General features: G+C 41.9%; 14 protein-coding genes, 2 long non-coding RNA genes and 1 pseudogene across 25 annotated transcripts in view; 7 read left to right on the top strand and 10 right to left on the bottom strand.

Annotated features, from left to right (window-relative positions):
* The window catches only part of LOC134182497 (1-acyl-sn-glycerol-3-phosphate acyltransferase delta-like), a 2,739-nt gene extending 920 nt beyond the window's left edge, over window positions 1–1,819 (bottom strand). The window contains exons 1-4 of one of the 2 annotated variants that reach the window (XM_062649900.1): window positions 1,588–1,819; window positions 1,348–1,520; window positions 1,002–1,163; window positions 793–946 (exon numbers count right to left, since the gene is read on the bottom strand). In XM_062649900.1, coding sequence (XP_062505884.1) covers window positions 793–946; window positions 1,002–1,163; window positions 1,348–1,520; window positions 1,588–1,735 — 637 coding nt within the window. In that variant the 5' untranslated portion in view covers window positions 1,736–1,819. The remainder of the gene's footprint in view (window positions 1–792; window positions 947–1,001; window positions 1,164–1,347; window positions 1,521–1,587) is intronic. The other variant, XM_062649899.1, reaches the window with a different exon arrangement.
* Window positions 1,820–2,423: 604 nt separating this feature from the next.
* Window positions 2,424–6,906, top strand: LOC134182583 (uncharacterized). Of its 3 annotated transcripts, none has more exons than XM_062650009.1 (5): window positions 2,424–2,478; window positions 2,532–2,614; window positions 2,703–2,901; window positions 2,971–3,154; window positions 3,892–6,906. In XM_062650009.1, exons 2-5 carry the CDS (start codon window positions 2,583–2,585, stop codon window positions 6,723–6,725), a joined length of 3,249 nt encoding a protein of 1,082 aa, XP_062505993.1. In that variant the 5' UTR covers window positions 2,424–2,478; window positions 2,532–2,582; the 3' UTR covers window positions 6,726–6,906. The 3 variants fall into 3 exon arrangements, with proteins under 3 accessions (XP_062505993.1, XP_062505992.1, XP_062505994.1); XM_062650010.1 differs by having other exon boundaries at window positions 2,436–2,455; window positions 2,511–2,614; XM_062650008.1 differs by having other exon boundaries at window positions 2,431–2,614.
* A 7,455-nt stretch (window positions 6,907–14,361) lies between these two features.
* LOC134182664 (uncharacterized) lies at window positions 14,362–15,752 on the top strand. The gene is made up of 2 exons (XM_062650098.1): window positions 14,362–14,415; window positions 14,473–15,752. The coding sequence occupies exon 2, from the start codon at window positions 14,880–14,882 to the stop codon at window positions 15,480–15,482; it is 603 nt and encodes a 200-aa protein (XP_062506082.1). The 5' UTR covers window positions 14,362–14,415; window positions 14,473–14,879; the 3' UTR covers window positions 15,483–15,752.
* Window positions 15,753–56,524: 40,772 nt separating this feature from the next.
* LOC134182000 (gamma-tubulin complex component 6-like) lies at window positions 56,525–70,775 on the bottom strand. 2 transcript variants are annotated; one of them, XM_062649308.1, is made up of 26 exons: window positions 70,419–70,775; window positions 69,677–69,914; window positions 69,563–69,617; window positions 69,427–69,490; window positions 68,545–68,654; window positions 68,387–68,478; window positions 68,110–68,240; window positions 67,964–68,053; window positions 67,846–67,905; window positions 67,458–67,539; window positions 67,305–67,393; window positions 67,120–67,235; window positions 65,592–66,928; window positions 65,442–65,531; window positions 65,296–65,361; window positions 64,434–64,515; window positions 64,225–64,366; window positions 64,015–64,171; window positions 63,919–63,956; window positions 63,787–63,843; window positions 63,158–63,233; window positions 63,037–63,091; window positions 61,700–61,796; window positions 61,574–61,635; window positions 60,969–61,153; window positions 56,525–56,744 (listed from the first exon to the last, which is right to left on the bottom strand). In XM_062649308.1, the coding sequence occupies exons 1-26, from the start codon at window positions 70,716–70,718 to the stop codon at window positions 56,641–56,643; spliced, it is 3,975 nt and encodes a 1,324-aa protein (XP_062505292.1). In that variant the 5' UTR covers window positions 70,719–70,775; the 3' UTR covers window positions 56,525–56,640. The 2 variants fall into 2 exon arrangements, with proteins under 2 accessions (XP_062505292.1, XP_062505293.1); XM_062649309.1 differs by lacking the exons at window positions 69,677–69,914; window positions 70,419–70,775 and having other exon boundaries at window positions 69,557–69,617.
* Window positions 70,776–71,029: 254 nt separating this feature from the next.
* Window positions 71,030–79,423, bottom strand: LOC134182496 (uncharacterized). Its single transcript, XM_062649898.1, has 5 exons — window positions 79,117–79,423; window positions 74,910–75,016; window positions 74,671–74,841; window positions 72,406–72,659; window positions 71,030–71,111 (listed from the first exon to the last, which is right to left on the bottom strand). The coding sequence occupies exons 1-5, from the start codon at window positions 79,421–79,423 to the stop codon at window positions 71,030–71,032; spliced, it is 921 nt and encodes a 306-aa protein (XP_062505882.1).
* Window positions 79,424–79,561: 138 nt separating this feature from the next.
* On the bottom strand, window positions 79,562–84,372 carry LOC134181865 (G-protein coupled receptor 157-like). 2 transcript variants are annotated; one of them, XM_062649137.1, is made up of 4 exons: window positions 84,294–84,372; window positions 83,486–84,235; window positions 80,124–80,330; window positions 79,562–80,066 (listed from the first exon to the last, which is right to left on the bottom strand). In XM_062649137.1, exons 2-4 carry the CDS (start codon window positions 84,191–84,193, stop codon window positions 79,743–79,745), a joined length of 1,239 nt encoding a protein of 412 aa, XP_062505121.1. In that variant the 5' UTR covers window positions 84,194–84,235; window positions 84,294–84,372; the 3' UTR covers window positions 79,562–79,742. The 2 variants fall into 2 exon arrangements, with proteins under 2 accessions (XP_062505121.1, XP_062505122.1); XM_062649138.1 differs by having other exon boundaries at window positions 83,486–84,210; window positions 84,294–84,358.
* A 91-nt stretch (window positions 84,373–84,463) lies between these two features.
* On the top strand, window positions 84,464–86,786 carry LOC134181867 (G-protein coupled receptor 157-like). Its single transcript, XM_062649139.1, has 3 exons — window positions 84,464–85,270; window positions 86,157–86,342; window positions 86,397–86,786. The coding sequence occupies exons 1-3, from the start codon at window positions 84,650–84,652 to the stop codon at window positions 86,652–86,654; spliced, it is 1,065 nt and encodes a 354-aa protein (XP_062505123.1). The 5' UTR covers window positions 84,464–84,649; the 3' UTR covers window positions 86,655–86,786.
* Window position 86,787: 1 nt separating this feature from the next.
* LOC134181864 (protein dispatched homolog 3-like) lies at window positions 86,788–91,443 on the bottom strand. The gene is made up of 3 exons (XM_062649136.1): window positions 90,447–91,443; window positions 87,734–89,738; window positions 86,788–87,675 (listed from the first exon to the last, which is right to left on the bottom strand). The coding sequence occupies exons 1-3, from the start codon at window positions 91,358–91,360 to the stop codon at window positions 86,854–86,856; spliced, it is 3,741 nt and encodes a 1,246-aa protein (XP_062505120.1). The 5' UTR covers window positions 91,361–91,443; the 3' UTR covers window positions 86,788–86,853.
* A 500-nt stretch (window positions 91,444–91,943) lies between these two features.
* LOC134182515 (uncharacterized) lies at window positions 91,944–92,780 on the bottom strand. Its single transcript, XM_062649926.1, has one exon. The coding sequence runs from the start codon at window positions 92,778–92,780 to the stop codon at window positions 91,944–91,946; it is 837 nt and encodes a 278-aa protein (XP_062505910.1).
* A 133-nt stretch (window positions 92,781–92,913) lies between these two features.
* Window positions 92,914–93,504, bottom strand: LOC134182516 (zinc finger MYM-type protein 1-like). The gene has a single exon (XM_062649927.1). The coding sequence runs from the start codon at window positions 93,502–93,504 to the stop codon at window positions 92,914–92,916; it is 591 nt and encodes a 196-aa protein (XP_062505911.1).
* A 6,671-nt stretch (window positions 93,505–100,175) lies between these two features.
* LOC134182017 (glutamine synthetase-like) lies at window positions 100,176–102,213 on the bottom strand. Its single transcript, XM_062649326.1, has 2 exons — window positions 102,060–102,213; window positions 100,176–101,707 (listed from the first exon to the last, which is right to left on the bottom strand). Exon 2 carries the CDS (start codon window positions 101,704–101,706, stop codon window positions 100,387–100,389), a length of 1,320 nt encoding a protein of 439 aa, XP_062505310.1. The 5' UTR covers window position 101,707; window positions 102,060–102,213; the 3' UTR covers window positions 100,176–100,386.
* A 15-nt stretch (window positions 102,214–102,228) lies between these two features.
* LOC134182016 (uncharacterized) lies at window positions 102,229–103,293 on the top strand. The gene is made up of 3 exons (XR_009970251.1): window positions 102,229–102,313; window positions 102,389–102,551; window positions 103,102–103,293. It is a non-coding gene; the product is annotated as an uncharacterized LOC134182016 (long non-coding RNA).
* Window positions 103,294–103,363: 70 nt separating this feature from the next.
* Window positions 103,364–113,929, top strand: LOC134182669 (uncharacterized). Its single transcript, XR_009970386.1, has 4 exons — window positions 103,364–103,481; window positions 103,577–103,715; window positions 103,797–103,855; window positions 113,371–113,929. It is a non-coding gene; the product is annotated as an uncharacterized LOC134182669 (long non-coding RNA).
* A 152-nt stretch (window positions 113,930–114,081) lies between these two features.
* LOC134182675 (uncharacterized) lies at window positions 114,082–125,569 on the top strand. Of its 3 annotated transcripts, XM_062650104.1 has the most exons (11): window positions 114,082–114,228; window positions 114,302–114,340; window positions 114,397–114,788; window positions 117,388–117,691; window positions 123,288–123,648; window positions 123,718–123,998; window positions 124,077–124,502; window positions 124,574–124,717; window positions 124,777–124,932; window positions 124,998–125,188; window positions 125,243–125,569. In XM_062650104.1, the coding sequence occupies exons 7-11, from the start codon at window positions 124,490–124,492 to the stop codon at window positions 125,297–125,299; spliced, it is 561 nt and encodes a 186-aa protein (XP_062506088.1). In that variant the 5' UTR covers window positions 114,082–114,228; window positions 114,302–114,340; window positions 114,397–114,788; window positions 117,388–117,691; window positions 123,288–123,648; window positions 123,718–123,998; window positions 124,077–124,489; the 3' UTR covers window positions 125,300–125,569. The 3 variants fall into 3 exon arrangements, with proteins under 3 accessions (XP_062506088.1, XP_062506089.1, XP_062506087.1); XM_062650105.1 differs by having other exon boundaries at window positions 114,082–114,333; XM_062650103.1 differs by having other exon boundaries at window positions 114,082–114,340.
* On the bottom strand, window positions 115,373–117,150 carry LOC134182676 (uncharacterized). Of its 3 annotated transcripts, XR_009970388.1 has the most exons (4): window positions 116,923–117,150; window positions 116,729–116,823; window positions 115,933–116,076; window positions 115,373–115,862 (listed from the first exon to the last, which is right to left on the bottom strand). XR_009970388.1 is itself a non-coding variant. In XM_062650107.1 (3 exons), exons 2-3 carry the CDS (start codon window positions 116,066–116,068, stop codon window positions 115,489–115,491), a joined length of 510 nt encoding a protein of 169 aa, XP_062506091.1. In that variant the 5' UTR covers window positions 116,069–116,076; window positions 116,729–116,878; the 3' UTR covers window positions 115,373–115,488. The 3 variants fall into 3 exon arrangements, 2 of the variants coding, with proteins under 2 accessions (XP_062506091.1, XP_062506090.1); XM_062650107.1 differs by lacking the exon at window positions 116,923–117,150 and having other exon boundaries at window positions 116,729–116,878; XM_062650106.1 differs by lacking the exons at window positions 116,729–116,823; window positions 116,923–117,150 and having other exon boundaries at window positions 115,933–116,146.
* On the bottom strand, window positions 118,878–123,016 carry LOC134182494 (zinc finger SWIM domain-containing protein 3-like; annotated as a pseudogene).
* Window positions 125,570–129,690: 4,121 nt separating the features above from the next.
* Window positions 129,691–131,929, top strand: LOC134182526 (uncharacterized). The gene is made up of 4 exons (XM_062649942.1): window positions 129,691–129,826; window positions 130,292–130,750; window positions 130,819–131,734; window positions 131,791–131,929. Exons 3-4 carry the CDS (start codon window positions 130,925–130,927, stop codon window positions 131,815–131,817), a joined length of 837 nt encoding a protein of 278 aa, XP_062505926.1. The 5' UTR covers window positions 129,691–129,826; window positions 130,292–130,750; window positions 130,819–130,924; the 3' UTR covers window positions 131,818–131,929.
* Window positions 131,930–142,500: the final 10,571 nt, after the last annotated feature.

Raw genomic sequence — 142,500 nt, 5'->3', positions numbered from 1 at the left:
CATTGACTTGTTGGTGCATCAAAACTTTAAAATCTACAAAATCTTTGGTGCACATCTTCTGATTACAGTCAATTGTAAATGACTGCACCAACAGTGTAAGACTTGTGGATGCTTGCGTACAACACACAGACACATGGACACACGGACACCCCACACACATTCATTTACCCTATTCCTATTCCACATCTGTGGTAAAAACCAAGATAACAAGGCACTACCTCAGTTTTAGTAAAAGCTATTAACCTGTTAGTCAGAAATCTAAGACGTCAAATTATTAACAGCAAAAACAACTCTAATATAGAAGCCTGGCAAAGATACACAACAGATATTCCTGTGTTGTGCTTGGATGATTAAAAAAGTTATAGGTACATTTTGCAGTCAAGTACTTGCCTAGCATACATAGATGTTATTGTATCTATAACTAACTATAAACACTTCTAGGAGCACACAAAACACAAAGCACCTGTTTGTGTAAATTACCTCAAGTATCAGTCATTGCATTCTACATTCAAAGTAGTCTTCAAAGAACTTCACCTCACAGCACGGCTATAGACTCGCCCATAATTAATGAAACAAAACATTAAGTGTTTCATGTCAAATGGTCAACTAGCTGATAATAATTATTACCCATAACTCAATTTTATCACTTCAGTTTCATTATATCATGTGGGACTACCTACTAAACAGAAGTTCAGATGCTTCACTTTGAATTCCAACTCTTTCCAGTCTCTCATGCAGAAATTGATGCTACACTATCAAAATATTGACACACATCCAGTACATATGATTTACCATGATCTTTAAATTCCCGTATAAGAATATTAAATCCTTTGGTGCGTGGCAACAAGTGATGCTTTAGTTCTGGCAAACCCTTTTTCCGAGCATACTCACAACTTTTCTGGTGTTTTTCCTCAGTAAAGCGAGTACCCTCAGGGTAGAAACAGAGCTACAAAAAATAGAAGATTTGTAGTCTATTTGCTAAGTAGATCGACTGGACTTACAGTCCACGGAAAGTCGTACGAATTCCAACATCTGGCAGCTTCAGCTAAACGACTGTGATCAGCTTCAAATTTCCGCTTCAAAAATGCAAATTCAGAAAACCAAAAGTTCCATCCCATTGTTGGCAGGTACTTTGCAAAATCTTTGGTCACACATTTCACACTCTATCAAAAACAGTCTATTTGCATAAATATTTGCACAACAAGTGTTAATTAAATTTACGCTAAACATAATAAACAAAATACTTTTACATACATTGCAATAATATTTTCAACATGAAAAACTCAGGCTTCCGCTTCCATGGCAACATACAATGGCCATTTTGCATGCTTTCATACAGTTGCATACCTGTAGAATTCCCAGGCGATCACAGAGTGCGATTCCTAGCATCCAGTCTATGTCTCCCCGATGATTGAGAATGGCGACTTTATTGAAACGAGAAAGCTCCTCGTAGCTCAGATCTTCGTCGCTAAAAATCCTCATTTCTTGACTACCCCAGTAGTCCAAAACCCACGTGAATACTGCAAGCACAAACGAGCGCGATAGAGCAAAGTGTCGAGACAAAGTGGCCTCTAGTGTGCAACTTACTGGACCAAAAGAGATAGCATAGGAAAGCGTTCACTCTGCGAAAAAGGGAGAGAGAGAACGGACGAATTAGAATGAACGCGAGCAATTCTAGAAAGTTGACAGTAAGGCCTGCCCCCAGAAATATTACGGATATGACGCCAAACAACATAGCCAACCGAGGCAATTCGAATTCAAAGAGCAACGGCGTAACAACGTGACTGGGAGTGCTTCGGAGTTCCAAGACGTAGCTGTTAGCGCGCGACTAATCTTGTTGATCACGTGATGCAACTTTTTATGATTAAGGCGTGGTCGATTAGTGTGGTTGCCGTGACAGTCACGGGTAGTCTCCTCGCACCAAGTTTGCTAAAGAGGACGAGATCCCGCTCGCTGATGTGTGTAAAAAGTTAGCGAAACTTTAGACTATTACCATGCATTTCTGCAGTAGGCAATTACCATGTCCTCTAGCTAATAGTCTAGTTACTACCAAGGTTTTTTCGTTACGTGTCTAGCATGCATGTATACTATATTGATAATTATAAACCCTGTCCACAACTAGAATATTCAAGACGTACCAATTAATTTTTTAGTAACGATGCAGTGAGTCGATGTGCACGCAAACACGCCACAATGTGGCTGCATGTCGGACTGCATTGTGCTCTTCTTACTTAGCAAATTTGGTTTGAGTTCTTGTTCGTAGTCCCAAACTAAGATCCGCCTCGTCCTCAGACTTTTAATATATCTACGTATATGTTCGTTTACCTAATGGAAAGATCAATAAAATTTTGTGTATGAATTATTCTAAATAATTATGTATAGTTGGATGCCGATCTTTCAGATACGGGATCTATACCACAAGAGGTCAGCTCGAACGGACTCGCACTTGCACGAAGTAACTAGGCTAAAGAGAGCTGAGTAAGACATGTAAGACATTCGTGATTCTCTAGGCGTTGACTAGCTTTCAGTAGTTTGCATCAACGAATACTCCAGAGGACGTACGTGTACAGCAGCAAGACAAAATGGCGTTACTTCTATCTCTTCTGTTTTGTTGGTAAGTTCTTGTATCCCCACTGTATATCATTATGAAATCTAGAATCGAAATGGTGCTATCACGTCTCTCTTTTCTCTGTGTATTACAGGTTGATTGTCCCTGCACATCATAAGACTCTAGACGAGAGCGATTACCCCATCATTGAAGCTGGTCCAAACGGAGAGCTCTACATTAGCTCTCGTGGAAATATCACCATCAAAGCCGGCGTTAAACATGGTAATGGCAGATACACTGGAGGTTTGCGATTACAAGGAAGTCCGCCGCTGCAAGCTTGGACCGAACTAAAGGTAACGCCTTTCATTGTAACGGGGGAGTAGAATAAGAGTCACAGTGTATTTACGTATTGCGATGTTCAGGGAGAGAAAGGTGACTCGGGTGTAGCGCCTTCACGTTTGGCACAGCTGGAGTCTGCGGTCGCAAATCTTTCTTCTCAGCTTATGAAGATGTTGTCTCCCCCGCAGCCTACGTTGCTCGTCGATCTGGACTTCAACAGCGGCTACGACAGTTTGGGACAAACGCAAAGCAATCTGCTCTTTACAGGTAGTTGGATGAAAACATTACTGATCGAATACTCATTCTATTTGTGACAGTCCCTCTTTCAACAAAATGTTTTCTCTGTCTAATAGCTTCAGATATTCTACGCCATTCTTAAACATGGTTCTCCGCGTCTGTCTGTCAGTCTATAAGTCTGTTGTCTTTGTGTTTTCAAGTTTGTTCGTCCGTCACCCTTTCCTCCTTGTCTTGCTCCCTCCTCCATGCCTCCCTCGATCTCGCCCATCTCTCCCTCCCTCTCCCTCCATTCCTTCTTCTATTTTCTCTCCATTAGTCTTTTCTCCATCCCTCCTTTCTTCCGTCCGTCAGTCCCTGCTTTCCGCCTCCTTCCTTCCCTCCCTCCCTCCCTCCCCTTCGTACCTCCCTCTTTTCCTCCATCCCTCCCTTCTTAACTCTCTCCCTCCTCCCCTCTTCTCCTCCCTCTCGCCCTTCCTCTTCCCTCTCTCCCTCCTCCCCTCTTCTCCTCCCTCTCACCCTTCCTCTTCCCTCTCTCCCTCCCTTCGTCTCTCCCTCCTTCTTCCTGTGTATCTCCCTTTCTTCCTCACTTCTCTCTCTCTCCCTCCATCCCTTCCTATTCATTTCTCTCCTTTAGTCTTCTCTATCTATCTCACAACATCTGCATAATTAACCACTAGCACATTCCCGTTACACTAAATGTTTTCATCATTTATGCAGTATCTTTATCTACAAAACCCGTATAATCATTACCTGTCGCTGTCCTTTAGGTTCCAAAGGGTTTCAGGTACTGTTCACAGATGACCGCTCTATTGGAGCTGACGGAAGTTCGGCTCAGGGTGTCCACATCACTAACGCGAAATATGGGAACAGAAAAGCAGGCACTAAGGACTTCGTCTTAGGTGCTGCAAATCGATGGGTATCACCTGGAGTAAATTATCACAGCAGTGGCATTGTGGCTAAGTTTAGTCACGGAATAACTAGTATTACATTAGATTGTACAGACGACGACGGCACGTTGAAAAGACTATACGCCTTCGATCAAAATAGAAAGCTAATTGGCAGGTCTCCGGCATCGTCCCAGACACGTTTCAATATAAACGTGACGCAGACAAACGGTCAACTGATCTATCAAACAGAATTTGACACTCAAGCTGGGACCAAGGGTGGGGCCTCTGACGGTACTTACTTTACCCTCGACAATTTTCAAGTGAAGGGGGTCATATCAGAGGAAACCAAAGCAAGTGACCTTGCGATAGAAATACTTTCACAACTTCTCAACCCACAGCAACTTCAAATAGTAGATCTGGACTTAACACGCGGCAGAGACAAATTAAATCAAAGCAACGGTAATCTACTCTTCAGTGGCTCAGACGGCTTTCACATGCTCGTCACCGACGACGGTGCCTTTACGGGTAACTCGAACGGTGTTCAAGTGACACAAGATCGTGCGCGTTATCGTATTGACTCGAGTGACCGAGGAATAGTAGCGTATTTTAACTACGGCCTGATGGAAATTACAGTTCAAGCCAACTCGTCCGTCTCCGGACAAAAGCTGTTTGTCTACGATCTGGAAGGACAGATGATCGTTGCAAAACAGCCAAACAGTGATCTGGAATTTGTGATCAAGAGGGTAGATACGAACAGTCGACTGATCTACGGGTTTGAGCTTGACACGACGGCTGGACAGAAAGGAGGTGCACCCAAAGGAGTTCCGTTCTCTGTTTCAAAGGTGACAGGGCGGGGATCTCTAGGTGTGCAAAATATAAAACGCGATGTAGAATTCCTAGCTTTCTCTAAATTTTCTACAAATTCAAACAAAGCCTCTTCATCGCCTTCAACCCAAACTCAACTAATCAAGTTGAATTTCAACTGCGGCGTCGATTCCATTGGGAAGTCATCCGGGGATCTGTACTTTCAAGGATACAACGGATTCCAGTTGATTCTCACCGACGACGACTCGGACGGCACATACGGAGGGCAAGCTGACGGCGTCCACATCACAAACAAAAAGTATGGCAACGATAAGGCCAACACAGCCGACATGGTCGTGGGAGCGAACAACAATTGGGCGGCCAGAGGAATGACAAACTACCACAGCAGTGGGATTGTGGTTTCGTTTAGTCATGGAGTAAATAACGTCAGCCTAGTCTGCACCGACGACGACTCCACGACAAAAACCCTTTATGCGTTTGATGAAAACGGAAAGGAAATTGGTAAGACAGCTAGTGGCTCACAACAACCATTCTCTATCACCACTTCCATGACAAACGGTCAACTAATGTACGCCGTCGAGTTCGACACACTTGCCGGACAGAAAGGAGGCTCCTTGGACGGAACATATTTTACTCTAGACGACATCGAAGTCTACGGAACGGTATCGCAAGCAACAGCCCGCAAGTCGCTCGTTAACGGCTTGTTCAGCCTCGTCGGATCGATGCCACGTCAACTGATCTATCTTTCCTTCAACAACAAGAAGGACAGTTTTGGTCGTGAGCAAGGGGACCTCGTATTCAAGGGCGAAGCCGACTTCCGCGTGGTATTCACCGACGACGACTCCTCCGGCAGCAGCGGCGGAAACGCTGATGGCGTTCACATTACGAATCAAAACTACGGAAACAACAAAGTCGGGAGCACGTCCGATTTCGTCCTCGGAACGTACAACAGCCGACCGAGCTCCAACGTTAACTATCACAGTTCCGGTGTAGTCGCCAGGTTTAGTCACGGTGTGACCAAGGTCGGTCTGCTCTGCACCGACGACGACCTAACAAAGAAGACGCTTTTTGCGTTCGACGAGGCAGGCAATCAGATTGGAAAGACTGCGGCAGGATCGCAGATTCCGTTCAGCATCGACACTAGTCAGACTGCAGGAAAACTCATTTACTCCGTCGAATTCGATACGTTGGCGGGAACGGCGGGCGGATCCAACGACGGCACGGTCTTTACCATCGACAACTTCTATGTCGACGGACCGGTTCCATGCGCCGGCACGCAAGTCCGACGCAGAAGAGTCGCTCTGAGATCCGATTTTATTCTCACCGATCACCGACAACTTATCTTACTCGATTTCAACAGTGGAGTTGATCACATGGGACGCTCTCAGGGAGATCTCATCTTTATTGGAGCTGACGGATTTCAAATTCTCTTCACGGACGACGATTCAGCCGGGACGACCGGAGGAAACGCTGCTGGCACACACATTTCGAACCAGAACTACGGAAATGACAAATACGGGAGTGATGACCTTGTGTTAGGCGCATATAATTCGTATAAAGGAGGCAACAATTATCACACCAGTGGCATCGTAGCTCGTTTCAGCCACGGTGTACAACGTGTATCACTGGAGTGCACTGATGACGACTCGACGACTAAGAGCGTTTTCGCCTTTGACGAAGACGGTTCTCAGATCGGAAAGACGGCGGCAAGTTCTCGTGTACCGTTCGTTATCGATACGACCATGACGAATGGGAAATTGATCTATAGTGTCGAGTTTGATACGCAGGCGGGTACGAGTGGAGGGTCTTACGATGGAACGTACTTCACGATTGACAACGTCAAAGTGGAAGGGGTGGTTAGCCCCGAAACCATTCGCAGGCATTTTTAGATAGATGCAGTTGCCAACTTTACATGACAATTATTATAGTTTGCTTTTCGTAGCTATTTCCATCACATTTAGCTAGAATGCTGCCGCATAGATCACAAGTATTACCCTCTCTGTCATTATCCAGACTATTGTCACTGTATTAGCAATCAACGTAGCGCCATGAATACTATATATCACTAAATTTGTGCACGTGTCTCTTGTATCGTTTCTATCAAGGACGTCGACAGGTAAGAATAACATAGGATGTTTTCATATGTCTCGAAACTGTAACACGAGTTTCAACACGTCTCACTATGTCTCATTGCGTTTGAGTGAGAGATACAAGTCCAAAATCTTTCAAGGCTTGGCTATGCACACAGCCCAGTATACCAAAAATTAAATCACGAATTATAACGTGATGTCTTCGTGAAATGTTCATCAATTCTCAACTTTACCTGAAATAAGCCGCCTGTACGTTTCAATCAAGTTTGAACCTATTTTAACCCTAATATGAGCCATCATAAAGTAGCACTAAAATTTCAATTTTTGTACTTTTGTATGGGTCGTGTGATAGTCTCGCGTAGCGCGCGCAACATGTCTGTCAATTGGTACCTCGCGCGCCAGAAGTCCACCGCGCCAAATGAGTACTGTACTCTACTGGATAATTATTGCTGACGTGGCTAGACCGTTCAGCAAGTCTAGCCACGCCAAGGCTACTACTGGAGTCAAGAGTCTACTGGCAACAGGTGCCTGCCACCCGAAGGTGAGTTAGAAAAGCCTGAGTCGATCACGTCAGATTTCTAGACGTCTGTCGCCTAAATTCATGTCTTTGTCGCCAAAATGAAAGTCTGTCGCCAATTTTGGCGACATGGAGACAACTCTAAGACACCCCTGTACGAAACTCAGAAGCTCTCTGGTGTTTGCTTGTCGAACTCGTGAAAAAAAGCAACACAGGTCCACATCAAGTTTCAATGCGATGCTCGATGCTTGCTAAATTTGACTGACAACAGCAGAATCAAGACAGATTGAGTTAGTTGTTTCTTTATTCCAATGTCTCCTCTCCGAGCCAAACGGTAACTCTGGACGACCAAAATTTCATTTTATGTCGTGCCATCTAGGTCTATCGTAACTCGTCCATAAGTCCAAAGCAAAATAGCAAGAAGAACAGAAAACAGTGCATATTAGAACGTAAGACCAACTAGTGCACCTGTGGCCTAAACGTTCCCAAAAATTCTTGCATGTCTCGGGTAGTATTTCGCATACGCAGTCTCATCTCTGTAGAATTAAAAGATCTCCAGTTTCTTGTGTCTGTTCACACATCCGACAGCTGCACTTTCCCACTCGGTAGACAGACTAAGGAAATACAGCACCACCTAATTTCAGCTATGATTCTTTAAGAAAAAGGACTCTGTAAAAGTCACGAGACTTGGCGAGTAGCGTACTCTAAACGTATAGGGCTAAACCGACTTCCGGTCTGGGGACTATGTGTCTGGCTGGCTGGCTGGTTATGTCTGTCACGCTACAGGAATGTGCCACGCCTCCTTAGTGTGGCCCAATCACGAAGCATTATTTCCTTTATCTCGTACGTGGCAACCAGAGACAATAGACAAACAGCCAATCGTACGCGCGAAACTTCCTTGAGAGAGTTTTCTCACCAGAACAGTGTAATTCATGTTTGCGATTACTAGGACCTGTCGGACATAAACAACAGAACTCACCTGCCTGCAACTGCTGACCCAACAAAATCGATCGCTTTCTTGGTTTTACGATAGTTATACGGGAATCTAACATTACGTAACAAGTAGAGACTTTATGTCCCGTATACCGTAACTCTACTCGCGACTACGGACTTTGCGGTCACGCGAAACGACAGTCGCTATGTAGGATTCTAAATACATGTTAGAAGTAGCACGTCTAGAAAGAAATAGCGCGTATATTCGTAATTCTTCGCGACAAATACTCCTCCTACTGTACGTGGCCCGGTGTTCAGGACTTTGAAGGCTCATAGCTGTAGAAGCGACGGTGTAAACACAGCTTCAATTACTAGTAAGATGTTCAGACGCTCAAAGAGCGACTTCGAAATGTGCAAGAATAACATTAGATCGCGATCATCTACTTTCGGAGGTATGGCAGACGGGGTTCTGCTGGCGTTTCTCAAGACTACACACGACGGGTGTGCTATACATCATAAAACTTTTAATCGAATGTACGTTCTCAACCAGTCTCCTCAAACAACATCCTACTTCTCTTGTTTCTCTCCAACCAGATACAAGCTGTTCGACTCTAGAGAGACACAAAGCGTACGCGCAGACGAAAAGACAAACAAAGCATATACTAAAATTAGACCTAAGGATGATGGACAAACATTTAAATACGTTTCAATGGCACCTGCTTCCTTTGAAAATAGACTAAACAGTTGGGCAGGGACTATAGCTTAGTAAAGGGAGATGTCACTATACCGCAAAACGGTCATAACGATATGTTGTGACATTAAAATGTTGCTCTGTGGTAGTCCTTACTTTTTTCTAGAGACCGAGAAGAGAAGACGGGGAATGTCTTCTAAACAACTAGAGAAGAGTCCATAACTTGGAGACTGCGCATGCAGTGACATCATGATATGCAACGCAAATCGACAGGTTACTTAAACCATCAGTAGGGATCAAAACCTTCACTTCAACGTGACTCCTCATACTGAGTAATCAAATCAGTGAAGAATGGCAGTGTCCGTCTTGACGACAATGTTTCTAATGGCGTGCTATCTTACTGCGCCTGCGGTCATCTCATCACAGTATCTCAGACTAGGAGAAACGGAGTGTGCATCGGTACAACATCGGTTGCTCGAAAAGGACTCGAGCCAAGTGAACACTTCGAATGACACCGCAACTAATCAAACGCTCACAGACAACAAAACGAAAAAACCGGAAATTGTCCGATCACGTCGATATCTCCGTGACACGTGCCGGGACATCCCACTCTCTCCGTTCCGTAACGTGAATCCGGTGGAGGCACATGCTCGACTCTGTCCCGTCGTCAGAGTGTGCACCAAGTCTGAAAACCGTTTTCCGAGTTACATCATTCACTACACCTGCCGTCAACGAATCGGCTTCATCGGTAAGATGACATTCCAGTGTTTGAACGAAACAAGAGAGATTGACGTCCTCAAGCGTTTGTCTTGCGACGGTGAGGAACCGTCGGAAAGGCTCGAATGGAAACATGAGAAAGTGACCGTAGGATGCACTCCTCGCTTTCTATACAGTTCAGATGTTCCTGAGAGAGCAAGCGGCAGTGCGACGAGAAAAAGGTAAACGCAAGAACAACTCCTGTACGCAGAGTCTTTGGGTTACGTAACGGCAATGAGGCAATTAGTATTACGTTTTGTCTAGCTTTATGAGCATATATTTAGATCGTGGAAGAGACCAAACAATATATTTATCTATCATTGATGTAATAAAAGTAATAAAATATTCAGTGTTTTTGCATACGTTAGAGGCGTATAATTCAAGGTTGGATTGCCTACTTACTATCACATTGGACACGCGCGGGCACACACACACACACACAAAACACACAAACAAACAAACACACAAATACACGCGCGCGCGCGCGCGCGCGCACACACACACACACACACACACACACACACACACACACACACACACACAATGAATAATTGTGGACAAGTGTTAAGCCCTTCACGTCGTTTGACGTCGACCATAGAGGTCAGATATGAAGATGGCTCTCCTGCCTCCAGATACAGGACCTCCATGCGCTACGTGGAGGCTTAGAGCCAGCGCTGATAATCCACCTGGAGCTTGACCAGAGTCATCCAGGAGCAGTGACTATGACGCAGCTGTGGGACTGGACACCAAGACCCACCACAGGTACGTACTTGTCTGCTGCATAATGTTACTGCCATACCAGCGGTCATGTCCACCCCCAATCAGTGACCATGCAGGTACTCATCTATACTCAGAGTTGAGAGAGACAATTGCTTGTGAGTTCCTTGCCCAAAGGAATAAAGTCTGTGCCCATTCCGTACTTGAAACTATGACCCAAAGGTCCCGGATGTGCAACTCTGACCGATTGAGTTACACACACACACACACACACACACACACACACACACACACACACACACACACACACACACACACACACACACACACACACACATACACACACACACACACACACAGACAGAGAGACGCACACGCACACACACACAGACACACACAGACACAGACACAGACACAGACACAGACACAGACGCACGACACACAGACACACACAGACACACACACACACACACACACACACACACACACACACACACACACACACACACACACACACAGACACAGACACAGACACACACAGAGACACAGACACAGACACACAGACACACACACACACACACACACACACACACACACACACACACACACACAGACACAGACACAGACACAGACACAGACACAGACACAGACACAGACACAGACACAGACACAGACACAGACACAGACACAGACACACACACACACACACACACACACACACACACACACACACACACACACACACACACACACACACACAGTACACCTCGACCAGTTGCTCAAACTCGTTTCTGGCATGACAAGGCCCTTTCTGGCAATTTCCTCTCCTGCATATGAAACGCGACTACGGTAGCTTATCAATATAAAGACAAAGCCGGTATTATTAGTAATTTACTCAATCTACCCTGTCATTACAACAACACGGAAGGTAAGGACGCGAAAGGTAAGGACACGGAAGGTAAGGACACAGAAGATAACTGTTATTAGATCAGCTCTTTTTTGTTTAGTAATGCAAACACGTTAGCAAGACACGCACACGCACGCGTGCACACACAGACCTACCATATACACCTCAACTAGTTGCTCAAACTCGTTTCTGACCTGAGAAGGCCTTTCAACCTCTTCTGGCAATTTCCTCTCGTGTACGACTACCGGGGCATTTCAATCTAAAGAGAAAGTCACTATTATTATCCTACCTGCACGATCACTCAAATCACACGGAAGATAACTGTTGGTAGATCAGCTTGTAGCCATGCAAACACGTTAGCACACACACACACACACACACACACACACACACACACACACACACACACACACACACACACACACACACAAACACACACACACACACACACACACACACACACAAACACACACACACACACACACACACACACACACACACACACACACACACACACACACACACACACAATTGCAAAACATAGGTATTCGTAAAGACAGACACTTCATGCAAAGAGTAACGCACCTAAAGTTTGTGATGGTTCAGATTCCACAGACACAGCACAACTTGACGAGTGTTACTGAGACACTAATTATAAGCACATAGCAAAACATCAAGATCCAAATATGAAAAGTTTCATATCCGGGAAGTACTGAAAAACCTATTTTTAGTTGTGTCAGAGTCTGTTTCAGTCTGTGACCGAGCGTTTTGTGACACAAAAACTCCACGTGCTATACCAATTACAGCACTAAGAGGTCAGATAACTAATGTACTTTGTGGCTGCTTGCATGCAGCACACGAATCCAGACTGTCATCTTCCCAAAACCCAAAACGGCACATCCGTCTAGGGAAGAAGCCACTGTTAACACATCCGTTCCTTGCTTTTGGCTGTACCATACGTAATTAATTATCACTTGTTGCATCATTTGTTGCAACATGCAAACCATTAACAGCTTCATAAAGTGTAGTTCACCATTGTCAGGAACATCTAATCTGCAGAACTAGTGTTTCATGTGCTTTACTTTAGCTTAGAACCCATGCAGCAGTGTTGTCTAATTAATTCTGTCTCTCTAATCTGGTATCGATGATTATTCTGGGGTATAGTAGAGCACGTACTAGAGATAATTTCATTGTTCGTCATTGAGGGGATTACCTTGATCGTCAACCAACAGTTGTATGATCTTGTCAACTTAGGACCCAGATATATTTATTGGTCGTATAGTTTTGACATCTGTAAGTTTAGAAGAGATGCAGTTACTTTGGACTTAAAAATTGATTACATAAAAATAGCTCTTGGCATAAGAAAAAGAGTTGTAACTATTGTAATATATACATCTACATCTACATACATACATACATACATACATACATACATACATACATACATACATACACACACACACACACACACACACACACACACACACACACACACACACACACACACACACACACACACAAGTATAACCTGACAAGGAAATTAACAACTCTCTTGTCTTACCCATTTACTTCTAATATTAGTAGCTGGACATATTGATAAAACCGTCGTCATTCTAAACAGAATCAATTAAAAAAGCTAAATATTTATGTAATGTATATGCCAGACACGCATTTAGCACATCTGCAATAACGTAGTCCATTTATATATCAAGTGTTATGTTTTTCAAAAACGTGGAAGTCATTCTTGCCCTTTATAGATAAAAAATTATAATCTAGGCATAGTGTATCCAGCATCCGTATTAACCTTTCAACTGCAGAATCTCTAATAAGCCCCAACATCCTTGCCAGCTTAATTAATTAATGCCTTTATGGTTTCATTGAATTCAACTCTAAACACAGACCTGCTGCATGATAGTATTAGATGCAAGGAGTGCATCTACCGAGACTACAACTACAGAACTGAATCAAAAACACAGAAAAATTCCAGACTGGTGGATCCCTAAAATTTGCTAAGCAAACGTCAATTACTTTAGCACGTGGCTTAGTAAGTTGACCCTTAGTCGTGTTACACAAATAGATAATTAATAGCTCCTGGTACAACTTCGCTTTGAATGTATGCAAAGCATGCACTTGGTACATTCCAATGAAGACACTGCACCAGTGCATGCTCTGCAGTCAAATTCATGCAACAGTGATCTAGCGGTTAGTACAATACTGTAACTACTGAAGTATGAGAGAGCCAAATGACTATAAGTTTTCTATCTAGGTAGAAATTTTCTTGTCGTTGAGCCACCTAGTTACCGTGGACTGTTGTAGCAATTCCGGACAATGAAACTTAGTCCTCTAGATATAAGTCCATTCCAAATAGGCAAACAGTAAGCGACTCATCATACGCAGATTCCAAGATACTTACGGTAGACTACTATGCGTTTAGTACATCATGCGGTCCATTCTCTCTCGATCAGGTCAGGACACTTGATATCAGCGGTTACCGCGGGTGTGACACTGTCCAGATAGAATCTACAGTACTCTAGACTCCAAAAACGCTCTCAACATCCAACCATTCTGATCGTCAACGGCTCTGCTTAGAGCCACGTTAGCTAACACCGGTAGTCGCGTATTCCGCGGAATCGATACCGCATACGGGACATCAAACACGGAAAAGAACAGGGGAACAACCGTCCTCGACTCTGATCGTAACTTTCAGCTTGCGAATCTTTGGGAAAATATCCAAGATGCTCATACCGACCATCTACCGTTTTTTGTGATTGTTGTCATGGACTGTACGTTACACTGCAATTAGTGAATGTGACGAGCTGCAGAGTTGACAGCAAGTAGGTACGTCACACGATGTTGAAGAAATGTGTTAGAGATCTTGCATTATCAAGGCGACTGTTCTGTATCTATGTTTTCGAACAGACAAAAGCGTCTAGATCGACGACACTCTTTGCAACGAGACCGGAAACAGGTAAGTGTTTTCGCAAGGCGGGAGCACCCCAACCTAACTTAGTTTCGAAACGAGCAGAATTACATCATGCTTGAGAAATGCCGGCAAGTGAAAGAGACTTCAGACTTCAGATTGGCAACGCTCTCAAAATTAGGAGGTGTCTAAACAGTGAAGGCAAAGTAATTAATTAATTAATTTACTTCCGACCCATGGAAGGATGGGACAGAGAAGTCAACTAAGAGTTCACCTGTTCGTGATTGTTGAAATAACTGTTTGGTATTCACGTATGCCCGGTTCCGTCTCTAGTTCTATTTGTGGGAATATTGGAGCTATATTTTGATGAAAGGGTGGGGCTGGTACATGTACCTATGATCAATGCCAAACAACTGGGGATTGTTTAGCTTTGTCAGCAAGTCGAATCATGTTATAAGTCTCATCGTTGTGAATGTAAAGTCATTCAAGCTTGATCACAGAGATTGTGAGAGATGACCATGGTGGATGAGAGAATACTTTGGTTCTTTGTTGCTGCCTGTTTCATGTCTTCTACTTGTCTACAGTCTGAGGCTGCGCCTATTGGGGCTGTGCCAGGAGAAACCACTTGCAACCATCCTATAGCTGACAATATGACCACAGTTCATGAACACTTCTCTAACTCTGTTGACCAGTTCAGTGACCATCGGGAAAGTCATCCTGCTTTAGATCAGTTTGAAGTCTACAAAAGAGGAGCTAATCTGATTGCTTCGCGCTGTGATGATTTGGAGCTTCCAGTTGTTCATCCAATACCAACACCGACACCGTCATCTCTCGTCTGCCCATATGAACTCGTATGTAGGCAATACACTGATACCTACCCGTATGTCTTCTACGAAGCTAGATGCTCTTCATTGCTTGACAACCGAGCTGCGTTTGGTTGCAAAGAGGTCACCTACCCTCTTAAGGTGCTCAGGAAGTATCCATGCGGTGATGGTCAATTCAGATGGGGATGGAACGATATCAGCATCACCACGGCGTGTGTGGCCTATGGCGCAGACAGTGGATACAAAACGCTAGAAGACACGGCTTTAGAGCTCAACCTGTTATCAGACTAGAAATGTGACGTTGATGTCAGGTGGCTTGGTCATAAAGTCTTGGTGTATATATCAATGAGTAAATAGTGATTGATATAAATAGATTGTGACTGAGAGTATTTAGTTCTGATATGTTGTGGTATTGAATCAGTCTACAGCTAACTTATTAGCTTCTGTAAGAAGGTATCATCAACGTCCTTTCTGAAACAATGTTTCTTGTAAACATATTCCTAGTTGTTAGTAAAGCAATTGATTGCACTCACTAGTAGCAATCAGAGAAATAGATCAAAGCATTGGCAAAACTTTGTGTGGTGTCTTTCAGTAATGCTGTATCACTCTTGTCGTCAAGAGACACAACTCAACTGTTGCCCGCACTACTTCCAGTACACATCCGTTGCATGTCTATCTCACAACTCTATACAGCAGCTTCCGCTGCCTATTAGACAAGCTTAACAATACAATTACAGTTAGTATGAAAGGCGTACAACGAGCGATTTCCTAGCAACAAGTAGGTTGATAACACTTTCAACCAAGTTCACAGGAAACGGATTACAAGGTTACAGAGCGTGGGTGTGAACTGTGAACCTCTTCATCTGTTCTGTGCAGTTGGCCTTGAAATACTACAATTGCACGCGCGTGGACTTTTTCTCTTTCCGAGCAATGCACGAGAGAGGCACATAACAACGACAGTCTCGTTTGGAGGTAAATAGTTGGTATAAATCGAGAGGCACGTAGTTTGCCCAGAATACGATATTTCTGGCAACTAGAGAAGCTCAAATCGATCCGTCTGTGCTTGCTGCTACCAAGAATGCATGCATGCAGCTAAACTTGCGTGATCTCTATGAAAACACAGCACACGTTATCCGAGAATGTACGAGCACTTCTAGTGATCGAACGACAAGGTCTGAGTCCCGTACGTGCCACTACACCATATGTATACATAATGTCATAACAAACAACAGTTGCTACAGAACAGTAAACATTCCGGAACGCGCAACACACTACACACAGAGCCGTAAAGAATGCCAGTCTTCCGGCAAAAGCTCGTCGTGATTCACATGCGTTAGCTCAGCGACGGCGCAGAAAGAGTGGCTGGCGAGGCTCCTTACACATGCTGCATGAATTCTGTATGACCGCAATTGAAACTTCCTCTCGTCTCCCAAAATAGTAACTAGTTCCGCTTAGTCAATCTGCTTAGCTTAAAATGTTAGTTGCAATGTAATACTATAAATCAAATTGGTTGGGAAACGGAAATTTGTTGTCGATATATAAGATGTCATTGTTTGTGCTGAACGTAGATTCCCCAAAATAGTAGTTTCCCTTGCAAAATAATGCAACGCTAGAGGTCTAACCCACAAACTTGCGAAACAGCACCGAGCCTAAGGTCGTGCGTCATTTTTTCATCAGTTGAGAAAGTCCCGTCTCAATTCTTTGGATTGCAAGAGGTAGCATCGTGTTTAATTAATTAAATTTGATGTTATATCTTAAGTGAAGCAATCGGTACTGTGTGTGTGTGTGTGTGTGTGTGTGTGTGTGTGTGTGTGTGTGTGTGTGTGTGTGTGTGTGTGTGTGTGTGTGTGTGTGTGTGTGTGTGTGTGTGTGTGTGTGTGTGTGTGTGTGTGTGTGTGTGTGTGTCAAGTCTCTTAAATAGCAAGCAGTGAAGTCCCTCCACGAAAGTAAACCCTCAGTCTATATACCCTTTTGCTTTTCCAGTTTCAATTGGAAGTTCGAGTAGAGCATTGCAACATCTGCATCCTAGTTCCACTATGACATCATTGTCAGTTCGTGCACTCTATTGCTTGTCTAGACGTCATTGTATGTAACTATTTATAAAGTGCACCGGTAGCTAGTGCATGTGTAGCTAGCAATTTGATCGCTTGTGAGTAGGCGTAGGAAGCATGGGAGTAGCAGGCCCCCCATAGATTTTGCCCCGTGTGCGCAAAATCAGAAACGGCTACACATAGGTCTCGAGTCTGTGCTTGGTCGCCTTTACTTACCAATTCGTACGGACATAGAGCATTGCGATACTAAAAATAATAATGGGTGCTCATTGCATTCCCACCTGTGCGAGCGAGCACGTACTATACAGCTGCAGAGTAAAATTTTAAAACAACGTCTAGAATACGTTGTTCAATACACTAGCGGTATGTAGCAAAAGATCAGGAAAAGAGAGCTGCTGCTAGATACCGTAGTAACTTGCAGACGCATTGATTCGGGCAGCATTTACATAGTCAAAGCGGCAAAAAGCAGAACACGACTGTTGCATCTCTAGGTGTGTCTATTACTTCAAACATCGATCGCAATGAAATCTTATTCTAGATAACCGCGATCAACACAACTCGATACTCACTCACGTATACAGCTCACAACTGTCGAAAGCTGCCTCAAAACTGATCACTCTCTAGATAATTAATGTGTGAAGTACCATGAGTCTAGCTTGATCAATATTTCACTCAGCTAGATTTAGACGTCCTCTATGGAGCGACAGTCGGCAAGCGAAATATTTCAATGCAATTTTAGTCACAAAACATCGGCCGCGGCTGGCGAGATGTCATCGGCCAGGTGCACGGGTAGATTAGCTACATACTGCTGAATGCACTCGATGGACAGCAAATCAGTTTTGTTCGAAACAGCTTCGTACAATTAATAAACCTTTTACCGTCGTAAGTGACTTGTTTTCTTCAATTTCTTTGAACTGTGTACTTTGCGCGCTTTCTTCAGTCACTAGTGTCTAGCGATGACGTCACATGAAGTGTCATACGTAAATCAATTGTTAAGCTAACGGAGAAGCGCCTAACCAACGGTGTAGACGTGTAAACTACTGTTCCTTCAATTCGCTCGTGGAGTGGCTAGTTAGGAGTGGTGCGCAACGCATAGTAAAACGCATGCCTAGAAGTAAGTGAGCAATGTTTTCATGGCGATGTTAGCAGTTGTTAACTTTCATTACATCAGCTAATTAGTATTAGCAGCTAAGAACAGCATTAGCTGTCACTAAAACAGCCAGTACAAGACGCTATATAAGTTAAAACGCTGCTTACGCCTAAGTCAATCTTGTTGCCATAGCAATAATTACAGAGTGACGTCACATAACGTGAAGTGTCAATTTTTGGCAGCTATCGAGGAAAACAAACAATTATTCAAAATGATCGATTTTTAACAGCTGTCCCCTGGGTGTAGGGGTGGTGGAACGCAGTCACATAAGTGAGCATAGTTACCATAGAAACATCTCTAGTGATGACGTCACATGACGTAAACTATTGTATGTTTACTTTCTTCAAAACTAGCAAAGAGCAATTCGAATTTATCAATTCATAAACGATTCCCCCGGGAGGTAGGTGTGGTGGCACACGGACGGGCGCACGGACGGACGCACGGATGGACACTCAGAGTACCCCTTTGACGCATTAGAGAAAACTCGCTCGCCTCGCTCGCTCGCAAACAAACGTCTTGAACAAAGACAAAAGACAATTGAAAACTACAAACATTTTGAATTCGTACTTTAGTTATCATTTTGAGCATGTGCTAGCCTCGTACCAGACCCTCCCGCGCAGTCGCCGGAAACAACCAAGAGAGAGTCGGGTATACGAGGCCAACACGTGGTCCTGGATAGCAATGGTGACGTCACCTTGTGCATGCAGCTAAAACCAATGAATTGATTAATTAATTATTGTTTGATTAAAACAAGTTTTACTAGAAGTTGTTTCGTTTTGTTTAGAATGTTCACTGTGTTGTGTCAACATATATTAACATGTTATGAATTAAGTAATTATGAATGATCGCATATTCATGCGAAGACGTAAACGTTAATCCGGGCTTTTGCTCGATTTCAATAGTCACTAAGTGAGAAAGTCTACTGTAGGATCTAGTTAGTATTATTATTACTACGAACCATAGCCCCAACATAATCTTCAAACCTTAAATTTCCGCATCAGTATTCACTCTACTTATCAAGGTAGTCGTACAAGTTTTAGTTACATGTGTAGTACGTGACAGTAGTCCATGCTGTGGACTAGAGCAACGCATGCTTCTTTGCAATTAATTATGAAAGCAAGTATGATAAAACAGAATTGAGCAGCTCAGTTGTGTATACACTCTGCCATTGGTGTCAGTGGGCACGTTAATTCACTCGCACTCTACCGATGGGTTAGCTAAAACAACTATAGTTGATGATGCTACGATCTTAGCTCCTCTAGAGTAAAACTGCTTCCGACACCTAGACTACTCTATTGTAGTGTCTCTTGATGTGAGCAGGCCGAGCCTGTTATCACATAGTCTCTTGCACAGTCCCTCTTAACGCGCGCGCGAGGAGCGGAAAGGGGGCGATGCCTAGCTAGCACACTACGAAGATTGACTAGCGTGCAATCCTAGTTGCAATCTGAAGCAAATTGCATGCAATCTTGCAAACTCTTACAAAAGAGAAAAATTTTGCGCTATGTGGAGTGTTAGAAAAACCCGGCAGCTTCTAGATTTGAAAACTCCTTGATATTTCGCGTGCTTTCTCCACCTGCAAGTTTGAAGCTTACCTCTCAGAAACATTTCTCAGGTTAAAAAACGGCGTGAATTTTCTATGTCTTGCAAGCAGCAAAGCTTCGTCACATAGCTTTATTTAGTTCAATTTTGAGTACAGTACCTCACGTGAACTAGTCACGTGCCAACACACTATAGTCACGTGCCAACACGCTAGTCACGTGCCAACACACTATTCACGTGCCAACAAGCGCTAGTGACTTTTAGTAGTACGATATTATCTAATCTACTGATAGCATACCTATACAAAAAAAATCAAAAAAATTGTCGCGGTGTAACCACGTTCTGGCCATGAAGTTCAGCTGTTGACATGGTGCAAGTTGGCTTACTTATTCTAATTTTCACTCGTATCTTTGTACTCTAGCGTCTTCATCGCCACAGCACACACACATATTAAATAACATGTGGATTGATTGAGCTAGCTGTACTCAATAAAGCATGGAAAGCCGTCGACAACTAGCTGTTGATCGAGCCCTCGCTCATAAGACCATGGAAAATCTCGTTCTAGTATGCAGACGGGTCTGTAAGCAAGTTACAAACATGAGCTCATCGGACAAAATACTAAAAACGGCCTCCGATCACATGCAAATTGTGCTAAAAGAGTAGTCGCTACACGTCACTGCATGTATTTGCTGTATTTCTCTGGGAACCGTCGTTCCTCATCTATACGTCGAATTCATGGCTTTGTTACTAGAATTATTGTCTCTCATAACGTCGTATCTACAGGTGACAGGATGTTGTACAGGTAATGCGTAACTGGCAAGCTGCAAGTCGACCCGTTGAAATACCCGAGGAAACGACAGGAAATATGAAAACTCTTCTATTTTAAGCAAATGAGGCAAGTTTCGCATGTTCCCTCAGGAACTAGAGACATTATATCAAGCAAGCCAAGCTTTCAGCTCTCACATTTAGTGTATTGCAGCTCCACACACAATGGGAACAGAGACAACACTACTTTTCATGAGCACTTTGCTCACCTCCGTGACGCTAAGTTCGACGGCAACTTGCACACCTCGTGCACTCGTGACACTTCGCTCGTGGTTCCGAGCACATCAGTATGACCAGCACAAGCCCACACGTCAAATGCAATATTTCCGCAACGACAGTTACATCGAACCGGCCACTTGTCAGACCAAAGACGACGACCAGGCATATCTGGGCTTAACTAAAGAATTGGCACAAGACAAAAGCTCCAATCGCATTTGCAATCCGAGAGTAGTCTGCACCTTTGACAGAGACAGATATCCGCCTGTCATCTATCAGGTCAAGTGCGGTACTGTGACGACGACGTCGGATCCTTTTACCTGTAAGAGAAAAGAGACTACTATTGCAGTTCTGAGACGATACAACTGTAAAGATGCGAGAGGAAAAGACTCGGAAGGCTGGAAGTGGGACGACAAGCAGACAATCTACACGGGATGCGAACTACTGCAGAGTAAATGCGATTTCAAGCACTAAAACAAGTTCAATTTTTTCTTGTTTTCATAAGTAAATAATAAAGTGTTGTATATTTGTGTATACCATTTACAAAATTGTATAAATTTATTTTTGATTGTTTGCGCTGTATAATCATGTCTAACGTCTTATTGTATGGAATTGTTTACTGCGAAATATTTTATAATTTATAAACAAAAGTTATCGACACCGAATATCAAATCTGAGTCGAATTCGTGCACATTGACATTTACCTTATACCTCGAGCATAGTGCAAACACATTGCCAGTAGACCGGCCGGTTGAGTGGGCGGATTATGGCGGATGTGTGGGTGTAAAAACAGAGAAGCACAGCCGCGATACACATGTCAGTCTGTTCAATACTATGTACGTAATGCATCGTTGCAAGCTTTGGTCACAGTAGAATACAAGGCAGTTTCATAGTCACAAAGACTGATCGATAGATGATGTAACGATCGACCTAAATAGTCACTAGAATTTGGCATTCGAGAATCATGTGATTCATGCAGTCCAGCTGCTCGCAGCGCGCGCGCGCACACACACACACACACACACACACACACACACACACACACACACACACACACACACACACACACACACAACACACACAACACACGGACAAACACAAATACGACACACACATTTGACCTTTGACCTTTGAGCTGTCCATCCTCAATGGATGATAACAGTGTCTCTACGAACAAAATGACAATTAAAGGAGGTAGAATAGAACTTTAAAAACTTATGACGAGCTACTGATGTGCTCGCAAAAACGAGAATGTCTTGTGACGTCTCCTTTCCTCCAAAAAGATCTTCTACACTGACAATGAAACTGGTAGTGCTTCTCAGTTGATGGACGTTCTTCTCCAGATGTTGAACTACTTGATCTGTCTTTGTTTATTTGAGATTTCCACATAGTTCTTTTCTGTGATAGTGTATACCAATCTTTTTCTTGTTTACCACGGAGGTTCATGTCACAGGAAACTGCATCGCGCCATCTTTTCTTTACACCATGACAAGGTCGTTTTGAAGCTAATTCCCCAAACAGAATCTGTTTAGGGAGTCGTTTATCATCCATTCGGGCGACATAACCAAGTCAACGGAGCCGATGGTTTGTTAAACATCTGACATTAATTCTTCCATGTCAAAGTCTTTTGCTAATTCCCGCGATGGAATTCTATCTTGCCATTGCTGATATCTGGTAATTCCCATGATGGAGCGAACACAATGGTTGTGAAAAGTCTGTAGGTGTCTCAGATTATCAGATTTGATTGTCCAAGTCTCTGTCTGACCCATACAACAAAATGGGCAGGACCGCCGCTTTTTACACTGACCTCTTTGTATCGATAGACAAGTGCTTATTGCGAAAGATTGAATTTCGTAAACACCCGAAAGCCTTGCATGCTTTACCAATTAGACTGGAAATTTACACACACACACACACACACACACACACACACACACACACACACACACACACACACACACACACACACACACACACACACACACACACACACACACACACACACACACACACACACACACACACGAAAACGGAAGTCGGTACAAGTTTCAATTCCATGCTGCAAAGACGTCATCAACACACGCAGTCGTCACCATGCAAAACACATCTTTAACGACTTTCATTGAGACACCTTCAGCGGCGGATCCATGCATGCAGAATACAGAGAGAAATGCGCCGGTTTACGTATAATAACCATATAAAATCTGCATGCGTCTGTTCAATTTATAGGTAGTTGGGATAATTTATAAAGAAAACTGATCGGTTAGTTGCTTAAAATATTTGAGTACCACTTCTCTATTCGGCATACATGCTGCACCGCGGTTACTGCATCTGCCTATTCTATATCGAAAGAAACAAGTAGAAAGTGATGCTAGCAAATGTTTTGTAGCAAACGGCGTCAAGTGTTTGTGTACTTCTCTCGTATTGTTATATATGAATCAATTATCTGCTTCTCTGTACGGTATTAGTTTTGTTTTCGTATAGAGAGCACAATTAATAGAGTATGGTTATCAACTTGCAAATTACTATTTAATACTAATTGCATATAAATAAATACGTACATGTAAAATTACGTATAAATTTTATAATATTAATAGTTATAAATAATTATAATTATGTTAACGGAGTTAGCATCGACAATCAGCTGTTGAGTTTGACAGCCTTTACTCAACAGACCGTAGGACATCGCTCTAGCGTGCAGATGGATCTTCACATGCAGACATGAATTTATCGGACATATAGCCATTAAAAATTAGCAAAGCCACAGATCATGCTAGAAGGATGTATATGCATGGTGTCTACACGTCACTGCACGAAAGTGTGCAAGTTGCAAACTAATCGTTTTCCTGGGAACCGCCTTGGCTCATCCATACGTCGAGTTCATGTCTCTAGTACTAGACTACTAGCTTTTCTCTTCCTACTTCTCGGTCACAGGATGTTCTACAGGCACTCCGTACTTGCGTAGTGCCAAGCCCTTGAAATAGCCTAGAAAATGAAGGAAATAGGAAAACCATTCTATTTTAAGCACATGACGTAAGTGCTAACAAGACATTATATCAAGGAAGTCATATACTCTAACTCTCACATTTAGTGTAATACTATAAACACAATGAGAACAAAGACAACGCTACCGTTCATGATCTCTTTGCTCACCTCCGTGACGTTTAGTTCGACGGCAACTTGCACACCTCGTGCACTCGTGACACTTCCCTCGTGGTTCCGAGCACATCAGTATGACCAGCACAAGCCCACACGTCAAATGCAATATTTCCGCAACGACAGTTACATCGAACCGGCCACTGGTCAGACCAAAGATGACGACCAGGCATATCTGGGCTTAACCAAAGAATTGGCACAAGACAAAAGCTCCAATCGCATTTGCAATCCGAGAGTAGTCTTCACCTTTGACCTAGACAGATATCCGCCTGTCATCTATCAGGTCAAGTGCGGTACTGCGACGACGACGTCGGATCCTTTCACCTGTAAGAGGAAGGAGACAACTATTGCAGTTCTGAGACGATACAACTGTAAAGATGCGAAAGGAAAAGACTCGGAAGGCTGGAAGTGGAACGACAAGCAGACAATCTACACGAGATGCGAACTACTGCAGAGTAAATGCGATTTCAAGCACTAAAACAAGACCATTTTTTTGCTTTTATGGATAAATAATAAACTGTTGTATATTTGTGTATACTATTTACAGAATAATTTTTATTGTTAGCGCTGTCTAATCATGTCTAACGTCTTATTATATGAAATTATTACTGCGAATTATTTTATATTTTATGACCAAAAGTTATATACACTAAAACTATAATCTGAGTCGAATTCGTGCACATTGACATTTCACCTTACACCTCACTGGAGTCCATTATAACAAACACATTGCAAGTAGATAGTGCGGTTGAGTGGGCGGATTATGGCGGATGTGTGGGTGTCAAAACAAAGAAGCACAGCCGCGATGCACATGTCAGTCTGTTCAATACTATATAATTAATGCATTGTTACAAGCTTTGGTCACAGTAGAGAACAACTTAGAGACAATTTCATAGTCACTAAAAGTGATCGATAGATGATTTAACGATCAACCTAAATAGTCACTCGAATTAGGCATTCGAGGGATATTTCGTTTGTATTGCATGCTCACGGCAGTCAACAGCGCGCGCGCGCGCACACACACACACACACACACACACACACACACACACACACACACACACACACACACACACACACACACACACACACACACACACACACACACACACACACACACACACACACACATACACACACACACACACACACACACACACACACACACACACACACACACGCACACACACACGCACGCACACACACACACACGCACGCACACACACACACACACACAAACACACACACACACACACACACATGCACACACACAAACGGATATGAGTACAAGTTTCACAATTCCATGCTACAAAGACGTGCCCAACACACGCAGCCGTCACCATAACACATATTTATGACAACCTTCATTCAAGAGCGTCACGTACTATGGGCTAGAGTAAGCGCTAGCCCCATTTTTTAAAGGGAGTGGCTCCTTAAAATTATTATGACATTTAATCTCGGGTTGTTTGAGAATCAAGCAGTCCTAAAACACTTTAGTTTTGGCATGTTACGCGTTCTCTATGATGTCACGTGTTCAGCTTTATATAATAAGCCCCTCACTTTTAATACCAATATGAAATCTGTGTTTGACTTATTTAATTCTGCATGACCGTTTGCGTATAAACTTCAAAAATATCCAACTCCCAGGGGCAGATTTAGGATATTCGAATGGGGGTTCGGTGACGTCACAAAGGTTAGAATCAGCCACACCTCCAGATATAAATTAGCTATTTAATCACCTATACCATAGAACGGAAATAAACGTTAATGAATCTACAATAATGAAGAGTATGAGTTGATCTTTCAAGTACAAGTTTTGCAATTCCATGCTACAAAGGCGTCACTAACACACGCAGCCGTCACCAAAACACATGTTTATGACAACCTTCATAATCAAGGGCGTCACATACTATGCGCTAGAGTAAGCGCTCGCCCCACTTTTGGAGGGCGTGGTTCGATAAAATTATTATGGCATTTATTCTCGGGCTGTTTGAGAATCAAGCAGTCCTAAAACATTTTAGTTTTGACATGATGCGCGTCTCTATAACGTCACATGTTCAACCTTATTGATGATCTCCTCACTTTTGAGACCAACGTGACGCCCTTGCTTCATTGAGACACTCCCATTGGCGGATCCAGAATCTAAGAGAGAGTTGAGTTGGTTTACGTATATAATAACAATATAAAATCTGTGTTTGATCAATTTAATTCTGAAGCTAAAACTGCATGACCATTTGCGTATAAACTTAAAAATATCTAACTCAATTATATATCTGCTCTGAGAACTAGACAGACTTTTACACTAAATTCTTCGATCCCGGTTGTATCTATCAAATCACTCTAAACTCCTTTAGATCTGCCAGCGACTCTAAGCCGCTCACATAAAGACGGCATGCTGCACCGGTTTACTGCATCTGCCTATTTTTAAGTTAAGTTAGTTTTTAACGTTTTTTTTTCTTTTCTCGTTAGAATTTTAAGCGTTTGGTCAATTGAAACGTAACAAGCAGAAAATGATGTTAACAAATGTTTTGTAACAAACGGCGTGAAGAGTTTTGCGCACTCCTATCGTATAGTGTTTGATAACAATCAATTAACTGCTTAGTGTATGGTACTGTACGATATTAGTTTGTTTCTTGGAAAGTACAGTACATGTTATAAAACATTGTTATCAACTTGCAAATTATATATTAATAGTTACATAATTATAATAGGGTTAGCATCGACAGTCAAATGTTGAGTTGACAGCTGTTACTGAAAAGACCGCGAGGAATAGGTTTAGTTAGCGTGCAGATGGTCTGCATGCAAGTTACAGACATGAACTCGTCGAACATAACGAAAAGGCACAGATCGCACTCAAAGTTCTGCTAGAAAGATAACCTCTACACGTCAGAGCATGAATTTACAACTAATCACTTCCCTGGGAACTGTCGTTTCTCATCCTTACCTCGAGTTCATGCCTTTAATACTAAAGAATTGTTTAGATGACACCGTCCTACTTCTAGGTCACAGGAAGTTGTACAGGTAATGCGTAGGTGGCAAGCTGCAAGTCGACCCGTTGAAATGCTCGAGGACATGCAGACTGGAAATATAGAATCAATCTATTTTAAGCCCTTGAGGTAATGCTCCCCCCAGGAACTAGAGACATTATATCAAGCGAGACATACTTTTAGCTCTCACATTTAGTGTATTGCAGCTCCACACACAATGGGAACAGAGACAACACTACTTTTCATGAGCACTTTGCTCACCTCTGTGACGCTAAGTTCGACGGCAACTTGCACACCTCGTGCACTCGTGACACTTCGCTCGTGGTTCAGAGCATATCAGTGTGACCAGCACAAGCCCACACGTCAAATGCAATATTTCCGCAACGACAGTTACATCGAACCGGCCACTTGTCAGACCAAAGACGACGATCAGGCATATCTGGGATTATCCAAAGAATTGGCACAAGACAAAAGCTCCAATCGCATTTGCAATCCGAGAGTAGTCTGCACCTTTGACCGAGACAGGTATCCGCCTGTCATCTATCAGGTCCAGTGCGGTACTGCGACGAAGTCGTCGGATCCTTTTACCTGTAAGAGAAAGGAGACTACTATTGCAGTTCTGAGACGATACAACTGTAAAGACTCGGAAAGGTGGCAGTGGGACGACAAGCAGACAATCTACACGAGATGCGAACTACTGCAGAGTAAATGCGATTTCAAGCACTAAAACAAGTTCAATTTTTTCTGTTTTTATAATTATATAAATAATAAAGTGTTGTATATTTGTATATGCCATTTACAAAATTGTATATATTTATTATTGATTGTTTGCGTTGTATAATCACGTATATACTCTTATTGTATAAAATTGTTTACTGCAAAATATTTTATAATTTATGACCAAAAGTTATCGACACCAAAAATAAATCTGAGTCGAATTCGGCACATTGACATTTCACCTTATACCTCGAGTATAGTACAAACACATTGCCAATAGACCGGCAGGTTGAGTGGGCGGACTATGGCGGCCGTGTGGGTGTAAAAACAGAGAAGCACAGCCGCGATACACATGTCAGTCTGTTCAATACTATGTAATTAATGCATTGTTACAAGCTTTGGTCACAGTAGAAAACAACTTAGAAGCAATTTCATAGACACAAAGACTGATCGATAGATGATGTAACAATCGACCTAAATAGTCACTAGAATTAGGCATTCGAAAATCATTCGTAAACTAGGGATATTTCGTTTGTATTGCATGCTCACGACAGTCAACAGCGCGCGCGCGCGCACACACACACACACACACACACACACACACACACACACACACACACACACACACACACACACACACACACACACACACACACACACACACACACACACACACACACACACACACACACACACAAACACACACATGCACACACACAAACGGATATGGGTACAAGTGTCACAATTCCGTGTTACAAAGGCGTCACCAACACATGCAGCCGTCACCAAAACACATATTTATGACAACCTTCATTCAAGGGCGACACGTACTATGGGCTAGAGTAAGAGCTAGCCCTACTTTTTAAGGGCGTGGTTCGTTAAAATTATTATGACATTTAATCTCGAGCTGTTTCAGAATCAAGCAGTCCTAAAGCATTTTAGTTTTGACATGTTACGCGTTCACTATGACTTCACGTGGTTAGCTTTATATAATGAGCCCCTCGCTTTTAATACCAATATGAAATCTGTGTTTAATTCATTTAATTCTGCATGACCGTTTGCATAAAACTTCAAAAATATCCAAATCCATTATAAATCTGCTCTGAGAACTAGACAGACTTTTACTGAAACCCTTCGATCCCTGCGACATACCTACCCCGTACACTCCTCTAGATCCAGGAAGTCTCCGCCGCTCAGCAGACGGCATGCTGCAGCGGTTACTGCATCTGCCTATTCTATAGTCTAAAGTTAGTTTATTAAAGTTTAGGTTCTTTCCTCGTTTGTGTTATAGAATTTTAAGTGTTTTGTCAATTGAAACGATATTAGCAAATGTTTTGTAACAAACGGCGCAAAGAGTTTTGTTAATTCTCTCGTACCTATAGTGTTTGATATAAATCAATTAGCTACTTATTGGTACTGTACGGTATTATCTTGTTTCCTAGCTTAGAAAGTACAATTTATAAAACATTGTTATCAACTTGCAAATTATATATAAATAGTTATATAATTATAATAGGGTTAGCATCGATAATCAGCTGTTGAGTTTGACAGTCCTTAGAAAAGACTGCGGGAAATCGTTTAGCGTGCAGACGGGTCTCCATGCAAGTTACAGACCTGAACTCTTAAGACAACGAAAAGGCACAGATTGTACTCAAAGTTCTGTTAGAAAGATGATCTTTACATGTCACTGCATGAATTTGCAACTAATCATTTTCCTGTGAACTGCCGTTCCTCATCCATAGGTCGAGTTCATGTCTCTAAAACTAGAATTGTCTAACTCATACATTCATACTTCTAGGTTACTAAGGTAATGCGTAGGTGGCATGCTGCAAGTCCACCCCTGAAATGACCAAGGACAGACAGGAAATAGGAAAGCCCTTCCGTTCTAAGCGTTTGAAGTAAGTCTCTATGGTTCCCCCAGAAACTAGAGACATTATATCAAGCAAGCCATACTTTAGCTCCCACATTTAGTGTATTGCAGCTCTCAAGACACAATGGGAACAAAAACAGCGTTAACGTATACTTCCGTTCTATGGTATAGGTGATTAAATAGCTAATTTATATCTGGAGGCGTGGCTGATCCTAACCTTTGTGACGTTACGGAACCCCCATTCGAAAATCCTGAATCCGCCCCTGACAGCCCCACCACTTTTTGCGCCCACGCGACCGCGCTGTTCGCAATCTTCAATAAGTTTTAGCTGTGATGATGAACAATCGACGTCGTCTTGCAAGAAAAGATTCGTAGGAAACGCTATAGCTGCTTTTTCCTGGATCCAGTCACTACATGTCGCTTCACAGTATTTCTAGGAGACGTACGAAATCAATCTTTATCTAGCTACGACGAATTATCATCGGAACGAAAGATGCTAGCAGCGTACGGCTCAACGAAATCATGATAATCTCGTCCACCTCAGTAGTTAACTGCAAGTGATGCAAGATCGAGCGCTACAGAATCAAGCGCCGTGCAAGAATATATTTTTACAAGTGTAAGTAGGACTGATCGTTCTTGCAAGAAAGATTCGTAGGAAACGTTGCGCTGCATGCTTTCTTCTTGATCCGATCACTACACATACATGTCACTTCACAGCATATCCCGTGCACGTACGTCGATCTCTAGCTACGACGAATTAATTTTAATTAACGGAACGATGCATGTATTCGAAGTGTTATTACTAGTTGTTGCATGTTTGGGTGTTTATTCCGCCGTTGCTAGGATTCTTTTTCTCGTTATATTACACGCCTACCATAGCAACCCAACCGCATGTTGTACATTTACCGGTCAATAATTAAACGTATATTGACCGGTCAATATCTGTATACCGCTTACTGACATAAAACACAACTAACTTAAAACGAAAAAATATCAAAAACAAAAACCAACTAGCAATCAATACATGGGCGTACCTATTTTAGATTACAAGCTTATTCTTTACCAATAATAATGTTCACAGTACTACAGTTTGTAAAGTCGCAGTCAGAAATGACAAATGGATTCTCTCTTTTCGTTTCAGACGGCTGTTCAACCTGGACTACTTCGTGTCTCTCCCGACTCCTTGATTTTTGCGTCAGTGTAATCTGTGTGTGCATGGTCATTATCCAAAACTTTGCACGCTGCCATTTGCTGCAATTCAGATGGCTCTTGGTATTGTCTCACTGCTTGCAGGGGTTTGTGGCCGGTTCTGCCTTGAATGACATGTTCAGGAACTCCCGCTTGAAACAGCCTTGTCGCACTGTAGCTCTCGAAGAGCGTGGTTGGTACGAACTAGAAGACCAGCTGCAGTTATCATCACTTTCATCATTGTAGCCAAAGTGTTACGACCGATTACTTGCTTTGAATACCACGGACCAAATGAAGGTGTAGATAACAAAGGTTTATAATAGAAGGCTTCTCGAGAAAATCCTGCTAGCAACTTACTTAGATATAGAGATCCAAAATTTTTACGTGGCAACGGTCACCAGCTTCTTCATTAGCGTATCTGATAAACCACAAACTACAAATGCTATTACCTTACAGACCCACGTTGGAGCTTGACTATAATTTACCTTGTGACGTTTTTGTTTGGATGCCGCGTAAATCATTTAGTCCACCACTATGACTATTGGATCCGTGCTTAACATAAATGTAACAGACTTTTGACAATTAATCCGTTTGTGGTTTGGCTGTATCTAGTTGTGAATCCTTCGTTGAGAGAAAGTCTGTCTGTCGGTACCTGCTCTTTTTGTGGAGCATCCTCGTTTCGATTACTTCTCCATGCTTCGAATATTCGCATCACCCAACTGTTGCAGGCAGTGTGTTATTGCAAATTGTACCCTTGCTGTACTTGTCTTTCAGCAAATCTGCTGTCAAGCTGGCTAATACTAGTGGCATGCTTTTTTAAACCAACGCGTCTTATCTGTCGTCGTCGTACTGGTCATTATTACGGTCTTTTTCTGATCCGACATCATGCTGGCAAAACACGTGGATAATGTACTGTACTAATACTTTTGAGCACGTGGCCTTATGGGGCTGACGGGCACGTCAACAACACTTCACAGCTGTTAAAATGTGGTTGTTTGACATAAAACTTTAGCAGTCATTGCAATACACAACCACTCTAATTCACCTTGAACAATCTATGAACTCTAATTACAGTAATATAGGATGTTAAACATGCAACAAATAGGTTAGTTCATGGTAGGGTCGACGATATCCAGTTTATTGACCTCGGTCTTTTCGAGGCTTTCTCCTCGATAATTACTTCTTATTTGGCGTTCAACGGTGACGCTTGACTCAACCTAAGTCTAAGTGCATTTACCGTTTAGTAGCTCATTGGAGGCATATCAAATCATCTGCGTGTTACTGAAACCAGCTGTGTTGTGCTGTTGATCATTGCAACGGGAGGGTATACGCGTTTCCCTTGACAGCGGGAGGGTATCAGCGCATTCCAGGGTACAAACGATTTGTACCCGCTGTATCGACCAATCAGGGTTGTCAAAAACCACGTGACATGATACAATGTATAATATTAAGTTAATTATCTTTAATCACATCGACGCATCACTGGGCTTTCAAAAAATTATACATTCTAGCAACAAGCCAATGATTAATTAATGATAATGACAATAAATAGACAAAGATTAATAAAATTTACGTTGATATTTACAATCAATACACGCACAAACAAACACACACACCACACACACACACATACACACACACACACACACACACACACACACACACACACACACACACACACACACACACACACACACACATCTACATGCACATACGCTCGTACCTCTGAAGCAACGGTGTAAACACAGCTTCATTTCCTAGTTTTCGAGACCAAAATTTATTTTTCTGTTATACTATTATTTTTGAAGGAAATATTTTTGGGAAAGGTTATCACTCAAAAAACATTAGGAGCAGTAGGGTATTTATTATGTATTTATTTTATATATTTATTATAAACAAAATGTATATAAAAATGATATCAAATGTATTAGCATAATTATAATTTAGTTATGTCTATTATTTATTAAGTTTCATAATTATAATTTACTTATTTCTATTATTCATTAATTTTTCATAATTTTATTTAAAATGTGATTATTATAAATATTCTGTATCTAAATAACATTAAAGTGTATTAACCCAATTTTTCATAAACTATTATATTTCTAAAATTTATACGTAGTTTCGTACTATGTTTGTATTTATGCGCAAGTAGTGTAGCTATAATTAAAAGTGATATTTAATTTGCAAGTCGATAAACACACTATAAAATTGTATACTTTTCAAGAAAGCAAACTAAATTTTTATACCGTACAGTACCAATAAGCAGCTAATTGATTGATATCAAACACTACGAGAGAAGTACATAAAACCCTCCAGGCAGTTAAACATTCGCTAACACCGTTTCTGCTTGCTACGTTTCAATAGACAAAACGCTTAAAATTCTAGCACAAGTAAACGTGTCGAGAAAACTGAAACCTTAAAAAACTAACTTGAGAATAGCTATGAGGATGCAGTACGACGCAGCATACTCCGCCTACTGAGCGGCGGAGACTCAGTGGCGGATCTAGCGAAGGCTAGGGGGATAAGTAGAATCTGGACCGAAGGATTTTAATATTGTAAACCCAAGAGTCTGTTGACTTCTCAGAGAAGATATAGTAATGGTACTCAAGTATTTTATGTTCAAGCAAAGGGGCAGTTTTGTGTTTGTCCGTGTGTGTGTGTGCGTGTGTGTGTGTGTGTGTGTGTGTGTGTGTGTGTGTGTGTGTGTGTGTGTGTGTGTGTGTGTGTGTGTGTGTGTGTGTGTGTGTGTGTGTGTGTGTGTGTGTGTGTGCTGTTGACTTTCGCGAACATGGACTACAAACGAAGTATCCGTGATTAATACGAGCAGCTGGACTGCATATGCATGCTTTTCAATTGGCTATTTGGGTAGATCGTTACACAATTGCTTCTGAGTTGTTACAAAAGCTTGTAACAATGCATTAATTACATAGTGTTGAACAGACTGATATGTGTATCGCGCCTGTGGTTTTTGTTTTGACACCCACACATCCGCCATAATCTGCCCACTCAACAACCGGCCGGTCTACTTGCAATGTGTTTGTGAATGTCAATGTGCACGAATTCGACTCAGATTAGATTTTCAGTGTCGATAACTTTTGGTCATAAATTATAAATATTTTGCAGTAAACAATCCATAGAGTAAGACTATATACTAAATACTATACAGCGCAAACAATGAAAAAATCTATACAATTATATATATAGGGTGTACACAAAAATACAACAATTTATTATTTATTTACCTATATAAAAACAGTAAAAAAATTGAACTTGTTTTAGTGCTTGAAATCGCATTTACTATGTAGTAGTTCGCATCCCGTGTAGATTGTCTGCTTGTCGTCCCACTTCCAATCTTCCAAGTCTTTTCCTCTCGCATCTTTACAGTTGTATCGTCTGAGAACTGTAATAGTAGTCTCCTTTCTCTTACAAGTGAAAGGATCCGACGCCTTCGTCGCAGTACCGCACTTGACCTGATAGATGACAGGCGGGTACCTGTCTCTGTCAAAGGTGCAGACCACGCTAGGATTGCAGATGCGATTGGAGACTCCGTCTTGTGCCAATTCTTTGGTTAAGCCCAGATACGCCTGGTCGTCGTCTTTGGTCTGACAAGTGGCCGGTTCGATGTAACTGTCGTTGCGGAAATATTGCATTTGACGTGTGGGCTTGTCCTTGTCATTCTGATATGCTCGGAACCACGAGCGAAGTGTCACGAGTGCACGGGGTGTGCAAGTTGTCGTCGAACTGAACGTCACGAAGGTGAGCAAAGTGATCATGAACAGTAGTGTTGTCTCTGTTCCCATTGTGTGTGGAGTATTACACTAAATGTGAAAACTATATAGTACGGCTTGCTTTCTATAATGCCTCTAGTTCCTGGGGAACATGAGAGACTTACCTCAAGGGCCTAAAATAGAAGAAAGGGAGAGTTTTCATACTTCCTGTTCTTCCTTTTGCGGACTCGGCAATATGCCACCTACGCATTACCTGTGGAACATCCTGTGACAGAGAAGCGGGTCTGTAAGCTAGACAATTGTATTAGTAAAGACACGAACTCGACCTAGGGATGACTCCGATGAGAGACGAGACGACAGTTCCCAGGGAAATGCTTAATTGGCAACTTGCAAATTCATTCATTGATGTGTAGACACCATCCTTCTAGCAGATCTAATCTTTGTGCGCGATGTGTGGCCTTCGTATTGTCCGATAAGATCAGGTTTTTAACTTGTATGCAAGCGATTTCCTAGGATCTGTTGAGTAGGTAGCTGCAAGACGCGCTTGCAGAACGAGACGAAGACGTTGAAAGTAACGTTCACATCAGTACAGTGCGCTAGCACTACTCAGCTAGACAGCAAAGTGGTAAATCCTCGTGTCCTTTCAAAATCTGACCTTGTTGAAGAGGCCCGGCTTTCTTCTTGTTGTCAGGTCATTGTTCGAGCGTTGATCAGCTTTCTCTGCTGATTACCCATACTAATTCTATTGACATAATTTAATGTTTCATATAGCTATCTAGCTCTATATCTATAAAAGTCTGATCTGTCTGACTGTCTGTCTGTCTGTAACATCAATAACGCCAAAACTGCCCGGCCGATCGCCATACAACCGTACCTGTAGACTGCGTTCCACACCACAATGCAAACGTACTCTTCGGTATCTAGACGGCCCCCTTTTGAGGTCTAGAACTCGACCGTATTGTTGTTGCTGATTTACAGTGTGCCTGACAAACCTTACGTGGAGCGTTTCGTTGCGCCGTCAGATATTTTTACTCTATACGAGGCCTAGGAACCCGACGCGCAAGACGAATAGGCAGATCTTGATGCAGTAACCCGTGCAGCATCCATGCCGTCTAGTGAGCCGCGGAGACTCGTGACGGATGTAGAGGAAGTTTAAGGAGCTAAGTAGAATCGAGATCGAATGGTTTTCAGTAACTGTAAACTGAGAGTTTTTATGTTCTCAGAGCAGATTTAGAATAGAGTATTATAAATGGTGGTACTCAAATATTTCACGTAGCCAATTAGTTCATTTCAAAAGTGTATCACACCCGCTACAATCTGCCTACTCAACCGATGTCATGCGTTTATAGTGTAGTGAGGTATAGAGATGTCCATGTGCACGAATTTGATTCCCTGTCTTGATGAATATAAGTTATAAAGTATTCGCAGTAAACAATTCATAAGACTAAATGTACACAAAAATACAAATTTTTATTATCTATTTACAATAAAAGTTTTGAACTTGTTTTAGTGATTAAAATTGCATTTACTTTGTAGTTCGCATCCCGTGTAGATTGTTTGCGTGTTGTCCCACTTTCATTCCTCCAAGTCTTCTCCCTTCGCATTTTTACAGTTATATCGTCTCAGAACTGCAGTAGTAGTCTTCTTTCTCTTACAGGTGAAAGGATCCGACGCCTTCGTCGCAGTACCGCACTTGACCTGATAGATGACAGGCGGATACCTGTCTCTGTTAAAGATGCAGACCACTCTCGGATTGCAAATGCGATTGGAGCTTTTGTCTTGTACCAATTCTTTGGCTAGTTGCACATATGCCTGGTCGTCGTCTTTGGTCTGACAAGTGGCCGGTTCGATGTAACTGTTGTTGCGAAAATATTGCATTTGACGTGTGGGCTTGTGCTGGTCATACTGGTAGGCTCTGAACCACGAGCGAAGTGTCACGAGTGCACGGGGTGTGCAAGTTGCCGTCGAACTAAACGTCACGAAGGTGAGCAAAGTGCTCATGAACAGTAGTGTTGTTTCTGTTCCCATTGTGGGCAGAGCATTACACTATTATGTGAAAGCTCTAGGGTATAGGTTGGTTACAATATCTGCCGGAGATCTGTAAACGTTCCGGACTGTGCCGGACAGCTGTCCGCCACCGTCCGGCGTTATCAGTCTGGCTGCTTCCGGTTGGACAGGACAAAATTAAGAACATCAATTCTATTTGTCTGGTTGCCTCTACGCCTAATCCGGCTTCCAACGAGCGTGATGCGGCGCCTGTGCGGTACCGGACAGCGGTTGGTGTCTGCATGGCAGATGTTGTGAAATATGCCTGCTTGGTCATGGACGCGTTCGATTTGCAGTTGTATTTAGAAATGAAACTGAGGGTGTGTCGCTACTGTTAGAGCTGACAGTATCAGAAATAAATCGAACGAAAAACTACTTTGTGAACCGCAACTGCTAACTGAAGCAATGTCAACGCGTCTTCATCAGACTTTAAATTCAGCTACTGATCTATCGACTAACACCAGAGTGATTTTAGTTAACAGCGTCTCTTTTGACCTTGTAATGGACGCCAATCTTTCTCAAACGGAGCGATAGAGCGTACGAAAAATTAGTATTGCTGTCTGCAAAATATAGCAGCCGTCACACTTCCGAGACTTTTGCAGAAAAGAGGCGTGTCGGTTCCGTCAGTTCAAAATAAAGCATTCTTGGACGGAACTGACGAAATCAGTTCGAACAGTTTCAGATCTAAATCTAACGCGAATTCCAGCAGTTTTAGCAGTTTTCTAACTACCGGAAGTGCACATCGAACTCGCCTCATGTCTTAGAATTCTTGGGTAACCTGTGGAGACTTACCTCAATTTGAGTCAAGGGCTTAGAAATAGAAAAATGGGTTTTCATATTTATATTTTATGTTCTTTCGTTGATCATTTCAACGGACTTAATTGGCAATTACCATTTACGCATTACCTGAAGAACACTCTGCATGTGACCTGGAAGTGGCACGGTATGAGTTATAATTAATCTAGTACTAGACACATGAACTTGACGTATGAAGAACAACGGTTACCAGGGAAATCATTTGTTGCTAACTCATGCAGTGACTCGTAGAGATCATCTTTGTAGCAGAACTTTGAGTGCGATCTGTGACCTTTCGATAGTTATGTCCGACAAGTTCATCTCTGTAACTTGCATGCAGACCAGTCTGCACGCTCAAACGATTCTCCGCGGTCCTTTGAGTAAGAGCTGTCAAATTCAATAGCTGATTATCGATTTTATTAAATCCTATTATAATTTGCAAGTTAATAACAATGTTTTATAAATTGTACTTTCCAAGAAAACAAACTAATACCGTACAGTACCAATAAGCAACTAATTGATTTATATCAAACACTATACGTGTACGAGAGTAGTACACAAAACTCTTTACGCCGTTTACGACAAAACATTCCATAACATCGTTTTCTGCTTGTTACATTTCAATTGACAAAATGCTTGAAATTCTAACACAAGTAAACGAGAAAAGAACCGAAACTTTATAACCCAACGTTAGTTAGACTATGGAACAGTAACCGCCGCAGCATGCCGTCTGTTGAGCGGCGGAGACTCGCTGGAGGATCTAGAGGAGTTTAGACGGGTAGGTAAGCAACCGAGATCAAAGGGTTTTCAGTAAACACTCTGTTAGTTCTCAGAGCAGATTATATAAGAGTTAGATATTTTTTAAGTTTATGCGCAAACGGTCATAGCTTTAAAATTAAATAAATAAAACACAGATTTCATATTGTTACCAGTTGCGTAAACCAACTCAACTCTCTCCTAAAAATTATTTCTGGATCCGCCCCTGGGAGTGTCTCAATGAAGGTGGTCACCCGTTGTGTGTGTGTGTGTGTGTGTGTGTGTGTGTGTGTGTGTGTGTGTGTGTGTGTGTGTGTGTGTGTGTGTGTGTGTGTGTGTGTGTGTGTGTGCGTGTGTCATGTGCTGTCGATTACCTTGAGCATGCAATACTAACGAAATATTCGTAATCTAGTATGAGCACCGGGACCGCGTGCATCACATGACTTCAATTACATAATTGATTATTTGGGTCGATTGTTTCATCATCTATTGATCAGTCTCTGAAATTGCTTCTATAAGTCGTTTCTACTGTGACAAAAGCTTGTAATAATGCATTAACTAATCTGAGTCAAATTCATGAACGAACAGAAATGTGTATCAGGGCTGTGCGCATCCTTCCCTGTTTGACACCCACACATCCGTCATAATCCGCCCACACAACCGGTGTCTACTTGTAATGTGTTTGTAGTATAGTGGAGTGTAGAGATGTCATTGTGCACGAATTTGACTCACATTAGATTTTCAGCGTCCATTAATACTTTTTATAAAGTATTTCGCGGTAAACAATTTGATACAACAATTATTGTATCAAATTATTGTACTGACAGCGCAGATAATCAAAATATATTTATACAGTTATGTAAAATGTACACAAAAATACAAATTTTAATCAGTCTTTTCCTCTCGCATCTTTACAGTTGTATCGTCTCAGAACTGCAATAGTAGTCTCTTTTCTCTTACAGGTGAAAAGATCCGACGCCTTCGTCGCAGTACCGCACTTGACCTGATAGATGACAGGCGGATACCTGTGTCGGTCAAAGGTGCAGACCACTCTCGGATTGCAAATGCGATTGGAGCTTTTGTTTTGTGCCAATTCTTTAGTTAAGCCCAGATATGCCTGGTCGTCGTCTTTGGTCTGACAAGTGGCCGGTTCGATGTAACTGTCGTTGCGGAAATATTGCATTTGACGTGTGGGCTTGTGCTGGTCATACTGATATGCTCGGAACCACGAGCGAAGTGTCACGAGTGCACGAGGTGTGCAAGTTGCCGTCGAACTTAGCGTCACAAAGGTAAACAAAGTGCTCATGAAAAGTAGTGTTGTCTCTGTTCGCATTGTGTGTGGAGCTGCAATACACTAAATGTGAGAGCTGAAAGTATGTCTCGCTTGATATAATGTCTCTAGTTCCTAGGGGAACACGACAAACTTACCTCAAGAACTTAGAATAGAAAGATTTTCATATTTCCGGTCTGCATGTCCTCGAGCATTTCAACGGGTCGACTTGCAGCTTGCCACCTACGCATTACCTGTACAACATTTTGTGACCTAGAAGTAGGGCGGTATCAGTTAGGCAATTCTTTAGTAGTGAAGACGTGAACTCGATGTATTGATGAGAAACGACGGGTCCCAGGGAAATGATTAGTTGCAAATTCATGCAGTGACGTAAGAGATCATCTTTTCTAGCAGAGCTTTGAGTGCGATCTCTGTCTCTTCGTTATGTCTGACGAGTTCATATCTGTAACTTGCATGCAGACCGTCTGCACGCTAACTAAACCGATTCCTCGCAGTCTTGTTAGTAAGAGCTGTCAAACTCAACAGCTGAATGTCGATGCTAATCCTATTATAATTATATAATTATTAATATATAATTTGCAAGTTGATAACAATTTTTATAAAATGTGCTTTCCAAGAAACAAACTAATGCCGTACAGTACCATGCCATAATCAGCTAATTGATTGTTATCAAACACTATACGATAGGAGTGCGCAAAACTATTTACGCCGTTTGTTGCAAAACATTCGCTAACATAATTTTCTGCTTGTAACGTTTTAATTGACCAAACGCTTAAAATTCTAACACAAGTAAACGAGGAAAGAACCGAAACGTTAAAAAACTAACTTAACTTGTAAATAGGCAGATGCAGTAAACCGGTGCAGCATGCCGTCTTTATGTGAGCGACATAAAATCGCTGGCGGATCTAAAGGAGTCCAGAAGGGTTCGATAGATACAACCGGGATCGAACAATTTAGTGTAAAAGTCTGTCTAGTTCTCAGAGCAGATATATAATTGACTTAAATATTTTTTAAATTTTATACGCAAATGGTCATGCAGTTTTAGCTTCAGAATTAAATAAATCAAACACAGATTTTATGTTTTTATTATATACGTAAACCAACTCAACTCTCTCTTAGATTCTGGATCCGCCCATGGGAGTGTCTCAATGAAGCAAGGGCGTCACATTGGTCTTAAAAGTGAGGAGATCATCAATAAGGTTGAACAGGTGACGTCATAGAGAACGCGTATCATGCCAAAACTAAAATGTTATAGGACTGCTTGATTTTCAAACAGCCCGACATTAGATGCTATACTAATTTTAAAGTACCACGCCCACAAAGAGTGGGATAGCGCTTACTCTAGCGCATAGTACGTGATGTCCTTGAATGAAGGTTGTCATAAATATGTGTTTTGGTGACGGCTGCGTGTGTTGGTGACACCTTCGTAGCATGGTATTACTAAATTTGTACTCATATCCGTTTGTGTATGAGCATGTGTGTGAGTGTGTGTGTGTGTGTGTGTGTGTGTGTGTGTGTGTGTGTGTGTGTGTGTGTGTGTGTGTGTGTGTGTGTGGTGTGTGTGTGTGTGTCTGTCTGTCTGTCTGTCTGTCTGTCTGTCTGTCTGTCTGTCTGTCTATCTGTCTGTCTGTCTGTCTGTCATCAACGCTATTACAGTCAACACTAAATCACTATCTATGAGTCCAAGAAAAATGACCCAAAGGGTCATGAAATGTGTGTGTGTGTGTGTGTGGTGTGTGTGTGTGTGTCTGTCTGTCTGTCTGTCTGTCTGTCTGTCTGTCTGTCTGTCTATCTTTCTGTCTGTCTGTCTGTCATCAACGCTATTACAGTCAACACTAAATCACTATCTATGAGTCCAAGAAAAATGACCCAAAGGGTCATGAAATGTGTGTGTGTGTGTGTGTGTGGTGTGTGTGTGTGTGTGTCTGTCTGTCTGTCTGTCTGTCTGTCTGTCTGTCTGTCTGTCTGTCTGTCTGTCTGTCTGTCTGTCTGTCTGTGTGTGTGTGTGTGTGTGTGTGTGTGTGTGTGTGTGTGTGTGTGTGTGTGTGTGTGTGTGTGTGTGTGTGTGTGTGTGTGTGTGTGTGTGTGTGTGTGTGTGTGTGTGTGTGTGTGTGTGTGTGTGTGTGTGTGTGAGTGTCTCCGCGTGTGTTCGTGTCTGTGTGTGTCTTTGTCCGTGTCAGTTGTGTGTGTGTGTGTGTGTGTGTGTGTGTGTGTGTGTGTGTGTGTGTGTGTGTGTGTGTGTGTTTGCGCGCGCGCGTTGTTGACTGCCGTGAGTATGCAATACAAACGAAATATCCTAGTTTACAAAAAATTTTCGAATCCCTAATTCTAGTGACTATTTAGGTCAATCGTTACATCATCTATCGATCGGTCTTTGTGACTATCAAATTGCCTTGTTTTCTACTGTGACCAAAGCTTGCAACAATGCATTAATTACATAGTATTGAACAGACTGACATGTGTATCGCGGCTGTGCTTCTCTGTTTTTACACCCACACATCCGCCATAATCCGCTCACTCAACCGGACGGTCTACTGGCAATGTGTTTGTACTATGCTCGAGGTATAAGATAAAATGTCAATGTGCACGAACTCGACTCAGATTTGATTTTCGGTGTCGATAACTTTTGTTCATAAATTATAAAATATTTCGCAGTAAACAATTCCATACAATAAGACTCTAGACATGATTATACAGCGCAAACAATCAATAATAGATTTATATTTATATATAAAATTATATACAAAAATACAGCAATTTATTATTCATTTAACTATAAAAACAGTAAAAAAATTGAACTTATTTTGGTGCTCGAAATCGCATTTACTCTTTAAATGTTTGCATCCCGTGTAGATTGTCTGCTTGTCGTCCAACTTCCACCCTTCCGAGTTTTTCCCTTTCGCATCTTTAAAGTTGTATCCTCTCAGAACCGCAGTAGTGGTCTCGTTTCTCTTACAAGTGAAAGGATCCGACGCCTTCGTCACAGTACCACATTCGACCTAATAGATGACAAGCGGATACCTGTCTCTGTCAAAGGTGCAAATCACTCTCGGATTGCAAATGCGATTGGAGACTCCGTCGTGTGCCAATTCTTTGGATAAGCCCAGATATGCCTGGTCGTCGTCTTTGGTCTGGCAAGTGGCCGGTTCGATGTAACTGTCGTTGCGGAAATATTGCATTTGACGTGTGGACTTGTGCTGGTCATACTGGTAGGCTCGGAACCACGAGCGAAGTGTCACGAGTGCACGAGGTGTGCAAGTTGCCGTCGAACTGAACGTCACGAAGGTGAGCAAAGTGACAGAACAAAATAAATGACATCAATTCTATTTGTCCGGCTGCCGCTCCGCCTAATCCGGCTTCGAGTGTGACTTGGTACCGGACCGCAGGTTGCTGTCTCATGGCAGATATTGTGAAATATGCCTGCTTGATCATGGACGCATTCGATTTGCAGTTCTAGCTAGAAATGAATCTGAGGGTGTGTCGCTACTGTTAGAACTGACAGTATCAGAAATAAATCGAACGAAAACTATATTGTGAACCGGAACTGCTAGCTGAGGCAATGCCAACGCGTCTTCATCAGACTTTAAATTCAGCTACTGATTCATCGACACAACAGAGCGATTTTAGCTAACAGCGTCTCTTGTTGACCTTGTGATGGACGTCAATCTTTCTCAAACGGAGCGATAGAGCGTACGAAAAATGAGTATCGCTGTCTGCAAAATATAGTACGTCGTCACACTTCCGGGACTTTTGCAGAAGAGGCGTATCGATTCCGTCATTTTAAAATAAAGCAGTTCCAGCTTCTTGGACAGAACTGACGAAATCAGTTCGAACAGTTTCAGAACTAAATCTAACGCGAATCCCAGCAGTTTCAGCAGTTTTCTAACTACCGGAAGTGCACATCAAACGCACTCCATGTCTTAGAATTCTTGAGTAACCTGTGGAGACTTACCTCAATTTGAGTCAAGGGCTTAGAATAAAAAAAGGTTTTTTATTTATATTTTATGTTCTTCCGTTGGTCATTTCAACGGACTTAATTGGAAATTACCATTTACGCATTATCTGTAGAACACTCTTCATGTGACCTAGAAGTAGCACGGTATGCGATAAACAATTAATCTAGTACTAGACACATGAACTCGACGTATGAAGAGCGACGGTTACCAGGGAAATCATTTGTTGCTAACTCATGCAGTGACTTGTAGAGATCATCTTTCTAGCACAACTTTTGAGTGCGATCTGTGACCTTTCGATAGTTATGTCCAACAAGTTCATATCTGTAACTTGCATGCAGACCAGTCTTCACGCTCAAGCGATTCCCCGCGGTCTTTTGAGTAAGATCTGTCAAACTCAATAGCTGATTATTGATTCTATTAAACTCTATTATAATTTGCAAGTTGATAACAATGTTTTATAAATTGTACTTTTCAAGACAACAAACTAATACATTGATTTATATCAAACACTACGTATACGAGAGTAGTACACAAAACTCTTTACGCCGTTTACGACAAAACATTCCATAACATCGTTTTCTGCTTTTTACGTTTCAATTGACAAAATGCTTGAAATTCTAACACAAGTAAACGAGAAAAGAACCGAAACTTTAAAAAAAACTTTAGACTATAGAACAGTAACAGGTGCAGCATGCCGTTTGCTGAGCAGCGAAGACTCGCTGGAGGATCTAGAGAAGTTTAGGAGGGTAGGTAAACAACCGGGATCGAAGGGTTTTCAGTAAACACTCTGTTAGTTCCCAGAGCAGATTATATAAGAGTTAGATATTTTTTAAGTTTATACGCAAACGGTCGTAGCTTCAGAATTAAATAAATAAAACACAGATTTCATATTATTACTAGTTGCGTAAACCAACTTAACTCTCTTCTAGAAATGATTCTGGATCCGCTCCTGGGAGTGTCTCAATGATGGTTGTCACACAAAGATGTGTTTTGGTAAAAGCTAATTGTGCAACTTGTACTGATTTCCGTTGTGTGTGTGTGTGTGTGTGTGTGTGTGTGTGTGTGTGTGTGTGTGTGTGTGTGTGTGTGTGTGTGTGTGTGTGTGTGTGTGTGTGTGTGTGTGTGTGTGTGTGTGTGTGTGTGTGTGTGGTGTGGTGTGTGTGTGTGTGTGTGTGTGTGTGTGTGTGTGTGTGTGTGTGTGTGTGTGTGTGTGTGTGTGTGTGTGTGTCATGTGCTGTCGATTACCTTGATCGTGCAATAGTAACAAAATATTCGTAATCTAGTGTGAACAGCGGGACTGCATGCATCACATGACTTCAATTACATAATTGATTATTTGGGTCGATTGCTTCATCATCTATTGATCAGTCTCTGAAATTGCTTCTATATGTCGTTTCTACTGTGGCAAATGCTTGTAATAATGCATTAACTAATCTGAGTCAAATTCATGAACGAACAGAAATGTGTATCGTGGTTGTGCGCATGCTTTCTTGTTTGACACCCACACATCCGTCATAATCCGCCCACTCAACCGGTGTCTATTTGCAATGTGTTTGTACTATAGTGGTATGTAGAGATGTCATTTTGCACGAATTTGGCTCACATTAGATTTTCAACGTCCGTTAATATATATTATAAAAAATTTCGCGGGAAACAATTCTAGATAACAATTATTACTATACATGTACTGTACAGTGCAGATAATCAAAATATATTTATACAGTTATGTAAAATGTACACAAAAATACAAATTTTAATCAAAATTTTATATTTAACTTTGAAAATATAAAACATTTGAACTTGTTTTAATCGCATTTAGTCTGTAGTTCGCATCCCGTGTAGATTGTCTGCTTGTCGTCCCACTGCCACCCTTCCGAGTCTTTTCCTTTCGCGTCTTTACAGTTGTATCGTCTCAGAACTGCAATAGTAGTCTCCTTTCTCTTACAGGTGAAAGGATCCGACGCCTTCGTTGCAGTACCGCACTTGACCTGATAGATGACAGGCGGATACCTGTCTCGGTCAAAGGTGCAGACCACTCTCGGATTGCAATGCGATTGGAGCTTTTGTCTTGTGCCAATTCTTTAGTTAAGCCCAGATTACCTGGTCGTCGTCTTTGGTCTGACAAGTGGCCGGTTCGATGTAACTGTCGTTGCGGAAATATTGCATTTGACGTGTAGGCTTGTGCTTGTCATACTGATATGCTCGGAACCACGAGCGAAGTGTCACGAGTGCACGAGGTGTGCAAGTTGCCGTCGAACTTAGCGTCACAGAGGTGAGCAAAGTGCTCATGAAAAGTAGTGTTGTCTCTGTTTCCATTGTGTGTGGTGCTGCAATACACTAAATGTGAGAGCTGAAAGTTTGGCTTGCTTGATATAATGTCTCTAGTTCCTGAGGGAACATGCGAAACTTACCTCATTTGCTTAAAATAGAAGGGTTTTCATATTTCCTGTCGTTTCCTTGGGTATTTCAACGGGTCGACTTGCAGCTTGCCACCTACGCATTACCTGTACAACATCCTGTGACCTAGAAGTAGGGCGGTATCAGTTAGGCAATTCTTTAGTAGTGAAGACGTGAACTCGATGTATTGATGAGAAACGACAGTTCCCAGGGAAATAATTAGTTGCAAATTCATGCAGTGACGTAAGAGATCATCTTTCTAGCAGAACTTTGAGTGTGATCTCTGCCTTTTCGTTATGTCTGACGAGTTCATGTCTGTAACTTGCATGCAGACCGTCTGCACGCTAACTAAACCGATTCCTCGCAGTCTTGTTAGTAAGAGCTGTCAAACTCAACAGCTGAATGTCGATGCTAACCCTATTATAATTATATAACTATTAATATATAATTTGCAAGTTGATAACAATTTTTATAAAATGTGCTTTCCAAGAAACAAACTAATGCCGTTCAGTACCATGCCATAAGCAGCTAATTGATTGTTATCAAAGACTATACGATAGGAGTGCGCAAAACTATTTACGCCGTTTACTGCAAAACATTCGCTAACATCATTTTCTGCTTGTGACGTTTTAATTAACCAAACGCTTAAAATTCTAACACAAGTAAACGAGGAAAGAACCGAAAGGTTAAAAACTAACTTACCCAGATATGCCTGGTCGTCTTCGGTCTGACAAGTGGCCGGTTCGATGTAGTTGTCGTTGTGGAAATATTGCATTTAGTGTGTGGGCTTGTCCTGGTCATACTGATATGCTCTGAGCCACAAGCGAAGTGTCATGAGTGCACGGGGTGTGCAAGTTGTCGTCGAAGTAAAGGTGAGCAAAGAGCTCACGAACCTAGATGAATCTACAGTGCTGAAGAATTTGAATTGATCTTGCAAGCCTATACATGTCTTTCGCTAGACAGGCAAATGTTACCGCTTTTTCTTTTCTTTCCGAAGAAAGCTTCTATAGACATATGGTTTCATGAAATTGTGAATGTTGTGACCATAAAAGGTGGAAGTATATTTTCATGAGATAGAAAATAACTACTTTGAAACATTATCATTGCAAGGAAGTAAATTAAACATGTTGTTGGAGAATAACTGAGATTGAAAACAAGTTACCATAAATTAATATAGAAAGAGTAGGAGTACCGTACGACTCACTCGTACTGTCCGACAATGATGGACCTACGTCGATAGTTCATAATCTGTATTGCACCTCCGCGCGAAGTTACTTAAAACTAAAACGTGAGCTGCGAGTCACGTCAGGAAGTAACAAGCACCGCTGGTACGCGGTCATCTCCGTGTGATGACGTCACAAAATTTAGAAGGTTCCACGGAACCCCCTCTAGATCCGCCACTGGGCTGACTCGCTGCTGAGACTTAGGCTCCGGTCTTTGATATTAAAATTTTGAAAACGCCCCCGAAAAGTGGTGGGGCTTCAGCCCCCTCTAGTCCCTATTACGCGACGCCGCTGTTGCGGATGACACTGGTCGAGCGCAACGGTACATGCATGCATGGTCCCATGGGACCCTTATGGGACCTTCGGCTTCTCGGAAGAATGATGAAATTCGTTTGTTTTGCGATTCTTCTGTAAAAAAGTAACAGACACGTACAACTATTACCCGAGCTTTACTCTGCGCTTCTCAGTTTGACGACGGTTTGACCTTATTAACGTTATTGCTATGGATATGACATCTTAGTCTTTCTATCATAATGCGCAGGATTGTTACGTCACCTATTGTTGGTGTCCCAAAGAACTGCTGATTGGCTCAACAAGTTCCCGACTGTGATTCATGTTGACAAGCTAGCGTTACGTCACCTATTTTCTCTGTCCCAGAACGACTACTGATTGGCTCAACAAACTCCCCGAGTGTGACACACGCTTACAAACAAACATAACGACATACCAACAGACAGACCGGAAGTCAACTCAACACGTCTAGAGTGAGCTTCTGGGGAAGCAGTCCACCACTTAATATGGCGTCCTTCTTTTACTCTCGTAGCTAATTATTGGTTGTCAGGGTTTTGCGCACGCGCATAAAACATCGTAAAAAATGGCCGCTAGACGGAAATGTGCAGCTAGAAACGTTTAGAGAATTCAATCAGTTGGAAAGAATAAATAAAAAATTATATCAATAAATGAGTAATATTGCACATCAAGACTTCGAAAAAATTAGGATTCTTAGAAAAATTCTAAACTATTTTTGGAGTCTTGAAAAAAATTAGTCTCGAAAAACATTAGGAGCAGTAGGGTAATCCTATTCTAAGTAAACAGTTTAAAAATAATAAAAATATTAAATAAATTGCAATAAATGAGTAATTAAGAGTAAACATTTTTCAGTGCAAAGTGTCTTCTTAATTAGTAATAACTTGGATATCCCACACCCACATTCAGATCGAAAATTGGGGCAACAACCGGTCAAGACCGCTGGAATTCATGCTTTAAGTACTTAGACTAGACAGACAGTTGCCTGACCAGCAGGCTTGACTACTTGCAAATTAATCACAATGCTCAATGGTTTCCATTCGCGTGACGTCATGTAGACAGCGACCGGACAGCAGTATCCTCCACGCACCCTCAACATCTTGAGACAGTGACTGCACACAACAAATCCAGCAGTGATCTCATCGCGGAAAACCTTAGATTTTCCTCGCATGTGCCGAACGGAATTCGCATGTGAAAGTAAAGAGGAAGTCTGCTCGAGACCCGGACGCGCTAGCAAGAGACCTAAACCCACACTGAAGCTAAATCAGCACTAACAACGCCCACGTTTAACAACTGCTGTGCGATTCCTGTGCCCTTTGCCTCTATGCATTACATCTTCACGTCTTCCCCAATCTCAACCGCATGCATACACCTTGTTGCCTCACCTTTCACAAGCAAGAGGTCTAATGAGGTGGTAACTGAGTGGCAAGCAATCCACCCAGCCTAATGCATGTGATAAACGTGCATGTGACGACATTACATAGACCGTGAAATAGCCCTCGCGTTTAGCAATCCAGACTCGAAATTTCCCTTCGAGCACGACAGAAAACTATATAACAACAGTATAATTGACACTCCGGTATCAATTGTCTTGAAATCAGCTGCTCTGCTGCGAACTCATGGATCGATTAACGAGTGTCGTTTTCGCCTCCATTCTCTGCCTCATCTCGACGGCGTTGCCGGGATCTCCACGACCGAGGCCGGCCGTTCTCGGTAAATGCGCTCCAAATGCTCTCGTCGCCCTTCGTTCGGCGTTCCGTGAGTACCAAAAGCAAGTCCCCTATTCTGTTAATCTGATGAAAGCTCAACCGGCTCTTCGTCAGCTAGAACTCTTCAAATATGATAACTACAAGGAAACGAACACCTGCGGGTGCCCAGACGAGGGCCCCGCCTATTCAGCTGTTGACAACGCGTTACAAAACGACACACGCGCTAACAGAGTGTGCAACCCAAAGGTGTCCTGCTCGTACGATCAAGACAGATACCCGCCTGTCATCTACCACGTCAAGTGTAATTTCACAACTGAAGCGTCGGATCCCTTCATCTGTAATTCCAAAAAGAACGTCATAACGGTACTGCGACGATCTAAGTGTCAGGACGCCAACGACACTGACTCGGAGCAATGGGACTGGGTCGACAACGAGATTCTCTACACAGGATGCGAGCTGAAAAGCAAGTGCAGCTGCAATCAACCACAAGAAATTCAAAACATAATGAAAAACAATTGAAATAAATGATATGTCTATGATTATTTTATTGTATTTATTGCTTGTACTCTATTATGTTTCTTATATATTTGTATGGTTCAATTAATTGTGTCGTACTGCTGTTGACATTATTATTTTCAAAGTGTGACGTACAAAGTTTCTTATTCGAAAATCGCTTTACAGACTGTCTTTCTAGAAAAGCATTTTTTAGAACTAGCATAGCAATACAAGTTGAGATATTCACAAATTTTCGATTCGTGTGTTTCTAGTTACTGTTAATTTGCCTCAATGTATCTGGATACATATACTGAAGTATCAGCCATGCAGTAGGCGTGTTTCTGTGTCGCCTGGAAATCCTCCTCATAGGGGCGTTTTCGAATAAATTATCGAGCATATGCTGCATGAACAGTTTGACTAGTAGACGTTGGTATACCGCGCCATAGTCAGTTGCCCTGCTGGCAACGGCTGCAGTTTGTGTTTAGAAAGGCAAATATTGTGCATAGAAGACCAAGAATTGTTTGTGTATTTGGAGAGTTTCTGATCTGGTGAACGGCACATTGCCAACGACGGGTGTGCTGTCTAGAGAAGCGGCGTAGGAACCTAGATTTGGTTAAGGAGGCCCACATTTGGTTGAGGGCGCCATTTGCCTAGGCTCGGCAAACATGGCTAAATGTGTTATTAGTTATTCAAACCTAGCCAATATTGGAGGGACACGAGCCCATCCTACCCCTCTCCTCTCCCCTTCCCCCGCTTTCCTGACCCCCGCTTCCTAAGCCTATGTAGACTATGTGGTCACTGTAATGCATGCTATTAGTCTATATTGATCCGGCTAGTCATTAGTCACCTTATTAATTAAGCACAGAGACATGCGTGTATCCTGCAGGGCTTACCTGCCATGTGGTTGGATTGATGGTCACCCAAATGGGAGTACAACTGTAATCAACCCGTTAGAGCGTCGAGAATACGTTTCAAAACGTTAATTTACTTATTCATCAATCCGTTTCGTTATGTGATTAGAATTCCCGTAAAGGCGGGACCAACATCTAACTGTAGTAGCCCCATTTTGTCTCGCGTAGCCCAGACCCTCTTCGCAGCGTCATACTTACGGCGCGGAAGTATGACGCGGCGTAAAGGGTCTGGCTATATACGTTATACGTAAAATATTTTTTCGATACTGTACGTCAGTCATGTCTCAGTACACCCCGTACTTTGCGCAGATTGCTTTCAATTACCCCCGAGGCGTGTCCTCTCCTCTAGGGTCAATCGACTCACTCAAAAGTTTAAAATTTCAAATCCTTGTAGAGACAGTCACACACACGGTCACTGTCACCTTCTTCAAACGTTGTATAAACTAAGACCACAAAACAAAATGTTTTGTAGTTGCCTAATTAAAAGGTCAAAAATTTGTTCATATCAACGTTTAATAATAATTTTATAATAATATGTATTTTGTTTATACCGAGTGGTATACATGTACAATATCCGAAGGCATACCCACTAACGACAAAATTACATAGTCGCAACAGAACATACACACAAGAAGAAAAAGAAGAAAAAGAAGAAAAGAAAAAGAAAAATACTAACCATAATTACAGTTACAGTCATTGGTTCACTAACTCTTAAACTCTTTGTATAAAATGTACAGAAACGTACCCACTATACCTCAGACAACCACAACAAATTTATGTATACCAAACGCATACTTCTTAAATTCAAAAAATACCCACCAGCCAAAAATTCAGTGTTTAATTATACCAGGTAGTAACCCTAGACAACCATGGCATTTGTAAGAATTGAGGTGTGTAGACTCGTATGTACAGCTATGTAGCACGTATTAGCTATAGGAATGTTGGTTTGTTATGGTCACTAGGTGATTGGTCCATTTAATTTTTGCATTCATTTTAATTTTGATTTCTCAAACTTTCAATTTTAGAATAGATAGCTATTAAAATGTTCTTAACTTTTTGTTTAAAAAATTGTAATTTTTAATTTTTACGTTAATTTTTTATTTTTTAAATTGTGCTTTCTTAGTTTTGTGCTCTAAGGTTTTGATCCTTTAATTTCTATGCACGCTTGTGCTGCACAGCATGATGTATGAAAGACGCACTGCCAGTTCTTCATTCTTACTCATGTAAACGTATAAAATACAATTCCTCTACTGAGTGAGAAAATAGTGGCGCATGTGTGAAGAAGATACGTATACAGGCCTAGGGCGGCGGAACCTAGGGGCAGAGGAGACAATAGCCCCTCCTCTAGTGTGATTGGGGGCATCAAGTTTGAGAGAAAATCTGGGTACCGAGGTTGGTGTCGTCAATGACTCGTTGTACAGGCAAAGTTCACGTGGTCAGTCTCTTCTAGGACAATGCAGAAATAATATTGCAAGTAGAAATAGTATTGGATAGTGTTGCGGTTGAAGGCTTGATACACTAGTCTCGTTGCCAGACTCACGTGAGCCTGGCAGTGTCCGGTTCCCATATGACACTTTCAACTGGGAACCAGACACTGCCAGGCTCACGTGAGTCAGGGGACGAGGCTATGATACACATTGTGGTGATCATTTGTGTGCATCCTGCTCTGGCTACTTCTGTCACAAATTATTTAATGACAAACGAACGTACCATATTTAGTTAAATCAAAATGGCGGCAGTCTGTTACAAAATTCCCCCCTCCATCCAAAAGAGCTTCTGCCACCTCTGGTACTGTAGATGCTAGAAGACTATCATCCCTCTATAGTATATACTCTGTATGTTTGAAGCTAAACGTTACAATCTTGTACAACTTTATTGCATGCATTTGTGCAACTTTATTGAGAAATTACTGTGATTACCTCTTACAAAAATTACTGCGGGGGCCATGACCCCTTTGGCTGCGCCGTTCGTACGCCTACTGTACGTTTGAGTGTATCGTCAATCCACGTACATCGACTCCACACTAACACCTCACTGATTCTAGTGACATTTCATGCAGAGCGAGACTACTGGTAGTATAAACGACGTCAAAATGTTGAAAACGAAATCAAAAATTAAGTAAATAGTTACCTAATTAATATTAAATAATATCAAATAAATATATAATGAAATAATATCTCATAGAACGAATAGAAAAAACGATATTCAGTTAGTTCTAAAAATTTACAGTGACAGCAATTTTAGTGGCACATATACGCACCCTAGGCACTAACGAAGTTTTTGAGAATCCTAATTGCTCACTCGATCAAACTTAGACCGTGACATCATACGCTAAGCGGCAGCAGCTCCCGCTCTAGAAATTCTTGCTAACGTTAGCAACTTAGAACTCTCACTTAACGTGACAGCGAAACGCAGGAAAACAACTACTACGGAAACGCTCACCCTTCGCCACACTACAGAACACATGCACCCACGATGCGACTGAGAAGCGAAGAGAAACCGGAGTGTATACACTCTCACGATGGGAAGAGAACAACAACCGACCACACAAAAGCCAGATCAGCATCGAACCCGAGTTGTTTAGCAACAACGTCTCTGTACTGTACTAAACCTAATGCTAGCAAGGGATTCCCCCGTCGGTCTCGTAACCGCAAGGTACCTCATTACCTCACCTGCTAGTGTGATAAGCATAGTGAGAGAGAGAGGTAATTGAAGGTGGTAACTGAGTGGTGGGTGACCCAGCTCTCCTGAGCTGGCAACAGACCTGGATGAAATCGTTCTCCGGTGTTTGGTCAAATTTCTGCACACTTTTCCCCACCGGTAGAGATCGATCGCATGCTATATCAACCGACGAAGAGGTCGAGACTTCATTCTGTTTGCGACGCGTTCAAGTAATGAATCGATCGACTGCTTGGTATTTTGCTGGTCTTATCTTGGCCGTCTTGCGTGTATCATCGCAGTCTGTGGATGCAGATACATGCACTCCTCAAGCTCTTGTCACACTTCGTCGGTGGTTTCGTTCACGGCAAAATGACGTCTACAACAAACATTATTCTTCCACTCTGCTTGCAGCTAACCCAGCACTGCGCCAACTCGAACTCTTCAAGAATGAGGACTACAATGAGACAAGTACGTGTGGCTGCTCGAACCACGCTGTCGAGCAGCTTAACGACGCCTATGCTGCTGTCGATAAGGAGTTACAAAAAAAACCGGTTAACAGACTGTGCAGACCGACGGTTTTCTGCACATACGATCGAGACAGATACCCACCTGTCATCTTCCAGGTCAAATGCGGTGTTACCACGACGGCGTCGGATCCCATCGGCTGCACACAAATGAAGAAGTTCGTTAATGTGTACCGTCGCTTCAGCTGCACGGAATCGATTAAAATTAATGGTACACAACATCTATCAGAGAAATGGAAATGGAGCGACACCGAAACTATCTTAACAGGCTGTCAACTTACCAAAAAGTAAGGCGCCCTGACTTCTATAGTGGCAATCGCAGACGGAGAGATGACGTTTCAAGAAACTGATTTGCGAGTATTCAATAAATTAGCTTATGACTTTGACTATATGTGAATTAGAATAAATTATTTGATTATTTATCAGAGTTTAATTAAATGTGAGAGATAAATGCTGTTCACTATGCCGTATATACTAGCTGAAACGCATTTTTGTCGATGTGCTTGTGCATGCTACTCCATGCAGTAGAGACAAGATCCGTCAGTGTCTTCACAGTTGTGGTTTCCTCTCGACCTTTCAAGGGGAACGCCAAAAAGAACGGAAGTATAAAGATCTATAACACAGAGACTTCGCGATTGTTTTCTGGCCACCGATAGACAAAAGACAAATACTCAAATGCATGAACCATTCCAATATGTAGGTGCATGCACGGCGGCCTGACAGGCACAAGTAAGTTGGGCCACTATATACAGACACTTTGACTAGACAGTGAATGAACAGTGTTGCGTTGATTCTATATAACATAAGCTTCTTTCGACTAGACTCTTAATACAAACTGTTACGAGTACTCTTTGTTCAGCCGCACATTCTGTTGCTCAATGTCATCAAACACGCGTATACCATCAAACCATTTGCCGCCTCTCTAACAAGACAATTGAGTGACCTATTGCTCTCGTTTAGCTAAGAGTATAAAAACGGTTTCGCTCGTTCACTCTTTTGGTCGTTGATTTATTGCTCAACTCTACTGTTTTCCGTCAGAACGACCGCACGACATTCGAGACAGTCTGGCTGATGCCAATGCGAAGCGTATACAGACTCAGAAAAGATATCGAGAAATACATCTAAAAATTTACAAAAATCAGACACACGCAATGTCGGTTTCGTCTCCGCAATTATGTAAACAGCTTCTTTGACGCAAAATCCCTTCCAAACTTGCCACCATGGCTTTATGACGAAATGCATTATCTGAACTTCTAAAATGACGTTGACTGCCAGACACCGGAAGAATTTCCGCTAAGCAATTCCGAAAGCAAAGTTCTCAGGATGAGAAAGGTTACGCAATGTATAAGATACCTGCGTGGTCAGCGAATGATAAAAAGTCGGTTTCATTGGACAGACTTTATACGCAAACTTGGTTGCCCGTATCATAACAGTGCGCATACTGTAGATAAGTGTACAGCAAAACGACACCGAAAAAGAAAAAATCTGAATAACAAGCAGAGGAGGAAAAGAGTAGGCACAACTTATCAGTCGTGCTTCAAGCGGCCCATAACAGCAGAAATTGATGTCTCAGATATACTACCAGTGTTTCGTCATCCAACGACCATTAGTATGACAAATGACATCACTGTTGTCGTGAAACGACAAAAACTCGAAAGGTCTGCTTCAACGGGAAGCACTTGCAAGTGTCAAATGAAAAAATTGCACACCCACAATACAATAGACGTCGATTCACTGATATTTATCTTGCTTCAAATTTATCACAGTAGCCAAATTGGACGGCTATACCTTACTTATGCCATTTCCATTTAGTATGTGACGGCATGTCTGCACCAGGGGTTTACCGAGACTTGTGGAGATGCGGAGCCTCACTTTATAGGGGTGCGTCTGTCATTGTAAGCCTAAATGGCAATGCAACGCTAAGGTTATACGACAGAGAAATCCGTACGATGGCACGTAGGGCATTACTAAAGTGTACTTCCGCATTAGAAGTGGTCATCGCTTCACGAGTTGAGCGGAAGGCCAGAAGATGTCAATTGTCACCGTTATACTGTCACTTTAGCTCACTGTATTCCATACAGACACCTTGTCAAAGAGTCACTCCTAGTCGCTACCCTACCTATTAGTCTAGTAGAGACTCGTACCCAGTCCTCTCGTCGTGCGCACGTATTCACGTGCTCGACCACGTGCTCTTCCTCTACATTACCAAGGTATTTTCGTTTAGGTGTAATCTTGTAATTCGCAAAGGAACACAAAACTAGCTACCGAAATACAACTCTACCTGCCAGAACACAATTCTACCTTGTACCAGCTCTAGACTAGACTCACTACCAACGTCTAAACGTCGGATTTACGGCAGAAAAACTCCCGTATGTGCAGCGACAAAACCTATCTAAATTCTTTATGAAAACTACAAATTATTATTAATTTACGAAAGCAAGTGTCTCGAAACAACTATTATTTTAGTTTCAGTTACGCGTAGTGCATCTCATATTGGATCCCCATTCTAATTAATTAATGTAGAGGATGATGGTAGATCGCTTCCTCTAATTCGCTATCAATACGGATCTCTGTCTAGAAATAAAATTAGATCTATTCAAGACTCGATTGAACAACTGAGTGCCTGATTGAAACTTAATAAAGATAGCTTATAAAGCTTATGCAATGCATTGATGGACTCACTGTAATGTCTCTATTTGATGCCACACTCCTCCCAACCACATTAATTAATTAAATTAGACGCTAACAATACTTTTATTGTCTGGGAAACCCCTAGCTGCATATATACAGCAAAATACTCATGGCTGTTGTATATATATCTACCACATACACCTACAGATGTCTGACTGTAATGCCATTATTATATCGTCTCACAGACACCTCTGAAGATTAAGTTAACAACAAAAATGAGTAAAATTTGCTCCTCACGTACTGTTATCAAGTCACCAGTCACCGTGCTGTTGTTTGATTACTGTAATAATCGTTGAAGTTCAGTCGTAGCAGCAAATCTTCAAGATGTGGCTGATAGCCTCGGTCAACAAGTTTTGCAACAACTATTAGGAAGACAGTACAACAGGTTAACTACAAATAACACATTCACATGGCCACATGAAAGAATCAACAAGCAATAAAGAGACAAAATGAGCTACACACATAAATGTACTGTAAGACAGGCACAGACACAGACAGGAAGACAGAAAGACATACAAACACACAGACAGACAGACAGACAGACAGACAAACAGACAAGATGTTGTCTGAGTCAGAGTCTTCAAAACAAGCTCTCAAAAGAAAAAGATAAAATGGAAGCTACTTGCTTAATTGAGAATGCAACTTCACTTCGAGATGGCACTAGACTTCGCTCTCTGCAAGGCAAAGGTGCAGGCTCTTGGTTGTCTGCTATTCCAACTTCAGAGAAGCTCGCACTTAAACCCTCCAAATTTCCGTTGGCGGCTTACCTGAGACTTGGACTCCCCTTGCCTTTTTGTGAGAATATTCAGACGCGTGACTGTGGACGAGCAACTGGTGACTCAAGCGGATATCATCAGATTACATGCAAAACAGGGGGTGGTCCTGAGTGGTCACATGACTCGATCATGTCTGTGTGGTCAGTGTTTAATTAAACGATCTCAAAATGCAACACAAAAAAGAGCCAAAAGATAGATATGCTACATCTGACAGCCGCCCAGACATTGCTGTTTTTGATACTGGTATTGGTACCAACCTAGAGTTAGTTAGAGCACTTGCTCATCCTTGGAGTTTGAACATACTTCCAACGTCAGCCACTATGGAGGGAGCAGCCGCTGCTAGAAGGAAAGACAGGAAGTTGGCTCGCTATGAGAAAGAAAAAAATCCTGGTGGGTTGTCTGTGAGAGTGGTTCCACTAGTCTTGGAACATTTTGGAAGATGGGGCAAGAAGGCAGAGACCTATTAGATGACTTGTCAAAACGATCAAAGGATGACTTTGGAAAATCACACAGGACAGAGTTTAAAGACTATTGGCGTCAAAGAATTGCCATTCAATTACAACGTTGCAATGCCAATGTACTTCCGAAGAAAATCAGTAATGCCTTGTCGGAACATGCCAAGTGCCCAGACTCTTAGATGTTCTATAGAAAAGGGATCAAATGATCCCTTTTAACCAATTAGTTATATATATATATAACTGTATATACTGTATTTAGTTGTTAGTTGTTTTCTCTTGCTTTTATTGTCATAGGACAAACGTAGTCACCCATTTGCTATTGCATCCTAATTCAAATATGAAAAATGTATGCATTGACAGACAGATAGACAGACAGACAGACGTAGTAGTTATTAACACCAGGAAACAACTACAACACAGGCTGACTGAAAGTACATGAAATGTCTGTCAATTGGCTTTATTCAGAATTCATCTTCGACTAGAGACCAATCTCGAATGAAGTCCTTGCAAGCCAAAATGGCTCTTGACAGTACCATCATCATCACGGCATGCATTATCTCGATTTCTGCTTGGCATCCAGATCCTTGATGAGACTGGGTTGCCAAATTCCTTTGGCTTCTGGTCAGAGTGACTGTGGGAAAGAATTAGACTCAGATGGATATCATTATGTACAACTGGGGCGGACCGGTAATCAGCCATAACAACATGGTTTCACCAGGGTCAGACTGTTGAGTCAACTGTAATTTCATCACGTAAAAGAAGCGAGAGGAAGATATGTCAATTCTGAAGACAGATTAGACATAGTCGTGTTTGATTCAGCATCGGGGTGGATATTGAATTGGATATTGCACTGGCTCATCCCTGGAGTAATGACATAGAAGTTTTATCAGCTACAACTCAAAGAGCAGCGGCAACCAGGAGAGAAAATCTTAAGATCAAAAAGTACAACCAGGAGCTCTTGCCAGGAGGTTTTCAACCAACATTTGTTCCTATAGTCTTCAAACATTGTGGCTTCTGGGAAGAGAAAGCTGAAGACTATTTGAAGACACTGTCACAACTATCAAGAGAAGAAGACGGAAAGCCAAATGCATCAACCTTCAAGTCATACTGGAGATCTGTGTTCTCTGTGTGTCCACAACGATCAAATGCTAGAGCAATTGACAATAAAAAAAGAAGATAGCTTCAAGAGACAGCCACATAAACTTAACTAGTTGTAGGTAGAACCAAGCCCTATTGGCTTGGGTAGTATTTAGTTGCTTTGCTTAGATGGTGTATACTAGTTCAATGTTTGAAAATATATGTATTGACAGACAGACAGACAGACAGACAGACAAACAGACAGACAGGTTGTTTTATTTGAACAATTACTCTATTGATAACAAGCGCTAACTTTATGCAAAACAATAACAGTCAATGGACAAAATGTTGAATGTCTCTATTACATGTAAAGTCATCAAAGTTGCACTTAGACAACTTTCACAACTTCTTAAAAATCACTCGAGAGTTGCAATACAGACAGACAGACAGACAGATAGACAGACAGACAGACAGACAGACAGACAGACGGATCAAATGCGGAGGTTTTGGGATGACCTCTTTACAATCAATTATGTGCTTTGCCTATGTGTCATCATGGGCTCGATCTATAGTGTGGTTACCAAAACGGTTCCCTGAAACTAACAGTCTAATAGATATACTGACTACATCAGCGTCAGATATGGGCACTGTTGGCTACTCTTTGCAGCAGGCATTGCCATCAGAATTCACTCTGTCAAACCTCAGCATTTAACAAGTCAGTCAGTTAAGTCAGAAATTCAATCAAGAATAGACACTACCACAAGTGGCAGAGAAGCAGCTCGTCTCAGATCCTTCCAAGGGAAAGGTTCAGGAGCTTGGCTACAGACCATACCTAGTTCATGTAACTTCGCACTAGAACCAAAGCAATTTCAGTTGGCGGTCTACATGAGGCTGGGTATCCACTTGCCAATTGCCAAATGGATGGTCAAATGTGACATCTCTTTGGCACATCCATGGACACTTGACGCTCTTCCAAAGGCAGCCCTAGAAGATGGGACAGCAGCAACTCAAAAAGAAATGCTGAAAAATGACAAATATGCCAAAAAGACACATCCTTGTAGAACTACACTGAATTTCATTCCTCTGGTAATGAAGCACTTTGGTCAGTGGGGGCAAGAGGCCCAAAACTACAGCAACATGGACAACTGAGTGCAGACAGAATGAGTTCAAGAACTACTGAAGGACGCAATTCTCAATTGCGATGCAGCAGTGCAATGCAAGAGTGATACTGCAGAAGATGAGGAGAGTCCAGTAAAGTGGTGACTCAGTTGGTGTCATTAGTAACTCTGTTAGCTCATTGTCAACTGTTTGACTCGTAGTTGTAGTTAGGGACCTCTTGGGTCCTACTTCTCTTAGAACTTGCTGATTTTTAGCGTAGACTGTAATAATGTCTTGTATAAGAAATATATGTATTGACAGACAGACAGACAGACAGACAGACAGACAGACAGACAGACGGACATACAGACGAACGGACGGACAGACAGACAGACAGACAGACAAAATGACTGACAGACAGATGGACAACAGAAAGACGGCCTCAAGGAGGAAGGAAAGAAAAGAGGTTCAATACAACCAAGAGCTTCTTCCAGAAAGCATAAAACCATCTTTTGTTCCCTTGGTTCTTGAACATTTTGGTCGTTGGGGGATAAAAGCCTTCAAATATCTGAACAAGCTGGCCAAGTCGTCAAGAAATTATGAGGGAAAGAAAAACAAGGCCCAATTCAAGACCAAGTGGAGATCTCTCATCTCCATTCAACTGCAGAGAAACCTTGTTAAAGTTATCGCAGGCTAGTTCTATAGCATTCACAGAATGAACACTACAGTTGCAATTATTAAATCATTGTATGTGTACAGCCTAAGGGTCCTTTTTGTTTGTGTAGTTTTTAGGGTTATTTAGTTTAAATCATCACATAGCTTGTAATAGTACTGATTTATGAATTAAATGGATTTTGACAGACAGACAGACAGGCCAAGTGCCCAGACTCGTAGATGTTCTATAGAAAAGGGATCACATGATCTTTTTAACCAATTACTAGTTAAATATATATATATATATATATATATATATATATATATATTGTATTTAGTTGTTATTTGTTTTCTCTTGCTTCTATTGTCATAGGACAAAGGTAGTTAGCCATTTGCTATTGCATCCTAATTCAAATACAAAAATATATGTATTAACAGACAGACAGACAGACAGACAGACAGACAGACAGACAGACAAGCAGACAGAGAGGTATGCGATCACACAAACAGGCAAAGCACACACCAGTAAAAAGAAAGCCTGAAAATTCCTTGAATCTTGCATACGTACGACACATATTATCAAATGCAGGATGGGTCCCTCTCATACGCCAGTGACCAGACAGAAGTTGCGTGTGAAACTGCAACACCAGAGACAAAATATCGTGTACAACCTTCAACACAGGACCAGCCTTCTTCGTCAAAAGTGACCTACAGCAAAATACAGCAAAATTTGTACAAAGTACAAAGTGCATGTAAGGTCAATGACAAAAACCACTAGAAGGCACAACAAATAACAAACCAACAGATGTATAGATTGCATTACACACAGTACAATACCAAAGATCTCCAGAGCCATTCAGCAGCACCAAACGGAAACCCTAACAGTCAAGCACAAATGCATGCAAAAACTAAAATGCATGCGTAAACTGAATCAGACCGCTACACATGCAGACGTTCACCATTACAAATATCTATGTAATAAATATCCCAACATTGAATCTGTCAGTCTTGCTCAGCTTCCATTACCAAGCAAATTACAAAACTGAATTCAAACAGATTAGGTTTATGCAACTTTCATTACAAAAGTTAGTAATTTCCTATATTATGTAATAAAACAAATAGACAAACCTATACAACATTTTGTTCAGATAGGTGGCATGACATTCGCGTAGTCCGTGTAATCCATCGACCTGCAAGCAAAGTAGTGTACTGATGGTGTGCAGTGAGACCTCATGGCAGCAGAATCCTGAATACCTCTTTCAAATCCTGTTGAAATTCAAGACAGCTTACATGAATAATTTGGTTGACAACGTAACCTTCCATGACAGTGACAAAATGCTGCATTTCTCGCCTAGATACAATTTGATGTTGTCAGTAAAATGTACACAAAAACTTTACTACAGCACATAATATTCAATCTAGTAATTGAATCAAACAATACACACACAATGGGTTACTGAAAGGGCACCTTGAGTAAAAAACCTAAAGAAGAATACAGTACAGGTTGGTGCTGTTGTGCAGAATAAGATAAACACAAGTACATATTTTTTTAATTTCTAGAGTACATGGCCTACTACCATCTATGGTGCTATGTCCTTTCTTAGACTAGTAAAAACAACACTATTTGCTTTTCACACATGCTCCTTTCCAAACCGAGCCGAGCTAAGCCAATCCATGCCAAAGAGTCAAGCCAGCCCCAATTCACATCACGTTAAGAAAAGGCAAACAGGCTGACTTAGTGGGACCAGGGAGTATCTCTTGCTACGCACACTGCATCAGAAACGTTCGCGCTACACAATGTGAGAAAGTCTGGCTACAGAGTATGACATTGGAGTGAGGGTTTGATACACAAGACTACAGTTCAGCAGTTGGTTACCGTTCACATGGTGAACGCGAGCAGAGCAGAGCCAAGCCAAACCGTGCTGGCACAGCAGTTTGAGGTGAGCCTTTCCAGTGTTGCTTGGCTTGGCTCGGACCAATGCCGACCCATGTTGGCCCTGTTACAAGTGCTCATGTCAACAAGCAATACGAGTAAGTGTTACTGTCCCTTCAGTCAATTACACGTTTAAAATTATACAGAGTGACACTGGTACAACAGTCTCCTGCCTTTCTTCAGCTTAAAAAGACACTGGATGTGGAACTGCTTATGGCATGTGCATACTCTTGTGTCCATGCGTCTACTGCATAATTGCTTTCCTTGAAGAGCCAGAGAACCCAGCATCGTTTGTTCACAAATCCAATATCACTACATGTATACCAAATATTAGATCGCACTTTAACTGTATTTGTAGTTTATGCTCGTTGAATCTATAACTGATTATGGCTCACTCAAAAGAAGAACATAATATAAGTGGAGCGGTGAATAGTGCAAACATACAATCTACATCAGTTTAGCATGAAACTCTGCAAACAATCAGTCTGCTTGCTAGTCTGTCCACCCATCTATACATCTGTCTGAAGAACCCAAGGTAAGAATAAAGATATACCAAACTGTAGATTGACAAATAGACAAAACAACACAACACAGAAATAAAAGCACAGTCACAGATGCAAAAAACGTGGACAAGAGCATGCAGCATCGACAGTCTCACCTAAACAGGTTGAGTTTGTGCAGCTGTTCGCAGTTTTGAGTATTCATCTGCTGACCTATACCAACAAGACATTGTACACTAAACTTCACGATTACTATGACTATCAAACATGACTTCATACCGCTTCTCTTCAAGCGCTGTCCCAGATCTTTTAGTGCCCATGTTGCTCTCTTCAATTGTAGCATAAAAGTAAACAGCTGAAACACATGCAAACAGGAAGGAAGATAAAGTGCAGCTACAGAATAAATCCAGCGTCAGTGCAATGAATGAGAGGGAGTGCTGTTTCCTCCCCTTTCACTGATAGGTGCCGTTCAAGTGTAGACAATGTAAGATTATTACCACCTTACTGTGAAATATGTCGTATGATTGTTTTGTTTGTTTGCTTTTATGTGTCACTGTGTCACCGTTTGTACAAGTGTGCACTTGTGTGTGTGTGTGTGTGTGTGTGTGTGTGTGTGTGTGTGTGTGTGTGTGTGTGTGTCTGTGTGTGTGTGTGTGTGTGTGTGTGTGTGTGTGTGGGTGTGTGTGTCTGTGTGTGTGTGTCTGTGTGTGTGTGTGTGTGTGTGTGTGTGTGTGTGTGTGTGTGTGTGTGTGTGTCTGTGTGTGTGTGTGTGTGTGTGTGTGTGTGCGTGTGTGTGTGTGTGTGTGTGTGTGTGTGTGTGTGTGTGTGTGTGTGTGTGTCACTGAGTGAGTGAGTGCAATAGCACACAATAGCACGTTTGTTGAGTGCATGTGTCGCAAATGACACACCTTGCCGTATTTAGTTATTGCTGTTTCTGTAATAATGATGTTTACAGGCCAAGGAACCTACATCAACAAATACATCAATTAATACAAATTCAATAATTTATGTCAATAAGTCAAACAACATAATTACCTGACCTTGTAACGAAGTTCGAGAAAGTCCAAAGCACGAATGTCTACAAATCACAACCTCATTACCCAAAATAAACACCTGTAACAACAACATTACTCTACCACTTTGATTTAGAGCTTGTGGCCTGAATTTGAGTGAAAAGCTAAGGCAAGACATATGGTCAAATCCTGCACCAAGAGACACTCCAAGTGAGTCAGCCAACAGGTTATTCATCACACCAACAGAACACAAATCAGCAGAACTGATTCCCGATGACAACTGCAACAATGTTAGTGATAGTTCATTTTATCAAGCATTGAAAAAAGTCTCACTTTCGAGAAGAGCCCGCTTGCTAATGCGTGCCCAAATTCACCATCTTCAAGTAACAGAAAGTGACGTATTGCTTGGAAGTGGTCTTGAATGCAGAGGTCTTCAATAAAATAAGCAACGACGGCTTTGTTTACAACAGACACTCTAGTCATAAAAAACTGTAGAGACTTGACACCTAAGTTTGCTTTGCATACAAATATGTGAGACTTACTGTGTAGCTACTGGAATAGCTATTGAACGATTGAACAGCTCAGGAAGAGACAGAGAATTCAAGGCACCAAGATGGTCATCATCTGTCAAAAGTATTGAAACAAAACATCATGCACAATACTGACAACTGACAAAGCAAGTTAACAGCTACATGCATTTACTGCCTGACTGAGGAAATAACTCAAAGTCTTCTCATAATACTTCATTAAGTCACTGTGCATGTGCTGCGTATGTGTCCTCTTTACGGCTATTTCTCTCTCCGATCTCTACAAATGTTTTGTACACCTTAGTTTAGTATTCGACCAGCTATTTTTACTTACTGCAAAAACATGTTTATAATGAGGGTAAGCAGTTTCTCTGGTGGTTGTCTTTTCAGTGACTCCAATGAGATCTCACTGCTTAGTTTCAGCTTGATAAATTTAATTACACAAGTCCATCTATTGCCCTTGGATTTAGTTTTCATCCTAGCTGTATGAATAGAATGTTTCTGCATAAATTTCCCACAATTCAATACCAGAAATGCCCACTTCATTATTACATGACGTCACTTTAATTAATGTAGAACCATTGTCAAACGATCGCCACTAGGTGGCAGATAGAGCAAACTGTCTGTTTGTATCACGACAAATTGTGCCTCAAGCACTAGTACATGATTTTCCTAAGAGCTTTTATTTATCATTTAGTCTTTGTTGAGCATAAGACAGGCAACAGGTAGATGAGCAAGTAAGCAAGCAGACAGGCAGACTACACACAAACAGACAAGATACATGCATGAACAGTATGATCAGTATAAAGGAGATATCTATTTCAATTTCTATTTTAATGTTACTGCACAATCTCAACAGACAACAAACAATTTTTACCAGTTTCTGTTAAAGAAACACTTCTTAATCTAACTTTGTCCATTAAGTCAGAGCAAGCTGGATCATCTACAAAATAACATGAAAGAGAAAGTTGCACATACACAACAGTTGACAAGACATTAGAAATCAGCATAAACACATCATACCCAACCATGAATCTCCTTCATCATAAGGTTCTGCCTGTCCTTGAAAAGATGCGATAACAGGATCATTAAATGCATCAAATTCTACCATATCTAGACAAACAACCATTATACAACATCGACTGCATGAAAGGGCATCCTGCTCTCACTTACGTGGTGACAAAGAACTCTCACTACTTTCCTGTGACAGATCTTTTGGATACATAAGATTTTGTATTGTAGACTTCGGGGCATGACCTCTTGTTGTTCGAAACACCTCAGCTTGACTGTCCTGACTATAAATAATATCTTGCATAACTGATGGAGGCTCGTGACCCCGTGTTGATACAATTCGATCTTGAAATCCATCACTTTCCAACCTGTCCGCCTCGTCACTATGAAATTCATCATCAGAAGAAGACTGCGTCTCTGTAGTGTTTGCCATGTTAGCAGGCTCATCCGACGTTTTGTTGCCAATCGAAGAACACTGAAATGGTTGAGATATCTCTTGACTGCTTGATCTTGAAGAAACTGACAAGACTTGTGACTCTGTTATCACACCTTGTCCTGCAGAACATGGTTCTTGCCCTCTACTGACAGCTACAGCAAAGTCAGAAGACAACACATCTGATTTTGCATATATAAGGTCTTGTACCACAGAAGGTGGAGGCATTCCTCTCGTATTGAATCTCGAACCTTCTGGCAAACCCTGTGACTGTGAATACATGATATCTTGTACAACTGAAGATGGTTCGTGTCCTCTACTGCTAGGTTGCACCAAATCAGATTGAACCGGTGATTGTATACACACGGCATCTTGCGACATAGGAAATAATTTCTGTCCGTCACTGTTCCATTGCCTTCTACCTGATTCAGGTCTATCAACCAGAATTGATACGATAGCACTGTTATTATCATCACAGCCACCAGAAGATGGTATATTTTTTGATTCTGTGGGATGGTTACTATACGTGGTGGCTGTGTCCTTACTGTGAGAAGAATTCTCAATGGCATCCTCTGCGTACTCAAATGGAAGTGTCAATTGTATATTTTCTGTAAGCTGACTCGTATCTACAGAATCTTGATCAGACTTGATAGTTTCAGATTCATCTGTATTAGGACTGTCGATTCCGATACGACGACGAGCCTCTTCTAATGAGATTGGATCCTCGTCTACAGCAAAAACACCAGGAATAATGCCAACAGGGCTGTATACAACAGGATTGCTCTTCCTGGTTTGACCAAGTATGGTCTCAGTTGAAACACTAATAGTTTCATTAAGTGTCTCAACTGGTGACACCAATTTTGCTGTTTCTCCTTTCTCTGGGCTTTGTATGTGTGGTAACGTTGCATCAGAGACGTCATCTCTCGTATTCCAATGATTCATGTCTGCAAGTAGAAACTGTCGTCTAGCTTCACTGAGTGCTGTTCTTGATGCTTGCCAGAGAGCACGAGCTTCACGACGTGCTGCATCTTGAGCAAGCTGCTCGTAGTGTTCGATCAGTTCTTGCCTGTACAATTCAGTGATTAAAATGAAGTAAAGAAACCCGAATCGAGACGCAAGAAATGATACAAACACAAATAAATAGTAATACAACAAAAGCAAGTCATTTCTACAATTGCAGAACAATGATATACAATGGCTGTATACCCCAGCTTCCAAAGCCTACAGATCATTTCAATACATCACAACAAAGCTAACCGAACGTGTTCCTCCAGCTCCCTTTTAGCTGCATCAACTGCTGCCTCTTTTGCCAAAAGCCGATTCATCCAAGTCAAATCAGCTTCTCTGTTTTGTTGTTCTATAGAATCTCGACGCTGAGAAAAAACCAAAGTAGTGTTATAACAGAATACTATTTATTACAGTAATGTAAGTGCATACTAAACCTGCATATCTTCTTCCATCTGCTTTTTCAAGGTTTCAAATAAGGCTCTTTTTTTGGATTCATCTTCTACACGTTGTTTCTCTTTCAGTTCTGAAAACAAGTCATATTGAATAAATGATACAAACAAATATCAGTTTACATATATTGACCCCACCGTCTTCCATTTCTATTGCTTCAGCCATCTTTTGTCTTTGGTTCAAAGATTCTTGATGTTTTATTTTCTGTTCTGCTTCACGCTAATAAGGATATAACATGGACAACGTTATGCGATAGTTAATTTGAATAACTTACATACCTAAATATAACCAATAATGCAAGAAAAGTCATACCTGACAGACTGACAAACAGACAAACAAACAGACAGGCAGACAAACAGGCAGGAAGGCAGACAAAACAGGTAGGCATGCAGACAGACACATACCTAGACAAGTAGACAGACAAACAAACAAGCAGATAAACACAAAGACAAACCAACAAATAAATAATAAGCACACTAGCACAAAACCAACAAAGACTAGAAAGACAGTGCTACATGTACATACCAGTAATACTCTCTGATGTCCAGCATCCTCCAATTGCAGTCTTAAATGTTCTGCATACCACTACACAACAGCCGTACTGAGCAACATTACCTCACTGAGACACCATAAAAAATCACACCACTGAAGTGTCTTCAACTTCTCTAAGACGTCTCAGTGAGAAGTGAATAGAGATTTTTGGTGGCGAAATGCTCATATTGCACAGTGGATTCTAATATCAGTAAAACTAAATGCTGTGTACGACTGTACAGAAGAAACCATGCTTACTGCTCGAGTACAAAGTTTTAGCAAATTAACTGTCTTTCCACATGTAAGAATTGCTTTCCAAAGATCAGACAAGAACAGAGGAACACAGTCTTTACTGGCAGCAACATAGCCCAAAGTCCAGTAATTTTTGTCTACACATAAATAAAATAAGAAAGATTTCAACTGCTGCTTCAAAGTGAGGTATGCATGCATGTGCAAGTTTGTGTGTGTGTGTGTGTGTGTGTGTGTGTGTGTGTGTGTGCATGTGCGCATGCGCATGCGTGTATTGTGTGCATACCCCTAAATGCCAAGTACTGTTCATTCATCTGGATCATAAATTCACCATAAGGGTCAAACAGCACACCTTCAAACAGCCACCGCTGAAGAAATCTAAACACAGTTCACATGCATTCTGGTGAACCACAACATCAAATCAATGATATCAGATCGACATACAAAAAATACGGCTGACACGATGACTGTAGAAATGACAAAAGAACAAGATAGTGAGAAGAACTGATATTGTCTCTTGCAAGTTCAAACAGATACGATAACAGACGTATACCCTTAAAAACAAAAATAATAGTAATAGTAAAATTAATAACTATTTCTATTAATAGTAATATATCATGCTTCAAAGTCCAATACATCTCTCCAAGCTGTGGTTATCCGCAGTCATAATTAATTAATCAATCGTCAACTAGTCAGTCCACAATAAATTGGATACAATACTATTATGAATACTGTGTCCGACAAAGAGCCCAACCAATTAACAGCCCTGAGGCGATTAACTGATAAATAATGTGCTTGCTAAAACCATTATCACTTGTATGTCTGATTAAGTGGCTGTCTGAACAACCACCTCTTGTACATCGGACATCCTATTGCAGCTTGATGTTTTGAAGCTGACAGTTTGTTGCCTTTAGAATGTAAACTGGTGCGTGAACAGCGTAGGCGAGGGCTTTGATCTGGGTGTTGTCAACGCTGCATCTTTGATGTGGCACAGTGCATAGTAATTTGTCATGCATGGTCTGGAGAACTGTAATCACAATGACCACCTCTGTCCAAATGATGGTCCCTGGGGTCATTCAAATATAACCTGGGTTAAATAACCGTCTGAGTCTCTTATTTGGACATTTATGGTATTTATACCAGCATTTCTGGGACGAAGGGTGACCAAAACAAACTGTCCAAAACTGTTTCTCTCAAAATAAATAAAACTACAAATAGTGTGATAAAGTAGTACCAACGTTAGTCAAATACACTTATTAGACATATAAAAATAATATTACCAATATTACTTATTACAGTAATACACTAAACAACTATTTGACTAACAGAAGGAAATTCCGGGTTGACTGGGTTGTGTTCTGGACCACACATACAAACCTCGTGCAAAAACCTGAAATACCAAACAGGACAGACAGTAAATACTACAGTGTATCAGAGCCAAAATTGACATTAAAACCTTCACCTCAGCTGGTAGGCAACCAACCGAAAGCGAACAGAGAGAAACATCAATGTCGCATCTGCCAAAATCATATGGTTGCAAAACATACATTCACGTCTTACTTGTACAGATTCTAACCATCATTGGTCTGGTTGATAACGCGTTGTCTGTATTCTTCAAGATATTCGCTCAGAGCAAGACCAAATGCCTGCCGAACCAGACCTCCGCTCTGGTCACCTATCTGGCTGTAGTATGATGCTATGGCATGCAAGTGTACATAGCGAGTGCCAGTAGCAGCAAATTGAAGTAGCAACTTGCGAAGGCTAACTGGACTGCGACCGGAAACTGTCACATTGGACTGCACCACAAACTCTTGCTATAACACAAAACAGTTGGGTTTGGTCAAGGGTATAAGTTTATGTAATTAAACAAACAGAGTACTGTATTACAAGAGTGTTGCAACTATGCACAGAAAAGTCAATAGAAAGTTTGAAAGCAAACTCTCTTGCATTACAATGTATGTTTAACTGCCAGTAACATTTTTGCACATTGTCTACACTTTAAACTTATTGTAAATCTGCAGAAACACCGACACGCCAAAAGATTTCACTGCAAGTCATGTGCATACACTCTAACGTAGGTCAGCATTGCAAATGCTGCGAACAGTGAATGTAGCACAGCATCTATCATTCTATTAGCAATAAGAATAGTATAAATTACTGATCAAACTTGAATCACATATTGCTTGAATTATCGCCATTTCCAAAGAATCCAACAACAATTTTGCATGTTATTATATTAATGGCATCAAAGGCATTAATGAAGCATGCATGTGTGCACATACAAGCTGTCAGACCACAGACATATGATAACCATTTACCTTGTCCAGACTAAAGAAACGAGACGAAATTCCAATAGTGACGTAACGAGCAGCTCTCACCAACTCCCGTTCCGGCACAATGCAAACTGATTCAACTGTCACGTCAGTCATATTGGCTATGTACCTCTGTCTCAGCAAGTACGCAGCATCAAAGACTTGACATTCAGCATCTGTTAAATACGGTTTGCTCTCGCCCTTATCCCACGATCGAATTTCTACCCGAGGATCAGACATACTCTTTAATGCCAAGTCCCAAACATCAGGTACTTCTATATCGTTGTTGGATGAAGTGACAGTCATAGAAGGGCATGACGATACTGGTAGCGAATGAGAAGACAAAGAATGAGGAAGAAGAGACAAACGTGGGCTGTCAGTCAATGGTGGCAAGTCAATATTTACATCCAATGATGTCACTCGATTGTGAGTCAAACCACTGAAAAGACTGGTGGGTTCCTGGTAAAGCAGCAACAAATCTCATTGAGCATTAATTAAACAGGTTGAATATCAATGTACACTATGCACTGAGTGATATAAAAACAAACAAACAGTGACGAAAAATCTATATACGTTGTTAGCCAATCATGCTCTTTCTACTGCATAGTAAACAGACTTTAACTGCCTCTGTTATGGTAATACCTGTATGCTGCAATCACTGAAGAAATACAGTCCTGAACCAGGTAACGATGACATGACCTAAAAATCAATAAGCTCACACAATGAGCCAAAAACAGGAAAACAGACGGAAAGAAGGGCAAATAAACAGACAAAAAAGAAAATAAACAAGCAGACAGACACACAGACAGAAAGACAGACAGACAGACAGATATATTGATAAGTATAATAGGGCCTATTGATCTCACTCTTGAAGTTTTGCTTTAGCTACTTTATTTAGCCTGTAATAGTGATCATGTTTGAAATATACTACAATTGACAGACAGACAGACAAACAGAGAGACTCCGGATGTGGCAGACATGGTGCCAAATGGCGTGTGAGCTTGTAAGTTACTTCCCCATGACGCGTTATTAAACATGTCGCAACAACGCCTCAGTTGTCCACTTTCACAGTGTAACGTGTCAGGAACTTTGAAGACTGTTCTATATCATATTCGGAAAACCCATGAAAATCCGGACCTACCTGTTGAGTTTGTCACCCAGTGGAAGCTTCGACAATGTCAGTTTTGCCTAAAATGGTTCGCTAAGTTAGGCCAGCACTTGTCTCAAAATCGGAAGACCTCAAACAGCGTAAAGGAAAACATCAACACTGACCTTGTGGTTTCAACGCCATCTTGTGAGAACTTGTCACCTTCTACCGAGAATGAGACTTCATCAGCTGGTGATGCAAAACTACGCGATCCTAAAGATTCAGCATGGGAGTTTATCAGTTCTGTTTCTATCAATAAAAATTGTCAAGGCCCATCCTCCTAGAACTGTTCAAATGGTACGTCAAGCTGCAGTGCCTTTGTTTCAAAGTTGTTGCATGATAGCTTTGACAAAGCTTCGCAAAAACAACCAAGACGAAGCAGCATCGAAACTGCTGTATCTGTATGCTGTTATCTGTCATGCCAAGAGGTGGTCGAACAACATTGAAATTGATCAAGGATTGATATCAGAAATTCCTGGATTACAAGTGGAAAGATCTTCTTCAGTTGCAAAGCCAGGTTACTAAGTCAAGATTGGAGAATCATGATATCAAAGGAGATGTAGCCAAGAGGGCAGCCCTGAGGCTCATCAGCTGTGGTGAAATCTCCAGAGCGGCACATCTATTGACAAGTCATGGGATGGCGCCTTCCTCAAAGAAACCTTATACAAATTGGAAGCAAATCATCCCGCTCGAGTTAAACAAGTGGAAACACCCATAGCTAGCTCTGAAAAGCCAATCAACTTTTCTAGAAAGCATTTTTTCAACAACATTCGAAATTTACCAAAGGGATCAAGTCCTGATCCATCAGGCTGGCGCTATGAGCACCTGAAAGAGCTGTTGTCTAACCAGTGCACGTCTAATGGTTTGTATGAGGTTTGCTCATCCATAGCTACAGGATCCCTTCCACCTCCTGTTGCTCTGTTGATGTCATCAGCAAAACTGCTAGCTCTGAGAAAACCAAATGGAGATGTTCGACCAGTTGCAATCGGGAAGCCTGGAGACGCCTCAGTGCAAGAGTGATCTGTGTCATGAAAAAGAATGAGTTTCAAAACTTTTTCTGTCCAATAGAACACGGTGTTGCCACAGAGGACGCGACTGAACTTTGATACAACATATTCAACTATTGTTGGCTTCGCACAATGACTGGGTTGTTTTCAAGTCTGACCTTAACAATGCCTTCAATTTGGTAGAGCAAGGGCATATGCTCAACCAAATTTGTGGCTCATTCCCAGATATACAAAAACCATGCAACTCAAATGTGCAGTGGAGTGAGTCATCTATATTTTGTATGGTAAAGAGACTGTCATCATCAATTCACAAGAACGTGTTCATCAAGGAGATCCCTTAGGTCCAGCACTCTTCTCTATGGCCTCCCTCCGAAGTCAACACCAGGAAGTCATTATCCTGGCCTATCTAGATGATGCCTTTCTTCTGGGCACAAGCAAAAAGGTTTTAACAGCTCTCTCTATGACCTCTCCTCTTCACTCGCCAATATCGGATTAAAAGTTGCTGAAAACAAGTGTGAAATCTACTGCCCTAATCAGTTGGTTTTTCAAGCAATTCCAGCCTCAAACCCAATTCCTGTTGTACAAGAAGGTACAGTGAAACCTGTACCAGCGACCACCTTCTCTCAGCGACCACCTGGCTTTAGCGACCCCATCTGCCTGGCACGGAGCGTTGTCCCATACAATAGCTACTGTACTAAGCGACCACCTGCCCAACGCGACCAACGACCGCTAATCCAAAGGCCCTACAGCAATTAACACCTCTTCTAAGCGATCTCCTCACCTGCAAGACAGAAGGAGGGCCTGTCTCGTCACATGAGTCTATCCCAGGTGTTTGATCTGATTGCCTAAGGAGCCTTAGCATTCACTGCCGTGAACTTCGGAACACATTCGTCAATTCCGAATGCAGGCCTGACATTGTTATGTTTGATGTAGACCTAGGATCTAACATTGACCTTGACACCTCTTTTTCATTGATCCATGAAGCTCGGAAACTTACCCTAGCTCTGCTGAATAGATTGGAGCTGTGAAAAAGGAAAGCCAGAAAGAAGGCTAAATATGACTGGCTCAACATCCAACGTCAACCCATTAGTTCTCAAGCACTTCAGTACATGAAGAGAGCAAGAAAGGAAGTTCTTAAAAAGCTATCCAAACAGTCATCAGACAAAACCGGAAGACCACATGCTCCAGACTTTTTGGACTATTGGAGAAAACACTTTTCCATCCAGCTACAAAGGTGCAATGCACAAGTGATCTTAAAGAAACTGTCCGAACTATGTGGTGGACCTGAGAAGCCCAAGACCCTCAGCACTCAGGTCTTCCCACATTAGCTTTCTTGCACTAGTGATTTGTAGTCATTCGTTTTGGTTGTAGTCTTTTAATTCTATTGCAGAAATGTGCATCAGTTCGATCTAAGAAATGTATGATCATGACAGACAGACAGACAGACAGACAAATTTCAATGCTGAAAATATATGTATTGGACAGACAGACAGATTTCAAAGTTGATAATTATTGGACAGACAGACAGACAGACACACGACAGACAGAAAGACAGGTAGGCAAGCAGTAGATATAAAATACCGTTCTAGTAGTACAAAACATGCAGCAATAACAATCACACAACCAGTAAAACAGAAAACTGTACAAAAAGCATCAAGCACTACTTTAGCGTCATTTATTACCATATTACCTCACTTTCAACAACATGCCATTATAAGTGAGGTTTACCAGAAAACTGCTCCAACTAAGAGTTGGTAGCCATTAACGGCATGCCATTACACACAATGAAGTGCCACTATTGAGCAAGATACAGTAGTCACAATAATCTGAGGTTGAGGTTAACCACAGCTTACCGCAAGAGCAAGGAAGAGGGCCCGGAAATGAGGCTAGCCAACGCTCCTCATGAGAAAACCGACAAAGCCACACCAAAAAGCAAAAAAGAGCACAAAGCTCATAAACTGACCTAAGTTAGCACGGCCATGCTGTTATACCTTGATGTATAATGACACTCTGGTAAAACCCACATTACAACAACATTCAGGTGAAAGCAAGGTAAAAATGTGTTGTGTATAATGCAGTAGATACCATATAATTATGAGAATACCTCTGTCAACCCGTGTCTTTCTTCCACTTTTTCTGTACTATACTGCATTGCCAAACTGTCAAATAACTCATCGCTGTACATGAGGTAAGGCACCGTACTGCCTGAATGCTCCACAGTTGTGTCAGAATCAAAGAGTTCTCCATCAGGAACAACTACGCACTCCTTGTAAAGCTACGTAAATTGACACAGAAAGTAACAACCAATTTGTACGGAAAGGGTGACTCGTGTTCATTAGTTACCTTGGTGTAATCAAACATCAACTTACAAGTCGACTGATCACACAATCCACTGGTCTCAGCTAAGCTCAGAAGAAATGTCAACACAGAGTCTGTCTCTGTCAAGACATCTAGGAGAAACGGAAACTATAATAGCTCAATCAACTAATATCAGGTATAAAACTTGAAACTGCAATGGCTGTTTAGTTTTCAAATTGATAGACAGACAGCCAGACAGACAGACAGACCGACAGACAGACAGACAGATTCAGATGCAGACATTGAATTAGATGTGTAGTTGGCTCATCCATGGTGTTTGGACTTAGGGAAGGCAGCCTCCAGAGAAGAGAAGTAGCAGCAATGAAACGAGAAAAGAAATATGCAAAATATAATTCTGATCTGCAGCCAGAAGGGCCCTGCCCGTTGGTCATTCCTCTTGTTTTCAAACATTTTGGCCGTTGGGGCAAACAAGCAGTTAGATATTTGAATAAGCTGGCAAAGAGTGCAAGGGATGAAGGAGGAAGACGAAATGAGACCGTCTTCAAGACCAAGTGGTGATCAATTATTTCAGTGACTCTACAGTGTTGCAATGCAAAAGTCGTCTCAGACAAACTCATTAGCATAGCAAGATTAGAACGTCGAAATGTAGTTTACACAGTGTAATTTGTATGCTTCAAGACCGTAATGGTCTTGTTGTGTTAGGTTGCTCATGACGTAAACGTTTGATTTAAATGGAAATATATGTATTGAGACAGACAGACAGAAACACAGCTGGAAAGAGTACCGATATTTACAACTCAATGGTTCTAAATTGTGGTGAGTCATTGAGGTCTGATGAGACACAACAGTTGGAGAACCTTCTCTAAAATGTCAACAGGACGTAATCGCTTATCCAGGCAATGATGGGTATTCAGTGGATGTTGAACATACGATTCCGCTTACCACTAAAACTCCTATAGCCTGCCGCCCTTGACATCTACCTACAAAATGGAAAGCTGAGGTTGAAGATGAGGTGAGACGATTACAGTGAGATGAGATCATTCAACCATTTACTTCTGGATATGTGGCACCTATATGTCCAGTTAGAAGGAGTGATGGAACTCTCCGTTTATACTTAGACTATAGACAGTTAAATGCTAGAACTAAAGACATGGCAGTACCAACAGGGAATCTTCATAAGGTGATTGAGTCATTATCAAGAACAAATATTTTAGCATTCTGGACTTGGCACGTGGATACTTTCAGGTGCCAATTATGAAAAGAGATAAGAAAAGACAGCGTTCAGCACACCTTCAGGTTGACACGAATTTAACAGAATGTCCTTTGGGTTGAAGGGGGCCCCAGCAACCCCTTTGTCGAATGATGTCACTAGTTCTGGGACACTTAACACCAATTCAGCTAGTCCTCTATATGGATGATCTTTGTATAGTCTCAGATACATTCCAATTACATTTGGATCGGTTGGAACAAGCATTTGCAACTCTTCACAAACACAGACTTCGACTTAATGCTAAGAAATGCCAATTTGCCACATCTGAGGCAATATTCTATGGATTTCATATTAGTGCAGTAGGAATTAATCCTGAGCTAAGGAAGGTTGCTGCTATTGAAAGAATACCTACACCTACTACTGTAAAGGAGGTAAAGATTTCTCGGGCATCAATGGCTTTTATCGTCGATTTATTTCCACGGCACGGTAAGCTACAATTTCTGCACCCTTGACATCTATGTTAGCTGGAGAACAGAAATTCCAGTGGTCAACTCAGTGTCAAGATGCGTTTAATATTTTGAAGCGGAACCTGTCTACAGCACTGATTTTGGCTCGTCCTGTGGCAGATAAACCATTTGTTTTGACTACAGATGCATCAACTGTAGGGATTGGTGCAGAACTGGTGCAAGAAAGTTCGGAAGGACTAAGAACGATTGCACATTTTAGTAGAGTTTTATCTAAAACAGAGAGATGATATTCTACATATGATAGAGAATTTCTTGCAATTGTTATGGCAACTCGTCACTTCTGACACCATTTGCTTGCGACAAAATTTTGCTGCAGACTGATCATTTTCCATTTCAATGTCTACTGTCAAAGACCCATGGGTTGTCATGCTAGATGGATAGCAGAATTACAGGAATACTTTTTCATTACTGCATACATAAAAGGAGATTAAAATAGAGTGTCAGATGCCTCAGTCATCTTAGATTTGGTAATGAAGATGAGTTTACTGAGAAAGAAAATACACCAAGTCCTACATCACTCTTTTCGCCTCAAGGAGGCTCACCAAAAGTTTGTATGTTGAGCAATTGTTGGACGACAACCACTTTCAAGGATTTCCAGAGGAGAGATCTCTGTTATTGGCGGCATCTTGCCATGTTAGTGGAGACACACTGAAGCAATCGAGTTTGGATCATCCAGAACAGCTACAATTACAATGTTTACTGCAAGAGAAGTTAACACTATCAAAAGATGGAATATTACATAGAACATCATCTCAAGAGAATTCACAGACTGTTGTACCTATTGCTCTATACTTGAAGTGCTTCGGCTGGCGCATGATAATGCTTTCTCAGGGCATCAGGGTGTCAAGATGACATTGACTCAGATATTGGATCGATTTTGGTGGAGCACTGTAAGTAAAGACACAATGGATTACACCAAATCTTGTCATACATGTGAGGAAAGGATGCCACCCCATCAAAGAGCACGAGCTCCATTGAAAGAACGCCCCATAATGGAGAAACCATTTGAAAAGAGTCGAAATAGACATTAAAGGCGGTTACAGTACCTCAAACCGACAAAGGATCACAGTTTATTCAGGATGCATTTTCCAAGTATGTAGAATTGTTTCCATTGCAATGACAGACAACAGAAGACGTAAGTTGCAAGATTCAAGAACGAATTGGTGGATGTGGACTGCCAGAAGTAGTTCATTCCGACAATGGAACATGTTTCACAAGTCGAGTTTTTGAGCAATTTTATAGTCAACATGAGATATGGCATACTTAGTCAACAGCGTCACCCCCAAGCAAATGGTGCTGTAGAACGTTTCAATAGGACATTAGGGGAAATGCTAGCAAAAGTGATAGATTCTAACCAAACAACATGGCAAATCATCTGACACAAGTCCAACTGGCCTATAGTATGTGTTGTCCTATCATGAGTCGAGTGGAGAGATTCCATATAGAGTTATTTTCAAAGAGATGCCTAGAACCCTGTGACAAGCTGCAGCAGATTCTGTTTGCAGAATAACAGGACACAAGACAACACCAATGTTAACATCTGTTCCTAACATATACTGAAAGGTAAGAAAAACTACAGTCATAGGTCAAGTGAAAGACAAAGACAATCCAACAAATCACAGTTGCATTTCACCCCATACAGTATTGACGACTTAGTGTGGATTACACGTCCTAGTAGAGGGAAACAAGTATCTCGTTCCTTTGTCCACAATGGATGGGACCTTACAAGGTTGTTAAAAATATCCAATGTGGTACATGAGGTTCGTCAACCATGTGGGAGGAAGGATGAGACTGTCCATCACGATAGAATAAAACTGTATGTACGTGAATCACGGTTTAAAGATATTAGAACGGATGTAAACCAACAGAGGGATCTTTTGGATACTACAACAAATGTAACCCAAAAGAGAGAGATTCTTTCAGATATCTCAACAAACTCTGAGGACAATCCAGAAGAGTTACCTGATCCAGTTGAATCAGATTCTAGCTCAAATACTGAAGCTCTGCGAGTACTTAGAAGATCCACGCCAAAGACGTCGCCCACAATATTTGAATGATTATATTGTAGACTCGAACTTTAGCCCTTCGTCTGAAAGGAAGTGATGTAATGTAGTAGTCTAGTAGTCATAGCACGTTAGCACACCACTTACTATATAACACACTCGCTTTCATTACAATACATCAGTCTTCTACCTGCAATTACCGCGTACACTACGGACAGACAGACAGACAAACAGACAGACAGACAGACAGACAGACAGACAGACAGACAGACAGACAGACAGACAGACACACACACACACACACACACACACACACACACACACACCATGCTTGATTTTCTTCAACTTGTACAATAGCAATCTCTTCTACATTGGTAATACATATGCCACAGACATGCAGACAAACAAAAAAACCAAACAAAAAGACACACTAATCGACAGACAGAAAAATTTATGTCCAAGCCAGGCAAGCATACAAACAACAAACTCACTAGCGCAGTCGCCCGTCAGAAATTCAAGAGCTGCTTCCAATTGATTCGCCCGATCGTAACACCGTTTGGATCTCAAATCATACACAAACGCAAGAGCTTTCTCATACGGCGTCATCTTCAACCCTCTTGCCATCTTTACAACGCAGCGAGGAAAAAGTTTCGTGCCGAGAAGTTCATCGAAAAGGATTCGTTTCAAACGTCTCTCAAAAGGCTGGATTTTTGCTACCTCGCATACTATTCTTCTTTCGGCTGAGATCTTCTCCGTTTGGCAGAGAGACGAAAAGATCTCAGTGAAACTCACCGCCATAGCGTAATACGGGGACCCAGCAGTAAAGTAACCCGGATAAAAGGGGTTACATACATACGGGATACCGAAAATTATTGTATACACACGCATGCGCACTACTAGACACTACATCTTGCAACATTTTATAGCTATTCGCAATCATCAGCAAGAGCAGTCAGTTGCTCGTATATATATTTTGTCAACAAAGCCACTATTTATTTATTACACCAAGTAAATAGTCTAAAAATAGTAACAATTATTAATCTTTAATTTCATTACAATAACTTGCATTAATTATTCATTCTACAAAACTGTGTACTGACAAATCTCTCTAGTTATTCTAGTTATCTGGTGGTGTTGTTCCACACACTGGACCAGTAATATATGACACCGTCTTGTCAGGCACAGGTACTTCAGCAGATACATGCAACAGCGAAGTTCTGTCATCAGAGGCAACATCAAGTAGCTCACTCGATCCACTACGTGATACATACTTTGGTTCATTTTCTGAATTAACTGATGGACTACGAGATGGCACGATATCCTTGTTACCAATGCTGCCCTGATTTGTGCGACAACACGAAAAGAGTCGTGATCGAATTTTTTGCGTAAGAAGACAATAGAGTATGCAGTTCACCCAGCCTTGAGCAGGATCTCCTATTCCCTGCAACACACACATCATTAACAAACAGAAAGACGACAGTACACTTACTCAATAAACCTGGAGAAGTATCAACCATGGAAAATAATCCATGCTTTTGCAGTACTTGGGTAAAGTATTGACAGTCCATTGTACTGTCATGAAGTAACGAATCGTTCCCCAAATGCGAATCAAAATAAACAAAAGAGGAATGAAAAGCAGCTTCGTCTCAAAGCCGTCGGATAACGAATGCGACTGTCTCTCCAGTAAAACCGAACGTATATTTGTCTATAAGAAAATTAACAGTGAAAGTGGCAGGAAAAATCAATAGAGACCATAAATGTAACTACAAAACAAAATAACTACACACTACCATGTAAAATAAAATATTCGTAAAAAATTAAATTCAGAAAGTGACAAAGTATTTTCAGTATGAACCATTCCGACAAATTGTTAAGTACAAACTCTCCACTAATACCCCATTCACACTAGCAGATTTTACCGTGCCAGCACGGTTTATCATGATTCGGTTTGAATTTATTGCATAGTATGAACACTTTCCGTGCCGTACCAAGAAGACTGAAAGCATGCAAAGCCAGCACGCTTCAATTTTCCATGCTGATACGGCTCGGCACAGCTCAGCACGGATGCGTTGCATAGTGTGAACGCTTACCGAGCCGCAACATTGCTAAGGCATGAAGAAGAAACATCGTACCTAAAAATAGATTTATAGAGCAAAGGATACTGTGCACGCTCAAAGTGAAGGTTGCTGCCGTAACCGAGAAATCTACGAAATGTTGGCTTCCTAAATGCAAGAAGCCAGATACAGAGTTCTACCCACAGTTGTCGGAGGTGGTCAGGCCCAACAATCACTCAACAAACACGGACCATCACTCCGCATAATCCGACAACCACTATATATTTTAGCTAGTGTTTTACTTGCTCCAAGCCGATAAGCATTGGAAGGTTAGCAGTTCGTTAAAAGGTCAGCACATTGTTCACATGGTGACATGGCGGCAGATCCACCCTGCTATGATACAATCTATATAGAATGTCTCAGGGCACTAAGGTAATGTTCCCGGGTATCGTCGAGGTGTCCAGTCAAGATGTCTTTACTAAAGGAAATGTCATCAACTGTAGCCAGAAGAGACTGCCAGCATCAGTGAAAGTGTTGAGAGTAGTGATGGGTCATAAGTAATAGCAGAGTCTACCAAGGATGAAGGGAATGGAAAACGCATGAGGATATTAAGCTTAACTAAAAGATAAAAGATTAATTAGAGGATATTTTTGTTGTAGTAGTGAATTTGTCTAAATCATATAAGCCACAACCTGAACTAAACCACGCCCCTTAATGCAGCGGATAACCGTCCACCACTCCAAAAATCCTGAGCAGAACACTGCAGATACAATCGGACTTGTCAGCAGTGCAGAGAGAAAATGAAAAACGTAAAATTAGAATATAAAAAAGCAAGACAGAAGAGCATGGCTGCACTTCACGTTTACTGAGGTAGCATGCGTTAACGATACTACCGACTTGATGACAATTGATACATGCACTGTGAATAGGGGCTAGCACGGTTTTCATGGTGCGTGCTGGCTCAATCAAATCTGACACCTCCGAGCGTGGCTTGTAAGTGTGCCAGTGTGAATGCGGTATTAGATTGGCGAACAAGTACAGTCAGATGTCAGTTATACAAAAACGGAGTGCCTTGGATGCCATCTAGAAGTATGCGCTGTAAACTATTATGCACGTGCAACAAGGTGTAAGTAATGTCAAGTCAGTAGCATAACATGGTAAACTACATTGTACTTTCTCATTATTACAGGGACGTAGCCGCTGGTCTGGTTGGTCCAAACCACTTTCAATATTTTTACTTTCATCAACGGACCGTTCCCGGCAACTCTTGGAATAGGTCATAGCTAATTAAATAAACTTTTTAATCACTCTGAGACAACTTCATATCAAGTGCCTGCAGACCCGCAGATTAGAATGCATACAGCTCGTAGACCTGCATTTTTATAGCGGATAGTAAGTGGAACCAGATGGTGTTGCTTCTGTCACCTCCCTCTAATGCCTCATCACACTAGGAACTTCTTTGTTTCCTACGAGATCCTTCTGGGAGTCTAAGAATTACCTGTGTGGTGCATCATACTCTGCACAGACCCAACGCATGGTTTATACCTGGCCACCTTTTCACTAAGACATCAATGACGCTCAAGACGTTGCATTCTGTCACTACATTACTATGTAACATGAGAAAAGATTATGTTCTTGTCTGTCTGCGCATGCGCATCTGTGCATAAACTAAACCACTTCCAAACTGCCAGCTACGTCCCTGTATTACTTTGCAGAGTGCAGTCCAGTTTGGGTGCGTTGTGCAATTGTTGTTCATTATACATGTATTCAGTTTAATTGAGTGCACATGGGCAATCTCGAAGACCCAGGGACACCTGTTTGCACACAGGGTCGAGTTTAGCCTCAAAATTCTAGACCATCCCAAAAAATGGGAGGTCTGGATCAACCTATGATCAAGCCGAGTTCAGAAGTGGTTGAAGTCAGCCTATCAGCAAGCTTCCGCCACTAAAATGGCAGCCAATGAACATTGAGAGTTCTGTAATGACATGCACAGCTTCTGGCCAAGGTGTGTTCGACAATTAGATATAAAGACAGCTTGTAATTGATTACATGTGCATCTTCTGTGATGTGTGAGACTGCACTGGACCGTACCTTTGACAAAGCGGCCAAGGCTCTCGAAATTGATTCAATGCATCCCAAATAGCAGACCGCTGCAGAATGCCTCTTGAATGGACGAGGCATCTTTGTTATGTTTCCCACTGGATCTGAAAAGTCCATAGTAAATATACCAAGCACTACCATCAGTGATGAAGTCTCTAGACGTGGTTGATGGAGCCAGTAGATTTCCGTAGAATCTAATTGTCTCATTGTTTGCCCATTAGAGTCGCTGATGACTGATGAGTGATCATCACTGATGACAGATTTTTCAGTGACCTAAAGCAGCTAGAATCTCAGCCAACTGTTCACTTTCTCCAAATAGCCTCCGCTTATTTCGACTTTTAATGAAAGTACTTCTGCACACAACAAATTTTGTCAAGACGATTCGCAGCCATCACAGTTGATTACCACCCACCTTCTTTGCACATATGTATACTGTAGTAATCGATCTCCTATGATGTCACATCGGGTGGCATAACAGTATTATCAAAGGAGGTGTTTTTACTTTTACAAACCTTCCATTCACTTAGGTAACTACGCCTACTTCCAAACTCGGTTTGATCGTATGTTGATCCAGACTGTCTCTCATTTCTTTTGGGAGACAATCTGGAACTTCGAGGCCAGGTCGAGGCCCAAAGCATTCAGATAACTGACATCCGACCGTTCCAACACACAAAGCACACAAACGACACAAGAGACACAAACAAACCTCTATCTTCAAATGGCACTTGATCACCACACAAATCACAGCAACCAAAAGATACGACAATATTTCCCATCCCTTAGCATCAATCAGCTGCCATACTATATCCATCCGATTGGGTAGACAGCTTTTAGGCCAGCTACCGTTCCTCTCCCCAGCACACTCCTGCTTCACCCAACACCAACCAACAGACACAGACGAATTATCCGGGCCCAATGCGTTATCAACCAAAGCAGCAGTCGTCATGACAACAGGCAGTCCCCAACAGACAAGGTGGTAAATAGGAAACAACTTGACTGCCAACGGTCGTCGATACAAGACTACACAAATGAGCAAATACACGGCCAAACAGTCTGTCCATAGAAAGGAACAAAACGAAGACGTCGTCGTGAACCAGCTTTGAGCCTCACACGCCTTCCACTTGACTGTCTTATATTGAGACGCATCAAGACTCGATAAGTTGAATTTCGCACCAAGAAGATAACCTGTCGCCGTTATGAAGTCTGAAATACTGATGTACAACACGATTTGCCGCGATTTTGTTCTGATGTCCGGCCATTTAGCGTACGTTAGGATGATGACGAGTGAACCGATGATGGAGAGCCCACAGGACACAAGAGCGACATCCTTGTATTCTGTATCCAGACGGTAGACTTGTTCACATCGTCCGGGCGTAAGCGTATAAGGTGTTATAGTTGTGTTTTCGGTCTTCATCTTACCTGTCACGTGACCTAATGAGAAATCGCCCTAGAACAACTAGAGCAGCCAATGTGACGATGAGTGTGCACGTCTTCCACATGGTACGCAAGCTTACCTGACGGTTGGCTGATGAATGCACCTCTCAATGAGTTTCGCAGGTGCCCTCGCAGTTGCAAACGACCACGCTATCCCGGATAATAGGCCGGTGGTTTCTACATGCAATTACAATAATTACGATATTTTCAAAACTAACTGTTACGCATTTTTGCTCTAATATGAAACCAATTTATTAGATTAGCTAGTTTTATTATGAATTTTCACTTTCTTGAGTTTCGATTTTCTAGAACTTGAACAAGTCATCAGGTCACGTGAGGAGGCGTGGATTAGCTGAGCTGAACAAATTCCTCTTCGGCAAAAACTTAGATACACAGCGTTTCTCGACAAGTAAACGAAGCAAGCAACATATTCATTATGACAGCTATTAGCAGCAACTCGAGTAACATGACAAGTGGCGAGGAATTGGCTGCTAGAGTGCTCCTTCTCACATCTTGTTCTCTGTCGTTGATCGGAACGACGACTATCATCACAACTTACGTTATTTGGCCAAAGATTCGCTCTGTGGCTCGCCAACTGCTCGTGTTTCTTTCCGTCGCTGACTTTCTGGTTGCGGCGGGTAATGCAGCGGGGACTATCGGTAACGGTGATCATGACGCCGGCTTGTTCTGCAAACTACAGAGTACTGTAACGACTTTTGCAAATCTATGCTCCTTTTTTTGGACTGTCGTCATTGCTTCATACATCTTCATTTCAATAGTATTGCACAGATCCGATGTTGCCAGAAATCTTGTTCCTGTGTATCACATGATTTGTTGGATAATACCCGCTGCCATTGTTGCGGCTGCCTTCATTGCAGATGTACTGGGCATGCCTGATACCAACAAGTACACGTACGGATGGTGTTGGATTAGGAGCGATCTCAATGTTCACAAAATGAGGATGTGGATGCTGGTGACTGGAAAAGGATGGGAAGTCGGTGCATATATTGTCACTCTTGTCCTTTACATGATCATCAAATGCTATTTATGGATCAATGTAAGTGGCGGAAATGTGTTTTCGTTACGTGTGTGTGTGTGTGTGTGTGTGTGTGTGTGTGTGTGTGTGTGTGAGAGAGAACTTGAAATAAAAATAGAATGCAAACACCAGAGAAGCATACAGACACGCGCGCGCGCGCACACACGCACACACACACACACACACACACGCATGCACGCACGCACGCGCGCGCACACACACACACGCACACGCACACACACACACACACACACACACACACACACACACACACACACACACACACACACACACACACACACACACACACACACACACACACACACACACACACACACACACACACACACACACACACACACACACACACACACACACACACACACACACACACACACACACACACACACACACACACACACACACACACACACACACACACACACACACACACACACACACACACACACACACACACACACACACACACACACACACACACACACACACACACACACACACACACACACACACACACACACACACACACACACACACACACACACACACACACACACACACACACACACACACACACACACACACACACACACACACACACACACACACACACACACACACACACACACACACACACACACACACACACACACACACACACACACACACACACACACACACACACACACACACACACACACACACACACACACACACACACACAACCACATTACTACTCAGCCTGACAAGTTTTAGAGCCTGTCTTTTATAATTAACCCACACGAACACCTACTAACTCTGTTCTACAGACTATCGTCTGTCTGCTTGCTTTGTTTGAATATGTAGTTAATCCAATAACATTGCATACTCTACCATCTCTTCACAGAAACATACTACCCATGCCCATTTCCAAACTGCCCCTGAAGCTGCCACTGTTCAACGAATTAACCGAAAGATGACACTTGTACCAATTATATTCATTTGCCTACGCATCTGGGGCACAATCCGCTTCTTTCTTAGTCAAGCAAATCACCTAAATGCAGCAACGCAGCCAGCACTCATCATACTACAGGTCAGCTTAAATATCTCTGTCATTACAAAATCAATCAATTAATATTCAATACAGGGCATAGGTGACAGTGGTCAAGGATGGGCCAACTGTATCCTGTTCTGTCTTCTAAATTATCGTGTTCGTGAACGATTGAAGAAGGCTTGTTTCAATTGTCTTTGCTGCCAATGTGTCTGTGACGACAACGAAGAAGAGCGACAGCAACTGGACCCCCAGAGAGTCAACAGCTTGAGAAGCGTCTACTCAAGGGTTGATGATCTCTCAACAGAATCTTCAGTGAACGAAACACAAGCATACGCACACAGTGATGCATGATGCATGAACAGGGTATACGACAATGTTTCATCTACAATTTGGTTACACGGTGTCAGCACACGGCACATTTCGTTATCTCCAATATATAGATCCAATACATAGAATACATGTATTGACTACAGTGAGCTACAACTTTTATCTACACAAACTAATTGATTCATCATTCAAAAAGTCAAATATTTTGTATAATCCAGTCATCTCAAAACAGTGGTTCGCCATCAGGACCTGGTATGGAGTGACCCGATTTAGATACAACATATACTACAGAAACCACGGTCCCCAAAAGTATACACACAACTACATAACTAATAAGAGTTCGTTTACACGAGTTCTCGTAATTCCTCAAACAGCAACATCTCAGACCACCAAATATGCACAACATAGATACACATGCTGTCAAGGCATATATAACCGATATACCTGTATTGAGAAGTAGAATTTGACCAAATTTGGCAAACAATTGAATCTCGGCGAAACAGAGAGGAATCGACGCCGCAACAGTTGTGACTGCAGAGCTCATGATCGAAATTCCAACGTGACTGATAGCCCATCGCATGCGATTCTGTACATCACGATTTGGATTCGATGCTCGAACTTTCAACTCTCTCCCTGAGATCACAAACGACTCGACCAAGTGCACGATGTAGTCCACAGATGTTCCAACAAGAACTGATAACGTGACAGCTTCGACGCCTCCAAATGTCCAACCTATTAAATACATTAGTGACAACACGGTCAGCAAAGTACCGACAATTGACTTAAACACGACAATGACCAGCCATATGTGGCCAGTAAAGAGAATCACCCAGCACATGCAAAGTAGAATCGACAGCAATATCCCATATATCGCCGATGAAACCGCTATCGTTTCGCGAAACATATCCACCCAGTAGCTGCTGGTCTGGTACATATTCTGAATGGCGGCAACATGTCGGTATTTCTCTTTCACTGCATTCAAAAACTCATTCCATCGGTCATAGTCATCAACATTTTCAAAGCTTGATCGTCCCTTGTACGTCGTCTACAGTATACAGTCAGTATGCACAGAGAGTATTAAACTAAATCAGAACTCTACTTACCGACTGAAATGCCATTGACATCCATTGGATGTATGTGCCATTAACATTAACACCAAAGGCCGCTCTTAATTCTTTGTTTAAGTGACTAGGAGCATGAAATTGGGTTGGGTAGTTTACAGCTGACTTAAATTTTGAACAGTAATTGTTCAAGTTTAAACCTGCCACTGCCGGAAAACAGTCGGCACCGTTTTTCTTTACCAGTTCTCTGCTTGGGTCCTGCGCTAGTATACAAATGTCACAGAGGGCGTCAATCAGGTCATCGTTTCTTTCTCCATCAATACTTAGCTGTCTGGTAAACTGTTTATCCCAAACAACATCACCCAAATCATCCGAAACAACATGACCAGCACTAGCAACTCGACTTCTGTCAATGTCAAGAATCCCAAACACAATATAAACAATGGCGTTATTTCCAGATGCAGGACGATCCACAGGTTTACACGATGATGTTGTCGGACACAAATTCACCAATGACGTTGCATGAGCTGCAGTTGCTTTCTTGGTGATAGCATGTGCCTTCTTGGTGATCGCATGTACCTTCTTGGTGATCGCATGTGCCTTCTTGGTAGACGTGTGTTTAGGAGTTACTTCAACATGGTGTAAATGGTCTGTTTTTACATTTACATTAGATGTCGACTTTGCTGTCAACTGCTGAGGTGACTGTGTTACATGGTTTGGTGGTCTGGTTTCTTGCTTTGGGGGCTCTGTCTTCTTGCTTGGTGGTTTCGTAGGTCGTTTTGGTTGCTGAGTTGTGTGAGTTACAATTGGATTCACTTTGTGTGTAAGATGATGACTATCAGTGGGTACTATTGCTTTGGTCACAACAGGAGAGCTGGTAAGTGTTTTTGATTGCTGTGTTGAAACAGATATGGGAACTGGATGTGCTTTCCAAAAGCCCGAGCACTGTATGCAACTGGTCTTGTCTGAGTTTGTAAGGTTATACCCGATGTCAATCAGTTGCTGTATATTGCTATCAGAGGGAAAAAATTGTGGTGGTTTTTCTGCAGTTCGAAGATTCGAAAGTAGTCCAGATGATGCCAATAACAGAACAACATACAGAAGAATCAACATGATGCGAGAACGAATAATCCACCGAGAAAGTTTGTTTGCAATAAAATGATGCAATAAAGAGAATAATGAGCATGTTTTCAGATCATCAGTATTAATGAGATGATCGTCGGTCATTTCTTTGCAACAAACTCCATGAGAAATCTGTTCAGAGAAAAGGTGATCATCATAATAAAAGTCGTCATCAATACGGTAGTTGCCATTATGCACAGGTAATTGAGCAGACTCAACATTGATACAATCCCTATTATCCACAGCTAGTTGTCCAAACTCATCCATTGGTTGCATTGGCATTGCGTACCCATTGCTAACAGCAGCATGATCTATAACTTCAGGCTGCTCGTTTTGATCAGAATTAAATACATCTTTGAATCGATTCTTCAAGAAAGCCTTTCCTTTCCACCAAATATACAAAATTGCTGGCATAGAAAGCAATGTAACCAAATAACATACGACCACCAACCAGCCCATGAACAAACCAAAGTCATGAATAGCTGGCAGTTCTGATGGTAGATTAGCAAAAAATGCTGTTGCTGTAGTGACAGACGTAAACAGTGTAGTTTTTCCAGCGGTTTTGATTGTGTACACCAATCTCATATGAATATCACTCCCGTGTTCACTTGAGAGACGAAACGTATTGATGAAGACGAAAACATCATCAACTCCGATGCCGACAATGACAAAGAGAGAGACCACGTTGAGAATACCAACAACAGGGATGCCAAAAAAAACCCGATATATGATATATGTAATGGGAAAACTTTCAACAACACACAATATACCCATAAAAGTTAAATAGGGAGAGAATGATGTTAGTATGAAGACAAGCACGACGATCAAACACAATGATATGATCGCCAGTTTTGAGTCACCAATCAGAGCCTGTTTCACCTCATAGTCATAAATTGCTCCTCCACCATAGAGAACTCTCACATTTCTAACAACACATGACGATTATCACAACATTAAATAAATATCAAATCACAGTAAATGCATCAAGATACCGTATTTGCTATAATAGTAACTCACATTCGATTAGTAACCCTGCTCAAATAGTAACCCATAGACCCAATCAGTTTGAAGAAATAGTAACCCACGCTCAATTAGAAACCCATGGCTAGGATGTCAGAGAATGCAACATTACGCATGTGCATTTTAGTCTACATGTGCAAGAGCAATGTTCATGAAGAAAGATGTTCTTCGATTTTCAAAAAATTGCGAGCTGTGGATTCAGAACCTCGAAAATATCATTAATAATGGCTGTGGTGGAAAAATACAAGATCAACAGGCAAAACCTCTGCCAGTGGTAGAGAATTCCGGCAAACTGAAGGAAGATGCACCCAGAGTGGATTTGGAGGAAAACGGGAAATGATTAAGCAGCTACTAACTTGACAGTGTGGCAAGCATCAAGAGTGTGTTTCTCTAGTAGTTGCCTAACTGTTTACTTCAACTTCAACCATTTTCAGTAATGCTGCTGAAATAGTAACCTGTGGTTCTAATCAGTTGACAAAAATGACCCACCGGTTACTATACCAAGAAATACAATAGTCGGTAAGTAGTGAAACAAAACAGAGCAATGTCATTAATGCCTGTTTGACAACAGAGATCTATACTTTACAAGTATACTACCAGTAGTAGCACTCACTCGGTGGAAGCATTTGCCAGCATAGGAATCAAGGATATGATGTAACGATCAGCTACAGCAGACTCTTGAGCAAATTGAGCACTCGTTGGGCAAGTCGGAAAATTCTCAAGTCGTCGAGCAAACGTCACCTCGGATCGAAGCAATCGACTCTTTTGGTTATTTAAATTAAACTGACTGTCCACATACCAATACATATATACATTAGTCTGTGCCTTTTGCAGTTTATCAGTCAGATTTCCCAATGTCGATCCCCTTCCATCGAACACTCGCTGTCCGTCATTTACACTGGGATAAAAGTATGTCAGTAGAGAGTTGATTGGCACACATTCATCGTTTTTCATCCAGCAGAATTTGTCATAACTAGGATGCTGGGTGAGCCTCTTCTCAATACTATGAATATCCTCAATTCTCTCTTCGGTGAAGATGTTATCCGGATCGTATCCACCTCCCGTCGGTAAATAAACAATATCAAACTTCCATTTTGGACATGCTTGCCTATTGCCACAACAATGAGAAGAACGAGCGAATCGATGCGACTTGCTCCAATCGATGGCCACGCTCATGGCGTCGTACTCACGAGCCACTCGCTGATTGGGAATCTGAAACGAGCCCAAAGTGACATCTACGATTGGACGAAACTTGAGCCCAGCAGCCAACGCCGATCCAACGGAGATGCTCAAAATAGAAAGCCAGACAGCAGAAGCAGCCCACCATCTAGTGTTCAATTTGACGTAGAATGAGATCACCTTGTCTAGAAGTCTACTGATGATGGAAGACGTGCGACTGGGACGAGACGATAGGCTCATCTCTCGTCGTGTCGACGTGTCGAGAGCGGCGACTGCTGGAGCCTCTCGACCGAATCGAAACGGTCCCTCTTCGTCTTCGTCGGACACGCGGCTATAGCCTGGAGGCATGACGATGGCAAGGAAAGACGCGGCTAAAAGACACGTCGAATGATCGAGGAAGTTCCAAGAGACAAGATCCTGTTACAGGACAACTACACCCACATTCCCGTCGATCACGTGATGTGGCGATATCCCTGGGTGTCTCGCGGCCACAACGGAAGTCAACTGTACACACTATACACGTAGGTAGGTGTAGCACTAAAATTTTAGGTGTCATTGACACCCTTGTCTATTGGTTGGAATAGCTTCATTTGCATCTACGCTATTCGAGTATAAATACGGTCGTGTATGGTGGTATGGTTCTATGGTGGTATGGTTCTACGGTGACACGTCGTACGACTAGTATACCCTTAGCCAGGATATCCGGGCATCGAGTAACAAGACAAATCTACATTTCCCCAACAAGTAACTGAACGTGTGTGGGCAATTTAGACCATTACCAGTTACCGCAGGGGCGTTGGAAGCAAAATCACCTTGGTCCGTCCTAACGCGCGTTAGATAGGCGTGGCCATACTTGTAAGACACTAATTCCATTGATCAACTAAAAGCAAAATCGGTCACATGCATAACTTACTTTCGCATGCATAACGTCTTACTCAGTCTTAAAATTACCAAAGATGCGGAGGCGGTGTTCGCTGCCACTCACAAACTCGTTGCCAATGATATCTAAGTCTAAACAATCAAGTCTCTCTTTGCGATTATGCAACAGCATAACATGATTTAGCCTAGGCTGCTTCATGGTGCTCCTTAAGTATGTCTTGAGTCGTCTCATAGCAGAAAAGCTACGCTCACTGGTGGCATTGGTTGAAGGCATTACTAGAATAAGGCGAGCTATGGAGCACACTTCACTAAAGAATGATCTTTGGGCATCCGAAAGGCTTCTCAGGTACTGGAGGCAATCTTGCAATGACACCTGACGTGGCTTATCTGTTGAAAACCACGTGCCAAGATTCTGCAACTGTGCATCAAGTTGTACAGGACTGATATCATCCTTATAAAATAAGGTTACTTGCTGAAAATAAGCACCATAATCGCCCTTGTTGGCAGCAGTGATAAGAAGACTTTCGAGGTTACTGTATATGGCGTAACCCGGCTGCCTAAAGCAATCCCTAATGCCAGAAATTGCCAGATCAAGGCATTCATAGTACTGAAGTCGATAGTACTCTTCAACCGTAGCACTGCAGACTGCTTCGCCCACTCCAACTTGAAATCGACCAGGAACTTTTCTTTTACGTGGAAGAACGGGCTCACTAACACTGGAGCTCTCATCTGTCCGCATGCCCTCAAGAGTTTGTACGGACAGTTGAGCTATATCTTGGCCTTCTGCTGCAGACATTGATTGGCCCTGAAGCGTTCGACTGACGTTATCTGTGATCTTCAATATTTTCTTGCAGAGATGCAGCCCGAAGAAAAGTTTGAATTGTGGCATTTGAGTTTGAGCACCAATGATTCTACCCTTGACATCTGGATCAAGTTTTGTTTCTAAACTCTTATCTCAAATCTGATTGAGAATACTATAGTTGTCAATAATGCTCTGAATAGCCTCTCCACGAACAGTCCACCTAGTAGGACAAAACGCTGATTCCCACATTCAGTCCTTTGTTATCTGTTGGGTTTTCCACCCTTATGCAGTCAAGTGCCAAATTCCTCTTAGGTGAAAATCGAATCAGCTTACTGATTTCAAATGCAACATCCAAAGCATCTCTGCACACCTTCGATTGCTTCACTGTGTCTCCTATTGCCAGATTTAGTAAATGCCCATAGCAGTGGATGAGCACAGCTCGACTTTCCTCAGCCTGGAGTTGAGTTGCAACACCAGATCTACTTCCTGTCATGTTTGAAGTACCATCGTAACATTGCCCCCGGCAGTGTGATAACTTCAAGCCTGTACGTAAAAGCACATCTCGAATAGCTGCAACCAGACAAATAGCATCGATGGCATCCACATTGTACAGACCAATCATATCCTCATGGTCAACCAACTTTTCATCCACCCATCTAATGCAGATTGTAAACTGCTCTTTATTAGACACATCTGTGCATTCGTCAGCCGTGATGGTGTAGAAGCCATTCTTCGACATGCTGCTGCAAATTTCGCGAAGGATGTTCAAGGACATCACCTGAAGGCACTCATTCTGAATTTCAGCAGACATATACTTATTTGTCTTCCTATTTATCCACTCTAGGACTTCAGGGCAGTCGAATGCTCGCAACGCATAAGCTGAGTGAAGTTACTTTCTGTACCGGGGCCCCTGTCCTCTAAAAGACAAACCTTGGTGAGCAAGAAAACGTAGATTTTGTAGAACCCTTCTGAACATGGCCCTGTTCACCGCTTTTTCGTTCTTGTGCTGAGTGCTGAGTAACTCTCCAACATCAATACCATAGTCCCGGGAACGCATGCCGCACATGGCCTCCCTATGGCAGGTGCTGGTCGCATGTTTCTTGAAAGCCGCCGTCCCATCCCTCCAGTAAGAAACTCCTTTACTAATGAATGCAGTGTCTCTCTTGGTGCTTGCCAAAAGCCTTTTTTATGCTTAGCTGTCATGCAGACGTGGCAGAAGGCAGCATCCATGTGAACGTCGTAGTGTAGTCAGTCATACTCTTCACACCACTCTACTCTGAAGGATCGTGTCTTTCCCGTCGACCCAAAACTGCGATTAGGACACTTGAATGACTTCGGAGGATAAAACTTGGCCGGAAGTACGCCAGATTCACGGGAACTGCAGACAGCCATAACGAACGGTAGGTGTGACTATCACGTGGGTATAGATTGTCTGTACATCGAGGCAAGATGGCTTGTCTTTAGTGTGTTTAATTTTTCATGTCCTTCTTGTCAAGAAAGGGACAAATGAATAAAAAGTAATAAACAATTTATTGCTAAATTTATTTAATCACCTATACCTTGAACCGGAAGTTTGTGCCACTATGCAGCTGGCGGGAGTTGACTTTCTGAATATTGGTCCGTCCCGGGACGGATCAAACCAATCGGTTCCGACGCCCCTGTACTGGCAAAGTACCACAAGAAGTGGAAGAGTTGTTAATTATTTTAATAAGTTCTAGGGCTAGGTTATGATAATCGCTTTATTTTCTAACCGGACGTAGTATGGCATGTCGTTTAAAGCAAGTATATTTGAAGGATTTTAATTAAATGCAATATCTAGTAGACTCTACTTTAGAGTATAGCTGGTAGAACTTATATTGAAAAAGGGGATGTGTGTCACAGTGATATGATGCAATGCGCCTACCCGGTTGTGGTTCTAGTTGGTGTTGTGTTCTTAGAATCTAGATACACGTATGTACTAGTATACTAACACGATTGATACAAGTTAACACAAAATGTCGCACTTTTCCGGTTTCCACTATGCTATTAAATTTGACTGTCGTTTCTGTGTTTCAGACATGAAACTTGGGAGACCTCGATGATCCAGATTGCTGAATCGCGGCTGACACAATACGACGAATGCATCTATCCATATCTAGAGCGCGTGTCGTTAATGGTCGGTCGCGATGGTGCAGCTCAGCGCGTCGGGTAACAAGGTCTAGTAACAAAAGCTAAATTGTCCACACTGGCAACTGGATCGCGATCCGATCGCGAGAAATCCAATTCACATCGGGAGGTGGACTTGATTGCAATTCGATCGAGTTGAATCTGTAGTTAAAATAGTCGACGTTAATTAACAAAAGCTAAATTCTGTTCAAAACAGTTTCTGTTTAGCTAAATGTCATAGACATACCTCTGACGTTTAGTGTTGGTATACACGTAGTTGGGATGCGAGGAGTCGTTTCCCTGTTAATTTATTAAATTTTATTTAGTTAGACGAAACGTTACTTTAATTAAGTTGATATGAAATACGTCATTAATATCAATTTGAACTCTCCACGTTTAGGCCTGGCTAGCTGACTGCACCTAATTAGTTAACTTAGCCTTCTTTCACATGCAGGAGTCGTATACCGTTATTTCCTAGTGGACAATGTCAATGCTATTTTCGAAATTTTGTTTATTTCTTAATCTCGTTAGTAATCTGGTTGTTTAGTATTCGATCCCAACAGTCTATTTGTCTATACACACTAGTTGGCCAATGTTTTGTAGGAGGATCATTATTGATTGGAGCTGGTAACTACTGTTTGAGACGTAGTACAACGTCACAGCCCCGAAAGTACGAGCAAGAACAAGTGAAGAGACATGACGACGGTATGAGACAGCAGCTTAATTGATCTCAACCCTGGAGAAAAAAGAGCAACCAAACCAACTAGACGCAGTTACCGCTACTATTCAGTTGAAGAGAAATGAACGGCGACATCGAGAGTGTGCTACTAGATGTAACTGAGAAAGACACAGTCGAAGAAGATGAAAAGATTAATTTTTTGTTGATATTCCATGTTACGAGGACGGCTCGACATCTGCTGACGATTACGATCCAGTAGAAAATATAAACAGTGGATTTGACATCTACTGCAAAGTAGACGGTACTAAACTATTCTTGTGCGCGGGCTCGAAAGAAAAATGCAAGGTTTGTCTCGTTATTATTATTCCCTAGCCCAACGCTAATACGCTCGATTCTACTTGAAGTTTCCAAGTACGCGCCGTTTGGCACCCGTTTCTCGTTGGGCAAAGGATTTGTTGCTCGTGTTGAGGAAGACTGCTTACATGAAGCGCCGCCAGTATCTTGCTATTGATACACAGACTAGACAGCTGTCGTTTCCACCTCGAGAGGCACTGCTTCAAAACCAAAGAGCAAGATGTCAGTTTACTGTGGAAAATATGCCGATAAAACAATGACAGTGTAAAGAAATTGAGACTTGACTTTGTTGTGAACGCAGAAAAATAGTTGGACATTGAATTTGTTGAATGTTGATATCACCTGATATATTTACTTAGCTATGAAAGGTTCCTCCAATCTTCTTGTGTTAGTATACTTTTATTAATTCTTGTGTTTCTTGCGAAAAAGAACGTACGCACAAATAACTGTGTTTTAATATGTCAACGTTTTAAAGTCGTCATGTGTGTGGTAACCACGCTTTTACACTGAAAATCACTATAAAAACTGGCTCTACAACTTATATATATAAAAAAGACCATGCAGTTATGCTCATAGATCAAGTACTAAGTCGCTTTGAACGATCATTTATCTTTTGTTGCGGTACCGATACCGGTGTGTCTGCACCGGTCTGGATATCGAGGCTAAGTAAAACGTATGAACCCTACGCAGATAATGTTACATAACTCTAGTACAACAAGCAGTTGATGGTGTATTCGGTGAGTAACAGTTTGCAACCTGTTGGCACACTTTTCAAAATCCGTAAAATTCTTTCACTCTAAGGTAAATGTTAAGGTTAAAATTAGGTACATCGATTTGGCACAAAACAAATTTCAACTTATCACTAACTAAGACTAAAAATCAATATTGGTATTTACAGTCAATTTGCTAGAGCAAAGTAGAAGTCAGACAGACTCATCTTCCCGGTTCATCTAATCAGAGTGCAACCTCATTTTCTTTGTCCACTATGACGCAAAATTACCAATAAATTTGAAACCGCTGTGTCTTAATAAATGACAATATACGACAAACCACTTTAGCTATAGCTGCCATTGTTCGCCCAAGCATGCATATACAGCTATTGGAAACATGTGGAGACGAACAAGTCTCCACAAACCATCCTGACATGCATGCTGTAGTTCTTTAGCAAGAACCTGCATGAGCCAACAGAGGTCTTACAGATCTTGGTATATGAAGAACAGTTTGTACAGACAGAGTTGGAATTTCATTCATAGTAGCACAAAAGCAATGTGGTTCATCGTCTGTTGGTCTTAAAAGAGAAGACGCAGCTGCAATCCCTTCTTGCACTGTGTTTACACCAAATATATCCAAAACATTCAATTTTCCATAATAGGGTCATCCATTACTTCTTCAACTTCATCAACTTGTTCCATGACTACAGTACTGGTAAATTGCTAATTGAAGAGGTGTCTTGGTGTAAACATTCTTTTGAGAACCCGTCCTGTAATCATGAAGATAAGCGTGGTTCTATTTATCTTACCACAACAACGTGAATGACCTGTACCCAAAGAACGCCGACACCATTCGAACCGTCTGGAATATGCAAAGCCGCACTTACAACACAAACGACGTCTAGTTCTAGTAAGAAAATCCACGTCTGGAAAAATCCTGGTGATATGACTTGCATTGATGTGCTGCCACAATGCACCGTTGTTTCTCGACACAGAAAAACAAAGAGGACACGAGGTGCAAGTATCACTTTCTTCACTTATTTATATCTTCTATCTTTATAGCTAGGGCCCAAAAGGGCCTCACCGGCCTTAATCAACTGGCAGACACTGACTTGCTTACTAACATCAAGAAAATACACTCCTAATTTATCAAACTTCTTCAAAATCAGTTCCAAGGATGAACAGGAAAAACTTCACTGCAATATCCGGGACATATATCTGCAATTATTATAAACAAGACTGGGAAATTGCTTCCTTGGCAGCTCTATTTGTGCAAGATGTCACTGGGTTTTGTCTGTACTATGGCTTTGATTTTGCGATTTTGACACTACTGATTTTGTGGTCACATGATGACCAGGTGGCAAAGATGAGCTGTCCAGGCAATAGGTGCTCTACTGTACGCAGGTGTATGTGTATATTGAAGGTGTATTGTAGCGGTTGGTGTTGGCATGTGGAGTGATGTAGCAGTTGCTGTCAAGACATTTTATGAAGAACCAATTAGAGTAACTGATTTCATGATCAATATTTCATTCATTCACCTGAAGTGTCGGTGTCTAGTTAGCTGTGTCCATTACCCCAATGTCGTATCCGACTGTGGAGCTATCATTGAGAATGAAGTTCCTCTTCGTATCGTCAGGGAGCTTTTGGAAGGACCACTGAAAGATGCGATCAATGCTGCTTTGCAATTGCAGATATCTGTCCATGAGGAAACAAGTGGCTCTAGCTGTCGGATGTCTGTGTGGTATGATGTACTTTCATCAGCTGCAGCCTGCTCTTCTTCATGGAGACATTCGCTGTACAAACGTTTCATCAGCAAGAAATGAAGCCAAAATTGGTGATCTTGGCTCTTGTCTCTTCTCTAGCGAGTCACTTTCAGTTGGTCCTCTCAGTCCAGAATACATTGCACCTGAACGAGTTGTCAAGGGTTGCGCAGTGGCCCCACACACACACACACGCAACACAAGCCGACCTGTACAGTTTAAGAGTTACGTTTGTTGAGTTATTCACAGGAGTAACTGCAGAGAGGAAATTGCATAAGAGACAGTTTCAAGCTGTTTCTTATGTTCTGCTGCAGGACATTTTGCTATGCTATGGCAGAAGAGAATCCACATGATGGCATTTCTGCAGCAGCAGCTCTCATGCAAGTGAATGCCGTGAAGCAGAATGATGAGTACACTTCGTGTTTTCCCAAAAGGATGGTGAAAGGCAAGCAATGCAAGGAAGACAAGTGACACTCGGAGAGCAGCAGATTATTGTGATGTATTTGTTTGTCTCTTTGTCTCACTTCATCCGACTTGCTGGTTGTTATAAATGCAATAGATGGTGTTACATGTGTGCTGTTCAATGTGAGTTGACCACGAACTTTTTGATAGTCTAGTGTCAGTCTCACAGTTTTTACAGTTTGTGTTGATGTGAACTACATTAAAACATTGACTTATAGCCATTTAAATGTTGTTTGTCAGTTGTCAATGCTGCCACTAAGTATTAGGCTATTATGATTGAAATGATTCAATTTGCCTATTCACCTTGAATGCTTGTCTGTTTGTATGTACATTCTGATGGATAATAGGCAAGACACACAACCTGTGATTAGGAAACTATTGAGAAACTGTGATTGTGCTGGCGTATAGTATCAGCTTGTATATTCTGTCCATGTGTCTCTCTGTGTGTCTGTCTAATAATCAAGACGTTCCCCATTTCTTATTCATCTATGTCTAGCGCCTATCATGTCAATCAGTAATGATTATTGATACCAGACTGAAAATCAGCGAGGACAAGGAGAACAACTTGCTTGTGCTGCACCTAATGCAGAAGAACAACCAATACAACTGTTGGGAGTAAATGATATCAGACAGACATTCATTTGAGGTAAAATGATAGCAACGTACACTCTCAAGCTGTCAAGATCAGAACAGCATCACTGTAACTGAAACATAAATGTTAATATCAATTGCTACACTTGACCAACCAATCAGGCAGTGTAAGTGGATGACGAAATACAACCACCATTGCTGGTTCAGTTGGTGTGGATGAATTAACTGGGTTTGGAAAGCAGATCATACGTGTGAGCACTAAGTATAATCTCTCTGTGCCTGGATGAGATTAGCTGGCAAGCTGCCTGATCTGTAGGCATCGTATAATGCAAGAGCAGCGCTGAAGCACGGAGTGGGGATACCAAGAGTGGCAGCCATTGCACATACTTTACGCCATAATGCTTGCAAGTAAGATTTTGTTATTAAAGACAGACAGACAGACAGACAGACAAACAAACAAACAACAGACGAACAGAAACAGATTGATACAAATAAACCAACAAATAGCATATATATATATATATATATATATATTGCTATATATATGACCTGGCTGTAATGAATGGCATCTTTGAAGAAGCAAGCTATCCAGCAAAAGATTATAGTGAGACCAGGATTCTGTCAAACGCTTCCTTGATGTTGCCAAGAGATATACTACACAACAAATACCGACTGCGTTGATCTTCGTCGTGTAGTATTTCTTGACATTAATTAAGAAAGCATTTGACAAGAATCCTGGTCTCACTGATACAGTCTGCAGTAGATATGTTAGCAGCTGATCTCTTCCATTGACATGAACTGTCGTGAGTGTCTAAAATTTATGGTAACAGCTAGACTACTGTACATGATTAGTATTGGTGCAGTACAGTTGTTAGTGGTTTGTGTTTCAGTGAATTACTTTAACTGATTCTCATCAATTTCAGTTTCATTGAATACGTGACATCACATGAATGTACAACTATGTCATTGTCTCAGTTCAAGGTTTGTTCAGTTCAGCAGTCTAAAGTGTGTATACGTTCCCATTCTGTAAGATGCCGCATGTAGCTCAGCCATTCTTGTTCCTTCAGTGTTGTGAAGGCATCCATGCAATCCACTCCCAATGCTTCATAGAGTAACTGATTCTTTTTCAGCTCTCTGGTTGCATCCAGGAGGTTCTGTGGAAGGTACTCTGCCCCTGCTGGCTCTCCCTTGTATCCATCTCCATCACATCGACGACCAGGATCAAGCTTTCTCTCTATACCATCAATACCAGCAGTAATAACAGCTGCCTGATACAGATATGGATTGACCGCACCATCAGCAAGACGTATCTCAAATCGACCAGGGCCAGGGATTCTCATCATGTGAGAGCGATTGTCGCCTGTGTAAGTAATTCGATTGGGGCACCATCCTGCGGCTACCAGTCGTTTGTAACTATTAACTGTTGGACAAAAAATAGCACACAAAGCCTTGGCATTGTGAAGAACTCCAGCAAGGAAATAGTATGCTGTCTGTGACAAACCGAGCTCTCCCGACTGATCCAAGAAAACGTTCTTTTCTCCTTCCCAGACTGACACGTGCATGTGCAGCCCATTGCCAATTTTGGCTTCAAATGGCTTCGGCATAAAGGTGATACGAACACCTTCCTCTTCAGAAATGCTCTGGCAAACGTATTTGAAAAACACGTGGCGATCAGCCATAGTCATGGCATCAGTGTAATGACAATTTATCTCATATTGGCCGCTGCTACCCTCGTGGTCTATCTGGTATGGATGCCATCCAAGCTGATCAATCACATCACAAATCCGAGTCAGAACCTTTGAGCTTCTCATCAGACTATCAGTTCGAAAGCAAGAGTCAATACCCGGACGTTCATCCAACTTGTCTGCCACATCCGTTCCATCCTTGTTCACCAAGTAGAACTCAAATTCGAGTCCACACTTGAGTACCCAGTTTTCCCCCAGTTTTGACAGCCGCTCTACCTGTCGTTTCAGAGCAAGACGAGGTGACTCCTCAAACAGCACACCTGCAGGACTATACAAATCACACATCACCCACGCAAATTCAGGCTTCCAAGGTAGTTGAACGAGCGTCGTCAAGTCAGGAACAACTACCATATCGGGATCAGTAGCAGACACTCTGAACATGATTCGGCAGTGATGACCTCCCTCTTCTGCTAGCTTGTTGACAGCTGATTTAGGGACGAGTTTACCTCGATGAACGCCGAGGATATCGATGTAGGCAAAAAGAAAATACCGAATACCCCGTTGGTCAGCAAAGGCTTCCAGTTCTTGTGGAACTAGTTGTTTGCTGGGTTGCCATTTGCTAGCCATCCTAGACAGACAGCAATGAACACAATAATGGAAACCACAAACATAAATTATACGGTATCCCGTCGTTGCTCTGCGTCGTTTATCTAGGCATAAACTCGATTGCACGACTGAACTATCAGTAACACGTACGTTCTGGTCTCAGCGCAGGTTGCGAAACACAGATCAGTTGCGTTGCACTTCGTTGTTTAACTCTGAAAGCTAAAATTTTAGGATCTCCCCACCAAGGAGTGAGATTAGGTCGAGGCTTGTCTCGCGTGCAGTAGGCGTATGATTGTAACCCTCGCCGAAAGCGTTGTACACATTCCTGCATGTGAGTATCTACATCTTGTAGTTTACGTCACTGGCTGGCCTACCTTCAAAACGTACCGTCTTCCTTGAGTAGCTATCTAGATGCAGACAAGAGCGAGTTCTTTGACCAGTCGTACTGTGTCGCACGCTTGCGCTAGACTCCACCTGTAGATAGGTGGCAAATGGCAGACAGAGGTGATTTTCTCTCCTGTTGACAGTGAGAAGTTGCACGTGAGCAAGGGACTAATTGACAGGTTACCCAGCTAGGTGAGATTGTCACCGTGCTGAGATTGTATTTTACAGTCTGCGCATTGCGCGTGTAAGTCATTCGGCGTGCTGAGATTGTTCACACATTTAGGTATCATTATATTGAGGTTTTATGTTTTTTGGATAGACAATAGTCGTGTGCACTAGCTCGCTTGTGAAGTCCATGGATGATCTAAAGCAAACTATAATTGCAGCTAGGGAAGCCGCGCCGGACTTTGTTGCTACAGAGAGAGAAGTCAGAATCTGGTAACTTATCTCCTGACACAAGCCTTCCACCAGGGATAGCAAAAGTAAGAGAGATTTATTCGTACAAATGTGCATGTATAGTTATTATGTCTAATTATATTTCCAATTTTTAAAATTGTATGTAATTGATATATAAAATTTTATAATAAAATTATATATATGTGTATATATTGTATATAGCATATACATATTATGTAGTACATAATTATTCTTAACAACTGAATTATTTACTTTAACCCAGTGCTTTTACATTGTTGTAACATATTAAAATAATTAATTAATACGTAACTAACAATACCAATTTTTATTTCTTACACAATGATTGTAGAATTTTATTATTTAGTGTGTTGGCAGTGTAGTGACTAATGGATTTTTGGACTGTCGTCTCCTAACCAAATGTTTTGTAATCATTTGACTAATGCTATGTCACATGCTATCACTATTTTGACTACATTGTGTGAGGTGCAATGTTTTAATATCTGATTTGTTTCAACAACACAACATTTTCATTCATGCACACAATCAAATCATGCAACCTCTATTGGTCTCCAGCAAGTTATAAACGTTTGACAGAATTTCATGTTTCCATTATAGAAAAGGAATTAATTTACGTTGGGGTTAAGAAAGACACGAGAAAGAAAGTTATTTATCAGCTAAATGAAATAACAGAAATTCTTCATCAATACCACTCGATCTAACCCCATAGGTGGACACAGTGGAATCAACAACACACTTGCTAAAGTCTCTAAGTTCTACACATGGAATGGCATGAAGGAAGACGTCATTGAATATGTAAATAGATATTGTATAAAATAGAATTATTTTGTAAACTATAATGATTTGACAATGTCATTCTATAGTGTGAATCTTGTGATCGCTGTCAGAGGTATGACAAACTAAAGACACAGGCTTCAGAGTTGAAGCCTATTAGGGTAAAGGCGCCTCTAGAACTGGTTGGGATGGATCTTATCTTGGTATGTACCAGCTTTGTAGCTTTATATAAACTGCTAGCTGTGTTGTATCATCTGAGTTTTAGTTAAGACCATGTTATTGTTGCTATCCCTTTTAGGACCACTACCAACAACTGATGCTGGGTCTAGGTACATTCTTACCTTTACAGACTACTACACAAAATTTGTGGATTTCTACTCATTGAAGGACAAGACTGCTAATGGTGTGGTACAGAGAATTAGAACTTTTGTATGCAGGTACAAGTTCAATTTATCTTCAATGTCAACAATCAGCCGCAGGCACTTGTGAAACCGGTAATATTGTTTTGTATTTTACAGATGGGGTGCTCCCAAAAGACTTCTTTCTGATCAGGGGAGAGATCGAGTTTGTTTCACAAGTATGAATGGCCTGTCGATTCTGTTTTTTACACTAATTAATTTTAATTACCAAATTAATATACATTAGATACATTTATGAAACTCTGTTTCTTTAATTACATTTTTAGCTATGCAGGCTTTCTTATGCATGCTCATTGTTTTGGGCATAGCACATGGATTGATGGAAGACTTGGTATTGGGTAGAAGGAATGTTATACAGAATTCTTTCACCTTATAACTACATTTTCTTGTCCATTAAGTTTGTCGTATGATGTAAATATTTTGCATGTATTCTCAGGTCAACACAGAGTTTTGCAGGAGGTTTAAATAAACTGTATAAATTATATAACAATTAACGATTTATAGTTTAATTTTTAATTATGTATTTTTATCATGAATTATTTAAAATATATAAAAATCTAAATCTGGGTTACACATATCGTATTTAAGAAAATACATAAAATATATTATTTTATGTAAAGTACTATAAAATTTGTAGAAATTGATATTTTATCTAAATTACAAAATATACAATAATCTAAGTACTAGCCCACCATCCTGTTCTCTGCACCGGCAGATTAGATTAGTTGTTAGTAAATTAATTTATCGTTGTATGCACACACGCAAACAGACAGAATGACAGACAGACAGACAGACAGACAGACCGATCGACACACACACACACACACACACACACACACACACACACACACACACACACACACACACACACACACACACACACACAGCTCTCCTTTGAATAGCCTGCGGAGATAGAGAACAGGTGATCATGAAGATGGAAGTGTGGAAGTAACAAATTGGGAAAGGTGGGCGTTATTTCCCGCTTAGAATCGTGTATCCGGGCAACAAAACCATAGAAGTCACGTGGTTACCTGCTCATCCGTATATGACTTGTCTATGCTCGAATCTTAGAACATTCTATAGTTTGCGTCTTCCTGAGTAGATAATACCGTCCACATTCTTCTATTGACCCGCCCACATCTGTCTATCGACACGCCCACAACATACTACCGAATCTGATTAAGGTTAAAATTAGGATAAATTTGAAACTTCTGTGTCTTAATTAATTAATTAACGACAATATACGACAAAGCACTCTAGCTATAGCTGTCATTGTTCGCCCAAGCATGGCTGGTGTAGAAAAGCCCATCTAATCTTTGATTCGTTTCAGTCCACCGAAAAACTTCACTCTAGATTTGTAAAGGCATTACCACTAGTCTGGAATGTGCACACGTTTATTAATCAAGAATTCTCTTTGCTTAATTAATTAATTAGAGCCATCTACGACTCAAGCACAACTATGTTTGAACGCTGTTCACTGAGAACTGCATACATGCAGACATGATTAATTGCAATCACCGCTTCCGATGTTGTAACATTAGAGCCTCCGGAAATTTGAAAAAGAAATGGCAAGGGTGGAAACTTGACCGGGACCCGTTGCTTCCTCTCATGGATCCGAAAAACCTAATCGCTTTAATGCGGTACAATGCTGGTGACTAGCCGTTTTCGGTTGCTAAATCGATTTCGTGTTCTCGCTCTTGAAGCCGGGCTGTCGGTCCGTCACCAAGGCAACGTGTCGAAGTATCGTTACGTTAGGCATGACGTGCAGTTACAGTCGTACAGTAGGATCTGTGCGTCCGCGCATCTGATGCGATCACACCAAGCGTTTTCATGCAGCCTAAAGTTCACACACACAATACAAACGCAGACGCACCACTTGAGGAGGCACTAGAGACGCTTGATCGTGTCTCGCATCTCAAATTCTTTCTTTGCGCCAGCATCTGTTTCGAGTGCAAGCAATAAGGTATAACTGTAATGTGAAACATACGTTGGCGATTATTATTATTATATAGATGTCAAACTAACAGAGATGTCTGAGTCAGGATGAGATGCGTCCTATTAACAACAAGAAATATGACAAAAACTTTACCATTGACGAAACTCTCTGCTCGAATGGGTGAATGACACCAGAGTAAGGCTCGCCTTGAAAACGACGCTTATAAAGTTTAGCGCTTCTTAGTGTTAGGGTTACGGTTAGAATTAGCGTTAGGATTAGCCTAGTGCTCCTTTCAGCTAGACCAAAAACTGCTCTTTCTGCCTTTCCAACAGTTCGAGCGTGTCTCGCGAAGCGCAGGTGTCATAGGCGTGAGTGACTCCCAGTGATGGGGAGTCACTAGTGCCTATAAGTGGTAGTGACTCCCGTTCACCAGCGCCTGGGCGTGAGTGTAGTGTTCCCTGTCACCACTGGAGGTCACCATATTCTTGGCACCAGTGACTGCAGCTTGTCAGGAGTGCCTCCCATTAAAATCTGATTATGTAAGTATTCTCTGTACAAAATATGTGTTTCTCTCATCGTATGCATCTATGATCATAAGAACTGGTATGAAAAACGTGAAGAACAGAATTCAATTGACCCTCCAGTCAGCAAGACAAAAACAAAGCAGTAGTAGCATACACATGTGCAGCTGCTGCATGTTGGAGCTGGATTTTATTTATCTGTTCTAGGCTCCTTTTATTTCCTGGTGCGAGAAGAAGATAGTAAAGACTGGTTTGTTGGTTTTCCAGGCAGGACAGGACGTGCTAAAGCTAGCAACCTCAACTCCACGATATGTTTTCGCTGCACAGCAAGACGCAAAAGGGAGTCACTCAAGCCTGGGAGAGCTATGCACTCATGCCCGGGGCAGAGTGACTAAGGAGTCAATTATACCGGGAAGTTACTGGCGCCTCTGACACCGGGGTAAGTCTGCAATTTAGTTACACGCGCGTCGCACACATATACAAGCAGTCCACTACGTCTCACATTTTACAAGCCTGCTCACAATTTCTGGGCTGTGAAAAGCTTCAGCAAAAATGTAACCTGCACGTATTAGGTCAGGCACTCTTGAAGGCTTGGGACAATGGCAAGAACAGGAATTCCATGTCTCTAACCAAGGAAATGAATCGATCACGCAGTGTTTGACTACTGTCGTCGCGTCATTTAGTTCTACAAATTTGTCTGTACAGTGCGTAGCTGATACTTACTACATCAGTACACGCGTATTAGAGCATCCGATTGCATGTACATACTCTTACAGAGCTTCTCGAGACCTGATTGGATTATAGGAACGAGATCAAAGCACCATGTTTGGATTCGTTCCAGCTAGAACAAATTTTCGCCAAAAGGAGCGATTAGCTAATATAATAGGTGAGATCGACATACAATATGAGATTACTGGTACCGAGTCTAGCATGGACCTCAAAGACAGTCTATAATAATAATAATAATAATAATAATAATAATAATAATAATAATATATGAGTGAAATCAGTTACCTGGTATACTCTGCTGCTTCGCTAGTGTCCAAAAGGCGGGGCTTAAAGACGACGAAGTCAACCAATTCTCAAACACCGACATGGAGACGAAGGCTGGATATGGAGATTCTCACACTTCGACGTGCGATCTCACTGTTGCTGGAGGTTAGAAAGGGTTCATCGGGCATTCGTATGTTACATGAACTCCGACGTCTTCGGCATCGGTTGGGCATTTCCTGTTCGGAGAGTTGTGAGGTCTCCATCAATCGATTGAAAATGGAACTTAAGTCCAAGGTCGAGCGGACCAGGAGGCTGGAGAAGAATCGTAAGAGACTTCGCCAGAATGGTTTGTTTCAACGAGATGCTGGACGGTTTTACAGAGAGCTGGATAAGCAGACTATCCGGGTCACTTCCCCGCCATCCGAGTCTGAGATCGAACAGTATTGGGGTGGTATCCTAGAAACTGAGGTACATCACAATGAGTCTGCCTTCTGGCTGAGACGTCAAACCGATGACGAGACGCACCGGAAAGATGAGCAGCAGTGGTTACCTATCTCAGACAATGAGGTCACATCGTGTCTCAAAAGGATGGGGAACTGGAAGTCTCCTGGTCCAGACAAGGTTTATGGTTTCTGGGTCAAGCGTATCACGTGTCTTCACACTGATCTGACTCGTAACTACAACCTGCTGGTTCAGAATCCAGACTCTGTACCCGACTGGTTGTCTCAAGGAATAACTACTCTGATTCCTAAGAATGGCAAGACTGACCAGGCCAAAAATTACCGGCCTATCACGTGTCTGTCTGTCTTCTATAAGACCCTCACCTTAGTCATCAGGCAGAGGATTGCAGGGCATTTGGATCAGAGAAACCTCATGGCTCCGGAGCAGAAAGGTTGTCGACAGGGATCTTTTGGTGCAAAGGATCAGCTGTTGATCAACAAGCTGCTTACCGAAGACTGTAGGACCAGGCACAAGAGCTTGAGCATGGCTTGGGTGGACTACCAGAAAGCCTATGACAGCGTGCCACACAGTTGGGTGCTCCAATGCCTTCAGCTGCATAAGATCAGTCCAGTCTTGTGCGGGTTCCTGTCACGTGTGATGAAGAGTTGGAGGACATCGATGGTGCTTTCTTGCGGGAATAGTACTATCAAGACAAGGCTTATGCAGATCAGGAGGGGTATTTTCCAAGGTGACTCACTTTCTCCACTTCTCTTCTGTATGGCTCTCAATCCTCTGAGCAAGGAGCTGAACAGAACCGGTTACGGCTACCGGATGACCACTGGGCATGGTGAGACTGCCAAACGTCAGCTTATCAGTCATCTACTTTACATGGATGATCTGAAGCTGTATGGCAGAAACTCTGATCAGTTGGACGGGTTGTTGCACACGGTTCGTACCTTCTCTGATGACATCCAGATGAAGTTTGGTCTGGACAAATGTGCTGTTGCACACTTTGTCAACGGCAGACTATCTGGACACAACTCTGGGGTGACGGTAGGAAAATCGGACACCATCAACTGTCTGGAACCGGGTCAAGTCTACAAGTACTTGGGTGTAGATGAGAGTAACGGTATTCAGCACAGCATGATGCGGGAGAGACTCCGTCGCGAGTACTTGCGCAGAGTGAAGGTGGTTCTCCGGACTGAGTTGTATGGTCGGAACAAGATTCTAGCCATCAATGGGTTTGCACTACCGGTTCTCACTTACGGTTTTGGCGTCATTCATTGGGGGTGCACGGACCTGCAGCAGCTCGATCGACGGACCAGAAAGCTTCTCTCTATGCACGGTGTCCACCATCCTGCTGCAGACGTTGACCGACTGTACGCTCCTTGCAGTGATGGGGGTAGGGGGTTACAACAGATTGAGTCGACATATCAATCTTGTATTGTAAGCCTGAACTGTTACCTTGCTGACAGTTCTGATCCTTTCATGCAGATGATACGGGAGTGTGACTCTGGAAAATCTTTACACTCGATCAAGCGCATGGCTTGTCGGTTTACTGCACAGCTGCGGAGGAGTCTTGCTTTGGACGACAAGTCGCAGAACTTACACAGGAATGCATCCATCTCGGTTGAAGGTGGCTTCGAGCAAGCGCCTAAAACAGATGCGAGACATTACCGTACGTGTTGCAGTTCTCATCGTGTGCGATCCTGGAGCGGGAAGCCTATGCACGGGCAGTATCGTCGTCTCACTGAGCAACCGCCTGTGGACATGAAAGAGACCTACGGATGGCTAAAGGCAGCGAATCTTCCTGCTGCAACTGAGGGACTGGTTGTTGCTGCTCAAGACCAAGCTCTTCGGACTCGGTACTATGAGCGCAAGATTCTACATCGTGATGTCAGTCCTACTTGCCGCATGTGCAGTGTAGGCCTGGAGACAGTCGACCACATTGTGGCAGGCTGTAGTGCTTTGGCACCGACGGACTACACTGATCGACACAATCAGGTGACATCCATCATTCACTGGGACGTTTGTCGCCATTTTGGGGTTCCAGTGGAGAGCAGATGGTACCGGCATCATCCTGATAGGCTTGTGGAGACGGATGACATTACTATGATGTGGGATACCACCATCCCCACTGCCAGGAAGATCAAAGGCAATCGTCCAGACATCTGTCTCAGAAATAGGAAGACAAACACTTGTCTTCTTATTGATATCAGCTGTCCTGCTGATGGCAACATTGGCAAGAAACATGCTGAGAAGTTGGCGAAGTACAGCGACTTGCGAGTGGAGATAAGCCGCATGTGGCATTGTCGAACACTGGTGGTTCCGGTGGTCTTGGGAGCTTTGGGCACAGTGCACGCAGGTATTGCACGGTGGCTGGACATTATTCCAGGTCATCACAACCTGCAGCACTTACAGAAAACAGTGCTTCTGGGATCTACTCGGATCCTTCGTAAAGTCGTGTCTTTTTTCTAGACAGCCGTGATGGTCTAAGTACTTCTGAAGCAGGGTTTGCTTCCGGTACTTGTAATAGACTTTACAAACCAGACTGATCTGGTTGAGCACGACAATATACTTTGTTTCATACCACTATACGAACGCCCTGGTATCTTAACTTGACCCGAAGCCTCGCCTACACTCAAAGCAGCTAGTGTTCAATTTTCTGTGTGTAAAACGGCTGATTCCAAACTCAACGTACGAATTACTCAAATAATAATACTCTGTGTGACGTTAGCATCACACCAGACTTTTTCGCGCTGTCGTATTTGGTTCCTGTATATCCGCCATCGACCGCTGCTCGCAATAGATGTCATGCACGTTTTCCAAAGAAGTAAACAAGTTTCGTTGTCTCAAGTTTGATCTATAAAGACCGAAGATCTTAACTAACACACCAATGCTGTAAGCTCTACCAATTCTCTCCTCAACATCCTGGTTAATTCTTCTTTACAATCTATAACACACACACACACACACACACACACACACACACACACACACACACACACACACACACACACACACACACACACACACACACACACACACACACAATCATACACACAACAGTTTTCATATGTATTAATTAATTAAAGTAAGCTAGGTGCTTCTGCTAGGCCGTGAGTTGCGTTTTGCTGTGTCTAGAACTGAGAACGCCCTCCTCCTCGGACAGTTAGAACTATTTACCCCTAGCCTCGCAGAAAGGAGGTAGTTACACGTCCGCTATGCATGTAGTATGTACAACGAACATATCCAACTTTGTGCTGATAACAGTTAACTGAATGATTACTTCTGCTAGTGTACCGGGTAACAGTACCTTTCGTACTAGGTCACTCATTCTGTCTCGTCTTTCACTATCTTCCTCTCTCGCACTCTCGCCCCCTCTCTCTTTTTCGGCTGGCGACTGCTCGCCCAAAATGACTACTTCCAACTAGAGAGTCACCGTTCCTGCGTCAAATGACCCCACCCCTCAACTCTATACCAGCAATATCGTAACTCCTCCCCAACTCCATACAGAGACGTGAAATAATCTGAGAAAGCTAATCGCAATGCTAAATAATCAGTTCTGCGGTTCTAGACGGCGTTTCGCAAGAGTGGAAGGCAAAAACCACAACGTGGACACTGCAAAACGCTAGTCATCCATCCCAAACGTTGCTAGCAACTCGAAAACTGTATACCGCTAGTAATCCATCCTTATTTTCCTGGCAACGTTCATTATGTCCAGGTCTACGGATGATGCAGTCTGACTGAATCAAAGGTTGAGCGAGTACCCTCTGAACGACAGCACTCGTGACAAACTGGCCGGAATGGGTCTGGGAATGGGACTCAGTTGCATCTATTTTCGGCACCACTTTTTGGACCGACAGATTGACCCCAATTCGTTCCCACTCATTCAGCTGACGATGGAATGCGGTTACAAGTCTTTCAAAACGGACCTTCGTGATTGATACAAACTAGGCCGTGAGATGCGCGGAAGTCTGACGGCATCGGCCTCGCCAGTCCACATCGACGTCGGTGTCGATTACAAACGCAAGAAAGGGTCGCGTATTTGCAACGAAACGAAGGCCAAAAAGTCCACACAAGAACCGTTTGTTTCGATATTGAAAAAAAACGCTAAAGAACACGACGACCAGAAGTATTTAAATCTTTTCTCGCGACCGTTAGGTATACCTACGTGTAAGCTAATCCTTTCCTAGGAATGACGAGTATGATGGTTCCATAGATGGCTCCAATTGTGCTCCATGCTCAAATAATGCCTCATGTTTTAAAACTAGGAAAAATAGTACCTCATGCGGCACTATTCGCGAAAATACGGTAATCTCATCTAACAGTTATCCACTTTATGGCTACTTCCGCTTTCACTTGAGTTGTGTTCCTGGTCTGTTGCATACGTTGAATCTTCATCGGCACTCAGTGGTTCTATCTGGATGTCCACTTTATTAGATCTAAAACCTTCACACATTGATAGACACGCATGGGTTTGAATACTACCCCAGTGGAGCACTAATCGAGCATCGGGCATTACTATATTTTGTATAAACTCACCACGGGGCATTATTTGAGCATGGGGCACAATTTGAGCATGGGCATTATTAGGTTTTTGCTCTAGTGGTACGTCCTATAAATAAAACTTCTTTCATCCACGCGTACCTGATAATAGCTCAGCACGTAGACGTCTACTGTCACATGGCTAGCATGTTGTCAATACGCGTAATACAAGTTACGTTCCATATTTTGGCGATTAAAACAAGTTGGCTTGTAAGGTGTGAGAGTAAATTTAGACTAGATGGGTGATCAAGAGGCCTAGAGTGACCTCTAGAAAGGGGTGCTAAGCTTTACAATGCTATGGGACACGCCCAATTTCATTGGCTTCTAATTGACTGATACGTTAGATTCCATGGCTGATCCAGACTGGAAAAATGGGTGGTGTATATACTATATACAGCTTTGGTCCTCACGCGTATTTACAGTCCACAATTTTTATGACCACGATTATGAATGGGGCAATAGCCCGATTTAGCCCATGCCACACTATGTCCCTGAGTCGCCGAGTCACTGCATGGGTATATGCTTTTATGTTTGTGCCACTCCGACTCGCCAATGCTCCTGATTACCTTCATTAGTACTTCTAGACGTTCAAGTAAACATATACCCATACAGTATAAGCATATACCCATACAGTCGTCAAGTCAAAAGCAGTTGTTGAATGTTCTAAACTGCTAGTTTTCGATCGCGACCTATTCGATGTACATGAGCCAACACGGCCAGAGATTTTGTACAGAATCACACAAAAGCGTATATCGCATGTAGTCATTCTCCTCAGCTTGATAGAAGCTTCAAGTCTACTCAGAAAGCAAGAATAGAGAGATAATGGGTTCGATTTTTGACGCTATGACACGCCCCTCGTTGTCACTCGCTATCTCTATAGATAGTGTCCCTAAACAGCCCTTGCTCAAGATGAGGACTGACGGATTTGAAAGCTGTAGCTCTAAGCTTTCGATTCGCATGCCACATGTCGGAGAAATCTTTTCCGTCGTCGAACATGCGTGGACGTTCGGTATAATGGTGTCCATGACACCTGCAGTGGCTGCAGACAAATATCTGTAGCATCATGGAAGATAGACTGGAAATGGCCGTTTTAGTGTGTTGTGTTTGGCAAAGAGTTGTCTATCTAATCATGTCAGAGGAGGACGATTACTAACATGCGCTAATGCCACGCCTATAGTTTGAAGTAGCGAATTTTACTTATTGTAGAAACTTTCTAATCTGTTGCTGCTTCTAGATATTGTCTAGACAATGGAACGTGTCATCTTGTTCAACAAAATCGCCTGAGGAAGTGTTACGTACATACTCACTTTGTCAGCTAGAATTGTTCCGTTTCTTTGTGGTTGCAGGTGCTAGCTCTTCTATTGTTCACATGAGAAAGGAATGACCATTGTTGATCGTACGTGGGCGATCAACCTTGTCCTTATTTTCGCGTAGTGACCGAAATCGCTCTACATGTACAAGAGCGCACGTGCCTGCTTGCGTCTGGTTGTTTTGCATTGTGAGTTCAGCGTATTCGAAACGTACACCCGACAAGACATCGCCTACTGGTAGCACTCCTTACAGTGATCTAAAAGAATCACGTGAATCCGTGGTAGAGGAAAAGACCAGAGAGAAGGCATACAAGTGCAGCGTCGATTTGCTGGGAAGACCTTGTTTCGAGATTGGACGAAAGGTGAAGAAGAGCTTCTCGTTATGTACGTGTCTTTACACTGTTTGGAGCTGGATTCAGCATGGCCCAAGTACTGTAGTGGTAACTGTAAGTGGGAAAAAGCATCTAGATTTCTCTATGACAATTCGAATGGTGACTGTAACCGAACAGGTAAGTCAAATACCAAATAGGCAATATAATGACTGTTCTGGTTGCGTGAGCACAACACAGTAGTCACTGTTTATCGTTTTCTGGCATCGTCTTGTCGTTTTCGTGTTGTTGGCCATCTTGCTAAGAGATTTGCTACTGTCACTGATGCAGAGATCCATTGTGGTATTGACCTTGAGGGCGTAGATGCAGAAGACCAATCTGTGCTAGCTGTTGCCTCTCCAATCCTGAAATCAAAGAGACCCACAGCTGGCAAGACAAAGACAAGTGTTCACGGTAATGTAGAATCCCAGCCATCCACAACAACAACAACTGCCAGTACACCCAGACTGAATGTTTTCAATCACAGGTAGCTGATTTTCTGAAGTCTCAACCAATAAGGTTCCAGGTTTGAAGCAGGTAATCTTTAGGCTTTTCTACTATGTAATTTCTAATATGTGCTAGATTGAAGTGCTTGGAAGTCTGTTTGCTTTTGTTGCTGCTCAAAGCCAAGTGGAAGGTGTTGACGATGCCTTTATTGAACTTTCGTTAAACGAAGTGGCTAGAGAGCCGGTACCGGTCCCGGAAGCGGAGGACTTGGAGTGCCGGTAATTTGCACGTGACCGATACTCCCGGATTCCTGATAACGTGCGTACTGAGTTCATTGTCACATTAGCGTATTATGTTATGGATGCGGTGATGGAGTGTACGTGCACGCGTTCTTGAACATACATAGCTAGTCTAGTCGTTTTCAATAGAAGGAGCACCTAGTTTTGAAGTGTTCATTGCGTGACTACCGAAGCCGAGTCTCACGTAATTTGGATACAAAGAACAAGTTTTGGAATGTATTTCACATGGTGCGACAGAGTTGGAAGCTGTGTTGTATGACTGTGATTGTAGTAATAATGTACTAATTAATCAATTAATTAATTAGTGACTGTGTTGACTGTCTAAGCTAAATATATTGGCTTTATTAGCTAATTAATAATTGATTGCTATGTAGTTGTTGAACTTTACTTTAGAGATTTGTAGTTAGTTAGGTATCCTATATGCATGTGCTGTATAACCGGTTATTTCTGCGATCATGATATTCCTGCGAATTCTGCGAAGAAATCAGATTCATGGAGTGCACAAATAGAATTTGCAAATATTTATGTTTATCTTCGAGTCCCAGGAGTCATGTTGCAACACATGTACATGCACGTGTACATATGTGTACCAGTAACTGTCTTCCTGGTTGGAATGCAGAAATTTAATTCGCAGCTAAAACTTTTGTCTAGATTCTCAAATTGCAGTAATAACCGGTTATATGGTATATAGTTAGGTAGGTAGGTAGGCAGGTGCATACATAGGTAGGTAGATTATCATTTTAGTTCTTATGTCACTGTGGTTTGATGAGAGTAAAAAGATACTGGTAAAATAGCATTACATGATTCTGTCATCTGCTCTGCCAGATCTTGCTCTTAATATATAGTCAAACAACACTGCATAGCTTGCACATAATACACACACGTGTCTAATTTACATAGCAACGGTTGCCTCTACAGCCAGTTTATCTTATTTGCTAGTCTTGTGACAGCTTCGGCAAAACCACCACTTTGATTTGGGTCTTTCTTTAAGACCAATACAACTCATGTAGGACCACAAGAGGCAATGGTCACACAAAATTGATGCTTCCTCATCCAAGTTGCGAAAGCAAACTTGGCAAACATAACTGCAATGTTTACGTTTCTGCTTGACAACATCTGTAAGTAGTAGCCAGGCATCATCGGTGAAAAACTTTCGAATTATGTGCAAGTCAACATTGTCATCAAGGACTGCATTAGAGATGTTTTCTTGCTGAACTTTGATGTCTGATTCATTGATCAGCGTCTTGGGATTTTGTAGTGCAGCAGCTGCTATATTGTCATCAACAAACCATGCTAACATGACTGCAAAGTATGCAAAAGCACCTCGTGAACAAGGCCTTAATTATAAGCAAGTAAATGGACATGTGAATACCTCTTTCTTTCAATGATATGTGTAATTTAATGAATGGTTGTACTTTTCCTGTCTTTGCTTTCTTCTTAGCCGGTAAACCAATCACAGTCAATTCATGGCCTTTTGGACGGCCACGTTTTCGAAGAATAGGAGGCATTAAAATACCTAGAAACAGTATCAGTTGATTTTCTTTCATCCTTAGCAGTGATATTACAGTATTTCAGTGATTATGTGCATCAGGGGTATGTGCAGAATAGTCACTCAGTAACATTTGTTACAGTGAGTAAGGGTGTTTGTTCTGTGAGTACTGTACATTGTGTAAGGAACAGTATGATCAAATTCATTGTATTGCCAAATTCAACAGTAGCGTGAAGGCAACTATAATATTCTCCTTGGACATCTAATTATGCAGGCAAGGCTAGCAGGTATCCCAGGTTTTGAGTCCTTTTTCATAACTCAAGCATGCAAGTTTCACTGATACTGAAAACTCCACACTAGCAATGCTTAATTAACAAGTCAAGTCGGCATTACACATACACCACCAAAATTAATCATCTTTTCTAACATGTCATTTAATTCTATTTTTTGATTAAATAGTTACTCTGTAGGTAGTTCCATATACAGTCTGTTGATATGCTGATTGTTGTGCCTAAAAATTTAGTGTAGAACTAGCTGGCATGGTGCTTGCATTTAGTTGCTTGTGAAACTGTTAGGTACAGAGTCTACTATCAGATATGCTGATCACTTAAATTGAATGAGGTTGTAAGTAAGTAGAGTATTCTAATCAATGCATTTAATGCCTTTGGTTAAAACTCACTTTGGAGATTTTGTAAATTTCGTTTGTCATAGTTAGAGGTAGTTGCTTCGGATGAGAGAGTGGTTGTGATTCACTAACTGTAACACTTCTTGGCTCTGTCAATATAGAAAACTATTCATCAGCAGACACAATGTATTAAACAGCATGAATGTTACTTAGCATTCAACAATAAGAGAAGTGTTTTGAGAACTTACCCTGAACAATGATATTTTTAGTAGGTGCACATTCTGCTTTATTCTTTGCAAAGTTTGTTTAGTCTGATTTTAGTGAATGATCATCTGCTGCAACACACATAATTGTATGGAACATATTAGCCTAGTTTTCTTACAATAATGTGGTTTGTTGTCTGTGTCAAGAGAGGTAATATGTTAATGCATACATGTAGGTATGTGTGTCTGCACAGTATACAAGTATGCATACGTGTAAAGGGTATATATATATATATATCTGTTGTGTGTGTGTGTGTGTGTGTGTGTGTGTGTGTGTGTGTGTGTGTGTGTGTGTGTGCATGTATGTGCCATATTTTCTTAAATATTAACACGTGGGTTACTATTATTTCAACTTAATTAGCTCCATGGGTGACTATTCAGCACAGGTTTACTATTTTTCAAAATCTGGTATTATGCTTTTTCCACTCATTTGTTTTCATTTTTATGTAGATTCATTCGAATTTCTTTTTATCCACTGACGAAGGTTCTGTTTGTCGATTTTGTATTTTGTTGCCACACGTTGTTCAGAGATGATGCTCTACCTTTCTTCACAACATTCAATTTTTAAGATCTCTTTTTCTCTTCGTGGACAGTTCTTGTCAAATGGCAAACTAAACAATGAGTGTGAACAATGTCGGATACCAGTCTTCGGCTCCAAGGCATGGGTTACTGTTCAAACATGGGTTACTATCATTTCAAACTGATCAGATCCTTCAGTTATATTTGAGTACAGTTTATTATTCAAGGAAATATGGTATGTATGCATAGGTTATTGTGTAATTAGCATGCTATATGGCTTTTTAAAGCATAAGGGGCATGGTTATCAATGTCTAAAACCCTGCTGCTACTAAAAGCCATATAGCATGCTAATCATATAATAAGTAATTTATACCATGGTTATGTGATGTGTATATGATAAGTGAGAGTGCAATATTAACCGGAACTTCTTGCACACTTACCGTACAATATTTCATATACTCCATCTAGATAAGCACTTGTGACTGGTCGCACGTCTTGTGACCATGGTATAAGTGTATACGCATGCATGCATGCATGTATGTATAAATGTATGTATGTCTGCGTGTATAAGACACTGTTGGTTTAGACGCAAAGAAACAGAATCATTTTATAAGTTTTGGGTACCATTGGTTGAGTCTGTAACACCATGATTAGATTTCATAGTGTTTTGTGAGTAGAGTGATTTGTTGTAAATTTTGTATGTTTTTGTGGAGTCGCACAGACTCCTAGAATACAAAGAAAAAATGTATGTATTAGTGTTGTACAATATTTTACAATATCGTCTGTTGGTAATATTCTCAGGCTTCATTGTCTACACACATCTCTAATTCAGGCCTTGCTTCCCATAGAGTGCATGCAGCCACTACATAAAAGTGTCTCCACTGAAACCAGTGAACCACTGTGATGTAGGTAGGTAGGTAGGTGTAGGTAGGTAGGTAGGTGTAGGTAGGTAGGTAGGTCGGTCGGTAGGTAGGTAGGTAGGTAGATACACAGGTATGTGTAAAATCTGTTAGACAATTACTTGTCAAGGGTTTATCAAGATTAAGCAGTAGGTGTAAGTTCTCATCATGTTTCTCTCCTTCAGTTGAATCTATTGGCACAAAAGAATTAATAAAATGTACTAGTAGTCTCTCATCAATTCGATCAGTGAGTCCATCAGCGCTGAGACTGTGCTTCTACTGACTTGAACTTTTAGTGTTCTGTACGTAGAAGTTTGTGTCTAATAAATTATCGTCAGTCAGTCAGTCAGTCAGTTTGCTGTGATTGTACTGACTTGAACTGTCATGGATAATATTTTTAACTTTAGTGTTTTGTATGTAACAAAAGCTTGTGTATAATATTTTTAACTTTAGTGTTTTGTATGTAACAAAATCTTGTGTGTAATGATTTGTTTTTGTCATTCAGTCAGTCAATCAATCAAGCTAATGGCAAGTATTATGAAGGTCGATGATTGACTTTGCATGGACATCATGCGGATTGACTTGGATCATATTGAGGAACTGTAAGTGCATCTTTCCTACATGTAGTAATACTTCAGTTAGTCAGCGTGCACACCTAGGAATATACATGGACGTCTGCTTAAAAACAACTCAGGCATAGGTCAGCGGAAGTACTCGGGTTCGATTCCCTAGTGATTTTGAGGAGCTGGTGCCCCTAACCCATACATGTATCTCCAACAAGAGTATGTAGGTAGGTAGGTAGGTATGTAAGAATGTAGATACACGGGTATCCGTAGATGCTGACAGACAATTACCTGTCAAAGGTTTGTCAAGATTAAGCAGTAGTTGTAAGACCTCATCATGTTTCTCTCCTCCAGTTGAATCTATTGGCACAAAAGAATTAATATGGCTGTATGATGTTAACGATATGTTTGCATATATGCATGGACGCTAGCAGACTCTTACAACTGATCAGTTCCACTTCTTGTCCATTTTCCCAAGCAGAAACCAACTCTTTTCATTACATTCAAGCTGCTGGTGAAATTGACTGCTGATGCTTCTGAAGCTAAACTAGCAAGTTTGGTAGCAATCTTTGAAGCCTGATGGAATTTTTCAAACTACAACACGGACACGTGCTAAGTTATGTAACAGTTGAGAATCACTTTGACAACGCACCTGAGAGTGTACTTTTCTTGATGGTGTTTCAAAGCTAACGATGGTTGCTGTAGACGGGCTTTGATGAGCAATAGGTGAAAATGCTCTGTGGTTAGATTTGTAGTAATCTAAAGACCATCTTCTGTCACAAAGTTCTTCAGCGAACATGTTCAATCCAAGATCAGATTGAGCTGCCAGTATGTGACGACAAGGCAACCTCATTGACTGCCAAGTCATGCACTGGCATGTTGCAGGGGTGACTACTATTGAACTATCGTTGTATGCAACATGGTAATGTTGGTTGCCATCATTTGCGAGCTGTACCTTTGTCTTCATATCCATCTGTTTGGCAACAAATCTGTAGGCATAAGGTGTAAGATACTTCATATAGTTAGTCAATGCTGCATCAGTGATAGAATGATATGTTACAGGGACTTTGAGAGTAGACAGGCTTGCTTGATAGTCTCGTTCTGATCGAAGCACTCGTAAAATAAGAAAGAACTTGTCAACAAATGTTTCTAGTGATGAGTACTGGGAAATTACTGATTTTAACTTTGCATTCAGGGACTCCAATCTATTGTTGGTGTTGTTGAGGAAATTCCCTGTGCTATACTCCATCCCCATCGTTCACTGCTTCCTAATAGGGTGCCACTGATTATCAAAATACTTCAACACAATCGGAGGAGCACAATTTTGAAACTGCCTATACAGATCCAGGTACTTTTTTTCACTTGGAGCATAGGCCATTTGCTGTACCATTTCAAGGCATGTGCTTCGCTGGCCAGAGGTAATGCCCATCTTCTTCATTGTTATCTCTCTTCGAAACGATCGCAATGTGTGGTATAAGCATATCAAAATAGCAGCAGAAGGGAAACTAGCAGCAAGAACATCTCTCTCTGTCATGTCTTTATCAGCCATTATCACTCTTACAGACGACCATTCAGGATTGTTTCTTTGAAAATATTTGCTACACATGTAATTGATGCCTTGGATTCTTCTAATAACAAGAATGCAGCAGCCACTTCAGAATGGCCATTGCCATCTTCTATAAGCATTATAGAGAGAGGAAATCTCAATTCCAGCAGCTTGTAAGTCGCATCAATACATAGTAGTTCCGGGTATGCTGAAAACGCCTGCTTCATCTTCTCATCCTGAAAGAAGATGCCTTGCAACACGTTATTGTCACTGACGACAACATTCACACTAGCTCCTACAAGCAAAACACCACAACGTACAAAAAATGCAACTTCAAGGAGAGCTGTTCATAACAGCCATGTGCCGTATTTGTCTGTCAGTTGCTTTACAGCTGTATTTAAATCGTTTTTTGTCTTTCCTGCTCTCATACCAGTACTGATATTGCTCAAGTCTTTTAGCAGCACTACGTTTCCTGTCATTTCTGTCAGCTTGTTCTGAATCATTTTTTATTTGCTTTTAGTTCTATTAGCTTTTCAGCTTCTTCCTTTGCTTCTAATGGTAGCTTTCTCTGACTAGGCAGTTGTTTGAATAGTTCCTGTACAGGTTTATAATATTCAAATAATACTATTTAGTATTAATGCAGCTACCATATTGGTGAATACCGTATTGCCTCTAACATAAACACAGGTCTCCAATACAGTTACGTCTCCAATAAAAGCACACTACGGGACCTCATACAAAGAATGAAAGGTACAGTCTCCAATAAAAGCACGCATCTCGCAAAGTACCTATTACCAGTAGTCAAACGTAATGTATTGGATGGTAATAAATGATAGCTAAATTGTATTGCTAATGTAACCATGTTGAGTTAAACAACATTGAAATTACATAAGGCACAGTCGGGTCTCTAATAAAGTCACATCTATCAGGCCCTTTGAAAAATTAAGGACGTTTATGTTAGAGATAATACGGTATGTGTTGGTACAGTACATGTACATGTACAAGATGAATTAATTATTCGTACTCTTGATATTCCACGATTATGGCTCTCTTTAAATCTTTGCACAACTAGTGATTGACCATCTTCAGAAGCTCTTAGGGACAATTCAAATGGGCAGTCTCTCCTAAAAGTCCTGTTGATGGAAAGCACAAAGAAAAAATACAAAACACAATGAAAATGTAATTGGAAAATTAAATGAAAGACTGTGTTCAGTGAAAATACTAAAGTTATAAAATTTGAGAAATTTGCATTAGCAAAAATTCTGGTATCAATTAATTAAGCTTATGTGCAGTTTGGTGTGTTTGCTTATCCTTTGAAGTTAATTTTTAGTACTGTATGTACAAGGAATATTTAATTATGGTTTGTTATGGAATTGATCGTAAAGCCTACATCTTAGGAAAATCCTGTTGCTCTTTTATGGTTTGCATACTGCACTCAAGTCAGGCAACACTCACATATAACGTTTCTTTGCTCTTCGGTACAGAAGTAAGAGCATGACAAATTTTAGGTGTGTTTTTAAATGTAGAAATTGTGGTTGTATAAAATTACAAAAATAATATGTAATATGATATAGAAATATGTTTCAGGTTACCGGTTAAATTTTACAAAACAAATCAACCAAAGGTCTGAAATTGTACCCCAACAATTGTTGATATTAATTTTACTGTTGACTAGTTGATATTAAACGTGGTAATTTTCAAATTTGCTTAAGAATTGTAGAAAATAGACTATCCAAATGCATCTACACTGCCACCCTGATACAAACTAATAGATGAGAGAGAATCTTAGCATTTTTACCCAGCCCATGCCTTGCTGTATTTTGAACATGCTTCATTGAAAGACATTTTTGTCTTCAGAAAGTGTGAAGAAAGAATGAAGACGGTAAAGCAGCAATGATGTATACTGGGTATATTTATGTATTTTCAATAGTGTAGTACGTACAGTACTGTGCAGATGTAACACTACATCAAAGGTTTCACTGATCAACTATATATATATATATATATATATATATATATATATATATATACAAAAAAAAAATATATATATATATATATATAACAGTATTTGCCAAGCGTAGTTAATTACTGTTTCTTTTACATTTGTTCCTTTTATCTGAGACTACTGTATGTACAGTATTTTAGCCTGGGGCCACAATTTGAGCCATCACCATGAAAAAGTGCAGGTCCTTGGATTCCTAAACAATTGCTAACGCACAAGCTGCACTTACGATGTAGATCGCTTTCCTTCACCACGGGCAGCGAATTTTTTGCCTCCGTGAATGCAGCTATACGTCACCTCGTAGTATGTGATTGCTTCAGAAAGGGGACGATTGATTCGCTTCCGGGCAGCCTCAACACTTCTCGAGTCTCTTCGCCATAATTTTGTGTATGTTGATGACTCATACGCCGACAATCGCTCTTGTAGGTCGGCGAATGACTTGAATCTTTTCCCAACAGAAAAGAATGCGGAATCAGTCGGACTTCCCGCCATTCATCTCTACTAATGAGCATGACATCATCGGTCACGTGCAAATTACCGGCACTCCAAGTCCTCCGCTTGCGGGACCGGTACCGGCTCTCTAGCCACTTCGTTCATTAAAAGCAATGAAAAATTTAAAGGAGACTGGCCGGAGCAACATTATATATGGCTTGATACGTTGTTGCTCTCTTCCTGACACTTCTGGCCATCCCACCAGACTGCCAACAAGATACATTGCATCAGATAAATTTTTTCAATGCCAGTCATTACAGCAATGTGATTTTATGTGTTCTTGTCTTACCCAGTACTTGATCTACATATGCTTTGTTCTTTTATTTTAGGTTTCAAAATGCCCCCATGATTATGAGGACTGGTTGGGCACCATGTATGCTGAATTTGGTATGAAATGGCACTGTTTGCACAATGGCCCTGCTTGGCAGCATGATGAACACTCTGGATTGAAAAGCACCATGATCCCGGGAAATGTAAGCTGAAATCCATAGCAATTAATTATTCAATGTAGGCAGTGTCTTAGTTTGACAATGCTTTTGTTCCTTCAAATTGTGCATGACAATGATTGGTAGCCTTGCATCTCTTAGTAGTATGATTTTGTAAGCTAAGATAAACAATGCTTCTTTGTCATTGTCTACACTGAGAACTCGTGTAGTCAATACTGGAGTTTTCAAAACTACAGAAATTCAGGTGAGCTAGCTTTATAAGCTGGGTTTCTTCTTGTACAAGTGGAGATTAATTGTCTTGTTCAAACAACAGGACACAACTTTGGACAAAGCTTCTGAATGCAATCCAGGTGCTCGATGGTGGATCAAAGCTGATGGATGCGATGTCATTCCTGGTCTCCATGAATCTGTCCGCCTTGAATGGTCTGGAGATGTTGACTTGAAGGATGGGACACTGCAAAGAAACATACAAGAAGTACAGAGACCGTCTCAAAGACATTTCTAGTATTGGAAAGAGCAGCACTTCACAGACCAGGCTTGTACTTTCTACACTTCAGTGTGAATTGACTGAAGATCTGCAATGTTTGCAAAGTGGTAAGTAAAGACAAGTTAATTAATTAATTAGTTAATTACATAGTACTAATGATAATTTCCTATCAACGCTGTTTGCAGCTCTAGAATCCAAAACATCTGAACTGGACAAGCTGAAGGTCAGCCAGCCAACAAAAGTGGTGGCTGAGTTAGAGTGGGATGTGAGGGAGTACCAGTTCTTGTTGAAGGAATGCCAGTGGGCAGTTGAAACAGTGGCTGAGGTAGACCTCACCAGTACATCTCTTCAAAGACAAGACAGTCAAATAACACAATCTAAGCTGGCAGAAATTAGATGTAGAAGAGTCTCTTGTTCGAGGGATAGTGAGGAAGCAAAGACAGGCAGCCTCACATGCAATGGTTTTCATGGTCAGCCCTGAAACTAGAAGGAGAAAACCGTATGCTTTGCTTGTTCAGTTGCTACCATATAGAGGACTAAAGGACAGCATGATGAGACATCTTACCAACAAACTGAAAATGGAAATGAAAAGTCGTACATGGAAGTTGTTGGTATGAGTAAATAGATCAGTAATTTGTAGGCTGATTTCTTCTGTAACTTTGATTTTTAAATTTGTAATTAGGATTGGTAACTGATGGTGAATTCAAAAGCCTAAGAAGTTTAGGATCAACTGGACCAACTAACATCCTTCAAATTAGATCAGACTCTCGTGCTCAAGTATCTCGTCTCAGCTACAACAAGATGCTTCAAATGCTAACATTGAAAGGTTTACTCCTTTTTCATAACTAATGGACTGATAATGATAACAAAACATAATTTCTGCAGAGCTATCTAATCCTCCTGAAGCTGTAGTCATCACAAGAGAAATCCTGATGCAGTCACAGTCGTGGCAGAAATCTGGTCTAACATATTGGGACAGCATTGCAAAACTGAGGATAAAAACAGTTCCACGTGGATTCACTCTTCATGCTTGGAATGGAAGTTAGGACTTTTTCTTGCAAGTAAACACAGTATGTACATCCCTTCGTGTCCTTTTCTATACTTAGGTCTTAACACAGCACTAGAAACAAGAAAGGACTGTCTGCGATCCATCATTGCCCAGTTGTTTTATCGTCACAAAATACTGGACCCGGAGAAACAAGGGCAGAACTTCCTCATATTTGCTTACCAGCCTGAGATTGATAAAGTCACAGGGCAGCCATTTCACGAAAGAGAAGACCACAATCACGTGTTAAAGGTAATAACACCAGAATTAATCAATTTTTGTGTACTAAGTTTACGTGTGAAACAGAGGATAGCTAGTCACACAAGAAGTAGTGGTCCAAAAGGTTGTCACCTGGAGAGATAGCAAGAAGCAATGGAATCGCCAGAGACATGTCTAACGTACGTGGCGCTTTCAGGGCAAAGGAAGCAAACATAGAAGATGCCGAAAGGATCTTTTCTAATTCTGTTGCCCAGTATCTAAGACAAAGAGGTTACACAAACGAGGCTGTTTATGTGCAAACAGTGTGCAATTGGCATGTTGCTTCTGATGGACGAGGAATATCACAGCTTAAGCGATCCAAATACAATTATGAGATGCTTCAATATGTCTTGGATGAATTAATGCCTTGGCATAGACAGATAGTATCCATCTGTACGCCATCTTAGCTAGCCGTAGATAGACCGAATTTCGCGATGTCAGCCAATGGCAAATTTACGAGCGTAGAAGAGAGATCAATCATAGACGCTTGTTACCTGTAAAGGGCTTCTCGTAAATCTGACGCCGAAATAAGTTATAGACTGTGTTTTTGAAGCTGCGCGAACGTCGCCGACGCTTCGAAACGGTCATCTTCCTCCGTCTCGCGTCGCGTTGTTCTTTCACGTACGGGAATGCCGAAGACATCATGACGTAGCGGTAATGACGCTCTTTCATGTGTCCCGGTTGTGATTACTGCACAGTTATCTATTTAAACTATTTTGTATTGTTTAGACTATGCGCAGACCCTACACAGATTGTATCCTGGGCAACCAAACACCACGCCTACTGTGTTGGTCACATGAACCAATCAGCGATGAGAATGTAATAAGACGCCTTCCCTGATTGGTGTGTTTAGAAGACTACCGTTGCAACGTTTCCCGTTTGAGCTGTTCGTTTCTTTTGAGCTAACGATGTACCATCTGCAGAAACAGCGTAGATTTCGTCGCTTTTCTAAACGGGTCCCCTTTTGAGCTTTGCCTTGTAGATTTAGTGGTTTTGCGAAGGTGCTATTCAACAGAAACGTCTGCAGAAGGAGCGGGAAGGACCAAATCGCACTGAAAGTTGGCAAGAACAGCAAAAGCTTCGTCGTTTCGCTGTTCTTGGAGTGTTTCAGTCTGTGAGAAGAGGTGCGTCATGAATGCGTCATCTAATCTCATCATTTCCCAGACAACTCCTCTTCCTGCAGATTGCAGAGTTGATGTACGCACTGCTGCCGGCTCTAGCCCTTCTCAGCAACAGAATTCAAAGGAATATAGAGCACAAAACACAAAACCGGCTTTTCTAAATGACACAGAAGACGTCAGAGAGGACATAACCGGAAAAAAACCCAGTTACTGTAGCTTAGATATTGTCTTAGAGAGCATAACTAAAGAAAAATGCAGTTACTGTAGCTCTAGAGACTGTTTTCGACTGCCGCAAGTTGCGTACACAGGATACTGCCTTGCCGTGTTTCCATGGTAGCAGCGAGAAGCCTCACGTTCGATCTAATAACTCGTTGATGTCTAGTCGTACGAAGCCCAAATTTTGTGTGGTAGTTGCACAAACCAAACTGAAAAACTGGACCCAAGATTATTTTTGTCCGACGTCGAGATCAGTATTCTTTAGGGCTTTCTTACCGCAATGTGCTCGGAAATGGTGTTAGGGCGTTCAAATTGGAACAAGCTTGTGTCCAGCTTACTAATTTGTCTTCATTTGCACACCGACGAAGTTTCAAGTTGCTAGACCTCCTCGTTACCTAGTTATTAGTTTCAAACGAGGGTAATTTATATGCCGCTATATCAGCCGTTTGTGGTTGGCAGACAGCCGAGGTGTGGAAGTGCGGTAGTCCAGTCATAGTCCCGCAGTCACCGTAATTACAGCCGGTGACAGCGACCTATAGCGGAGTATGATAAATTCAAACTGGAAAGAGGAGAACTACTCAAATGTGCTGACACCACCTTCATGAATTCAGTTATCTAGAAGTAAATCAGTAGTTAACTGGTTAGTTAATACCATTTTCAGAGGTGGTTTACAAAAACTTGTGTTGCAGGCCAGTGAAAGGCATCAGAGGATTCAACCGAGAAACTCTAATTGCCGTCCTAACCAACATGGAGAGTCAGGAGTATCGCCGACGGCAATCATCTGAACTACATGAGATTCCGGAGCATCCCAGGGCCTCTTCAAGTGATGATGTGGAATGTCTCTTTTCGATCCTCCACAATCAACTTGGACTAAATTACAGTCTCAAAGCGATACAAAACCGATGGAGGGTCATTTGCAACGAGTTTATAAAGAGAATAGACCCCGATCTGCTATTGTACTACCACACAAGTGACATGAACCGTTTCAGAATACATGACATTCTCTGTTTTGACAGTCCCACTAGTGATAGCAGGGAAAGACTTGATTTTCTACGGCTACCTCAAAGAGAAGATGTAGGACAGATCCTTGTCGGCAGGGCATCAATGCCGGTGAGAGGAACTAAAACGATAAGGCAGCAATTTCACAGCAATCCACCTGTATTACCTCAACCACCACAACTGCCACAACCAGGAAGAGACTCTACTACTAGTACTTATTGACATTTGGGAGACTTGTTTGAGATAATGGTTAACATACACATCCTAGGTAGACGACCACACTGACACGGACAAACGGGTTAGGAGACAGACTAACAGACAGACTGACAAGGAGACAGGAAAACACCATACTTTACTGCGTTCAGCACCTAGGTGTGTATACCATATATTCAATATTATATTGCTAAGGTACACTGCACACTAACTACTATCAGAAGCTGGATTTTGCGTGAACAGCATGTGCCCAGCACCCTCGTATAACTACATCTATTGCTGCATATTAGCCCATCCCAGACCTTGCCCAGCTTCTCCACTTCACCCATTTAAAAGAAACACTACGCACTTGGTTACTGTCCATTGCTCTTCTAACATATCCTGTCAGCTCTCTTGCAACATATCCAAATGTAGTCCAACCTCCGCCTTGTTGCAGTTGACATTGAAAAGCTACTGCTTGTTGATCTACAGGATTGCTGTTCTCTTTAAGTAGACGAATAGGCACAAACGTGTCCTGCTCCATTTTCTCTTTAGCCGCTATTAGGCATTCCTGGTAAGTCCTTTCTTGTTGTGCATCCCAAGCATTTGAATGTGGCTTTGTCCTCTGTAGACGACAAAAATACCTAGCACGCTCCAAAACAAATATTCACAAACGCATTTCAACCCACCATAGACTTCTTCTGATCTGCTGTCAGATTCTTCTGCTGCCTCGATGGCTCCAACGTCGGGCAAGTCTTCACCACTGTCTTCCTTCTCACTCTCAAGGTGGTAGCTTACTTCTTGTTGCGATGACGCTCCTTCGAGGCATGAGCGCGTTACGTCTACATGGGCATGTTGATCACACACTGCCCACTTCCATCTAACTGGACAATCTACTGCAGGAAACAGTGGGCGCGGATTCTGAAAGATGTCTGTCTCCACACTTGACAGCTGCAAAGAATTAATTAGCACAAGAGCATGCCATCAATTCTACAGGTTTTCTCAGATTATAGCTACTAGTAGATCAGACTTGCCTGAATGTCAAATGAGACAATTGGAGTTACACGTTGGGGTAGTGTAACGCCATGAAGCAGCGCTGGGCGGCAGACTCCATCAAAAGCAACACCTTGCTTGCCACTTTCATTCAATGAAGCCATACGAATTCGCGGTAGTCTTGCATTCAGTACGGAAAAACAAGGGAGATTGTAATAGAACGATTCGCAGCCTCTCAAGATGACGACTACCGCCATTGCCGGATGTTGCTTCCACGACAGTGCAGCATGCAATTAGGCAAACCACATAATAGGGTACGGGATTTCACCGTTGCTCATTGGTTGAAAACTAAGCAGCCCTCAAAGTGCGCACGTTAGTAATCGTCCTCCTCTGCTAATCATGTATAGTACATTAGAAAGTATGCTCACGATGGCGAGAATAGCCGTTCGATAATTGCTCCAACCCTAGTTGTTCTCACGTGAGTCAACGTTCGGCCACACACACATACACACTGACACTTACATATATATTTGCCCTGCCGCTTTGTTTCCGCTGCGAATACTATAAACAGTGTATATATCGCAACGTATAAAGTAAAGATACCAGTCTCTCTGCCAGACTGTATCTAAACATATTGTTCACCATTTTGATATCAAGTTTCAGCAACTCTGGAGCTGCACAGTCAGGCAACGTTCATTATGTGTACGCCTACGGACGATGCAGCCTTACTGAATCGAATGTCCTCTCTGAACGATAGCTCTCGTGACAAACTGGCCGGAATGGGTCTGGGAATGGGACTCAGTTGCATCGATTTTCGTCACCACTTGCTGGACCGACAGATTGACCCCAAGCCGTCTCAACTCCTTCAACTGACGATGGAATCAAGCTACAAGGCTTTCAGAACGGATATTCTAGATTGGTACAAACTAGGCCGTGAAATGCGCGGAAGCCTGGATACGCCATCAGGCTTGCCTGTCCAGATCAACGTCGGTGGCAATTACAATCGCAAGAAGGAGTCGCGTACTTTGCAACGAAACGAAGGCCAAAAAGTCCACACGAGAACCGTCCGTTTTGATATTGGAAGAAACGCTAGAGAAGACGACGATCAGAGGTATTCAAAACAGTGCCGTATCTAAGGAGGGGAGTTCCTGGGGAGTGGCGTTCCTGGAGAGTGGAGTTCCTGGGGAGTGGTCTTGGTTGTTCAGTTCACCCAAAATGCATAGGCGTGGTTGCTTATTCACTTTTGTTTTAACGTCAATTGATGGTCTAATATGTGTACATAATTTATACAAACCAAGATGATACGTATACACATGTACAGTTCTGTAGGCTAGAATGAGCATTTCTATACTAGTTGATGAGAATTATGTCCAAAATATATACAGTAATTTCAAATAAATTAACGTTAATTTAAAACAACATAATATCAATTTCAAGCGAATTAGTATTGATTTTGAGCGACCCCTAAAATTCTTTCTCTGGCTACGCCGGTGTGGAAATCTCTTCTTGTAACCGCTAAGTATATGTCCACAGTAACATATCTATGGCATGTCGATGAATTCGCTTCGTTTCTTAGGGATGGCGACGGTTCTTCCTCTCGTCTTGATAAGCTCATCAAGATCAGGAAAGAAAAGACAAAGTCAGACGTAGAGAAACACGCCGGGAGAGTTAACATTTGCAAGGATATAATACGCGAAGAGAACCGGGGAGCTACTCACTTCATCTCTTCGGTGGATTTGGGAGCAAAGATTTGCATCACTTCAAAGGTCGTGATTACTGAAACAAAGTCCACGTTTTCGGTGAAAGCAGGGGTACGAGCATTGAGCCATTTGGCATTTAAAGAAGAGAATATATCTGCTGCTGCCAAATACCAAAGTCGTATATCTGCTACCATCGATCCGAGGGTCAAAATGGAGGGAGCGAGGACGGTGGTAAGTGAAGAATGCGAGCGGCTTATTGGGTATGAGGTGAGTCCCGTGTGGCTACTTGTAAGCGAATCAGATTGGCGCAGTGCAATGAAAGAAGCGTTACCGCTGTACGTGAAAGAACAACTGGCTTCTTTACCCTCCGTGATTGCATCAGGTAATTATCTTTGCTTTTTAGAATGGCAACGTCTACAGAATACAATACTGCTCAATGTATTTGCAAAGGATAGTTGGCAATGTCGTTGCTATTTTCTATTTTTCTTTCTTAATTAATTTCGTTAGTAATGTGGCTGTCTAGTATTCGATTCCAATATACTATTGTATACACACTAGTTGGTCAATGTTTTGTAGGAGGACCATTTTTGATCGGAGCTGGGAACTACTGTTTGAGACGTAGTACAACGTCACAGCCACAAAAGTACGCAGAAGAACCAGGTGAGCAACATGATGACGGTGGGATTCAGCCGCTTGATATCAACCCCAACAAAGACAGAGAGCAACCAAACCAACTAAACGCAGTTACCGCCACTATTCAGTCGAAACGAAATGAAGGTAACTGTGACATTGAGAGTGTGCGACTGGATGTAACCGAGAAAGGCACCGTCAAAGAAGATAATGAAAAGATTAGATTTTTTGTTGATATTCCACGTTACCAGGGTGGCTCGACATCTGTTGCAGACGATGACGATCCAATACAAGATCCAAACAGTGGATTTTACATCTACTGCAAAGTAGACGGCACTAAACTATTCTTGTGCGCAGACTCGAAAGACGAAAGCAAGGTTTGTCTCGCTACTAGTGTTCCGTATCCCAACGCTTACGCTCAATTCTACTTGGAGTTTCCGAGTACGCACCGTCTGGCACCCGCTTCTCGTTGGGCAAAGGATTCGTTGCACGTGTTGAGGAAGACTGCTTACATGAGACGCCGTCAGTATCTTGTCATTGATACACAGACTAGACAGCTGTCGTTTACACCTCGAAAGGCACTGCTTCAAAATGAAAGAGCAATATGTCAGTTTACTTTGGAAAATATGCCGATAAACAGAGACAATGTAAAGGAATCGGGAATTGACGTTTGTTGTAAACACAGCAAGGTAGTTGGACATTGAATTTGTTGAATATTGATATCACCTGATATGTTTATTTGTAGAATGTTGGCCAATTGACTATTTCTTAATGTTGTTATAGCGTACTTTCAAATTTCTGAAGTCGTCAAGTTTGTGTAACTACTTTTATGCACTAAAACTCTTTAAAAAACGATGAAGCTGGCTACAAGTTAGATATCTAGAAGAGACCAGTTGTGTTAATCTATACATTAAAGCAAGTAATACATCGCTTTAACGATTATTTATCGATTGTTGGGTTACAGATACCGGCATTAAGCCCGGTTCACAGTACGACACTGGCACAGCGTCCTGCGACCGTTCTGGACGCTGACAAGGACGCTCACACGAGCGTCAGCAAAGACGCTGGCACTGTACCATTCACAGTATTGCGTCTGACGAGCATCCATCGCACAAAGAACACACTGCGACAGTGGTCTGGCGCTGCAAAGTAACCACGTGTGTACAATGTACTCGCGACAAACATGGACGACGACGTTTTGCTTTTGTTGCGCTGCTGCGCCGTAGTCGGGATCAATCGTTTTCTTTCATCCTTATGTCCTTGTATTCCTTTGACTAAACTTGCCAAACGCAGGGAAAACCACGCACACACTCAATGAAAACTTCCAACGATGAATCAATGATCGATGCCATGTGAACGAATAGAATATCCCGGATACTTCCAGTGACTGACTTTAGATTGGTTGAAACGGAGCACGTGATGTCATCGGAAGCTGAGTCACTTCCGGCTAGGACGCTCGATTAGAACTTGTCTCTATTGTAGGGTCGTGGACGCTCGCCTAGCGTTGTGCGAGCGTCGTACTGTGAACCAGGCTATACACTGTAGGATACCAGTATGTCTGGCATACGATACCGGTATGTCTGCAGTACGATACCGGTATTTCTCCTGTACGATACTGGTATGTCTGCGGTACGACATCGGTATGTCTGCGGTACGATATCGATATGTCTGCTGTATGATACCGGAATGTCTGCGGTACTATACCGGTATGTCTACTGTACGATACCGGTATGTCTGCGGTACGATACCAGTATGTCTGCGGTACGATACCGGTATATCTGCGGTACGATACCGGTATGTCTGCGGTACGATACCGGTATGTCTGTGCAGGTCTGAACATCGAGGCTAAGCAGTAGAAATACTATGTAGATAAAGCAATGTTACATAGCTGTAGTATAGCAAGCAGTGGATGGTGCATTCGGTAAGTTTGCAACTAGTTACACTACAGTTCCAAATCCGTAAATTCTTTCATCCTAAAGTAAACTTATCGGTCAAAATTCAACCTGAATTAAGGCGTATCTACTGGCACAATACAAATTTCAATTTATCACTAGATTAACACACACACACACACACACACACACACACACACACACACACACACACACACACACACACACACACACACACACACACACACGCGCGCGCGCGTCATCTCACCATTCCACATGCTGTTCAGTAGCGTCGTTTAAGTAATAGAATTGGCTTCAGTAAGTCATCCTCCTCAATACTGACAGGTGTAACCATTTAGACAAAGACAGAGATATGTAAGTCCCACAGCAGGCTCCCTCGGATTTGACAACAATCAACGCCACTGATATACATATATTGTTCATGACACACTAAACATATGCAATACAGTAACTCTAAAAGCCCAAAGGCAGCATGTAGTTAGAACACAAAATTAATCTCATAGCCAAACACAATGCATAAACTAAAATATGTCTAAAAATAGTTGCAATTGTTTCTTTCCCGCTGAGTCCGTTTGGCAGTTCAATTACTTAAACATAGGTATAGTCGCACATACACTGACAAAATCGTGAACAGCAGTAACATTATTAATTATGTGCACACGTAGCTTACAGTCGTGAGAGAGTCTGTTCCAGTTTTCCATGTAGCAGCCGTCCTTCTTGTATTGGACAATAAGTTTTCTCCACATTGAATGCAAGTCGAGCAGATTGCCGTTGCCTGGGAATGCAGGCAGGTAGTAATAATACATCAGAAATCACCGATAAACAGTCAGAAAATTTACACAATAGGTGAGAGTTTTACAACACACACACACACACACACACACACACACACACACACACACACACACACACACACACACACACACACACACACCACACTCATGCATGCACGCTCACACACACACGCACGCACACACACACACACACACACACACACACACACACACACGCACACACACGCACACACACACACACACACACACACACACACACACACACACACACACATGACTCTGGTCTCTGTCAGAGCCATATATATATATATATATATATATGGCTCTGGTCTCTGTTGTAGCCTCGCAATCCAGGCTCTTCCGCACAGTCGCTGAGCTAAACGCACGTGAATCAAACGAGGAGGAGGAGCTTTTGCCTAAGCGCGAGAGTTCCTCCTCGTCGTGTGATTCATGTGCGTTTAGCTCAGCGACTGTGCGGAAGAGCCTGGCTTGCAAGGCTACACCTGTGGCACAATAGCGCAGGTTGGCCACCTCTGCTGCATACAAAACCTACGTAACAATACTCCTTCTACTGAAATTGTCTAGCAGTACAGATATTATTTCTGTATGCCACAAGCGTCATGCAGTAAATTCATTAGTCCGTCTATAACTTATAATGTATGTAGGCACTACACGTCGAGGTCAATTTGTGGCTGCATGTTATAAAAATTATTTTTTGACCTGTACCTTTTCCGCGACAAACGATCCCATCCCTCAACTCTATACTAGCAATATCGTAACGTCTTCTCAAATCCATACAGAGACGTGACATAATCTGAGAAAGCTAGTCGCACTGCTAACTAATCAGTTCTGCGGTTCCAAACGGCGTGGCGCAAGAGTGGAAGGCAAAAACGACAACGCGGACACTGCAAAACGCTAGTCATCCAGCCCTAACGTAGCTAGCAACTCGGGAACTGTACAACACTAGTCATCCATCCTCATTTTCCTGGCAACGCTCATTATGTCCAGGTATGGATGATGCAGCCTTACTGAATCGAATGTTGAAAGTGTACTCTCTGAACGACAGCACTTGTGACAAACTGGCTGAAATGGGTCTGGAAATGGGACTCAGTTGCATCTATTATCGTCACCACTTGTTGGACTGACAGATTGACTCCGAGTCGTTTTCACTCATCAACTGACGATGGAATGCGGTTAGAGGTCTTTCAAAACGGACGTTCATGATTGGTACAAACTAGGCCGTGAGATGCGCGGAAGTCTGAAGACGGCATCGGCCTTGTCAGTCCACATCGACGTCGGTGTCGAATACAAACGCAAGAAGGAGTCGCGTATTGCAACGGAGCGAAGACGAAAAAGTCCACACGAGAACCGTTCGTTTTAAAAAAAACGCTAAAGAACACGAAGACCAGATGTATTTAAAATCTCTTCTTGTGACCGCTAGGTTTACCTACGTGTAAGCTAGTCTTTCCTAGGAATGACGACTATGTTGTTGACCCTCCTCCTCTCGTCTTGACATGCTTATCAAGATCAGGAAAGAAAAGACAACGTCAGACGAAGACATACATGAAGAGAGAGTTACGATTTGCAAGGATATATAATACGCGAAGAAAACGGGGGAGCGAAAAGAACGGGGGAGCTACTCACTTCATCTCTTCAGTGGATTGTGAGCAAACATTTATCGCATTTGAAAGGTCGTGATTGCTGAAACAAAGTCCAAGTTTTCGGTGAAAGCAGGGTTACAAGCATCGAGCTTTGCTGCTATTGGCATTGCATTTAAAGAAGAGAATCTATCTCTTGCTGCGAACTACGACAGTCGCGTATCTGCTACCATCGATCCGAGGGTCAAACTGGAGGGAGCGAGGATGGTAGTAAGTGCAGAATGTGAGCGACTTATTGGGTACGATGTGAGCCCCGCGTGGCTACTCATAAGTGATTCAGATTGGAGAAATGCAATGAAGGAGGACTTGCTGTTGCGCGTGAAAGAAGAGCTGGCTGCTTCACCCGCAGTGACTGCGGCAAGTAATTAATTATTACGTTTGCTTAGAATGGCAAAATGACATACAGTACTGCTCAATAAATTTGTGGTTGACTTGTCAATATTCTTCTCTCTAAATTAGGGGGTGCGTTCGATTGGGCTCTTCCAGTCTCTCCCATGTGCACGCTCTTCTTCCAACTTCGACGGCTCTGCCGCTTTGGTCGGAACAGCCACCTCTACCAACTCTGGTGCTGGTTGGAAGAGCACGCCCTCATTCAAACTCTTCCAGCTCTGCGCTAAAGGAGGTTGGAAGAGTGGTGTGCTCTTCCAGACTCTTCCGGAAGAGACTAAGAGAGCCCAATCGAACGCGCCCTAGTTTATTTTCTAACTAATCTCGCTACTAATCTGGCTGTCTACTAGTCCCATCAGTCTATTTACACAAAGCGTGTGTTCGTTTACACATAACCATAAATTGTAAAATCTACTGGGTTTTGTGCACACACCCGTTTGTACATTGTTAGCCAATGTTTTGTAGGAGGACCATTTTTAATCGAAGCTGGGAACTACTGCTTGAGACGTAGTACAACGTCACGGCCACGAAACAACGTGGAAGAACCAGGTGAAAGACATGATAACGGTATGAAACCGCAACTGGATATCAACACCAATGGAAACAGAGAGCAACCAGACCAACTAAACGCAGTCACCGGAATTATTCAGTTAAAATGTAATACGGACTGTAATGGCGACATCGGGAGTGTACGACTGGAGGCAGCCGAGAAAGGCACCATTAAACAGGACAAAACAGTTCAGGATTTTGTCGAGATTCCACGTTGTGAGTACGGCTCGACATCTTTTGACGACGATGACGATACACAAAGGATCCAAACAGTGGATTTTAATCTACTGCAAAGTAGACGACAATAGACTATTCTTGTGGGCAGACTCGAAAGACGAAAGCAAGGTTTGTCTCGTTACCAGCGTTCCCTATCCCAACGCTTACACTCGATTATACGTGGAGTTTCCGAGTACCCGTCGTTTGGCAGCTCTTTCTTGTTGGACGAAGTATCCTTTGCACGTGTTGAGGAAGACTGCGTACATGAAACGCCGTCAGTATCTTGTCATTGATACACAGACTAGACAGCTGTCGTTTACTTGGAGGGAACCTGCTTCAAAATCAAAAAGCAAGATGTCAGTTTACGTTAAAAAATATGCCGATCAAACAATGACATTGTAAAGAGAACTGAGATATAACTTTTTTTGGAAACATAGAAGAATAGTTGGACATTGAATTTTTACTTGCAAAGGTGTGCTATTCCTCTAATGTTCTTGTGTTAGTATACTTTTAATTACGATTTTGTGTGTGTGTCTTGCAATAGAACTGTAACGAAGAACGTACGCACAACTGAATGTGTTCTAGATGTCAACGTTTTATTACTAAAGTCGTCAAGTTTGTGTTAACCACTTTCTTGCGCTTAAAATCATTATAGAAACGTTGGTCTTACAAGCTAGACATCTAGAAAGCACCATTTGTGTTAGACTATACATCAAAGCAAGTAATACATCGCTTGAACGATTATTTATCGATTGTTGCTGTACCGATACAGGCAATACACGGTACCATACTGGCATGTCTGCGTCGGTCTGGATATAGAGGCTAATCGTTACTTATCAAATGGTAAATAGCTGTAGCAGAGCAAGCAGTTGGTGTATTCGGTGGGTTTGCAACCTTTTAGCACACTTTTCATAAATCCATAAAATTCTTTCATTGTAAGATAAACGTTATACGGTCAATTTGATTTGTCTCAGTTCACTGAAATGTATGAAGATATATATATATATATATATATATATATATATATATATATATATATATATATCAAACGACATGTACATGCATGTATACATATACTCTTACTCTAAAAAGCTTCTCTGATATTGGACTAGCTACCGTACGCTACAAACGAGATGAACAAACCTGCCAGCCAGAAATTTGGATCTGGTCCAGGTGGAGCCAATCTTCGCTAAAAAGGAGCGATTAGTATAGTAGGTTTGGACGACATACAACATGAGATTACTGGTGCAGACTAGCTCGGCCTCTCAAAGACATCAACTCTCTGATATCTTAGCTTGACCTGCCACCTCGCCTAATCTCAAAGCATTGTTCAATTTTGGTGTGTGAAACGGCTAATTCCAAACTCAACGTGTACAGACAAATATCCGTAGTCCACATGACGTTAGCCTCGCACCGGACTTCTTCCCGCTGTTTTGTTTGGTTTCCGTATATTCGACACCGACGGTTCTCAGTATGCGTCCCGTATTTCATGTGTGGTGGGGGTGTGTGAGTAATTTCAAGTGTATTGGTGACAAATTTTACTTTTATCTACCGTTTCTATAGCATCTCAGATAGCGCGATACCGTATGCCTATGCGCGCACGTAAATCACGTGCACAGTGCAGACGAGCCAGATTTTACGTAACACACAATTTCTATGGTACTGATAATCAAGTTTTCGTTGCCGCTAAAACAAAAATAAATTCTCGACTTACTATAATCTAGACAATAAAATCACAAACACAGGTCTAGTTTAAAGGCTCCAGTGTGCGATTGTAACACAATATCTATTAAATTGACTCTCACACCTTACCAGCCAGCTTGTTTTTAGACATGTGCATCTAAGTAGGACAATCCATCTGTGTCAATTCTAACGTAATGCAAGTTACGCTCCATATTTTAGCGATTAATTCTATTTTAGGCAGCATGACCATGTTGTAAATGAAAGCCGGAAAGAAAGTTGGGTTTTTTGCTCTAGTGGTACGTCCTCTGGACTGGAACTTCCTATTTTCCTTCCATCCACACTTACCTGACGATGGATCAGCACGTAGCTAGACGTCTATATTGTCACTTCGCTAGCATGTTGTCAGCTTTAGCGTAATGCAAGTTACGCTCCATATTTTGGCGATTGATCTAAACAAGTTGACTTGTAAGTTGTGAGAGTCAATTTAGACTAGACGGGTGACTGGGTTTGCTTCAGTTCCCGTAGAGACTATGTTTCTATATTTGCAGAAAGGTCGCCAGTCCGACTCGCCATCGCTTTCAATTGTCTACCTCCACTGCTAGTTTCAGATGTTCATGTAAATGTATCAAGTCAAAAGCCGTCGTTGAATGATCTATAGACTCGCGACCTAATCGACATGAGAAACTGAGATTCCGTACGGCAACAAACAAAAGTGTGTGTATCGCATGTAGTCATTCTCTTCAGCTTGTTAGAAGCTTCGAGTCTACTCAGAAGGCAAGAATAACAGAGATAATGGGTTCGATTATTGACATCATGACATGCATGCCCTTCATTGTCGCTCGCTAGCTATAGTGACACTAAAACGCGCTTGTTCAAGGTGAGGACTGGACTGGCGGATTTGAAAGGTGAAGCTCTGCAGATACGCTTTCGATTCGCATGCCACGCGTGTTGGAGAAATCTTTTTAGTCGCCGAACAGGCGTGGACGTTCGATATAGTAGTGGTGTCCTTTTCACATCATTGACGTCTGCACTGGCTGCAGACAAATAGCTGTAGCATTACGCAAGATAGACTGCAAATAGTCGTTTCTAGTGCGTTGTGTTGGTAAAAAACAGTTGCCTATCTAATCATGCATATTACATTGGAAAGTACGCCTAGTACGCTAGCGATAACAGGCGTTCGATAATCGTAGGCGTTCGATAATTGGCCTACCCTAGTTGTTCTCACGTGACTCTGAGTGCACGTTCGCCCACGCACTCACTGACCAAGTACGAACGGTGGTGCAAATTATTCTAGTGCATGGTTCCTTAGTGTTCACAATAAAGATCCAAAAAGTTTTCTGCACAGCCCTCTATTGATACACCATGCTGACGATCGATTGAACGAATCTGCTGTCTAGTGCGCTGGCTAGCGACGAGATGCAAGCACTGGTGTCTAACCATAGCTAGTTGATCTTATTGACTTGCAGCTAGTCGATCTAAAAGAGGTGGGAAACGAATTAATTACATAACTCAGTGTCGGTTGATCACTCGGGCTCTGGCTCTCCCTTCGATGATTCAACGAGTCTGTTGACTTGTATCGCAAAGTGAAGTCAGTAAATACTGGGCATGCGTGTATTTGATTGTGCCTATTTGCAAGATTTAAGTATAATCCAGCCTAGACCGGTTGCCCCTGCCGCATCGTTTCCGCCTAGAAACGTAAATATCACAACGTATAATGTGCAGCTACCATGCAGTCTGTGTGCCCGACTGCATCTAGACGTCTTGTGATGACGAACACTAGCACGTGCGTTTGAGTAACCTCGTGATCTTGAGGAAGCTAATATCGTACTCCGACGCGCAAACCTCCTCAGTTCCACGGTTCGAAACGGAGTGGATCGAGAGTGGAAGAAAGAAACCAACAAAACAACGTCAACATTGCTGACAACTCGGGAACTGCACAACACTTCTATTCATCCATCCAGGCAACGTTCATTATGTCTATGTCTACAGGCGATGCAGCCTTACTGAATCGAATGTTGAGCGAGTACTCTCTGAACGACAGCACTCGTGACAAACTGGCCGGAATGGGTCTGGGAATGGGACTCAGTTGCATCAATTTTCGTCACCACTTGTTGGACCGACAGATTGACCCCAAGCCGTCTCAACTCCTTCAACTGACGATGGAATGCGGCTACAAGTCTTTCAAAACGGACGTTCTAGATTGGTACAAACTAGGCCGTGAAATGCGCGGAAGTCTGAAGACGCCAACAGCCTTGCCTGTCCACATCGACGTCGGTGTCAATTACAATCGTAAGAAGGAGTCTCGTATCTTGCAACGAAACGAAGGCCAGAAAGTCCACACGAGAACCGTCCGTTTTAATATTGGAAGAAACGCTAGAGAAAACGACGATCAGAGGTATTCAAAACAGTGCCGTATCTATGCATGGGGTGTTTTAGAGGGTGTTGTTGGGGGTTCAGTGCACAAAAAGCATAGGCGGGGTTGCTTGTCTATTTTTGTTTTAAATAGAGTGATTGTATGTACATAATTATACAGTACCAAGATGATACGTATATACATGTACAGTTCTGTAGGAATGAGCATTTCCATACTAGTTGATATGAATTATGTCCCAAAATATATATGCGGTGGTATAGACCAAGTCTGCATACTATTATTGCTAATAAGCACAACGTCGCGTCGTAATCAAAGTAGCACTTGTCAACATTAAGTTAATAGTATATCTCTTATATAAACAGTAGCGTGTGAGTTGATAAAATTAATATTAATTTTAAACAAATATCAATTTTAAATGTCCCTCAATTTTTTATTTGCTCGCCGCTGTTCAAAGTCTTTCTTGTGACAGCTAATTATACCTAAGCATATGTCCACAGTAACATAAACTAGAATGTCGATGGACTCGCTTCGTCTTTTAGGGATGGCAACAATGATGGCGACCGTTCCTCCTCTCGTCTTGATATGCTCATCAAGATCAAGAAAGAAAAGGTGGAGTCAGACAAAGGGAAACACGACGAGAGAGTTCAGATTTGCAAGGATATAATACGCGAAGAGAACCGGGGAGCTACTCACTTCATCTCTTCGGTGGAATTGGGAGCAACGATTTACACCACTTCAAAGGTCGTGATTGCTGAAACAAAGTCCCAGTTTTCGATGAAAGCAGGGGTACGAGCATCGAGTCTTTCGGCATTAGACATTGCATTTAAAGAAGATAATCTATCTCTTGCTGCCAACTACGACAGTCGTATATCTGCTACCATCGATCCGAGGGTCAAACTGGAGGGAGCGAGGACGGTGGTAAGTGAAGAATGCGAGCGGCTTATTGGATATGAGGTGAGTCCTGTGTGGCTACTTGTAAGCGAACCAGACTGGCGCAATGCAATGAAAGAAGCGTTACTGCTGTACGTGAAAGAAGAGCTGGCTGCTTCACCCTCAGTGATTGCATCAGGTAATTATCTTCGCTTTCTGGAATGACAACGTCTAATAGAATATAATAATGCTCAATGTATTTGCAAAGGATAGTTGGCAATGTAGTTGCTATTTTCTATTTTTTCTTTCTTAATTAATTTCGTTAGTAATGTGGCTGTCTATTATTTAATCCCAACATACTATTGCACATATATAGTTGCCCAATGTTTTGTAGGAGGACCATTTTTGATCGGAGCTGGGAACTACTGTTTGAGACGTAGTACAACGTCACATCCACAAAAAGACGCAGAAGAACCAGGTGAAAGACACGACAACGGTATGATACAGCCGCTTGATATCAACCCCAACAAAGACAGAAAGCAACCAAACCAAGTAAACGCAGTTACCGCCACTATTCAGTCGAAACGAAATGAAGGTAAAGGTGACATCGAGAGTGTGCGACTGGATGTAACCGAGAAAGGCACCGTCAAAGAAGATGAAACGATTAAATTTTTTGTTGATATTCCACGTTACCAGGGTGGCTCGACATCTGTTGAAGGCGATGACGATCCAATAGAAGATCCAAACAGTGGATTTTACATCTACTGCAAAGTAGACGGCACCAAACTATTCTTGTGCGCAGACTCGAAAGACGAAAGCAAGGTTTGTCTCGCTACTAGTGTTCCTTATTCCAACGCTTACGCTCGATTCTACTTGGAGTTTCCGAGTACGCGCCGTCTGGCACCCGTTTCTCGTTGGGCAAAGGATTCGTTGCACGTGTTGAGGAAGACTGCTTACATGAAACGCCGTCAGTATCTTGTCATTGATACACAGACTAGACAGCTGTCGTTT

The sequence above is a fragment of the Corticium candelabrum genome, chromosome 7, assembly GCF_963422355.1.
Source record: "Corticium candelabrum chromosome 7, ooCorCand1.1, whole genome shotgun sequence".
Classification (NCBI taxonomy): Eukaryota; Metazoa; Porifera; class Homoscleromorpha; order Homosclerophorida; family Plakinidae; genus Corticium; species Corticium candelabrum.
Note: the sequence above shows the minus strand (reverse complement) of the source record. Positions and strands in the feature narration are given on the sequence as shown.

Bases quoted from the DNA above. Each gene is read 5' to 3' on its own strand.
- LOC134182017 (XM_062649326.1), bottom strand. From the start codon at position 101,706: ATGGCTAGCAAATGGCAACCCAGCAAACAACTAGTTCCACAAGAACTG.
- LOC134182664 (XM_062650098.1), top strand. From the start codon at position 14,880: ATGACCATGGTGGATGAGAGAATACTTTGGTTCTTTGTTGCTGCCTGT.
- LOC134182000 (XM_062649308.1), bottom strand. From the start codon at position 70,718: ATGACTGTCACTTCATCCAACAACGATATAGAAGTACCTGATGTTTGG. The intron at 69,915-70,418 runs GTAAATGGTTAT...TTTGTGTTATAG, and splicing joins GTTTCTTTAGTCTGGACAAG to CAAGAGTTTGTGGTGCAGTC. The intron at 67,236-67,304 runs GTTTAGTATGCA...GTTTTTTCTCAG, and splicing joins AGATGGAAGAAGATATGCAG to CGTCGAGATTCTATAGAACA.
- LOC134182515 (XM_062649926.1), bottom strand. From the start codon at position 92,780: ATGCCACAATTCAAACTTTTCTTCGGGCTGCATCTCTGCAAGAAAATA.
- LOC134182526 (XM_062649942.1), top strand. From the start codon at position 130,925: ATGTGGCTGTCTAGTATTCGATTCCAATATACTATTGTATACACACTA. The intron at 131,735-131,790 runs GTAGTTGGACAT...GTTTATTTGTAG, and splicing joins TTTGTTGTAAACACAGCAAG to AATGTTGGCCAATTGACTAT.
- LOC134182516 (XM_062649927.1), bottom strand. From the start codon at position 93,504: ATGTCTGCTGAAATTCAGAATGAGTGCCTTCAGGTGATGTCCTTGAAC.
- LOC134182675 (XM_062650104.1), top strand. The intron at 124,718-124,776 runs GTTTACTCCTTT...TAATTTCTGCAG, and splicing joins TCAAATGCTAACATTGAAAG to AGCTATCTAATCCTCCTGAA. The intron at 124,933-124,997 runs GTTAGGACTTTT...TTCTATACTTAG, and splicing joins TCTTCATGCTTGGAATGGAA to GTCTTAACACAGCACTAGAA.
- LOC134182496 (XM_062649898.1), bottom strand. From the start codon at position 79,423: ATGGCGGTGAGTTTCACTGAGATCTTTTCGTCTCTCTGCCAAACGGAG. The intron at 75,017-79,116 runs GTGAGTTTGTTG...CGTTTCTCCTAG, and splicing joins TCTGACGGGCGACTGCGCTA to ATGTCTTGACAGAGACAGAC. The intron at 71,112-72,405 runs GTTAGACAACAG...ATTGATTTTTAG, and splicing joins AAACCATTAGACGTGCACTG to GTCATGTCATCGTTACCTGG.
- LOC134182676 (XM_062650106.1), bottom strand. From the start codon at position 116,107: ATGAAAGAAAATCAACTGATACTGTTTCTAGGTATTTTAATGCCTCCT. The intron at 115,863-115,932 runs GTATTCACATGT...CATACTTTGCAG, and splicing joins CATATCATTGAAAGAAAGAG to TCATGTTAGCATGGTTTGTT.
- LOC134181867 (XM_062649139.1), top strand. From the start codon at position 84,650: ATGACAGCTATTAGCAGCAACTCGAGTAACATGACAAGTGGCGAGGAA. The intron at 85,271-86,156 runs GTAAGTGGCGGA...ATCTCTTCACAG, and splicing joins AATGCTATTTATGGATCAAT to AAACATACTACCCATGCCCA. The intron at 86,343-86,396 runs GTCAGCTTAAAT...TATTCAATACAG, and splicing joins CAGCACTCATCATACTACAG to GGCATAGGTGACAGTGGTCA.
- LOC134182583 (XM_062650009.1), top strand. From the start codon at position 2,583: ATGGCGTTACTTCTATCTCTTCTGTTTTGTTG. The intron at 2,615-2,702 runs GTAAGTTCTTGT...TGTGTATTACAG, and splicing joins CTATCTCTTCTGTTTTGTTG to GTTGATTGTCCCTGCACATC. The intron at 3,155-3,891 runs GTAGTTGGATGA...GCTGTCCTTTAG, and splicing joins AAGCAATCTGCTCTTTACAG to GTTCCAAAGGGTTTCAGGTA.
- LOC134181865 (XM_062649137.1), bottom strand. From the start codon at position 84,193: ATGAAGACCGAAAACACAACTATAACACCTTATACGCTTACGCCCGGA. The intron at 80,331-83,485 runs GTTTGTTTGTGT...ATTTTCTTATAG, and splicing joins AGTGCCATTTGAAGATAGAG to ACAAATATACGTTCGGTTTT. The intron at 80,067-80,123 runs GTTTATTGAGTA...TGTGTGTTGCAG, and splicing joins CATGGTTGATACTTCTCCAG to GGAATAGGAGATCCTGCTCA.
- LOC134181864 (XM_062649136.1), bottom strand. From the start codon at position 91,360: ATGCCTCCAGGCTATAGCCGCGTGTCCGACGAAGACGAAGAGGGACCG. The intron at 89,739-90,446 runs GTGAGTGCTACT...ATGTGTTGTTAG, and splicing joins CTGGCAAATGCTTCCACCGA to AAATGTGAGAGTTCTCTATG. The intron at 87,676-87,733 runs GTAAGTAGAGTT...TGTATACTGTAG, and splicing joins TGTCAATGGCATTTCAGTCG to ACGACGTACAAGGGACGATC.